General features: G+C 42.1%; 13 protein-coding genes and 1 non-coding gene across 17 annotated transcripts in view; 5 read left to right on the top strand and 9 right to left on the bottom strand.

Moving 5' to 3' along the window:
- The window catches only part of p3h3 (prolyl 3-hydroxylase 3), a 6,694-nt gene extending 1,058 nt beyond the window's left edge, over positions 1 to 5,636 (top strand). The window contains exons 2-16 of the mRNA XM_041044185.1: positions 107 to 291; positions 467 to 625; positions 1,025 to 1,217; positions 1,324 to 1,455; positions 1,574 to 1,716; positions 2,030 to 2,119; positions 2,212 to 2,264; positions 2,359 to 2,438; positions 2,532 to 2,659; positions 2,745 to 2,840; positions 3,022 to 3,172; positions 3,358 to 3,475; positions 3,688 to 3,763; positions 3,905 to 4,045; positions 5,134 to 5,636. Coding sequence (XP_040900119.1) covers positions 107 to 291; positions 467 to 625; positions 1,025 to 1,217; positions 1,324 to 1,455; positions 1,574 to 1,716; positions 2,030 to 2,119; positions 2,212 to 2,264; positions 2,359 to 2,438; positions 2,532 to 2,659; positions 2,745 to 2,840; positions 3,022 to 3,172; positions 3,358 to 3,475; positions 3,688 to 3,763; positions 3,905 to 4,045; positions 5,134 to 5,304 — 1,916 coding nt within the window. The 3' untranslated portion in view covers positions 5,305 to 5,636. The remainder of the gene's footprint in view (positions 1 to 106; positions 292 to 466; positions 626 to 1,024; positions 1,218 to 1,323; positions 1,456 to 1,573; positions 1,717 to 2,029; positions 2,120 to 2,211; positions 2,265 to 2,358; positions 2,439 to 2,531; positions 2,660 to 2,744; positions 2,841 to 3,021; positions 3,173 to 3,357; positions 3,476 to 3,687; positions 3,764 to 3,904; positions 4,046 to 5,133) is intronic.
- A 5,561-nt stretch (positions 5,637 to 11,197) lies between these two features.
- On the top strand, positions 11,198 to 16,726 carry gnb3a (guanine nucleotide binding protein (G protein), beta polypeptide 3a). Of its 3 annotated transcripts, none has more exons than XM_041044282.1 (9): positions 11,198 to 11,292; positions 12,201 to 12,321; positions 12,561 to 12,706; positions 13,515 to 13,578; positions 14,281 to 14,443; positions 14,588 to 14,654; positions 14,756 to 14,957; positions 15,050 to 15,266; positions 15,418 to 16,726. In XM_041044282.1, the coding sequence occupies exons 2-9, from the start codon at positions 12,265 to 12,267 to the stop codon at positions 15,522 to 15,524; spliced, it is 1,023 nt and encodes a 340-aa protein (XP_040900216.1). In that variant the 5' UTR covers positions 11,198 to 11,292; positions 12,201 to 12,264; the 3' UTR covers positions 15,525 to 16,726. The 3 variants fall into 3 exon arrangements, with proteins under 3 accessions (XP_040900216.1, XP_040900217.1, XP_040900218.1); XM_041044283.1 differs by lacking the exon at positions 11,198 to 11,292 and adding an exon at positions 11,907 to 12,047; XM_041044284.1 differs by lacking the exon at positions 11,198 to 11,292 and adding an exon at positions 12,073 to 12,112.
- A 443-nt stretch (positions 16,727 to 17,169) lies between these two features.
- On the bottom strand, positions 17,170 to 19,856 carry cdca3 (cell division cycle associated 3). The gene is made up of 6 exons (XM_041044253.1): positions 19,766 to 19,856; positions 18,998 to 19,152; positions 18,789 to 18,909; positions 17,763 to 18,698; positions 17,620 to 17,687; positions 17,170 to 17,442 (listed from the first exon to the last, which is right to left on the bottom strand). Exons 2-6 carry the CDS (start codon positions 19,127 to 19,129, stop codon positions 17,350 to 17,352), a joined length of 1,350 nt encoding a protein of 449 aa, XP_040900187.1. The 5' UTR covers positions 19,130 to 19,152; positions 19,766 to 19,856; the 3' UTR covers positions 17,170 to 17,349.
- Positions 19,857 to 20,712: 856 nt separating this feature from the next.
- pex5 (peroxisomal biogenesis factor 5) lies at positions 20,713 to 31,612 on the bottom strand. Of its 2 annotated transcripts, XM_041044192.1 has the most exons (16): positions 31,390 to 31,612; positions 28,979 to 29,135; positions 28,787 to 28,825; positions 28,481 to 28,598; positions 28,204 to 28,350; positions 27,911 to 27,995; positions 27,277 to 27,367; positions 26,853 to 26,975; positions 25,118 to 25,201; positions 24,629 to 24,748; positions 24,280 to 24,423; positions 24,017 to 24,087; positions 23,277 to 23,498; positions 22,983 to 23,148; positions 22,732 to 22,889; positions 20,713 to 21,876 (listed from the first exon to the last, which is right to left on the bottom strand). In XM_041044192.1, exons 2-16 carry the CDS (start codon positions 29,090 to 29,092, stop codon positions 21,630 to 21,632), a joined length of 1,929 nt encoding a protein of 642 aa, XP_040900126.1. In that variant the 5' UTR covers positions 29,093 to 29,135; positions 31,390 to 31,612; the 3' UTR covers positions 20,713 to 21,629. The 2 variants fall into 2 exon arrangements, with proteins under 2 accessions (XP_040900126.1, XP_040900127.1); XM_041044193.1 differs by lacking the exon at positions 26,853 to 26,975.
- A 2,890-nt stretch (positions 31,613 to 34,502) lies between these two features.
- On the bottom strand, positions 34,503 to 50,423 carry clstn3 (calsyntenin 3). The gene is made up of 18 exons (XM_041044172.1): positions 50,357 to 50,423; positions 47,982 to 48,104; positions 46,321 to 46,531; positions 45,927 to 46,135; positions 44,618 to 44,767; positions 43,845 to 44,030; positions 43,468 to 43,755; positions 42,819 to 42,931; positions 41,588 to 41,747; positions 40,693 to 40,752; positions 40,393 to 40,541; positions 39,163 to 39,311; positions 36,693 to 36,919; positions 36,377 to 36,538; positions 35,787 to 35,932; positions 35,442 to 35,577; positions 34,736 to 34,920; positions 34,503 to 34,652 (listed from the first exon to the last, which is right to left on the bottom strand). The coding sequence occupies exons 1-18, from the start codon at positions 50,421 to 50,423 to the stop codon at positions 34,503 to 34,505; spliced, it is 2,871 nt and encodes a 956-aa protein (XP_040900106.1).
- Positions 50,424 to 52,515: 2,092 nt separating this feature from the next.
- On the bottom strand, positions 52,516 to 63,571 carry lpcat3 (lysophosphatidylcholine acyltransferase 3). The gene is made up of 13 exons (XM_041044251.1): positions 63,398 to 63,571; positions 61,092 to 61,199; positions 59,595 to 59,701; positions 59,042 to 59,135; positions 58,743 to 58,780; positions 57,811 to 57,989; positions 57,551 to 57,659; positions 57,373 to 57,459; positions 56,913 to 57,076; positions 55,152 to 55,299; positions 54,607 to 54,762; positions 53,774 to 53,917; positions 52,516 to 53,678 (listed from the first exon to the last, which is right to left on the bottom strand). Exons 1-12 carry the CDS (start codon positions 63,480 to 63,482, stop codon positions 53,798 to 53,800), a joined length of 1,395 nt encoding a protein of 464 aa, XP_040900185.1. The 5' UTR covers positions 63,483 to 63,571; the 3' UTR covers positions 52,516 to 53,678; positions 53,774 to 53,797.
- A 521-nt stretch (positions 63,572 to 64,092) lies between these two features.
- On the bottom strand, positions 64,093 to 64,147 carry LOC121186670. Its single transcript, XR_005894524.1, has one exon. It is a non-coding gene; the product is annotated as a U7 small nuclear RNA (small nuclear RNA).
- Positions 64,148 to 65,933: 1,786 nt separating this feature from the next.
- On the top strand, positions 65,934 to 70,108 carry tpi1b (triosephosphate isomerase 1b). The gene is made up of 7 exons (XM_041044329.1): positions 65,934 to 66,152; positions 68,247 to 68,370; positions 68,518 to 68,602; positions 68,736 to 68,868; positions 69,033 to 69,118; positions 69,212 to 69,299; positions 69,386 to 70,108. Exons 1-7 carry the CDS (start codon positions 66,044 to 66,046, stop codon positions 69,502 to 69,504), a joined length of 744 nt encoding a protein of 247 aa, XP_040900263.1. The 5' UTR covers positions 65,934 to 66,043; the 3' UTR covers positions 69,505 to 70,108.
- Positions 70,109 to 71,946: 1,838 nt separating this feature from the next.
- On the top strand, positions 71,947 to 73,218 carry LOC121185837 (zinc finger protein 3 homolog). The gene is made up of 2 exons (XM_041044298.1): positions 71,947 to 72,166; positions 72,278 to 73,218. Exons 1-2 carry the CDS (start codon positions 71,995 to 71,997, stop codon positions 72,949 to 72,951), a joined length of 846 nt encoding a protein of 281 aa, XP_040900232.1. The 5' UTR covers positions 71,947 to 71,994; the 3' UTR covers positions 72,952 to 73,218.
- Positions 73,219 to 81,257: 8,039 nt separating this feature from the next.
- atn1 (atrophin 1) lies at positions 81,258 to 92,252 on the bottom strand. The gene is made up of 10 exons (XM_041044150.1): positions 92,118 to 92,252; positions 90,010 to 90,146; positions 89,390 to 89,491; positions 88,906 to 89,025; positions 85,869 to 88,708; positions 85,478 to 85,694; positions 83,807 to 85,355; positions 82,697 to 82,840; positions 82,327 to 82,507; positions 81,258 to 81,559 (listed from the first exon to the last, which is right to left on the bottom strand). Exons 2-10 carry the CDS (start codon positions 90,034 to 90,036, stop codon positions 81,526 to 81,528), a joined length of 5,214 nt encoding a protein of 1,737 aa, XP_040900084.1. The 5' UTR covers positions 90,037 to 90,146; positions 92,118 to 92,252; the 3' UTR covers positions 81,258 to 81,525.
- A 2,777-nt stretch (positions 92,253 to 95,029) lies between these two features.
- On the bottom strand, positions 95,030 to 99,113 carry LOC121185814 (gamma-enolase-like). Its single transcript, XM_041044262.1, has 12 exons — positions 99,029 to 99,113; positions 98,715 to 98,810; positions 98,571 to 98,629; positions 98,411 to 98,480; positions 98,156 to 98,289; positions 97,838 to 98,060; positions 97,548 to 97,745; positions 96,769 to 96,845; positions 96,174 to 96,298; positions 95,949 to 96,057; positions 95,301 to 95,359; positions 95,030 to 95,099 (listed from the first exon to the last, which is right to left on the bottom strand). Exons 1-12 carry the CDS (start codon positions 99,111 to 99,113, stop codon positions 95,030 to 95,032), a joined length of 1,305 nt encoding a protein of 434 aa, XP_040900196.1.
- A 1,703-nt stretch (positions 99,114 to 100,816) lies between these two features.
- On the bottom strand, positions 100,817 to 105,424 carry mlf2 (myeloid leukemia factor 2). Its single transcript, XM_041044330.1, has 8 exons — positions 105,114 to 105,424; positions 103,580 to 103,688; positions 103,420 to 103,455; positions 102,930 to 102,983; positions 102,685 to 102,813; positions 102,193 to 102,352; positions 101,723 to 101,938; positions 100,817 to 101,301 (listed from the first exon to the last, which is right to left on the bottom strand). The coding sequence occupies exons 1-7, from the start codon at positions 105,155 to 105,157 to the stop codon at positions 101,727 to 101,729; spliced, it is 744 nt and encodes a 247-aa protein (XP_040900264.1). The 5' UTR covers positions 105,158 to 105,424; the 3' UTR covers positions 100,817 to 101,301; positions 101,723 to 101,726.
- Positions 105,425 to 105,709: 285 nt separating this feature from the next.
- Positions 105,710 to 110,164, top strand: cdc42l (cell division cycle 42, like). Its single transcript, XM_041044346.1, has 6 exons — positions 105,710 to 105,831; positions 107,721 to 107,825; positions 107,989 to 108,061; positions 108,171 to 108,280; positions 108,800 to 108,997; positions 109,118 to 110,164. Exons 2-6 carry the CDS (start codon positions 107,721 to 107,723, stop codon positions 109,205 to 109,207), a joined length of 576 nt encoding a protein of 191 aa, XP_040900280.1. The 5' UTR covers positions 105,710 to 105,831; the 3' UTR covers positions 109,208 to 110,164.
- Positions 110,165 to 111,617: 1,453 nt separating this feature from the next.
- wnt4b (wingless-type MMTV integration site family, member 4b) lies at positions 111,618 to 114,097 on the bottom strand. The gene is made up of 8 exons (XM_041044289.1): positions 114,009 to 114,097; positions 113,477 to 113,630; positions 113,217 to 113,301; positions 112,965 to 113,096; positions 112,471 to 112,613; positions 112,223 to 112,363; positions 111,898 to 112,060; positions 111,618 to 111,787 (listed from the first exon to the last, which is right to left on the bottom strand). Exons 1-8 carry the CDS (start codon positions 114,095 to 114,097, stop codon positions 111,618 to 111,620), a joined length of 1,077 nt encoding a protein of 358 aa, XP_040900223.1.
- Between the last annotated feature and the right edge of the window lie 2,908 nt (positions 114,098 to 117,005).

Consider the following 117,005-nt stretch of genomic DNA (forward strand, 5'->3'; position numbering starts at 1 on the left):
GTACAGTATTTATAATTAAGACATCATCAGTCTTTGTATGAATGACAGACAACGTTTGATGGTATATTTCACTTCCAAAAATGATTCATGTTTTCTGTTTTGTTAGACTCGGAGGAGGGGAGTCTGTGGGACCTCTGGCTCTTGGATTGGGTGCAGCAGAGGGCTGAGTGTTTGAGGTTCTGTATAGGACGCTCCATCACCCCTGCTGGGCAGCTCCCTGTTTCTACAGACATAGAATATGAATTTGACTCTCGCAACCCCTACAACTTTCTGCAGGTTACATACTACAAGGTAAGCTGTTCTCATCACTTCTGATAGACGTGCATATTGGCTCATTGGCAAGTGTTATTTAGAATCAAGCATCTTAATGTCAGTGCTGTGCTTTTCTAAATCTAATAATGATTCAGCATCACTCCTGTCTTTCTATGACACATTTCATTCACACTCTCCTCTTCATCCACATCAGTTGGAAAAGTTGCAGAGGGCAGCATCAGCAGCTCACACCTACTTTGTGGCCAACCCCAGTCACCTAGAAATGAGGAACAACATTGAGAAGTATAGGAGGATGGAAGGAGTGACCGAGGAGGCCTTCCAGGATAGAGAGATTGAGAATGAGAAGCACTGGGTGAGTAAAGTTCAAAGTTATCTAAGTGTATTCAAAGAGAAATATTTTGGAGATGTATCTATGGAGAGCCAGCTATGGCCTGAGGGACTAAATTCCTCTCTCTCTCACCTTCACTCTCTTGTTATCCAACCATGCAGTCCAAACCTGGTTTTACTCAATGAAGACGTCTGTCTGAGCAACTTATTATGTCTATTAAGACATACTTGTTATAACATGATTAGGCTTGTCTGAAATAAGCTTAAATGGTCCGTGTAATGGCATCCGCTTATCTGTGTATCCCTAATTTATCTTTTAATTAACAGAGCAGTTTTATGTTTTTATTTTCTTAAAATGAAAGCCAGTCTGGCAGCATCTTTGTCTTTAACTGAGCTGTATTATTCTCATATCCATCAAACCCAGGTCCTGTATGATGCTGCAGTCCAGTATGAGGCCTCCTCTGACTGGGTGCAAGCAGCAGACAAATGGAAAGTGTGTGTGAATGAAACACTGCGGCAGACAGAGGAGTGCAGGGCACAGTGTGAGGTGGCCTCCCAACGGCTGCCCGAGGACAGGGGAGTGGATAGCGTTGATGGCGTGTTTGAGAAGGCTGCAGGTAAGAAAAAAAATAATAATAAAGACTGCAGCCTGAATGTTTTGCTTTGTCACACAGAGAGAAAAAAATACAGCATCCATTTTTGTTATTTTTCTTTCCTATCTAGCTCTTTCTCTCTCCCTGCTCTCGTGCCGGCAGTCCTGTGTGACTCAGGTAGCTACACGACCTGGAAGGATTTCTGCTCAGGAGGACTTCCTCCCCACACAGCTGGAGCATCTGCATATTGCACAATTTAAAGGTCAGGGTTTAAAGTTCCTGATGTCATCCTCCTATGAATTTTCTTTACCTCAGTATCATATCACATTCATTTTGAAGTGCCACTTTATTCTTTATTCTGCATTCCTGCTTCCCAACAGCTGGTGATATTAGTGGAGCAGTGCAGACTCTACGCTCTCTTCTCCTCTTTTACCCCTCTGACAAGGACTCTTTGGACAACCTGCAGCTCTACTATGAGACACTAGGAGGAGACACAGAGTCACAAGGCACACAGCCTGCTCAGGTACCACTCAGGGTCCATGATATTAAAATCACCACTGTGGTGATAATAATGATCTAAGTTCCTTGATTTATTCTCTTAATCCATAAATCTCTTCAGCTTGAAGGTTCATAATTGACCGGTTTCTCAGCACAGTGTGGCTAAAAACTCCAGTAATTTGTACTAAATTTATTTTTGTCCAACATACATGTCCTCTCTTAAACCATAAAGGGAGGTGAAGTATCACTGTTAAGTCATTTCAGACATTCACACATAGACTTCAAATTCAACTTAATTCTCATGTTTGACCACAAGTTTGTGTGTATTTGTCATACAGGAGATTGTCACGTACGTCAGTCGCTCTTTGCAGGAGAAGAAGCTACTGTATTTTGGTATGGAGAACCTTGACTTCAGTTTCACCGACCCAGTAAGTATTGATGCCAAATAAACAGTATTTCAGTGCACACGAGGAAGACCTTTAAACCTTATCCTCAAAGAGTTTAATATTTTTCCATGAAGGATTTTTGGACTCCAGAAGATGTTGTACCTGAATCGCTGAGGGAGAATTGGAGGTGAGACAGCCAGGAAGAAAAACGATTCAGTCACTTGAGCTTCAATAAAAGTGAATGTAATGTTGACTGAGTATCTTATGTGTTTTACTGTCAGAGCTGAAAAAGAGAAAATGAACGAGAAAATGAAAGAGGGAGAGCAGCAGGAGGAAGTGGATGACAGTGGCTTTTTTTCAGGTAAGACAGCCATTCTACTGTTTTGTGTTTAGTCTGTAGCAGTTTATAATTTACCAGTTTCCCCTCACCCTTTCTAATTTGTCCTCTCTCCAGGTGGTGCAGTCCCTCAGGTGGGTGTTACCATCGCCATGGATGACGAGGTTTTGAACGGGACCAATCGTGTGGTACTGGACGGAGTCATGACTGAGAAGGAATGTGACAAAATATTGCAGTTAGCAACAGTAAGTTCAGATGGTTAAAAAGTCACGTTTTATCAGAGAGAATCAGGAGCACTCTCAACCTTCCATTTCCTCTTGTCTCTGATAGGCTGCTGCATCAGCTGGAGATGGTTACCGAGGACGACGGTCTCCGCACACACCTCATGAGACGTTTGAAGGCCTGACTGTGCTCAGGGCTGTGAAGGTGGGTGAACCGCAGATGATACAAGCAGACAAATTATGTGTAAAAACCTCAAAGTGAATCAACTAAATGTGAATCAATTTAAGTATCATATTATTATGGTGTGCAGCGGTGTTCTCGTGCTTGACCATAATTTATGAATTTAATTTTTTTGGGGGGGGCATAATATCCACTTCTTTCTCAGTTGGCTCAGGAAGGCCTTGTCAACCAATCACATGCCAGGCTGTTACATGAGCTGGGGGAGCGGGTGAGAGTCCTGCTGCACTCCTACTTCAGGAGCCCCTCAGGACTCTTTGTCTCTTTCACACACCTGGTGTGCCGCAGTGCTGTCGCAGGTAACACCAACATTATCCATATCTCTCTGAAGGGAGGTCATTATTACTTTCTAGGAAAAAAATTGAATTCATCTGCTCTCGTGGAACTAGAAGAGCTACAGGGTTTCACAGAGTTCGGCTACTGTGAACTTACATGTGTTCTTTTAGTTAAGTAAAATAGTTTGTTTGATTTTCTATGCTATCAGGTGACCAGGAGGGCAGGTTGGACCTGTCTCATCCTGTCCATGTTGACAACTGTCTCCTGGAGCCAGAGACCAAGCAGTGCTGGAGGGAACCACCAGCATTCATACACAGAGACCTGAGGTACACAAAAATAATCTCACTCAGTAATTAATAATTCATGTAGTGTCTTAAACTTTTTATATAAATACAACTCAAAGATGCATATAATGCCATTTTATTCCAATAAATAACTTTTTCTTCTTGAATCAAGTGATATTACCACTTTTTATTATTATTATTATTATTATTGTTATTTCATTTTATCAAGCACCTCAAATCTGTTTCTCTCACAGTGCCATTCTCTACGTGAATGACAACTTTGATGGTGGGGAGTTGTTTTTCACTAACAGGGATGCCAAGACTGTAACAGTAAGTCACTTTTCAACCTTTGATCCCAGGTTTTTGATATCAGAAATCATTTCATTTTGTGACTTTTAAACCTGCATCAGAGTATTTGTTGGACTTTGGATTTTGACCTTTAAACTTTTCCCTCCTGCTCTATGTCTCCAGGCTCGAGTCAAACCAAGCTGCGGTAGACTGGTGGGCTTTTCCTCAGGTCCAGTAAATCCCCACGGTGTTACTGCAGTGACCAGTGGCCGGCGGTGCTCGCTGGCCCTGTGGTTTACAAAGGAGAAGCTCTACAGGGACATGGTGAGCATTATGACAACACTCAACACTCAGCAGTGTCCTCCTCCTCTGGTCGAACCTGTCATCTGTAGTTATGTTGTTTCTGATGTTGTGACACCAGTGTTGGGAAAGACCAGCTGGAGACAGAGCCCAATGCAAATTTGGTGGCTGTTTTCATGTTTTGTCATTCACAGTACCTGGTCTGTGATAACACCACATCAGTGTCCTTTAGCGTCATCATACGTTCACTGGGGAAAATGATGAATCATTCAGTAGCCATATCGATTTGTAAAGCAAGGATTCTTAAGCATTATAATTTCAACTGAATTTTCACAATCTGTCATTTTGTAGGAATCACATTTTGCAAGAAACTTTGCAGTGTCCTCATTTGTTAAAACAACAGATATGCCAGATGCTGCGCCAGTCAGCAGCTGTGTATTAGCTGAGCCAAACAATAATCTTTAAACAGTGACAGTATCTTACCCAGTTCAGTGCTGGCTAACATTTAGCATCATGCAGACTGTTAAACTCATCTTAAAGTGAGACTGTGTAACTTTTAAAAGAAGAAATAACGCATTCTTCTTCTTAAAGATGGAAAGTTAAATTCACAAACCAGAAAACACACTCTTAATTAGATCAGTTCTCTCACAGGTTTTACTGCTGCAGCCTTACTTAGTCTGCTATGACCAGAAGGTAATGCTAGCAAAGTTTAGGTAAAGACTGAATAAATATTGCTGTAACTGACATTACTAAGTCAGTTTTCTGATTTTATTATTCCTCTCGACTACTGTGCTACTCTTATACTAGGTTTTAATACTTACCGTTATCCACAGTCGTCCCTTGTGGACGCAGAGGGGAAGGTTCAGCAAATGCTACATAGTCTCACCATAATAGAGGAAAACAGCTATTATGTAGGTGGAGCATCCTCACTTAGCACAAAAAAACAAGAAAAATTAAAATAACTGGTTTCAGAATATTTGTCCAGAAAGTACAAGGATAACCCAAATAAAGGTAAATGTAATCAGTTACTTCCAAACTTGCTTTTTCATGTCACAGTAGCCACAATAAAATACTTTATGTGTCATTCCTGCACTTTTGTCTCTCTCCCCCAGGAGCGAGAGGAGGCGGAGGCCCTGTGGGCTGCAGATGGACAGAGTGTGGTGAAAAAGGACGAGCAGGAGGCAGAGGGCAGCGCCACTGCCGGCAGGAACGCTCGGAGCCAAGCACCAAAGGAGAGGAGCAGAGGAAGAGACAGGGTCTCGGGGGGTAAAGATGAGCTGTGAGAGCCAGGACAAACCTGACAGACTGAAAGTGGAATACAATTTCATTTGCATCCATTCTAGTGGAAAAATCCCCCATCCCCATAACAGGACCATTACACCAACCATGAACACTTTTACAACACGATTTTTCAGTTTTTAACCAACACATTCACTCTCTTCTTCTTGCTGCCTTTTTATGTAAAGCTTGCACGTGTGTATATACTGTATTTATACTGTATATGATGAAGGTAAGTGAGGGAAACTCTGTCCTCTCTTCTCTGTAATGTTTGTCTTTATGTTTGTTTTAGCAGCTTTGCTGACTCTGATATCACTCCCTTTTAAAATGAAGAGAATAAAAGAATGAATGTGACTTTTTACCAGTGTTGCATGAGTACTGTGTGCCATATTAACACAAGTGAGGTACAGAAAGAGTATTAGAGCAAGAGATAGGACAAAAAGGTGTAGCAAAGTGAAAGCAAGGCTGTGTAATCTATTAAGCGATTACCTCAAACCCTGTGTGGCTGCCTGCTGATTCAAACCAAAATATGAAAGTGTTAAGGTTTTTCTCACTTTGTTCCTGCCTATTATGAGTAGAAGGATGTGATAAGATATGTGATTAGACAGCAACACAGCAGCAGGAAACTGTAAGAGTAGTTACATCAGTATAGTGCATCAGAAACTACAGTTCAAGGCAGCAAGAGGGAGAAGAGGGAACAGAGAGAGAGAGAGAGAGGTGCGCAGGGGGAAAAAAAAGGATAGAAATAGAGAGATTACAGTTAATCCCTCATAAATGAGTGCATTTGTTTATGAAGCTTAAAAAATCTCCCATTTAGAATATGGAATAGTAATCCAGTGAAAGATCATTTAATCATTCACATCCAGTGGGGTGACTCTCGACCACCCACTTCCATCTTATCCCTCCCATTACAACCAGTGCCTCCTGTCAGCCCCCTCCTCTGCTTTCGTCTCGTGCATTAGGTACTGAGTCAAGTACTGTTTATGGCCCATATTAACACTCTCACTCCCCCCTGTGTTATAATCCCCCGCCGCAGCAGAATTGGGTCGGCATGACTGTTTAATGGAGCCTTGGTTTTAACCTTTTCCCTCCCTCACACGCTGAAACCATGCAGGACCCTAAAAGTCTGCATTAATCTCCTCTTAAGTAGGTGTTATTTCTATATACTAAGATATTCTCACACTAAGCACCCCAGCCGTCTACTGCTCTAATTACACACTTGACAGAAAAGCATGAAATTTACAGCTGTGTGATGTCATCTTTTCATCTTTTATATGATTAGCAGAAATTATGTAAGGCCTAACAGCATAGTTATAAAACTGAAATCACAACATCCTGTTGTTATTATAACTGAGTGCTCTGCGTAGTGAGTAGTTTCCAGGGTCACTCATCCCTTATGTTGCACTTCCACACATTAACTTTCCTACTATTTGTGGCCCCCCGCCACTTACTGGGTGTCTAGAGATGATTTCTGGCTTTACTGGATGATGCTTTACGCCACTTTTAGGTGTAATCATAACATGAGATTCAATAGGAACATGCGGATCAAAATTCATGCCTTAATTCTACATTCATGACACAATATCTCTTTTAATCCAGTCACCCCACCCTTCTCACCCACTGCTATTCTGTACATCATTTATTCAAAACAAGGCCAAAGGTTTAGTGACCCTTTATTTGTGGACTAAACAAAATCTACTTTCCTGACAAAGAGATAGGTTGGTGTAAACCTCATATGGCTTTAAAAATACCAGCAGAACTAGAGCAACGCTAGTTATAATCTAAGCTACAAATAGTAAAATAAAAGATTTTATAGTAGGGATAATGCAACATCAAGACATCACTGGTCTTTTAATAGTAACCCAAAATAACTCTCTGTCTTTATCCCAGCCTGTGCGCCTGCTAACAAATCCTTTTTTTCTCTTTTTGGTTTTCTCTCGGTTTTACGCTCCATCTCACGGTCTGTACTGCCCCAACTCAATTTCTCCAAATCCAGGGTCAGCTCAGCCAAAACGGCTGGTCTGCTTCTGTCGTCAACGCACTCGAGTGAGCAAAGGTCAACACATTTAAACTACAGAGCTGAATTTATCCACGCTGAATCACAGAATAAACCCATGAAGCAGGCAAAACACACACACGCACACACACGCTCATTACACACATAAGCCTTTCCCCTCCTTACACAGAAATGTATGCAAGTGTGTAAACACACGAAAGAGTCCATAATCTGCTTAATCATCTGAATCTTTGGCTTCAAGGGTTTGCGCAGAAAGTAATAATGTGACACTTGAGTCTTGTAGGAAACTTTACTTTCTTAGGTCAAAAGTCACAATCAGCTACAGCAGCTACGTGTGAGGATTCAGACCCAGTTTCATCTCATTTGAATGTCTAGCATCTGTGTCACACGTCCACTTGAAAAGCAGGAAGCAGCAACAAGCAAAACATGTGTCTCTCATATTTTGTTAACTGTAGCCCTGCATGGGAACATTTATTTAAGCTTTTCATTTTTTCATGTAAGATTTTCTTAAACACATTCATGGCATGTTTCGCAATGCTTGTTAAAGGCAAACTTCAATGTATTGTAGACACAGTGCAGATTATACATTAAGTAAACATAGTTGCTAACTCACTCCCATCACTGTCAAGGGATCATTGTTAAGACAGATGCACATGTCCATGAATAAAGCAGCAGAGTCACGACACAGAGACCCTGTTTTCACTGGTCATTTTCTCTTCTCCTTGTCTTGCTCAAAGCCAACTCAGGAGCTGATTCCAGGAGCTTGATACCAGGTCCCGTTGAAATCTGGTCTCTCTACTCACTGAACCAACCTACTGCCTATGTTAGCTAAAACAAACACAAGCAGCTTGTGATCACTATCTCATGATAGTGATCACAAGCTGTGCTGTTTCATAACTAATGCAGGTGATTTACTTTGTTAGATAATGTGCAATGGGAGTGGGGTGCACACTTTCTAATGGGCAGAGAAAAATGAAAAGAGGAAGCTTTCAGATTAGAGGTTTGTTTTGTAATAAGGTCCCACCAGAGCAGAATTGAGACAAATTGAGACAATGAGGGCAAATCTGGGGCCAAACAGAGGGGTCCTTAAGAGTGTTTTGATCTCTCAAATACCCCTCTTGTGTGACATTTGGTCAAAAATGGCAAAGAAAAACAGAGAAACTGGTATTTTGGTAAAGAGAACAGAGACTGTAATGTAATATACATTTACAGTAGCACATATCCTGTATACTGTAAGTATATGCCCATGCTTGGTGGCACTTGTTTGCAGAGTAAGAATGAACGAGAAAGACCTCTCTCCTCTTCTCATATCACCACTGTACCCTGTCTGATCTCTGCTCTGCCAATCTCTGCCCCTTAACTTTCTAATATTAGCTTCACCTTAGGTTTACAAAATACAAACCGTCCTGCCAGTCATAGATCTTCTAAAGACTACCCCAGCACCATAAAAAGCCATGTTCCCAGGTCCTCTATTTATCTTCTTTCCCCTCCCCTCCATGATTTCCATCTCTTCGTTTTTGATTCGGATTCACCCTAGCTCATGTCCTGTGACCCCATAACCACGCTCTGCACCTTGTTTGGTTTCCCCCTCTCCCTTTCTGTCTATTTTACCCCCACCCTACTCCACTCCCCCCTACCCCTCTTTCTGTCCATCCCAGGGTTTATCCCCTCATCACTGATCTCCCTTCATCCCTTCAATCCTCATCTGTTCCTCATAGGAGCAGTGGAGAGAGTGAGTGACGGGGGAATATCCCACTGTGTGTGATACCAAAAGTGAATGAGCGGGAGAAAGTGTAGTAACAGGCGGGCAGAACTTATGACAACGAGCAGAGGAAGACCACTGGAGGAAGAGTGATTAAAGATCTGCCAACACACCTTGAGAGGAGTCTCCTGATTGGTGAGTAGGTGGTCATACTTGCTGTTTACATACTTTATTTTGGTACTTGTCTGTGTGTGAAGTTGTGTCATGCTGCTCAGATGATAGATCAGATTCAAAAGGTCAGATGAAAATTTGGTTAAACTCTGAAAAGATATATGTATTCATATTTATCATTGACTTCTTTAATAATTTGGTGAAATCCTGAAGCTTTAAGGAATTTTTGGTTGTTATGATGATATATCCTTAAACTAAAATACCAAAAATGTTAATTTTTAAGTTAAAAGGTTGAGTTAAACGCAGCACAGTTACAAAGTCATATACTTGTGATCTTACAGTGAGTAAAAATATATTTAAATATCAAACATGGAGATACCATTCAATATTATGTTGACACACATTTTATGCACTTACTTGTGTTTTAGCTTTTGTTTATGGCACACAGAGCGGAGGGATTTACATGGGATCAGCATATATTGCTGGTTTTGTCTTGTAGACTGATAATCTGGGTAAAAAACAAAGTCCTTTTGTGGTCTGGTTCTTAATGTGACAGACATGCATGATAAAACTATGTTAAGTTGTTTTTGTGCATATATCATACAATGGTGTAAAAATATGAAAGAGTGGCAAAATCGTATGTCTGAATCAGTACAGTTTTAAGAACAGAGAGGACAGCTTGGTAGTAGAAACTAAGTTGGGGCAATATGGATAAAATCTTCTCTCATAGTGTGTGATTCTATATTGCAATATGCTCCAGTGAACTAAATACCTGACAAAACACACTCAATGCAAAAATCATGTAAATTCAATATTACCAGGATTCAGTCCTGGCCATTGACTTACAACATTACCCACATTGGCCTTATACGCCCAGAGACACGAAATGGTTCACTAACACAGGGTAAACGACATAAGAAAAATCGCTGCTGGTTTATTTCATCTCATGGTATACATGCAAACCCTAGATGATAGATATGTTTGCTTAGTGTGAACTCTCAGTGCTAATATTGCAAATATAAAGACCTACAACATTAAATATAATTAACAAGAGCCAGATTCTCAACAGTGTCACTTATAAGATTTTGTTTTGCGAGTTGGACCAAGAACACAAGACTCTGAACTGTGTAACTGGTCAGCAGCTCTCACCGCACCCACTGGTCAGACTCAAGTTTATAGGCCCAGCCACACTGAAAAAGGTCCACTTTTCACCGGCTCCCATTCTCACAACTCTCTCTCTCCATCCCCTTCCACCTCCCTCCATCTGCCCCCTCCCTCATTCTCATCCCACTATCTGCCCCCCCATCCCTTTCTCCATCTCTTATCCAGATGCAAAGAGCAGTCAGTAATCGGATGAGAGCAGATTTGATTCAAAAGGCTTCCCTTAAAATCTCAGCCAGTAGGATTTAAAACTCACTCTCCTGCCTCGCCTCTTACCCCCACCCCGCCACCCGCCTCCCACCCCCCATGCCTCCCTCCCCTCTGTCCTCTCCATCCCTTTGCCTCCACTTCTCTCTGGCTGTGTTAATGCACTTCACTATCCAGCAACCCCTAGCAGTCATTTAATCACATGGAACAATGGCAGGGTCCCAGGAACAGAATGGCAAAAGGGTAATAGCACAACTAAAACACTCAAGCATTCATTACAACATTCATTATCAAAGCAATTTCCCATCTGGAACAAAGGCCTAAAATCCCCTGTTACCAACTTCAGGGACAATGTAGTCATCAGCAGTTTAAGGCAAGACACCCATACAGTAGTTGCTGAGGTGTTTTGGAGCATTGTGCTACTACAAAGGCCATAAATCAGCAATCTAATTTCATTTAAACATGTTTAAGGCCATCTTCCATTCACTTTAAGCATTACAGATGGTTAAAGGATAGAGACCAGTGGCAAACAATTAAAGCAAATCTCTTTCTTTTGCAGAGTCACTCCCTCCTTCACTCCCTTCCTCTCCTTTTCACTTCAAACAAATTAGAGGCAAATCCATTTGGTCATGTGTTTTGACAGGGACATTCATTCAAATAGTGAAAGAGAGGGGGAGAGATTGCCTCAGGGTAACATACGATAAATCAACGCGAGTATTCCTATCAGTTTTCAAGGTAAGATAAAGGAAATATCATCATGACAATTTACTGCTTCATAGGAAAAGAGAAGTAATTTGTAATATCTGCATATGCACAGTAGCGGGAGAAGGGGGCTTTTTGTTGAGGATGGTGAAATTGTGCTGCTTTACCATGAAGTTAGTGTCATGTGTCATGTTTTCCTCTTGGCACTACTGTTTCTGTGGAATCAGCTTCAGATCGTGACTCTGCCTTTTCACTTGTGCCTTGATTACATTTGTCACACTGTATGAGTTGGTCCATTAGGTGATTGCTTTACTGCTAAACATTGCTCATTTAATCATGACATTACCAAATTCAATAGCCATCAACATTAGGTGAGAGCGCACTGGAGTGTTAAATGGCACAAACTCCCCTATCAGTGTTGAGAATTTGTTGTGAACTGAAAGGTGACTGGCTGAGAGCTGATACACTAATGACATTATTTCAGGACATACTGGTTTGTGTGTACATTCAGGGTGAGGATGTATGCTCGCAGCAAGTGTCACATCACCCGAAGAACAAATACTTTCGCAGTTAATGTCACGCTCAAATAGTCATACAGTCAGTATATATTTGTGTGTGTGAGTGTGTCTGTGTACACTTTTGTGAATGCATGTGTAGGCGGGTTCTGCGGGTTTCGGTGTGCGCACCTGCGTGTTTATGAAAGTTTGCAAAGTAGACAAGGGAAAGTTTGACTTGCAAAATAGCACTTACTTGGAGACTGGAGCTAGAGAGGATTAAAAATTGGTCAGGTAGGTGCAAGTAAATTTCCAACATGAAGTATTAGTGCAGGCAATGCTGCTCATGGAAGATAAAGGTTTGAATCATAACTATTTTCTAGAATTATTTCTTGTAAACTGTTTTCCATTTATGTTGTCTACCCCCCTTCTTCTTCTTCATTTCAGAATTATCAGATTTCCTGACATCTCCCCCTGTCTCCATTGGTGACCGTACCTAACAACCATCGTCATGGGTGAAATGGAGCAATTGCGAAAGGAGGCAGACAGTCTTAAAGACCAGATCACTGTAAGTAAGCCCATCCCATCATCCATTATAAATCAAGAAAACAATATGATTATCTATAATATCATGTAACTTACTTACTTCTCACTATGACCTGATGATGTAATCTTAAAACAAAATGACATATCTTCATTTGTCATTCATTTCATATTACTTCACTCAAAATAACAATTTATTATTCCTAACTTCAGTGTAGATCAATACTGGCTGTGACCTGACCACTTTTGTTTTTATATCTCCAGGCAGCTCGTAAGGCGGTGCAGGACACCACACTGCAGGAGGCATCAGCTAGTATCACTGTGGTGGGGCGTGTTCAGATGAAGACCAGGAAAACGCTAAGGGGTCACCTTGCCAAGATTTACGCCATGCACTGGTCCACTGACTCCAAGTAAATATACAGCACATTGTACATTTGATGGTTTTCTACTACATTTAGCAGAAAGTTAGAGTGAGAAGAGCCAAAAACAGGATGGGGAATCTATATTGGTCAATAAGATTTATGAACTACACACATTGCTTTAATCTGGGTGAATCAGTAGGAATATGGTATATGCCTGATGTTAATTGTTTAGCTGACACCTTAAAGATACTATATAGAAGAATGTGAAGCAAATTGCAAAAAAACAACTTACATGCATTAATGGCTTTTTAATTGCCAATGTGTGAACAGATTGTAACATAACTTAAAATATTAGAAGTTGATATGATGTTTAGCTCCCTCCCAAGTGCCTAATGTTATCTTAGAAATGAGTCAGATACTGTCAACAAATGACCGGCTCCCAGCACAAAATACGTCTGTTCCTAAGAGCCTGTTGCTCTGTAGATTTTATGTGCATTATCTCCAGCCTGACATTACTCATCCCACTCCTATCATCTGTTTATCACTGACGTTAGTTTAGGATTATCGTTGTCTCAACCTCCCTCAACCCCCCTGCCAGACCCATTCAGTACAGTAATCTAACCTGATAATATAAAAGGTCTGTCAATTTAGCAAAATGAGAGCTGTGATGGAAACTGTCATGTCAATAATGAAGTGTGGAAACACATCTTATGGAACATCGCTATCCTATATTGTGCTAGTTAGCAAGCTCATAAAGGTATTACACTATATAAATCCTATTTTTATAAAAACATAACTTTAGTAAAACTAAATCTGCCCTTTGTTTTAATGATGTGCTTTAATGTAACCCCACCAGGCTGTGTGTCAGTGCCTCACAAGATGGAAAACTCATAGTGTGGGACAGCATTACAACCAACAAGGTAAGAAAGAGCAAAAGAGAGGTGTATCACAGTTAAAGTAAATGTTAGAAGCAGACATGCACCCTATGAAGCCATATGATTTTTTTTCTCAGCTAAAACTGAGTCAGATGTAACTGTGGCCAAAAGCTTGCAGCACATATCCACCCTCACACACACCCTCACACACATGTAACCTCACTTCTTAAAGACATGAACATTTCAAACTGTAAGCATTTCTCTAAAACACTGAAACATCTTTGTGTGTTGTATATTATGACTTTAACACTCATAAACTCAGCTGATGTGTGTCTTCAGTACTGTGCTGCATTGGTTTGATCAGATATGACTGATGGTGACAACAACAAAACATCAGACTCTAATTTACATGTTGCTGAATCCTGATTGGTTCACAGAAGCAGCTGACATCATGTTTTTCCATCCATCTTTTTCAAACCAGAGAGGGTGCAGAGGGAAACAAGAAAAACAGAAATCTCAAATAATGTTTATCTAAAACTTTTCTAACTTTGGCCAAAAATAATGTGTTCATGTAGGACTCCATTGTTGATAGTAAGCAGCAGACTGGAAAACTATATATATATAACTATAACTATATATATCAGGGGCTTCAAGTGTTTGTAGCTTCCATTCGGATTCAGGGATTTGAGTTCATTTGGTTTCTGTTGTGAAAGACAAGAGTTTAAACAGTAATCTGTGTGTCCTCAGGTGAATGCCATCCCGCTCAAGTCATCGTGGGTGATGACTTGTGCCTATGCACCTTCGGGAAACCTAGTGGCTTGTGGTGGTCTGGACAACATGTGCTCCATCTACAATCTCAAGGGCAAGGATGGAAATGTCAAGGTCATGCGTGAGCTGGCAGCACACACAGGTAGGACAGCACAGCTGGGAAATGACATCTCTTGAAATCACTGATACTCCAAAGTTGGACTTGATTGGGTCCTCCTTGAATTTGATATTATTTACTCATACTATCATTTAGGGTTTCTCATATAGCATTTCTTTGTTTTCCCAGGTTACCTGTCCTGCTGTCGTTTCCTTAGTGACAGTGAGATCATCACAAGCTCTGGCGACTGCACTTGGTAAGAATATAGTATGATTAACTGAACTAAAAAGCTTGTTGCAGCTTTCCAAAGTCTCTGTAGTCAAAACTGAAATAAATATTGTCTTTTTCTTCTTATAGCGTACTATGGGACATTGAGACAGGAACCCAAAAGACCATCTTTGCAGGACACCAGGGAGACTGCATGTCTCTGGCTGTGTCCCCAGACTTCAAGTTTTTCATCTCAGGGGCGTGCGACTTCACGGCCAAGCTGTGGGACATCAGGGAGGGCGCATGCAGACAGACCTTTGGAGGCCATGAGAGTGACATCAATGCAATTGGGGTGAGGATGAAGAAGATTTCCAATTCAGTTTTATACAGATCTTTGACTGTTTTTGCAGAAAGGCGGCTTCTGATCATGTCTCTTTCTTCCAGTTCTTTCCCAATGGTAACGCAGTGATAACTGGGTCCGATGATGCTACTTGTAAGTTGTACGACCTGCGAGCTGACCAGGAGCTCATCACCTACCAGGACTCTGGCATCATGTGTGGGGTGACCTCCCTGGCACCCTCCCTGTCTGGCCGTCTGATATTGGCTGGCTATGACGACTTCAACGTCAACATCTGGGACTCGCTTAAAGCTGAGAGAGTGGGTGAGTAGAGGCGGAAAACTGATACAATAAAGTGAACTTAGCAACTGAGAGCATCTAAAAACTCCTAATATGGGATTTCTGAATGTGAGTGATTTCACGAGCATTTAAAGTGTAACCTACAGCATGTCTTTTCTTCTGTGTGGTGGCCCAGGGGTCCTGGCTGGTCATGACAACAGGGTGAGCTGTATCGGGGTGTCTGCAGATGGCATGGCGTGTTGCACAGGATCCTGGGACAGCTTCCTCAAGATATGGAACTGAGGCTGTTCCTCACCAGTGAGCAGAAAGAGAGCAGTTAAACATCTGCCTAGGAGAAAGAGAAGATAAAAAGAAATTGGAGTTTGAGGGAGGGATAAGGGACAAGGAGCTGCATAGGGTGAGAAGAGGGTATTTTAATTGTGCCAAGACCTATCTAATGTTGGAGAGGGGTTGTAATGTGAAGATTGTCTCCTCTCTCTTTCACATTGCGCTCTCACCTTTCTTCTCACGTTATGGGGGAATTTGGGGTTGGGACATTGGGTGGGGGGTCTTAGAAAAGACCATTCCTGTTAACAGTGAATTATATTGCGGTTCAAATCAAAAACATATGCACATGTATCGCAGCAAGGTCACCCAATGAGAACAGTTGCCAAATGGAAATGGTAGCACACTGGATGAGATAGAACTGAATACGTGTCAGTACAGCCTGTGTAGGTTCACACTAGCTCTACTAATATGCTGTGTTTTATATCAAGCATAAGTTATGTCAAACGAATTATATGAGCATTTGCGTTCTTGTTTCAGACTGTTGTTTGTTCTTAGTTTTGGTAGATTCCCTAGATGCTTACATTTACATTCTTTTCATTTTCTAATTTTAATTGAAATTATAGTTTGCAGATGTCTACATTAGTGTTTGAGTTGTTTTGTATGTGATCGATGGACAATATTTACCAGGATTTGGGGTCTCATCACTTGGACTAACCAAGGTTAGACCTGAAAAGTGCTTTGGGTAAACTGCTGAATTGACAGATGGGATAGTAAAATGGTTAATATGGTTCATTAAGCACTAACAAAAAAGATGACCCATTTGTCTCAGGACAGGACTCTTTGTATGAGTGTTTTTTTTTCTTCTTGGATGATAACTGCTATTGTGTGCATATGAGCAATACATCTGAATCTGTACATAAGAGCTTACAATTTCCTCTGCATGATAACTTATAAACTTAAAAGAAAGTTTGTGTAAATACAAAAAAAATCTCCAAGCTCTGACTAGAATTTGGACAACCTCTTTTCCAACACTTGGATACACACTGTGCAAAGTAAAGCAATACTACCTTTCTTAAAGACTAATAAACCTGGGATTCAGCATTACACAAGTCTTCAGTGTTAATTTCTGACTTGCTGACCTCAGTGCTAATTCTGCACTTAATATGTTCATATTTAAATCCTGTTTTTTTTTTTATTGAACCATAAAATATGGTATCTACACTGTTGAAACACTATTTAAAAAATCTCTACTTTCAGTCCATGAATTAATTTAGATGTCTAAAGAAATGCATACAAATAAATGTGTCTTTTTATGGATAAACTTTAAAAAATTCCTGGTTTATTTACAGGCTCAATCTATTGAACTGTTAACTAGGAACAGGGACAGAGAGGAATAAACAATAGTCTCAAAGCAAGGAGTTTTGTGTTTCAGATAGCAGTTTCATGAACTATGAGATCTGCAATTTTTACAAAATGAACAGATATTCACTGTTGAGCTTTTATTCTGTTTTGCAGAAATAAAAACTAGAAATTTTACAATTTAGATGTCGGAGCAAATTAACTTATTTCGGAGAAAAAAAACAAAGAAAAAAAAAACACAAGGAGGGCACAGCAGAAGCGATAGCTAAACTACTTTACAACTAATACAAAAATTTAAAGCTGAGGTATGAATAATTTTATTTATATTTACAAAAGGACAAAGCAGGGTAGAAAACTGCACAAAGTGACAGTTAAAAGTAATATATACACACAAGACAAAATCAGCTTAAGAAAACTGTACACGTAAAAGCATATTTCAAGAGATAAATCGGCAAGAATCTGCACACATGGATGCAGTCCATCATCTGTTCTCCTTATCCAGAGTCACTGCCAGCACTCTGCGGTCAATCTGTCCACGCCTCTGCTTATCTGAGGTGGACACCTTCAGTTTCATCTGGAAAGTGATGAGACAAAACATCACCACAGCGATTGATTCACTTTATGTTGATGCACTTTTGAGCAATTAATGACTCAGCGACACTTTGAAAAGCAAGTATAAATACAAATTAATTTTTAGTGAGTAAAGGAGAGTAGGAATCACTAGAAGTGAGTGCTTGCTTGTGTACGATACCTGAGAACGTTGGTCCCTGGGTGAGTTGGTCTCCTTAAGGATCTGCAGTGGGGAGCGGCCTTCAGTGCCTAGAAAAGAAGCAAAGAATGTCAAACAACAACATCTCTCTATACATAACAAGAAGCCTCAAAATTTCTACACACCTTTCTGCTTCAGTTTTCCAGACTGCCCCTTATTTTCATTAGCTGCGTTCTTCACCGCCACACGGACAGCAAGAGGAGAGGAGCCTCCTTTTCCACTCTGCCCTTGCAGTCCTCTGGCTCTTAGCCCAGAGGCACCAAAGCCTTTTCCCAGCCACTGCGGCTTGAACACCACCTGACTGGGACTCTTTGAGTCAAAGGTGGGGCAGCGGATGCCGGTGCAGAGCTGTGGCTGCTCTGGGCTGGGGACAGTCGGTGGCTCTGATGAAGCCGATGCAGGAGGCAAAGCAGATTCTTTAAAAAGTTCAGTTTCCTCAGAAGATGACAGTTTCTCTGCTTTCTCTGGCTGTGCAGGGGATGTCTGAACTGGGGAATCATCTAGATCAGTGGTTGGGGAAGGCTCAGCAGGGGACTCAGGTTCAACAGTGATAGAAGGAAGAGCATAAGAGTGATCCACACCATCCCTGAGTGGCTCCACTTCCACACTAGGTGCAGGAGAAGTAATACTATCACGGTGCACCTCAGCAAAGATCTGCGATGAGGTTGTGCCCTCATGGCAGGTTATGAGGCTCATGCTCAGTCTCTTGTGAAGAGGAGACTCTCTTGCTTCTTCTGCCTCCTCCAGGCTAATATCTGCCTCAGTTTCTATCTCCACTTCCGCCTGGGGCTCCCCGAGGAGCACAAAGGGGCTGGAGTCACCCACACTCTGGAGGGAGGGCAGCACAGGAGTCGCGAGGAGGTCAGCATGCTCAGCCAGGGAGCTGAAGGTGTGGGAAGGCTGAGGAGTCAGGAGGGGCACAGTGGAAGCCAGCTCCTCACCCTCGAACACTTCCTCTTCCACAGCATCCTTGAAGCGTTTCTCGGGTGCTTCAGGGACTTTGCCTTCGATCTCATTGTGGAAAAGCATGCCCAAACGGCGAGCAAATGACCCAACTGTCGCTGTAAGAGCAAGTGGAAGAACATCATGTTACACATCATTTTGGAGGGAAGAAAAGCCACGCTGAAAGTTGTCGTTTACTCAGTAGTTACCTCTCATGACTTCTCTGACAGGGGTGCGGGTAATGCCAATGGTAGGTGAGCGAGGGTCGGTGAATGCCAGTGGGCACTCACTTTTCACTGCAGCAGATGTTTGGGACACAAGTCCACCAACCTAGGAAAAACATTCAGTATTGTTAAACTGTCCTAAACCTCCAAAAGCCTGCAGAATGTGTGGTAGCAAATCAACTAGGCACACCTACCTGAATAGGAGTACGGTCAATGCCTGCTGAAGGAGAGCGTGGGTCTATCAGATGACTAACATGACTGTTTTTGATGGCTGGTTCTGGTTTTTTAGGTGCAGATGCAAGCATCTTGCTCTCACTGGATCCCATAATGCTTATTTAAGATTACCTGGCTGACAGGTAAATAGAACACGATAGAATATAGTTTTCATTTCCACAAAAAAAAAAAAAACAACAGTAGAATATTCCAACTTAAAACAAATATGATGACAAAACAATATATAAAGAAATATAAAACAGTGAAGGAATTTTCGGTAACTTCTAAAATAACACACCAGTAGCGCATTTGCATACAATGAAAAACTTGGCCTCCTGGCTGCTTTCCAGTCAGCTGTATACAGAATACAGTCATACCGTGTTACATACAATATGATATAAACTTGAAAAAAACAAAACATAAAATACTATAGAATAAGCTTTGTGGTTCGTTTGTTAGTTTAAAACACTGATAAATGAGTGCCTATACATACTTATACACTAGTGTTTACAACTACTACTACTTGTATGTATCGAAAACAAGACCATTTTCACATTAGGTGCTAGAAAGCTAACAACAAGCTAGCTTAGCTGAGGTCAGTTAGCGTGACGTTTCCCCCTTTCATTCTTAAAAGCCAGGTGAAGATATAAAGTTGCTACTATAACCGTTGATCGTACTGAGTTAGGTGTAGAGCGTAAACTACTTTAACTTACGTATGAGCCAAGTTTGCCATATATTTTCTTGCTTACCTTAAACGAAACAAAGACAGTCGAAAGGTCGTGCAGCTAAATCTCCTTGCAATAACTCCACACACGAGAAGAAGAACTGGGGAAACACAGGACTTTTAAAACATTTAAATGGTGGGGTTGCGTGCATGTTATTTTTAAATGAACCAATCAGCGTGCGCGTCCTCTTCGCCTCCTCGGCGCTGATTGGTTTAAGACCACGGCGTTCTAGAACTGGGCGTGGCGTTCGGCTGATAACGCATTTGAAAGTTGGAATGAACGCGTGCTTTGTTTTTCACATCTGGAGCAAAAATGAGACGTTATGATGGAGCAATCCTCCTGAAACAAACCTCTCCCCAATCACACCAGCGAAAAGAAATGCCAGACGTATTATTTGTTAGGCACCTGAGGGAGAACAAAGCACGAGAACATCACGAATTTCATCATTTTCTGTAGAAAAGATATGAGATGCAATTTTACCTTGTAGGAGAAATTTGCTGAACTATATTATGGAAGCTGGAGTGTGCCGTCGGAATGATTATACTTTTACTTCACAGTGTTTGGTTATGATCAATAAACTCACACTTTCAAAAGCTATACAAATTACTAAACTACAAATTATCTGGTCACACACTCCAATATTCCATATTTAAATTGACTTGCTGACTAAAAAGAATTAATTTAAACTTTCATTCTCTTACTTTTTGGGTAAAATCCTTAAAGCTGCTGTTAAACCTCCAACACAAATGTGTAAAAACAGGTTTATTTTCTTAAAATCATTTTCACAATCCATGACACCTTAGATTTCAAAGTCTTAGCACAAGCAGTCCCAACTTTAAAACACTTGCTGCCTCCATTACTTCTATCTGTACTACCTGTAGCTCTCTTTTGAGCTTTCATACTTTACTACGACATCTGACCAATTTGTTCATTGAACCATTGATTGCTGAAAAAAAAAAAAAAACAACACCTTGGAATCAAAGCTTTATTGCTGAATATTATATTAAACATTGCAGTCAGGATATAGCTAGCCTGAAAACAATTATAGTGCAACAATTATGTTACAATACACAATATGGAATATGGCATTATTTTACAACGAAGCAAATTGTTTTACAAGAGCAATATGAAAAAGAGCAAGAGGAGCCCAGAGAAATCATTCTCATGATATTACAATTATATGATCTTCTCATCTGATGCACGATTAATGTCTCCCACCCAACCCCCCAAACACACACACGCATACTGCACATACATACGCATACCTTATCATAACAGTAACAGTCCTGCTGGTTGTCAGTTCATTGTCCTTGTCCAGAAAGAAAAAAGCCACTGTAGCACTTCTGACTAGTGTTTGTACTCTTTTCAATGTCACAGCAATACTGTACCTTTAATTTACATAACCGCAGCGAGTATACAGTTCAATTTACAACCTGCTGTTAAGAAAGATTAAGAGAGCATTGAGTGTCATGATAAAAACATAACGGTCCACACTGGTGGTTACAGAATACATAAGGGATTCAATCATTCTCCATCATTTACCTTCTTCATTGAGAACAAATTTCAAATCAAACCCAGTTCTTCAGATCAACAGAGAAGGAGAAAATGAGCAGACTGTCAAACATGTGAAATACAGTGACATGACTGTATTACTGCTGGCTGTTTCTCTCCTGGTAGAGACTAATACTGCAACATTTGATAGAAGTCATTTAAACACACACGAGCACAAGATAATGTCTCTAGGATGGTGGATAATTCACAGTGTCTTCCATCTCCATTTCTCTCTAACCGTTACCACTCTGATTCCTCTTAGCTTCATTCAGTCACCCAAACATTTACCTCCCAGCAAAACACACTCACACTCAATAAGCTCTCCCCTGGGTAATCTTCATTCAGTCCCACCGTCCACCTCTCTCTGGCAGAAGTGAGCCAGCAATGTGTCCAAGTCCCGCCGATCAGCAGCAGCATACAGGGAGCTCTCCCCCATCATGCTGAGAGCCATGCGCAGGGTAGACCAGATGTTGTCAGACATCATGGTTGCTGCAGCACCTCCGGGCCCCCTAGCTCCCCTGGCTCCATCCACGGCGGCCTGGCGCTGTAGAGACAGAGCTTCAAGGAAGTGCTCCACCGCCTCTCTGAGGATGGAGGAGGAGGAAAGCAGGATGAACAGCTAACTTCAGATTAACATTTACATCAGCTGCCTCCTAATAATTATTGCAAATTAAAATGCAATTCTTGATCAGTTTAATCCAAATAAGATCATCGTAAAAGTACGCTTTATCAGATTAAGGCATTCTGCTGACCTGTGTTGTTCAGTTTACCTTTATTGATATAAATGAGTTAGACGAAATGTTCCTCTTAGTGTAATGCAGTATAACATCTTCCAAAATGACTATGAAAACACCTCGCTAAAAGCAGTCTTAACAAAAACTGAACAGTACAATCAACATGAAGAACAGATTAATAGCGGGGCTGTTGTGCTAGACTGTGTTATTTTTAAATTAGTGCACCTAGTAAACTGGCAACTGAGTCCATTTTACAGAACAGCTGTTGCCATCTAGTGGAAGTAAAAGAAAATGCATTCCACTGAGGTCTGTTAGGTTCTAATATTGTCCCAGATATAAGAACAAAGCACAATAAAGTCAAATTAAAAAGAACCAAGAAAGTACAGAGACAATTTTCTGTTATTTAATTCAAGTAAAAGATGCACAATACTGATATTCTTCACTGAAATGTAAGACTGTATATAAGAAGTATATAACTGGGCTTCCGGTAATGTTTTTAAATATGAAAATTAGAGTACCTTTTAGTCTATGACAATTTGCTATTGCTAGGCACACTCAATGTTAATTCCAAACATTTGAAAAAGAGGGATATAGATCATCCAGTCTGGTGATAACAGATATTTTTAAACGCTGACAAATTTGCATGCTAAGACTATTTTTCAAAACAAAATGCTCAACTAAAAACAAAAATAACTGCTCCTTCACCTGTGTGCTCCTAAGTTGACACAGCTGATCCCCAAGTTGTAGCGACTACGAACAAAACCTGGCTGCAGCTCCAGAGCTCTCCTGTAGGCGGCCACTGCTTCTTCTGAGCGGCTTCCATTGGCCAGTGTGGCACCCAACTTGTTCCACAGCAGGTAGTCCTAATGGGGACAGAGGAAAAAAGGGAGAGCTCAGAAAGACAGAGAGTGAAGACAGACATTAGGACTGACATCAGAACTGGCTTCTACACTAACCTGTGGCGTGACAGAGAGTGCGGCGCTGAAACAGTCCACCGCCTTATCGTACTCTCCACTGAGATTGAAGAGAACTCCCAGACCGCACTGCAGCTGGGGGTCCACCTGGGACGGGTCAGAGTTGGCTGCACGCAGGAACAGGGACTGGACGTCAGTAAACAAAGATCTGTGCAGGAAAAGCAAGAAAACCGAAGCAAACAGAGAGTCAGAGGTCAGAGCACATTATTACAAATGTTTTCAAATCACTGGATGCTGGACCTGTATATTCTGTTTTAAACCTGAAATGGTACTCACTCTGGCAGCAGTGACCCGAACTTCTCCCTCTCTTTCTCCCTGTCTCTGGCACCATCCTTTTGGCGTTCATGCTCATTCTGCTCCCAAACAGACCGATATTTTGGATTGTGCTTTAGCCAATCACGAAGAGTCTCACAGGCCTGCCTGTGCAGCGACTCGTTAGTGAAACTGACAGCCAACGCCATCAGAGCAGTCAGGTTGTCGTTCTTCAGCTCTATACATCTAATGGAAGAAAAGTGACAATGGAGAAAAAAAAAATCAGGAAAGAAATGATATAACTTTGTTTTTTATCCAATGATTTAGTGAAGCTAGCAAAGAAAGGAAAATTGTCAAGTATTTCATTAATGGTATAACATTTTTGTGATTAATGGACATAAATACTCATAAAAGGGAGCAGAAAAACAGCCATTGAGCTCATTACTGAGTTACATACAAGTTAATCACAGGACTAGATCCTGTCTAGAAAAGGACCTTGATGATCAGTCACTACAAGCCATGTTGCATAATTATCATTCATCATTTCCGAAAATGTCCACAGAAAACAGGTGTCAAAATAAAAAAAATTTTACCCTGACATACTGCCTACACTATGGTCCAGAGGAGGTGTCATTGCCCTAGTAAACTCAGACGCATTACTTACATATGTTGTTTCTAATTTCTACTGAAGTCAGTGTATTAACACATCTGTTTTGCAGATGTTAATAGACCAAGACTCTCATTTTGCAATTCTGATTTCTGACCTGCGGAGGGCGCTGATGGCGGCAAATTCTTGCTCATTTTCTGCCTGACAGGTTCCCAGATATTGCCAAGCCTGCAAATCAAAGAAAACAGGTGCACACACACCGGATCATCATTACAACTGCTTTCTGTCAGGGAAAAATTTCCAGAAAATTACAAATAAGGAGATTTATTGTACTGTTTTTGACACATGCATAATAAGAGGGTGGTTGAAGAATTAAAAATAAAAAATGCAAATAAAACCACAGGTTTTTAAGAGTCTCACCAGCTGGTTGTCTGGTTCTCTCTGCACAGCACTTTCAAAGAACCGTACGGCACCAGGGATGTCCCCTGCCTCCATCCTTTTCACTCCCTCTGACAAAGGGTCCGGGTGAGCTAAATAGGGGTTGTCCTCTTCAAATTGATACCCCTGCGACAAACACAAGGAAAACACAGAGGCTGCTGAGCGTATTTCTGTGTAGTGCTCTTGAAGAGGGACATGGAGAGCAGTAACATGCTCTATGCACTGTACTTCTAGACATCGGTGAGAGCTGTATGTGCAAAAACGCTGAAATCCTCAAATACATAAACAGTATTTCCCAGCAAACGGCTGCTCTGAGCAGGCTGACGGCTACCTTGTCATAAGAACTGCTGAGTAGATGATCGAAGTCAGACAGCCAGGGATGGCTCTCTGCATCTCTCTTAGCCATCTCTTCCCACTCCTGCTGCAGCTTCTCCCAGAAATCCACATCACTCTGACAAAATGACAGATACACATCATTACTTCACTCTTCTACGCCATATATCATCCTGTATTATAGATACATCTGACCTTTACTTTTCCAAGTGAAAAATGAGTGTGTATAGATGGTGTTTTAGAGCATAACAGAGTCCAAAGAGAAAGACAGTGGCTTGTTTTTCTTCTCTAATGGGATTAAGTAACTTTATCAAGGGCACCTTTGATACTAATTTCTAATAAAGTTTCCCTGCCTATTCAGTTTCCATTTTCAAACCTCAGCCTTCCAGGACACAGCGTGCTCTCTATGTTTTCACTGCTCCTACTTAACACACGGTAGCTTTAGCTTCGGGTTTAGGGTTTGAGTTGTCACTGAGTCTCATCTCACCTCCACTGCAGCTTTGGCTTGCTGGAAATCCGGTCCTGATGTGGTGAACTCGTCTACCCAGGCTTCAGCTGACTCTTCTGACACCTAAATAGCAACAAAGAGCATTGACAGGGCTTGAAGGGCGTCTGCATGTACTGGCTTCGAGAACTGTTATTTGAGCTGAGGATGGTTACATTAAAACAGGAAAAATATAGAGGGAAGTGATGAAAGGAGGAAAAGAGGAAAGAAGAAGAAACAGCACAGAAAAGCAAATTTTTCTGCTACTCCTTCCTTACTTTTTGTCCTAATTAACTCCTGATGTTTTTAATCAGACAGAAATGCACTCAACAACAACCAAATAATTAAATGCTGAGTGTATCCTACTTTTTATGTGTTGAAAAAAAAGTACAACACCAGTAACAAAACTTAAATATAGAAATAACTGCAGCTGAAAATAAAATACCTATCGCTGCCACGACCACAGAGGTCCTACCTGCCTGACGACCTTGGCCCACTGCTCTGCCTGTTTAGCTTTAGTTTTCTCAATCTTCTCATTCCTCTCTGGGGGTTCCAGGGGAAGACTCCCTCCCCCCGTCTCCATCAGGAACTACGGCGGGAGGCGAGGAGGAGTGGCAGTGGGGAATGGGGCAATGTTTTGAGGAGGAGGGAGCGGTCGGTGAGGTGGTTTTGTTTTTTGTTTTTTTTAGTGGGGTGGGCAGAATAGGAGTAATTTTAAATAGGGAGGAGTGGATGAATGGCGGTTGTTAATTGAGGGGATCGCAAGCCGAGAGTTCGAAGGCAGGTCAAAAAATGGGAAAAGTACATGTCAAAGTTAGAGGGTGACTAAGCACAATGGAGCCATGGTTAACAGATATTCATCATAAACAGATTTGAGAGCTACACATGCACAGCATAATATGGAAGCCCTTTTGTGCCAGGAGGAGAAAAGAAAGATGTTAAAAAAGCATTTATACTTAAAATTATGAGACAATAAGTCAAAATTTTGACCTATTAAGTAAAGTCAAAAGATTTAGAAGCACTAGATCAAAAAATATTTACAGATGATAAGTAAAGGAGTTCTATATTAAAATTATTAGATAGTAAAAGAAAATTATAGAAGAAATTTATGGAAAAACTCAGATTTTTGGCTTTTGACTCAGTATCTCATAATTTTGACATGGTAAGTTGGTAAGTAACAATATTTGACTTATCTAATAATTTTGACCTTTATGTTATAATTTCTTACTGTGGGTATTTGTATTTTTCCATTTCTAACTTTTGTTTTCTTTTCTCCGCAGAAACAGACTTTCACAGTATTGTGATTTCAGGAGAAAATGTAGTTGAAATCCAAAACCTGGCATCAGCCCTTTTTCTGCCTGAACTGAGTGTCAGGTAAACACTTACAACCCCAATAGACTCAGGACCTGAAAGCAAACTGAGTCGAGATGGAAGTAACGTGATTGGAGCTTGACTGTGCACATTAAAAACTGAACACATAACAAGAGAAGCTGATAGTCATCAGAGTTCTCTCTTTGCTGAACAAATTCCATCTGCAAAGCTGTGCAGACTTGAGCTTCATATTTCAGGGAGTGTAGTGGCTGCTTTTGGTTACATTTGTGGAAAATGTTACTCTGCATCAGATACTGGGGTGATGAGCCACAAGGCATAGCCTATACTGTGTAAAAGTGAACCGAAGCGCTTCCCCAATGTATTCCCAGTTGCAACCACCCCCTCCTCGGTGGGCAATGACTCGTACCTGGTTGAGGTTGGAGGCCCAGTTCTGAGCCTCCTCGGCCTGAGCTTTATCTGTGAGCTGTCTGTCTGTCCTGCTCTCCACTGTGACACTGCCCTCGCCAATCTGCCTAATGAATCGCAGGAACTACACAACAACGGAAAAAAAAAAAATGACAACAAAAAAAGCATTTACCATTACTAACTGGTCAGGTTTATACTAATATGCTGCTAATTTCTTTCCAAACCAATAACTTTTTTTTTTCTCAGGCTAAGAGAATAACCTTGAAAAAGTCATCAACATTACTAATGTACTATGCTGCCAAGGGACTACGCCACAAAAAATGTTAAAGAAAAAGAGAAAGGATATGGTGATAGATATGTAAAAAGGAATGACACGTGGTATACAAAGAATCCAAATGACAGAAAAACATGAACACACTGCTCACCTCAGTGTTTTGTAACTTGGGGTCATCAACCTTTGAGACAAGCTCATTGGCTGTCTGCCTCAGTTCCTCTCCTGGTTGATACTCCTTTGTCCTGCAAGGTTAACAGTAAAAACTGTGACTATTATCCTGTAAGGCATTATACTATTAGGAGAAACTGTTCTATTTAACTCTGCATATGTACTCTGGAGCAAGTCAATTTAAACTGACGGATGTGCTTTGCATAACTGTACAAGTGATGTCAATGGGGTTAGTGCACTATGTTGATGATTAGAGATGTATAAGGCCAATTTACTATACATCAGATCTCACTTTTTGCTCAGATGCTTCATTGCCTTTTGAGAGAGCTCTGGGATTCACAAGTTACACATCATCAGTTACAGCTGAACAAGGTTAAAAGCACAAAAATTAAAATTCTATAGGCACAAAGACAAGAACATTATCAAGGTTTAGGCATACATTCAAATCTGCCATCCTTTTTCTACCTGTGCTCGTTCTCTTTTACTCCCACCACAAATGTCCTGTGTCTATGCTCCACATTTATTGCAGAGTGCCCAAAGCAGCCATTTATATAAGCCATTTTTCATCTGCATACTTTGAACACTCTCTATCCACATCCCCCAGACCCTGTTCTAACCATTCATTCTCCTTGTCTCCCAGGTCTCCAAGCCACAACTTCTCCTCCGACTGCTCCAGATACTCCTCTGCCCAGCGTCCAGGATCTAGACCAAAGGAAAAAAAAAGAAAAACAGGATGAGGGAGGCAAATTGTAAAAATGATATACAATGCAAAAATAAAAGGATTTATACACGACAAATTTGCTCTGATGTTAAAGTTGATGACATACGACAGACCGAATGAAGTGCACATTAAGCAAGTCTGTGTGTTTTCAGGGTGAAACAAAGAGCAACTGTAACAAACTCAGGCTACCTGCAGCCTCAGCGATAAACTCCCTCGTCCAATCAGCATCTGCTGCATCACTAAGAGCGATGAGCCCCGGTGTGGAGGCAGAATCGGGACCTGAGAGGAACTCGGCCGCCCAGTCACCAGAGAGGGCCAGCGCTGCCACATCTGGCGCTATGATGTGAAAGTATACAGTGCATAAAATACTGAAAATAGCTTGTGCACAGACTAAAGCCTAAACAAAATACCTTGTATGTAACTTGTATGCAAAATGCATCAGAAAAGCAATAACAGTGAAGTGTACCTCTCTGTGGAGCTTGTCTGTAGCTCTGCTGGTCAATCTGCTGCATTTCCTCCAGCAGCTGACCCATGTCAAATGTGTGTGGGGGTCGTGGGGGTGCCTGAAGGAACTCATTCACCAGCTGGAACAAGTATAAAAACATGTTACTGCATGTTAGCTGTTACTAGAGCTAATAAAAATGTGTCTGGTTTTTAGAAACTATAAAAAGAAATGGTATACTGTATGAGCAAGAACGACACTAAACATACAAAACTACAAAATTATAGACAACACAGTATGCTGAACACAGAAAGGAACCTAAGCACCAACCTCTTCCTCAGTTGCAATTTCAATGGGAGTGGGGGGAATCTAAGATAAAATAAAGGCAAAAGCAAGATATCAGAGCAAACCGATGCCACGTTTGCCATCAAGCAGGAAATTCATGACACGGCTTAAATGTGCAAACTTTTGTTGATAAATTCAGCTATCTAAACTTCTAAAGGATATCCACAAATTACTCACTGTAGGTGTTGAGCGGTGCCGCCATGCCCCCCCTTCCTTGGTCATGTGACTGGTCAGTTTCATGAGGGGATTGGCTCCCCCACATTCTGCCTCCACCAACTCCCGCATCGCCATGGCAACACAAGGACAAGGCAAACCCAATCAGACCACCTGAGAACTGAAAACAGGATGAACAGAAGCAATGCTCAGTTTTTGTTTTGGGCAATTGCAGATAATTCAGTCTGGGTTCAAGAAAGTTAATGGAATCATATTTTTAGGCATCCGGCTGTTCACAGTTGAGGCACAGCACTGGATTACTCAGTAGTGTGATTAATTAAGACGATCCCCAAAGGTAAGCTACACAGAATTAAGTTTAATTCCAAAGTGAAGATGACAACAGTTGAACCCCCCCCTCTCTCCAAATCACACAAAAACAAAATGAAGCATTCTGCACTGGTAAAGTCCCCTCTGCAGATTTACCCTGTCAACAAGAAAAGTTTTGTTTTTTATCTTCAGAAAAATTGAGAGTGAATGTAGTGACATTAGTGTACTTTAAATATACAGCCTTGGAAAAGAGAAAACTTTTTAACATCCCTAAAGACATTTCTTAGTTTTTCTAACTCCCTTAAGGGCTCACAGGCCCAGCAAGTTGAAACCTTATGTGTGTCCACAGGGCACAGATAGCCTCATGTCACATAACCAAATTCAGGCTCCATCTGCTGTTTTCCGTGTCATTTCCTGGCTTAGGTTGAACCATAAATAATGTGGATATGATGGCCCAGCAGGCGCAGACACATTTTTCACTCAGCTAGTCCAGTAAGTTCAGAAGATTTTAGCTTTTAACTGTATAGCAGCCTCTACAGCATGAAAAAGACAACATTTAAAGCTGCATCACCATATTCTCACAACTAAAATCAAAGACTGTAATTTGTGTCACACAGGGCTGGGTGATGAACCTAAATATACTTTTGATATTGACTGAAATACGTCTGAAATATGTCCATAGCACTGAATATCAAAAACTGTCACGTAAAGTACTAAAACTGCCAAATGCTACTATTGAAAGTCTGGCTTTCCTGTTTATTCTTTGACGAACGCTTTCCTGATTTCAGTCAAAAATCTTGTCAATGTCAAACTATTTTATTTAGGCATACATTTTGGAGAATTTGAAAAATTGGCCTTTCTCAGTTAAAGTTAAATAAAGGGTTTTGTAGAAAAGCCTGTTTATAAATCCAGGGGAGGTACTGAACAAGTGACATGACATTCTGGTATTGTTACAGAATCTTATCATATTGTGATGCTTATAAAAAACATTTTTATACATTTTTATACTATATGATGAATCCTGGTATCATGTCACAGCATCAGTGTTATACTGACATTAAGATTTGGCCCTTGTTTATCTAATGATCGCTCACCTCATCCTCAAAAAGTAAAACAGTAACAAGAGAAAAATCCTAATGACACTGATTTAGTTTACCTAAAAGCAAACTCTGAAAATAATTATATGTCTGCCATGAGGACACCCTCCTGCTCAACTCACTGGCCTACATCCAGGCCCAGAGATGAACAGATGACAAACTGTTGTACATGCTGGCCTACTCAACTTCTCTGACCCTCCTGGAGGAATACGTAATAGTTACCATTTCCATAATGAACTGTCAGGAATAGAATTTTAATTCCCTGTCTACTCCACTCTTTTCTATTCTACCATAGCAGAGTTCACCCTAAAACACTGCAGAAAATATTACATTAGAGAGTTCATTCTACAGGTGGATTCTCCATTGCTCTTCTGGTTGAGACTATAGGTTTAGGGATATTTTATTCCTACTGATTCAAACAGCTGCTGTATGATGATTAGGGCCATTGTAAGAGGATTAGACAAAGATATTAATACACACCATCACAGATAGGCCACTGTGACACCTGTTTACTTGCTCACTTAAGTGTCTCAAACCTAATGCACACGTTTTTGTCCTGCACATTCACACATATTGCATTTTTACTGCGCAAATTAATTCAGTCGCAGACTTACATGCATGCAGCTTACTGTCAGCATCCAGGTGCTGACCAACAGGGTTCAACACAAACTGCTGTCAGTCCAGTTAACTGACTGGGAGCAGTGAGTGTACACTGATAGATCTGTTGTGCCCAAAGCTAACTGTGGCTTCAGTCAGAAACTGCAACATTAGCGTGGTCAGCGTTTACTCGCGGCATTTCTCGTTATGTAGCCAACATGCGGCTCATTAAATAGCATGTTAAAAGGAAAATGTGTCACGAATTAACGACCCGTTTGGCTTTTAACTGTAGCGACTGTAGCTAGCGTTAGCTAGCGGTGGATAGCTAGCTACAGTCGGGCCAGTGCAGAGATGATTCCTGTACTATGTACCCAGAGAGGCATGAATAGACGGGTAGCATGGTGTTCATCTCACCGCCGACAGCTGCTGCTGTTGCCGAACCGACCGTCCCTCCTCTCCGGTCTGTCCTCCCCCGTCTGATTTTACAGCCGTATCGGAACAAAAGTTGCCGCGTCCAGAGTGTCAAAGCTCCCGGAAACCGTCAGAAAGCAGCCGCTATAAGCTATTAGCGCTTCTCTGTTATTTACCTTCCACCTCCATGACCCACAAAACCCTTCACCGATCGCTTGGAGTGTCTCGTAACGTTACGTCAGTTTGGTATTCTCGAACGGTTTTACGTAAGAGGACGTCTGTGAAACGGACGGAGACTGACTTCACCTTAAACTGACAGTTCGAAAACAAAGAAATCAGGCAAATCACCAGTGTAGTTTCCAAACACCAAGAACAAACTTCGAAATAAAATGTACAATTTCTATACACTGTGTGTTCATTTTTGGTGACATGACTTTCATTTAATTTCCATTAAACATAACTGTGAATTGTAAGCTATATTGTGATGTAGCGGTGGAAGAAGTACTGAGGTGCTTCACTAAAGTAAAAGTAGCAAATCAATTAAGTAAAAACATTAGATTAAAAGACCTGTATTTAAAAAAATAAAATAAAATTGAGAAGTATTATTACAAAAATAGCATTTCAGAGTGTTATTTTGAAACTGTGGTATTTGTACTTACTAAAAATAAGATCTGAGTATTTATTCCACCACAGCAAATTTGAGGTGTATGTACTTTACTTATATTGTATTTGTATATTTGTATTTTTATTGTTATTCTACGTTGTACAATTGAGAGCAATAAGTTACTTCACAGACTGGAAACATTCCTAAAAGCATATCATCATCATAAAATTTGAAATATTAAAATGCTTCTTACATATATATCATGTATATAATAATCAAATACAGAAATATAAACCTATAAAATTTTGCCTACTGTATGCTTTTAGTTTTGTTGTTTTAGGATTATTTTGCTTCTAATTATTTTGTACTTTGAAATAAGTACATTTTGTGAGTGAGGAGTAAATGCACTTAGTTGCATACCACCACTGTTATGTCTATATGCAGTTCTGCATAAGTACTGTATGTGGTACTAAACTTGCATAGGCAGTAGAATGGTTGTAATATTCTGTAACTTCATTCAATGAGAACCCTACTGTAACAAAAATCGTTCTCATGGAGACGTCATATAGTGTTTTTATTATGAATTTTGTAATGTTTTCTGACACTTCTCAATAACAATTAGTCAGCATAATCCATGTCATCATTGTATCAATAATTACAGGTAATGCTCCAATAGTAACATAGTAGTAATATAAGTTATTAATCGATGCAATGTTTATTCCTTCTTAACATCACACTCAAAAACAACAGGCTTTATTTACTGACAGGTTTAGCACTGCACATTGATAGGCTACACAGACAGACAGCAAGAGACACAGAGGGAGAGTGAGGGAAAAGTGGAGGAAGAAGGCAGGGAGGCAAGGGGGTAGGGAGAGGTGAGGAGAAGCACACAGTTGTACATTCATTGAACCAAAGATATTGTATGGAGTGGAAATAGAAAAAAAAAAATTCGAAATGTGAAAAAAAATTACCTGGAAGTGTGAAAGATAAAATGAGTGAGACGTATCTAATTATCACAACAATGTGCCCTCCTTTTTCTGTGACTCAGATATTGACAAGTTCTTAAATTACAACAATATTACACACAAATTAAGAGACACTCATCAAGCCAGGGATTATCATCCTTATCACTACTACTATTATTATTATTATTATTATGTTTTCTGATGCTGTAAAGGTGATTACTCAAACAGAAAAAAAATAAAATCATGATCTGCTCCCTCTCAAAGTGTGCAGAAAAAGAGAAAGAGTGGCTGCAATAATAATAGTAATAACAATAATAATAATATAATAATATTCATCATTGTATGTACAGAAAATTCATTACAATCAATACAATCAAAACTGCCCAAGCTGAGCTGACATTCTGGAGACAGCAGGGGTAGCATTATGGAGTGTGTGTGTGTCTGTGTGTTTGTTTCTGTGTGTGTTTGCATGTGATGTCTTGCGGTTATTGTAAGAAGAGTGTGCAGTGAGTGAAACAGTGCAGTGAGAATCATTTAGAGACATTCCAGCGGTCACTAGGAGGTGGGGTCAGAGGTCAGGTTACACCAGTTTGTTTTTTTTTTGTAGATGGTGATGTTTTGTCATTTAATGGTATGAGCTGAAACGCTGCAAAGAGCCAGAAGCCTTACTGACATAGCATGGTCTCAACACCGAGAGGACTTTAGTCTGTATTGTTGGAGTATAGCAGAAGTACCAGCTTGTGTAAAGGATGAGGTTTATTGGTTGATAGTCCTCGAATATTGTCATCAGACCCACATAAAATATAGCTGGGAGCTGAAGCACTAAAGTAGTCACAATACCAAGCGAAAAATACCTGCAAGTTTTTTTGTTTTTTTTTTAAGTTTTGTGAATAAGTTGTTGAGTGACCGTAATGTCTGACCTCACTGTCTTCACTCTGCAGGTGACGGTGGTCGAGGAATGTGTCAAGAGAGGATGCAAAGAGGGAGAAAAGAGCTTGTGCACAGACTTCTTGAGTGAGTCTAATAAGGAAGTGCAGAGACATGTCAGGATCATGGCTCGTGTCTTTGCCTACAGATCTATTCAAGGCCTGCATGTTGCGGATTGTTCCAGTTTTCATTTTGTAAAGATTTCATTCTGTGTTCGATAACAAAAGATAAAATACAATCTTTAAAAAAAAAAAAAAAAAAAGCAAAGAAATCTCATTCAATCAGTATTACACTATACAGACACATGACCATCGTGTGATTTAGAACTGGTGCACCACGTACAATTTTGGTGGGGTTTGCTCAGGCGGTTAAATTACATTAACTGTATACATTGTGCCATTGAACATTTAAGTGGAGAACAACAGCCCGTTGTTGGCTATAGGTCACATATGGCGTTGAGTGTCAAGAGTATTACAGTGAGTGTGTTGTGCGTAGTGTTTGTAAGCATACATTCCTTATACTAGTGGTGTCAGCAGTCGTTGATATTAAAAGTGTTTGAGTGTGTGACTGGTGAGCCGGTTTGTGGTTTCCATGAGAACTGGTGCAGAAATACATGTGGCTCAGTAGCGACGGGCGTTGCCGTCTCTCCCCTCTTTCTTGATAATGATTCGCTGGTCGTCGCTCGTATCATCAGGTGACTCCGCTACCTCCTCCTCCTCCTCCCCCTCCCCTTCGTTGTCAGCACAGATTCCCATACGAGACTCATATGACTGTGGAAAACATCAGTGTGTGGATGAGAACAAGAGCTTAACAGGTCTCATCAATCAACATCAGTTACTGATCTGGTTTTTACCTCCATTGGGTTGACGATGATGGTGAGTGCAGAGTCGTCCCACTGGCTGCTACCCTCCTTGGCCCCGCCCCTGGCGCCTTCGCCACGGCGATGGATGGAGCGAATTCGGAAAACACCCAGGATCACCATGACCACCAGGAAACCCACGCACACCATTATGATAACGGTGGCTGCTCCTGGTACCACTGTCAAAAAAGGAAAAAAAAAGAAAGACAATTATGTATAGCAAATAATCTAGAAGATCATAATTAATTAAATGTTAAATATCAAGTAATGATTAATTGATAATGAATTAAGATAATATTGTATATTTTTCTCAACAAATCCAATTGTGCCATTGTCGTCCAAAAACTTACTGGTACCATTAAATATACGTCTGACCATCTCCTTAAAGGCAGACTTAAATTCTAGGGTGTTAGACTGTGTGGGGGCCATGATTCATCCTGATAATTCTATTATTCTGAAGTTACTGCACAGCTGAAACACCAGAGGTGCCTGCCACACCACGCTCATACTGTTTGTTACACTGGCTCCGCATCAAATCAAAGTCCTGTGATTACTTTTAGAACCCTACGGACACCTTTAAAAAACAGTGCTTTTTGTTTAGCCTTTTTTGTTTTTATTTTATTACTTCTATCCATCACTCTTGTATTGCGTTTGTAAAGTATAAGACGAAAGTATAAAGCCAGTGAGAGGGAAATGTCACCTGAGTTGCGGTGTGGATTGGGCAGGGTGTGACCACTCAACTCTCCAGCGTGGTGGGATGGATGAAGAAACTGCTGCTGGGAGGCCAGCAGGTGGGACGGGTGGTACAGACTGTCCAGAGAGTGGAGGAAGTTTACCTGAAGAAGAAAGAAGAACTATGCAGTTATTGTGTGTTTTTTTCCACAACAACACAGCCACTAATGAAGGGACATATAACAACATAATCAAAGCTCAAAGCACACACTGTTACCAAAGGTCAGGAATGAACTTCCAGGCTCATATCCAAAGGATTTTAATCTTCGTGTCAGCAGAGCACAGGTGTTATGTGAGTGATGTTTCTTCTCACCTCCAGAGTCAACTCATTGCTGGTGTATCTGCCATTCATCTCAGAGCAGGACAGGCGGAACCGCCTCTCAAAGCGGGCTGAGCCTTTTGCCAGTCGGTAGCGGACTGAGCGAAGGACGTCCTCGTACACAGAGATGGATTCGGCACCTAAAGGGAGGCATAAGCAAAAAGAGAAAACAAAACAAAAAAGAAGACAGGGGGGTCAATACTGAGACGATGACTGTAAAGAGAAAGAGGAGAGGACAAAAGCAGTCAGCAGCTACTTCTTGACAGCTGGGTGTGGCTGTAGTGGATGAATGACTTTTACTTTTTAGGTCATTGTGAATCTATTACATTGAATTTCAAAGAACTTTAGTGCAGAAGTTGAAAACACATTTTATAATTTATATCAAAACAAAATTTCTGCCCAAGTTCAGTTTTGGTTATTTCACACCAGAGTTTTCTGCATTTTGTGCTTTGTTTTTGCGATTCTTATAGATTTTAACCGGGCAGGACTCAGTTAAAGGTGACATTTAATGTCAATCTCCTAGATAATAATACAGTTGATGACTTTCTGTAGAAGGTGGACAATTTCAGTATGGACAGCTGTACCTGTGATGGCAATGTAAGCAGTAGTATTGATGATTTCCAGTCCTCTCTCATGCACAACATCCATGTCCACTAGAAGCTCTTCCCTCTCTGGGTTTAGCTCCTCCCCCAGTGGTTGGACCTCACAGCCATCCAAGGTGTGAGCCACAGCGTCGGACATCAGAGCTAAGAGATGGAGGAAAGGGCAGGAGACAAATGACAACTTCATTAAGAAACAAATCAGTGCAGAATCTTCTGGAATCAATTTATATCCATAAACAGATGTATAACCAAGGGGTAAACAGAAGATATTGTTGGAGCTGTTTCATGTATGACTCACCTCCACCCTCCATCCCCTGTGCAGCAGTGTTGACAGCATGAGACAGGGAACAGACGATGCGGAGCTCGGGGAAAAGTGGGACACCGCGGGGACCTTCGAACTCAGGGGCAGGACGAGCCAGATGAGGGCCGACCCCAGATAGAGAGATCTGAGGGGCGTCAGGTTGGAGAACCACCAGATAGCCCTCCAGCTGCTTGAGGGACAGGCAGCTCTCCTCATTGAAACATCTGGCAGGGAGAAAAGAAGTGTGTGTGTGTGTGTGGTGAAGTGAGAGAGTGTTGAAAAGACATAGAACCAATGTCACTGGTTTGACAAATCAGCTATTTGCAGTGTATCCCAAACCAAACACTGCAATTTTTTTTATCCATGCTTGCAACGTGGCTCTAAAGGTCCACCACTTTGGTCCAGACTGAAATATCTCTGCAACTAATTTGATGTATTGCCATGAAATTTTTCACAGACATTCATGCTGCCCAGAGGATAAATCCTACCGACTTTGGTGACCCCCTGACTTTTCCTCAAGCACCACAATGAGGTTGACTTTTTTTTTTAGTCTTTAATGTCTATCTCAGGGGGGATAATAACAACTTTGGCAATTGTGAGAATGTTAGTTTTAACTCAAATCACTACTAGCATGGCTGTATACGTTTGGTCTTGTTCTCAAATTAGCAACATCATGGCAGAGTGATGTTAAGAAAGTTGGCACAGTGGGCGTGCACCAAGAGAAGTAAATCCAGTGCAATGTTTTCACAATCCAGTTCCCTAATTCCACCATGACTGTGGTTAACTTTGGTCCGTTGTGACATTGAAAATAGCAAAAGTCAAACCACAGTAGCTCTGCTGTTACAAATTTAATTTTCCTGCCAGAAAGGGAGAGCAAATCAGATTGATGATGGGCTGCTTACATATATTTATTCATCTGCACTATAATTCAGCATCATATCTGAAAGGGGATTAAGCAGATAGAGTATGTGTGTGTGTGTGTGTGTGTGTTACATTTCCACTATCAGAGTGAGCAGCTGCTTCTATCGGCCTCTCCAGAAGGGCCTGCTGTTCAGCCATCTGGGTAACTCCTGGCCTCAAATCAGTCTAATCTTCACACACGCAATAAACCACGCTGAAGGGAAAAAAAAAACTCTGGTGCACTTCAGCAGAAACCAAGGAAAAAAAACTGTTCATGACCTTGAATCACTGGAATCTTAAAAACAGTTGGTGGAAAAAAAAAACCCTCCAGCACCGACTTGTGGCCTGGTAATCATATAATCTTATATACATGTGACAAAAACAACAGTCCCCAAAGACAGTAATAAGAATTTATGTGCACAGGCTGAGAGTCTGATGAGATCCAATTTATCGGCAGGCTGCTAGTTTTAGTCTAAATACACAATATACCACATAGTATACGCACTGGACTGTACTTCCCAAGGTGAATTAATATTTCATCAGCTAAAAGTGACTGCTAAAGCCAGAGAGGCAGTACACAGTTGTTAAGCATGGTTGATCACTGACCCGGAAACGTAGTTTGTGTGCTTTTTATTTCACAGCCAGGTGATTCAGCGTGATGCACACTGAACCAGTGTGCAATAGTTTTCTGGGACCGTGCAAGAGCTGAACAGTGTTGTGCTGGGCATACCAACCACAATTTCAATTTTTTAATCTATAAGGTAATAATGGTGAAATTTTGAACAGTTAGAAATATTCTTAATTGTAGAGAAACATGCTGATAATATGAAGTGAATGACATTGGGATAACAGATAATTGGTTCTATACTCATTGCTCTACACTAAAAAGAGAACAACCAGTGAAACAGTTTGTTAATTGTAATCCTTCAACAACCTCAGTTACTGTAAGACCAGGTACAAAGAATTTGGCCCCTGCAGTTACTAAAAGTTACTTGGTTGCTGAACATACAAAGAGATAAGATATTCCTTGTTATCTCTTGCTTTGACATATTCTCTATGTAATCATTTCTTTCATACCAATCCTTATCACAGCTGAGGCAAGGTCCATGTTTGATGAGTTAAATGTCAAAGGAGAATGAGGCAGCAAAGGCCAGAGAATGACTCTTGATCTGCCTGCTACAAACTGCTAGAGGAAAAATTCAGTGCTCAGATACACGGCGAACAAGTTTCTGATGTAACATTAGTGATGTTCAAAGCTTTCCACTTTAGCTTTTGTGATGTCACGTTCCCTCAGTCTGCCGTGTCTTCCCCCGCTTGCAGTCAGTTGCATGCATTTTGCAGTTACTTTTGAAAAACACCCACATAGTATGAACATACATACACTGGAAAGTTGAATATTGGTTTGCGCTTGTGATGGCCATCTTGCGTTTGCATTGCATTCTGGTCTGTTCTACTCTTGGTGGTAAATCAGTAACTGCACCTACTCTATGATTGATTTTTATCTGTGTGGTTGCAGACGTCCATGCATAATGGACACGCCCTCATTCATTTGTGTTTCTGTGCATACCTGAGTGAGGTGGTGAGTTTGAGGGGTCGGACTCCAGGCGTGGCGAAGCGTAGAGAGTTTCTGTAGGTGACCTGCTGCACTGCACGGTTAAAGCTCTCAATGTCGTCTCCTTCCAGCACTAACACAGACTGGCTGGGGTTCACATGGACCTGCAAGGTCAAAGGGCACTCTTGAAAAGTTCACACTAATCTACACATTGATATTAATTTGCATCATGTTACCAAGGCTCAAGACAAAACTGGACACATTATGGTTTACACCTATAGCACAGAAAAGTAGAAAAGACTTCATCTTCTTGAATCTAGTTCAATACAGGGTAACGTTCTTCTGAGAAGATATAAGAGCAGAGGAATAATAGTATTAGCCGACATATTAGTTTTTGACCCCTCTTAGACCCAGCATTGACACACATCCTGTGTGATCACATAAAACAGAACAAAAGTCTAAATTCTTCAGACACACAAAGATCTGATCACCCAAACTACCACTAGAGGAGATTAGAAACACATTTGGCAACTTAAACAACTATTTGTGTTTGCAATAATCTAAAAACCAGAAACAGCGAGTATGAAAGCAAAACTAAATTTGCACAGACAAGTGAAACCAAGATGTGCACACAAATTAAACACACTGAAGGCAAAGTCAATTGTGACATCCCTTCTGGCAAAACTGTTATGAGCTGATTGTCCAACCCAAAACAAATGTAACACATCATGTCCATAAACATCAGACAGTAAAAACTCAGAATTTATGAAAAGAATAAAAAACTGTTCGTGATATGTTTGCTGGCAATGGTAAAGACTTAGAGATTTATAGAGGTTTCTCCTTAAGAGAGCATATTGAGAGATGTAAGAACTCTAAATATACTGTATTGTGAAAAAATAGCCAGGAAAATTACATTTGACATACTTTATTTGTAAAGACTATTTTGATAATAAATGCTTTGAATTATGGTTATTTATATTGTTCTTACTTCTATACTTAGTGTCTGTGGTGATCAATAAGCCACACAACTGATCGATGGGGTGTATATTAGGAAACCAGAAACACAGCACTGGTGAAGACAAGGTAGCTGAAAAGGTTTGGAGAGTAAAGCATGGTGTACTGGAGAAATGAAGATGAAAGATGAAAGGAGTTGTATGTATATATGTGAGATATGTGTTAATTCTAGACTCTTTTTGAATCCTCTCTCTCTTTAATGTGGTATGATCCAGTTCTCTGAAGTGTTACCTTCATGCCAGAGCCCAGAGTCTCCAGGTCTCCAAAGTCCAGGCCCTCCCTGCAGGCATACAGACACTCCACCACACTGTGAGGCTCCACGCTGCCGGGACGCACCGTCACCCCAGACAACAGGCCATGGTAACCACCTACATACTTCACTAAAGACCAGAGACAATAAAGTGTAAACACATATAATAACAACCCATTCACCTTTCAATATGCAGATTAAATAATACACCGACAATGACACAGAGAAATGGCAGACTGCACACACTCATGCAGACAATGGAGTGAAAACAAGGAGGTCACCTGAGTCTTTACCCTCTGGGATGGTGTTGTTTAGTATCTCCTTCTGTTTGTCTTCGGGCTCTGCAGGGAAAACCAGAGAGGGACAAAAGGGAATAGAAAAAGAGAAAACACTGAGAGAGACACTCAAATGCAGCAAGCTCTGAAAAGGCAGTGAGAGGAAGACTGGAGGTGCCACAGATTGACAGGAAGAATGAAAAAATATATAAATAAATGAAACGAGCTGGCATGAGTAAGACAATGCAAGCAAAAAAGCTGTAGACGATATTTGAAAATGCACCAACTCCTCATTATCTAGCAGCAGCTGCTGCCACGCAGGCATCAGAGCGGCTTCCACTGTAGATGAGAGACTGTCAGTGTGTGTGTGTGTGTGTGTGAGTGTGTGAGTGTGTGTGTGTTTCAGCACTAATTGGCAGCCAGGGTTTCCCATTTTAACCAGTGGTTTGGGTGTAAGTGGCTGATAGCTGTCTGGCCGTTGTGTTGCTCTGCTGTCCTGAATAATTGATGTGTCACTTATATTATTAGCCCTCAAAGACAAAATGCATCAGCCAAATTATAACTGAGTGAAATGAGGGAGTGAAAGGCGCGAGGCAGAAAATTTCTCAGCAGATTGTCTTGAGAGGCCTTATGAGGGTTTGTAACTTGCCGTTGTTTATGCCAAAAATGGCAACCTGCTATCTTTGGTGATGCGTGATTTAAATGACATTTCGGTTAACGGAGGAATGCAAAGTGGGAAGCAAACACATTTGCTGCTCATAGCATTTATGCAGAAAAAAAAAATCTGGATTCCTCGCTCTGTGCTTGCATTAATTTCTGTCAAAAACCATCATTAAGCTGGGATGAAATGTGAAATGTATGTCAGTTGTGAATTCATTGAGCATAAATTTCTGTGCCTTACCCCAGCAGGCGCCGATGAACATCCTCTGTCGGGGGGCAGGGTTGGGGATGGCTCCATTGTCATGGATGAGGGCGGGGTCGAAGGTCACACCATCCACATACAGGGTCACAGAGGGAAACTGGACACTGAGTGAAAGATGATGCCACTCGCTGTCACACACCTGTTGGACGGAGATAAGACGAAGCCTGAACACAAAGGAAACTGCTGAAATATCTTGCATTTACAGGTTTATGAATATCAGAGGTGAAAGAAGGATTCAGATCTTTTACAAAAGTAGAAGCACTAATACGACAATGTAAAAATACTGCTGTCATAATCATAATTAAGTAAAAGCACAGCAGTATCAGCTGTAAAATGCACTGAAAGTATGAAAAGCAAAATTACTCATTCTGCAGAAAAATGGCTCCTGGGACTGAGGCTTTACGATGCTTTGCTTTCCTTTTTTGGACAATGGATTGGAACTGTCTTTTTGGTAGAAACTGATCCTGGTTTTTTAATGTTAAATCTTAATCTAAAAAGTAAGATGGAACTAAAGCTGCAAGATAAATGTACTTAGTTACTTTCCACCACTGGTCAATGTTGTAAAGTTCTGCACATTTGTTCTAACCTTCTTTCTATAGATACAGTGAAAACAGAAGGAATGCAAAGAAGAAAGAAGGGGGAGTTATGCAGACAGAGGGGTAGAAAGGAAAGACTGGGGTAATAAGACATTGTGGTTCAGACAGAGGGATTTAACAAATCTTCTCTGTATCAGCTCAGCATCCTTTAATCCATGCTGCTTCAATCTGTCTGGGACCAGTGGCTTCAGTCAAAACAAAACCCCCAGCCCCCACACCAAACCGCATCATTCTCACATCCATGCAGGTATGCAAGTTTACCACATGATCAACGCTCTAAAGACTAAGAAGGAAATACAACATATTTATTCATGTTAAATTATTATGTTATTTATTTGTGTTTCATTTTGTACTCTATTGTCCTTTTCTACTGGGAAGTGTGTAATACTTTATGTTTTTGTATGTGTATTGTCAGAAGATAAAGCATATTTTGTGAAACAGCAGTGTCTTGTTATCCCATGATGAATGGGCCAGATGTCTGACATGATAGATAAATAAATAATAATTAAAAAACTGCTGCATTTCCTTCATTTCAGTTCAATTTCAAGGTACAGACACAGAAGAAACAGAGCAAGTGAGAACATCAAAGCTAAGTGTTGCCGCTCCCCCAGTACCTGCTCCAGTTTCCACAAGAACTTGACAGGGCGTGCGGCTGAGACGTCGGGCCAGTAGAAGAGAGAGAGGCGGCAGCCGTGGACGGAGAGGGAGTAGTGGGAGAAGGAGTCATCTGTGGAGCAGAAGACAAGAAAAGAAACATAAGATAAAAAATCTTGACATTACCAAGCATTTCTCCAGAGACCAATCACAGCTTTTTTATTATAGATTATTATTATTATTATAGATTTTAATGTAATTTCTGTTTTGAAAGAGGGAACATTTGCTGAACATGCTTCTATTCAGCGATGCCCATACAAAGTCATACAGTTGAAAATACTCACATGATACAGTATTCTACCTGACACAATTACAGTGTTTTACTGTTGTTCTGTTGTCCACTTGGCTGCTCAAGTGGTCCAGCTGGGAGTTAAGTGCACCTTAATAGCAGTGGTTAAAGCTATAAACAGTTCAGCTTATTTTTTTCCAGGTGTGATTTTCTCTGCAGGTCTGGGGATTTGAGTGGGCAACCTTCTCAGAATTAGAGAAAGAAGCAACATTTTAATAGCTTTACTTACCAAAATTGCCCATTACAATCTCCACACATTTGAAAACACTCTTAAATCCCTTCAAATACTATGAAAACCATGACTCTACTATGAAACACACCGTTCTTGACAGTGCTGCACAGGATGGTCTCCTCCTCTTTGCGATTTCCTCTGGTCTGGGTGGTCGCAGGCTGGATGTTGGCACCACCCCTTCGCATCCACAGCTGCAGGGTGAAGTGGTCGCCTGACAGTGCTGAGACAACCGAATCCGGCACCACAGCAACATGGTTGGATCCGTTGAAGGAGAAGACCAGAGATGAGTCAGAGGAGGGGAGGGTGGGCAGAGCTGAGGTCCAGTTGGCTGCAGGAGATGGAGGTGGGAGCAGGTCTACTTCTCCCCTGACAGCACCTGGTGAAAGAAAAAGAGAGGTGGACATTAATGAAACAGATTTTGACTTCCAGTTAGTCACATATTTTGAGGAGGAAAGCAGAACCCACCACACAGTCGGCGCACAGATCTGTCAGAGTAGCTGTCTCTGTCACAGCCCTTCCCAATGTGGCCGGTCTGGAGCTCTACGGTGGCCTGGATGTTCCACACGGTCTCCTCACAGGTCTCCAAATGCAAACTGGGGAACAGGGGGATGCTACCTGACCCGGGTGTGTACTCTACACGCTTGGTCCATCCTAAAAACAGTAAGACACAGTAAGATGGTTCATTTGGATTTAAAAAGTATGGGAGCTTTATGAGATGGAGCAAAGCAAAAGCCCAGATTTATAATAGGTGGAGCCCAGTGATGGACCTGTTAATGCAGTGAGCTTTTTATTTTCACTCTCAAACTATTCACTTGCCAAACATTATCTGAGAGAGAATGTACTCAGTTAAAAAAAAAAAGAAAAAAAAAGGACAACTTAGCTGGAAACTGACATGAAAAAAAAACATGCCAGATGCCTGTTCTAATCTAATGTCAATAAAACCCAGAGAAAGTGAAGTGGTATTATGTATGATTCTATAAATATTTTATCACAGTTTAATTAATTACCTTCCCTTGATATTACTTAACTTCAGCACCCCCTCTTTTAAATGCAGCTCTTGATATAAACATGCAAAGGTGATTCATCCAGGCGGCAGCCCACGCACATTCCAACTCAAAGTGATAGTTTTAACCAAAAAGCAACAGATTAGATGACTAAAACACATCCCTACAGTCTAATGAGAATTATCCAAGGATAATAATCAGGACAGAAGCAGGGCGATTTTTGACTTTGATTACCGATCCATCCGGGTTTGCAGGACGGCTTGACCGTGACAACAACCTGGGCGTCAGCCTGAGCGCGGTTCTTTCCACAGTCAAAGGCGGTCACCCAGAAGGTGTGAACACGCTGATGCTTCGAATCCAGCGGCTCTGTGTTCTTAATGTTACCTTGGAGAAAGACAGAGACAAAGAAAGAAAGACAGAAAGGACAAGAGATGACGAAACAAAGAATGAAAGGGAAACAGAAATAGAAGGTTTAGTCATCAACAACAAGCGTGTGATGCTGAAAGTAAAGCACACACGAAGCACTCATTGATGAAGCTTTTGTCATGGCACATACGTATTAACAGAGCCACTCTCCGGTTTTGTGCACGACATTCAGAAATAGAAATGTAAAAAGCATAAGAGGATAAATTGGGCTGGACAGAATGAAAACTGAAGGGTTTTCCTGTTTTTAGAGATGAAGGTAAGAGAGTGCAACTGTGATAGGCAGACAGTGCTCAGCGTGCCAGCCGACAAACAATATGTAAGAGAGAAGATGCCGTGACATGGTGAGAGGAGAACCAGAGGGATGAAAGAGATAGTGGTAGCAACAGAGAAGACAAAGTAAGAGGGAAAAAAACAGACAATGACAAGCCTACAGCATCTGAACAAGCTTGGAACAAAAGGTCTCTGTGCTGCAGTACCAGTCTGACCCAAAAATGAAAGGAGCTGCTCATTTTTTTTCGCAAAACCCTCCAAGTCCAGGACAATTCTGCAGAGTCATCCTAAAACAGGGTCCTCCTCAGCTGCTGTGTCACATCACAAAATGGCCACAACTGATCCAGTAACAATTTGTGACATTTATTCTTTCCCTATGAAGAATTTAGGGAATCTACGAGCAGCGCGCAACAAAAGGATGCTATATTAAACCAAACAGCTGCTGCAATGTTTATGCAGAGACAGAACAATGATCCACCCACTCAAAGTCTATTTTAACATCTTTTGGTTTCCACCTGTGAGAGGAATTAGGTACCTGCCATTCTTTTCACTCTGTCGCTATGCAGACATCAATATTGCAGCAGTATCTGGTGTGTTTTTCACGTATCGAGGACATTAGGAGTTTAGGCTTTGAATACTGAACTGAAAATTGAATTTAGTGACTCGGCTTGCAACCAAGGCCACGCAGAACAAAGAGTGCAGACAGCAAACAAAATAATAAGGTGACTGGGGGGAGAATAATTTTTTTCTGTTATTATTTTTCTGTTAAGCAGAGAATGACAAACAGCAATAGGTCTATTATTCCAGCTTCCCATGATTTACAGCTACAAGATGAAACATATCTCACCATCGTTGTCAATAGCGAAGGGCACATTGGGAGTGATGATGTCATAGAAGCAAATCTGGCTGTATTGTGGGGAGCAGTCGGCATCCAGAGCCTCCACGCGCACGATTCGGTCAAACAGACGCCCTTCTGGGACCGAGGCCTCGTAGCGACGCTCGACGAACACGGGGGAGAACTCATTGACGTCGTTTACACGAACATGCACGGTGGCCCTGAGGGAAGGAGGAGTGGGAAGCAAAACACGAGCAGAGAGAAACGGATTATTGTAATAACAGGGAGCAGAAATGACTGGATAGTCTTTACAGTGCACAGCCAAAGGAAAACACTGCAGTTGCTGTTAAAAACATGAAATATCTTCTAGTTAAATTGTGGAGGAGAAGGAGGAATGTGCTCTAACTTGTGAGATTTCTTGCTGTTGACTCCATCAGGTCCCTCCCCGCAATCGTAGGCCTGGATGGTGAAGCTGTGCTCCCGCTGGCTCTCACAGTCCAGTGGCTCCTTGGACCGGACCAGACCTTCGCCAGTGGAGCGGTCCAGAACCACAGCTTCAAACTGGACCGAACCTGATCCCGAGGGGCCATTATGAACCCGGAAGCCACAAATTTCACCTGGGAGAGGGAGGAGTGATGTGTGAGGAGGGGAAATATCACGTCAGTCAATTTTTTATTAGTATCATTCTGCTTAAAAAATTCAATCATTATTCAGATCATCTTTCTCTGACTGAAAGTTAAAAATCTTAAATTTAATGAGACCAAATAAGAGATTACATAACACCACATTTAGCCTCTTTGCATTGGCCTCCAGTTGATTTTAGAGCAGAGTTTTTGGGGGGTTTACTCATTATCTTTAAAGCACTTCACAGTCAGGCTCCATAATACATTCGTGAGTTCCTGGGCTCTTAAATACAGTACCTGCACTCAACCTGAGATCCTGGATTTGGTGTCAGCGTCCCCAGATTTTGGAACAAGCTTACTCTTAAAAAAGTGATTTCCTTCAAATTATCCACTAAAAACTAATTTTTTATTGACTCAGTCATTTGTGTTATTCTAATGCTTTTTCCCCCATCTGTTCTGTAAAGCACTTTGTAGGTTCTTATTATGATTCCAGCTACAACAACCAGAGACATATTAACAGAAATTCTGCCAATTAATCAGCCCAATAAATCAGTTCAGATGTCCACACTCTCTAAGTGGTTATATTGCATAAATTAGGAAAAATAAATCCGACATGAGCCAATTTGAGAAGTGAAATATCAAAAAGTGCTGCTAAGGTCATATCCTTTAGCCTTTTATCAGAAAAGCACAGAGAGGTATCTGGAAATTCCTTTAAGTGCCACTTTATCTGACACAAGTAATCATTAGAAGAATAGAATAAAATAGACTGCAGCCGGTGCTCAAAATGAAACCCTTAGAATAGCAGTTAATCTTCCCTGCCTGACATTAGTCGAAGGTAGGGAAGGTTCGTGCTCAAACAGCTAATTTTCTCTTCCTTCTTGACATGAGCCCAATAAATTTCACAGAGCCCCTGAGTAATTCTAGCTGATCTGCTGTAATTTGACTGAACACGGTTATTTTCACGACTCCGAGCGCAAACACGATAACCTTATTTCATCAGGCTGCAGAGGCAGGGTGCTGCTGCCTGCTCTTGCAATGAGGAGTTGAATTACACTATGATGGTCTAAAAATAGTGGACGCTGTGACTGAATACAATGCTTTTAATATTTAGACTGCCTGTTGGGAAATATGGCCGGCATCAGCTCCAAACTTCTCTCCGTAATAATAAGCGTCATGCTTACTAAAAATAAATCATATCCTCAAATTGGTCACACAGCTGCAGTGTCGTCCTGTCTGCAAAATCAAAGTTAGATCGTTTTCAATTTGGCCTGGTGAGACGATTTTCAATTTGGCTACGCAAACACTTGATTTGACCTATTTTTCTTCATACCCAGTTCAGTGGAATTTCAAGCACATTCATGGACTAGTTTAAATATCTGAGAGTAGTTTCTGCCAGTTCTCTCCTCCTATATTGTTCTATGCTGTTTATTGCTGTTGGTGTTACCAGCATAGTGAAGTGGAGCATCTTTGTCCAGGGCAAAGAGTGGGGGATTGAGCAGCACGGTGTTGTCGTTCTCCATGACAATCCCCTGGTACTCTGTCTCGATCCATGGCTTGTGCTTATTGGCTGAACGGCACAGAGAAGAGACCGAAGAGGCTTTGGGTTAAATGGAGCAATTAGAAGGAACCAACATGTCTATTTTTAACACTCCATTATGGGCAAGGACATGGTGAGAGTGTGCATGAGTGGAAAAATACACAATGTATGCCTGTGTGTGACCACAAAGACACAGTTTAATCGCATTCACACCCTCACAGATTTCTTTTCAGGCAGAAAGCCTTTCCCCATATAGACCACCTCCTCTCGTCCACATCAAGTGCCGTTCTGCACACCTTCCAGGTTGGCAGTATAATTAAAGCCAGTCAGATTTCACCTTATCACACACAGAGCGGTATATTGCTCGTATCAATCAGCGAAACTGGCCTTGCACAGGCGCTGCACAATAATGCCCTAAAAAACAGCCCAGTCAAAATCAAATGCCTGAGGTTTACTGTGAATTTAACCTTTAATTGCGAATTAATTATTCATCACTGTGGTGAATGTTCTGCGCTGAATGATCAAAGGCCAAGTTAATAAGCCAGAAGGATGACGATTTTACAGTTCAGCAAAGAGCAAAAACAAAAGCCGGAGTGCCTTTCCTCTGTTGTCCTCAATCTCTTAACGCTGGAGCTACAGAGTTTGAAATCAGACAGAGGCACAAGACTTGTGTTTAGCAATATTGCTTTGTTGTCTTCACAGTGAATTTTCCAGAAAATCTAACTGGAACTAATTTCACCGCCTTGTCTGTGACAGGAGAGTCGACGCTGCTGGTTCTAGATCTGATCAAACTGCTCTGTCTTCAAAGACAGGGCTGGGTATCGTTTGAGAATTTTCACTTACAGAACCAATACAATACCTGACTTTTAGAGACTTTAAGCAAAGCAAATAAAGCAAATTTTGCTAACGCAGGATGTTTACTTGTTGGTATTTTAAAGTGCTGACACGATTAGGTGATTAATTGATTAGTCAACAGACAGAGAATCGGCAGCTATTTTAGTAAGTGATTAGTCATTTAAGTGATTTACTAAAAAAGGCAAACATTCTCAGTCGTGAAGATTTGCTGCTTGTCTTTGTTTTATGTTATCATTAGTTGCAGGCCTAGATACTTTTACTTTAGAAAAGGATTTCAGTTCAGTTGTTCATCCATCACAATTTTTTTCATTTACCAACAGAAGATAAAAAACACAAGCAGCCATATAAGAGCATTGCCTAAATATTTACTGTCAAACACTGGCAAAATAATTATTTAAATTAGGGAAACATCCAAGATATTCATCCTCTCCTCTCAAGGTCCACCCTGACACTGACTCCTCCTCCGTCTCCTCTATTTCCACAGTCCTCTTGTCGTGTCTCTTTTTTGGTCATTTATCTCCCACCCTCTGTCACCTCAGCTGATCTCCTCCCTCCCTCCTCTGCTATATAGCATTAATCTGAGCATCAGGCCCGTGGATTACATCCGGGATTACAGATTGAGAGGCATCCCGTTCCATCTCTGTCTCCCCTGGCACTCCCCCTCTCTCTGTCACTCTATTGCTCCACAACACTCACCCCTCCCCTCCTTGTCCGTCTCCCTCCCTCCCTCACACACACACACGTATATACACAAATGGTCCACTATCTCACACTTTTCTTTTTTCCCCCGTGTCACCTGATCTCACATTCCACCTCTCTCTCCACCACCTCCTCCCTCCTTATCAGCCTGCGTCTTTTCGGCCACGTCCTCTCCTGTCACAGCTCTTTCTCCTCTGTGTCTGCCCCCCTTCTCCGCCTGTGCTTCTCTGACACTCCATCTCTCCTTCAATCTCCTCGTCTTCCCTGCATCGCTCTCCTCTGCCTCCTTCTCTGACATTCTCCCTCCACGCTGTCTGTTACATTCGCCTTCCACCAGCACGATAATCATTGGAACAGTGATGTTGAATCAGAGTCATGGTTTTCCAGGGCGATAAATCTGCTATAGACGGGCAAACAGATTTATCATCTTCTCAGAGTCACAGCACAGGTGAAGCAGGCACATGCACACTGGGTCATGAAGATGAAACACACAATGTATAAAAGGTGTATGTATGAAATCGCAAATGCCCTGTTTATGTAACAAGGAAACTGAAGCTACGTCTAATTCTGACACATATGACAGGTAACAATAAAGTCATCCAGTGCACGTCAGGGCAAAACAGCCATGGCCCCGTCTGAAAACCTCGACAGGTCTACGCGCCCCCATGGCAAAGTAAATCATTATGTCAACACTTCACAATTAACAGTCAAAAGGATGAGGAACTGACCTTTGTTGCCATTGGCAACCGAAGTCAAGCAAAGGAGGAGGAAGGAGAGAAAATTCATTCTGGCCATCTGAGGGAGAAAAGGAAAGGCAGAAGTAGAGGTGGGTAACAGGGTGGGGTGAGGAAAGAGGGGGAGGAATACAGTACATGCATCAACAACTGATCAGCAGTGGACAAGATAGGTACTATAACAAGACAGAGAGAGAGAGACAGGTAGACAGACAGAAACAGAGATCAGGTCTATCAGATGGTGCATAGAGGGCTTTACATTGCTGCGTGTTGTTTGTGCAAGAAAATCACCACTAAAGTGTCATGCATGTAACCTCTGACGAAGGCCTGGGAGCAACAGCCTCCACATAACGATCTAAAACTGGAGCTGCATGTTGAATCAGCATGAATGAACCAATAATCCATAAGTATATTCATGTCCACCCCATAATGCTGTATTCTGGCTCTCCTCAAAATCAGACTGACACGCTTGCAGTTAGAGAGCCTGGAATAGCCTATGGAGCATGCACATACCTGGTCTTGCGTGTGTATGTGTGTGTCGCTAGACCAGGTTTTCTCTGTGGCTGTGTGGGTGTTTTCCCATGTTTTAATTGTGGTTTGTTAGGTTAAAACAATGCAGCTGCTGTCTTGTGGCAGTAGCCACAACTAAAAAAATGACTCCTTGGGGGGGGGCGTCCAGCTCTCACTGACATAACAAGCCTCTACATTTTTCCATTGCTGCAGTGATTGATGGGCTACAGAGCACATATAGAAGAGAAAAATAAAACGAGGAGATGTAACACGGCTATAACATGAGACTCCATCTGTTCACAGGTTGTTCATGCAGCACATAACATCCAGGACCAGAGAAACATGCTATGCGACAAGAATCAGCCCATTTACATTGCAGGCTAGTATTGACACACATTACCAGCTTGGGCTAAATAGCTGCCTATAGCCATATTGAGACATTATACTAGAGCCAGGAGAGGAAATGCCGCAGAAATGAAGGTTAGCTGAGAAGCCTGCCCATTTGACATTACCGTGGCGAGTGCGGTGATGCTCCTGGTTGGTACCCAGCCCCTACGCTCGCAGCATCCGCCTCTCACGCCCCTGCCGCTCGGCTCGGCACGGCAATCCCCCGCTGTCTGCAAACAAACCAAACCTCCAGGTGGAGAAGGACACACACACATATACACACGGACACACACACACACACACGCGCGCGCGCGCACAGACGCTCTTCAACGGCGGCTCGGAAAAATGTCAGGGTATATCTCAGACTCGGCGATGAGATGTGAGGCAGATTAAGACACCGATGGATGCCCTTGTTTTTTTTTTTTCGGCTCTACGGAGGAGAGGAGATGAGAGGGAGCAAAAACGGTGGGAATATTACGCTGGCGTCCCCTCCCTCTCGGCGTTTCTTAACCCGCCCACACTGCGTCCTTCTCTCTCTCTCTCTCTCTCTCTCCGGCCCCCACCTGCTCGGCACCAGACTGCTGCTCTGGCTGTTTTTTGCTGTTGAACGCACATTGAGAGTGACTCAGAGCCCGACACAGCAATTCATCTCGTCGCGTTAGTTTTCATGTCCGGGGCCTGCTCCATCAGTGAAATAAGTTCCCCACATTTCCCCACAGCTCGTGCTTCCCATTGCCAGACTGCAAAATGACGTCACATCACCCCCTTTTTGTCCCGCGCTCCCGTCAAGGAGAGGAAACCGACGGGACACACACACACACACACTAACCACACAGGCCTTGCTTGAAATGCAGCATTTTAATGTAGTTATAAAACTGTATTTTGAAAAAAAACAAAAACAAAAAAAAAAAATCACTCCCCCTTATCAATCCCAAATTTTCGTTTCCTTTTTTACATTTGGTAAGAATAAGACAAAAAAAAAAAAAGTAGTCTCTTGAAATAGCAATTCACATCAATTAATAAACACCATGTCATGTATAAATATTACTAAAAATCTGGGCTGTTGCTACAGTGAGGTTCTTCCTCCCCCTGTGTTAGCATCAGCTCAGACACGACAGCAGCAGCAATGCTGGGCTGTCCTCCAGCATGCCATGGGTCAGAAAAGTCCAGCGCCCCCCCCCCCAAAAAAAATAAAAATATAGAGACAATCCCACTGTGGGATGGGATGCTTCTTATTCACACTTTTTTTTTTTAAAAATTATCGCCTGCTGTTAGAAACAGATGCACAGTTCATAGGTGAAACTGTGGAAATCAGACACAAATGTGAATTTTTTTCGTTTGTTTGTTTTGCTTCCAGTTCAAAATGAGACAATTCCTCAACTCACTCAAAACACAGCCTATGGCTCCTGTTCATAGACGCCATAGTGAATTATTGTATGGTTGGGCAGTGCGTTAAGTCTCCTTATGAAACTGTTCACTTTCACATCTGTGCATTTCAGACCTGAGGGCCCTCGAAGCAGGCAGACAGAGGAGTGGAGTAGACTGAACATGGGGAGAGTAGGACGTGTGGCAAGAAAAACAGCTCAAACATCAAATGAGGAAAGGCAGGAGAACAATGAAAATCCATCCATGAAATCTTATCCAAAGCTACAAAAATGTTCTTTTTCATAAAAGCTGTTAAAACTCGTTTGTTTGTTTGTTATCACAAATCAAATTAAAAGCAGGACAAAATGTACTGTAAAAACATTCATTAATACAAGGCCATTTTGAGTTGAGTGTTAGCGTATATTGTGTGATTTACAGTGCTTGTATAACCACTTGGCAGCCACTTTCAAGAAACAACCCCCTTGATTATTATTATTATTATTATTATACCACTATTAGCATCTGTCTTTTGCAAAAAGCCGTATGCATGTTGCATCATTAAATTAGAAAGCGCCACATAGGCCAGTGCTGTGCTTAAACTTTCTGTAGAGGCTTACAGCTGCTGCTAAATGCAGGTGCCAGACGTGAGACAGAGAAATGAAACATAAAACACATCGGAGTCAATGACAGACTTTGAACCTGTGACTGGTGAGTGCAATTCTGTGTCGACAGCATGTAAGTCTCTCAAGTTCTACAAGTCCCCCATGTCTTAAAAAAAAAAAAAAGGCAAAACAAACAAACAGGAAATCGCCCCTGATTGGCTCACAATTACCCCACGTGGCACAATGGTATTTCCTGTAAACATTTCTTAGAATGTTCATAAAAACACCCTCCCCATTTAAAACACAAAAATATATAGAAATTTATTTTTACATGGACATATATATATATCTATATATATATATATATATATAAGTAAAGGCCTTAAAATATTTTCCATTCTGCTCCTTGAAAGTCACAGTTCCCTTCAGTGGATTTTCAGCCTTAAATGCACCTAAAAGGAAAAACAGAGATTATTTCACAGCTTTCTCCATCACAGCATTACTGAATGAAACAAAATGGCAAAACATAAGCCCCGAACTTGCCTACCATGCCAAGTCTTAGTACCAGGTTTTATTCCTTCTTTTTCTGGCTCCGTTCTTTCTTAGGCACCAGCACCATACGAAGGTATGGCATGATTAAAAAGGCTACGAGGAAGAAAATGTGACCACAGAAATAGACAGACGAATACACCTGAAAAACAAAAACGACAGAGCAGTCAAATGAAGATTTTCATTTACACATCCCAGTGTTATGAATGACACCTGCTCTGTCTCCACCTCACCGGTCCACTAGTAAAAACTTTTCTTGTCTTGCTTTAAAAATCTTGGATCTAAATACTTATGTCATAAAAGTGACTTGCAGCTTGGTTTCATGGTGCCATGCACAGACACTGCAGCCATTTCATGTTCCTAACTTGAATAACTTGAGTTCTACTTGCACACAAAAGGTAGCAGCCTCACATTTCACATCGCTTGGAAACTGCAAATAGATTTTTGAGCTCTACAGTTTTTCCTGTGTGCTCATGCACTGATCGGAACAGGTGTTTTAAATAGTTAAATGAGCCAAAAGGAGCAAGAAAATCACATGTTGTAAATCACAGCCTTGCTTGTTTAAAATCTGCATTATATTTCTTTGTCTCGCTGGCAACATGCTCCTCACAAACGCAGCCCCTTGTGTTTTTTTGTTTTTTTTATGCAGTGCTGTTTTTGGTCCGAACATCCAGTGATTTAACCTGTTCTCAGCATCCACAGTTTGTGGACGCTGAGAACAGGTCCCTCCCTCGGTCCCTTTACCTGAACTATGACACCCAAATCTGAATGACTTAAGTGAGAACTACCACATTTAACCTATGACTCTATTGTTAAAGGGTTGTGAGTTACCTTGAGCCATTTGTCATAGGTGAAGAGGCAGAATGGCACTAGGGGGTAGCCCATGAAGAGCCAGTGTATAAACTGCTGGACTACATAGATGAGAGGGTAGAATGCGCTGTTGGCCAGTTTCGTCAACAAGGGACTGTCCCTCACCAGTGCCAGGGCCTGTCACACACACACACACACACACACACACACACACACACACACACACACACACACACACACACACACACACACACACACACACACACACACACACACACACACATATTTCATAACTGTTACAGAAATATAATAAAAAATGGTTATATAAACTGATGTCAAATTGCGACTGCAGTCAATATTTAATTACAAGCCCATTCAGCAGTGAGGTACATTTGATCAATAGCGTTAAGCTATTTAATAACAAGAGCTTGTCTCTTGTTAAAATTTAAACAGTGGGTTCATACTGACAAGGTGCAAAGAAAGAGTCAATAAGCATGAAGTAAGAGAAAACAACAAATTAACCACCTACTGGAATAAATACCCAAGTGGTTTATAACTCTTCATACCTGTCTCTCTACAGTTATGATGAAAAACTCCATGGAGAAGCACAAGATGTATCCGGAGTGAAGGCCATGCCAAACTGTCAGAAAGAACAGTGTGGCCACGTGAGACATGGTCTTATTGCCAAGGAACTTCAACCGCTTGAAGACGTGTCTTTAAAAAAAATAAAAATAAATCAATGAGAGAGAGAGAGAACAAAAATCAAGTCAAGAGTTTTGGATCATCTTATTGACTAAAAATCTGGATAAGGGCAGTCAGAAATACCTAATGAATCAGCTATCTCTGTCTACATAGCCAGCACTCACTTACCTGGACATTGCTGTTGCATAGCAACTGAGGTTATATTAAAACATTTCAACAACTTTGAGTCCTCTGCAAGGGTATTCATCAATTCAGTGGTGACCCAGACTACAGTGTGTGCACAGTGTGTTTTCAGTCTTTAGACTATAGTATTTTGTTTTGTGACACTAGTCACAAGCTGAAGTACTAGCTCTAGAGAGAAGGGTCAGACAAACAAGCATATGAAACACCACTGATTAAAAGTTTGTCCAAGGCCTCAGTATGTTTCAAACACAGTGCCTGTCAGATCATTAACAGCATCTGAACCTGCCCCACATACGCACACGCCTTTCACCTCTGTAAAATTGGGAGGTTGTTTCAGGCAGTTTATTTTACTTTCTGCAACTGAATGTCTGACAAGCACTCCCTCTTAACACAGCAACTGACTGGGTGTGTAGGCATGAGAAAGTAGGAAGGATTTTAACTTCTTTCCAAAGCTCTCTTTTTTCACATTTCACACAACTATTTCTGTCTTTTGTGCTTTTGTGTTTACGGCCAGCTGCAACACCATGAATGCCTTTGAGGAGATACTGTCTGGAGGTAGTAACTGAAATAAAACATGACGTATATGAAGCGTCCCCTGCAGCTAACTTCTCTAATTACTTACTGTATGTTGTATGAGTTTAAATGCCTCACAAAAAAGAATGTTATGTAATTCTATCTAGCTTTTCTTCCAGAAGAAGAAGGGTTAAGAAATACAGAATCAATCTAACATAGAGTTACCTGAACCCATTTATTACTAAACTGCTTTAACGTGTGCTGAGAGACCTGTAACTCAGAGGTGGCACACATGAGACTATAAACAGATTTTTCTTCATAGGCCAAACAAAGAGAGCATTTTAAGTGTCAAGTGTGTGTCTACCAAGGACCTGAGAGTTCTCCATCGACCAGTCATATACAGTATAATGCCACCCATTAGTAAAGTTCTAATTTACTTCATTAGTTACCTGTAGAGAGACATTTCACATTTCTGCATCCTTTTATTTCCACTTTAAAAACCAATTCTCCCTTCTTCACTCTCTGTGTCTCATGCGGTTTTGAACGGTAGAAAGTAAAAGTACGCCTAGGCAGCTTATGCATTCAAATGAAATGGACCATGTAATAAACTGTATGTTAAATAAATTGCTTTGCTCACTGTGGTCACCGTCAAATGGTGTCACGTGTGCGCAGAATTTCATGCATGAAGCTGCTCCTGGAAAAGTGGCTGTTATTGTGTGAAAACTTTTATACCCCTCCCCAGGATGTCTGCTCCCTCCCTGTGATGATTCATCTAGTTATGTGATATCAGGCTACTCCTTCTTGAAGCACTGGATTGAACTGTCTTGCCCTTTACATTGCTGTTATCATCTAAGTAAATGTTTAACGTTTAACGCCACCACTCTGAATACGAGTAAGAGAAGCTCAAGGATTTCAGGCTCCACACTGACCTGGCAGCCCAGGCGTTAGTGTTGATGTTGAAGGAAGCAATGGTTCCTCCAAAAAGCGGCGTGGTTTCAAAGAGCCACACCTTCATGTTGGCACAGGCGTCCCACTGGTGCTTGCCATCCACAACACCACTGTAGCCTAGTCCAGACAGTATACACACACCCTCCTGTAACACACATCAAAGACACATTACGGCCATCATTCGCTTGTGTCATATGACACCATGAAGCAAAAAAACCTGATAAACTGGGAATGTACATATTAATGTGGGCTGATCGGGGTGTGACATAAAAAATGTAATCATGCACATTTGAGTGAATGAAAATGTATGTAAAGGGTGATCATTTTCCTGTTAATGCTCTCTCATAGCAAGTGTTGAGCTGGGCACTGGGTTTAAATGCAGTTTCACATAAATGATGTACATGAAGTGTGCACAAATTTGCAGATCAAGTGGCTACTTACCGCTATGAGCCAACAGCTGACATATTTATACAAAATGACTTTAGCCCAAAGCAGAATAAACACACAGCGATACCAGAAAGGCTGAGCCTGTGGAAAGGACACAGTTTTCCATTTTAGACTGTGACTTGTCTTGCACTGAAAGATGAATGAGTACATTGTGATTATTTGTCGTTCTCACCTCATACTCATCTGTTAAGTAGTAGCTGTCTGGGTAATAGGGACCAAATACTGCAAATATCACCAGGAAGGCAAAACCCAGAGTAAACCTCTTCATAGCTGGTATAAAACTGAAATACAAAGAAAGGAAACAATGAGGATGGGAGATGGCAAGGCAATAATGTTAACTGCAGAGTTGTGACCCTGGACAGTTTTCTTTTAAGCAGAGATGTAATAAAGATGAGTTTTAGCTCCTTTTACATAATTTTCTCACTCTTTTACCTGTTTGGAGGCTTTCCAGGGCAGTCGGTGAGCTCCCCTGCCACCAGCCTCTGGTAGCTGCGCATTGTAAACTGGGGCCCCACCAGAAAGCCTCCATAGAAGTAGGAAAAGCCACAGACCTCGAGCAGAGAAGGCACAGACTGCAGGGCTGCTTGCTTCTGCTCTGAATTCAGCTGGGACTGGGATTTAAGATAGGGGAAGAAAAACACCATAAAAAAAAAGAAAAAGAAGAAGAGGAATAGAAAGGAGGGATGGCAGGAAGGAAAGAAGTGAACGGAAATGATAGAGAGAGAGAGGGCATTTTAAAACACTGACCACAACTACAATGACCCCAAACTCAATATTACTGAACTAAATGCTCATTAACTGTCATTTAACTACAGGCTGTAAACTGTGTGCTGAAGCGTAACCCTTGCCCATCATTTGATAATATAATAATAAATAATAATGTATGCAGGGGCCCACATCTCTCACGATCCTTCTTTTGCACTTGCCTAGTGTGCCCAATTACCTTCTCTGGAGCTGCAGGTAAGTATTGTTTGCTTTACAACAAAGCATTTGTTTGCTTAAGTAACCTTGCGGAATCTACTATGCTACAGTCAGTGTTTGAGTCACACTGAACCAAAATCTTCTCCCACATACTGTAGATTGTGGTAAATTTTATAGGCTAACAAACAATTTTGCTGAGGCAATAATAACTGGCTGATTAATCTTGTCTTGAGGCCCTAAACTATTTTGCTTGTCCCAAGTAACTTGTTTGTATTTAGTGACTGACTGTAGCTGCGTGAAAGCCAGAAATGACATTTACAGAAAAAGAAATGACCACTACAGATAAATTGTGAGCAGAAGTCAAACAAAGAACATGCCATAACAGATCAATATATTGACCCAATGATCAAGCAAGCAAAAGCAAGAGAGATCAACCAACTCACTGGTTCCTTCCCGCCGTCATAGTAATCAAATGACAAACCTGTAATCAGAAAATGCAACTGGTGTCAGAGACTATGTTAGGGTGACTAATGCTGTCATGATCATTTGAATGAATATCTTATGGCATCCAGAGGCCCTGTCAGTAGTCTATCAATGTGTTAATCTTTCACTAGAGAACAGAGGGAGGATACAACAACAAAAACAGGAAGACATCAAATCAAACATGAGACAAGATCTCTCTTATATGAAACAATTGGGTTTGTGAAGCAGAGCAGTGCAAAGAGACCTAGAGTCCACTCACCAACAAGTTTAAGCATGAGGACACAATGAGGCATGGTCCACTTGATGTCATACTCCTCTGTTGCTGTGTAGTAATACCCTGCCAGCAGGTATACCTGCAGTAAGAAGAGGAGAGGAGAAAAAATGAAAAACAAAAAGATCTAGGAAGCAAAGCGCGGCCTTATCAAATACAAGCCGATGTCAATCACAGTGGGCACCTTTCTGTTTAAAAACTTGGCTTCACTACCATATTTCTCCAAATGTGGGTATAAAAAAAACAAGACACTGTAAAAATAAATGTTCCAACATTCCCACAGGAAGTATGTAACAACACCATAAGATCGCTGGCCTTAGTTGTAAGTGGCCCTTTTAAGTATACTGGACAAACTGTGTGTAGACATTAACAAGGAAATCAAAGGAAATCACAGACTGCAGATGCAGAAATCAGTTAGAAGACTGCGCAGACCAACTGGGCAGTACCCGAGCCACTGCAGTAAAAGTCTGGCGGTGCACAATTGGGAGCTATTTCTATAAATGGAAAAGGAGAAAGAAAAAGAAACAGCAGAACACCTCACCATTTGAAAGGTAAAGCTGCTCAGGACAGCTGTTACTGTCCTTCCCATGAGCCTCAGCATCAGGAATTGGACAAGGATGCATACTGCGGAGTGATAAAGCTGAGGGCCTGGGAAAGAGATGAAAAGAGGGATGGGTGGGGGATGATGGTGAGTGCAGTCAAGTGTGACCTGTAGGACTGGACATGACAACAGCATTTTGCCTCCACAGTTCAGCATTGACAGAGATGGAGAGACGACGCCAAGGTACAGACATGACAAACATCCGACTTGAAATGAGTTTTCAAAGAGGGTTGGAAGAAAAAGTATTCCACAAGGAGAGAGATAATGCAACAGACCTGCTGTAAAATCCAAGTGCAGCCACAACAGAATAAAGAGAAGAGAAAGAAATCAATGTTAGCAGTTTGTGTTTAGTCCAGCATGCCACCCTCATCCTTTTATCTTTTCATCCTGTCCAGAGATGCACTTCTTACCATTGTTGTCACTATGGCAAATAAAAGATATAGCATTACTCTCCTGTAGAGCTGAAACAATTAGTCGTATTATCGATTTACCTTGACAATAATCTGCAGATTTTGTCTATGCAATTTCAGATGATAGTAAAAAATGCATATTATAACTCACCACATTTACTAGATAAAACAAGCCAAAACCAGAAAATGTTTGGCATTTTTGACTGAAAAATGACTAAAACAAGTAGTCCATTATTAAAAATTAATTCATCTTTGGGTTTCTGACTGTTGGCTGGACAAAAGAAGCAATCTGAATTTGAAGAACATTTACTTCCTCGTCAACCAGGAAATTACTTAATATTAGTTGATGACTCATCCACATGGAAAAGACTTAGCTTGAGCTTTGAACAGACATTGCTAAGCCATTTTGTTCCATTTGACTTGAGACTAACTTACTAATTTGTGACTTGCTGAACAATAACTTTATCACACCTCTGGTAGGTTAAAGCATCTGAGCTTGGCTTTAAGTGCTAACATGCAATGTTGCCTTTAAATTTAAAGGTACCCTGTGGTCTTTTTGACCGCTAGTAGCACTATGGAGCAGTTTTATGAGCTGGTCCCTGTTTTGTTTATCTCATGCACACACGAGAAAAACATCAACGTCCCATCAAAGGCAGGGAAGAAGAAGAAGACTGCTAGCAAGTAAATTTGCAAATGTTTTATGAAGAACTAAATGAACTTGTTAGACCTCAGGGATACACAGTACGTTTTGGTGAGCAAAACTGAATTTAAATATAATGTTTCTTTGTTTAGAAGAAAACTCCACAGGGTAGCTTTAAAGAAGGCCTGACACACATCTTCACAAACTCGACTGTTTTCAACTGTGGTAGGATAAATGAACACAACTATACATAAATAATGATGTTATTATTTTTTAACAGCTGAATAATAAAAAAATAATATAATATGAATAATAATAAAATAAATAAATAATGCCTATGCAGTCTTTCCACCACAAACACAACACAAAGTTTCCTCTTCCTCTCACCAAAGTTGAATGCTGCTAGAGCCAGTCCAGAGAATGTGTGGAACAAGTGGACAACAGTGGCAGGCTGGTAGAACAAGAACTTCCGGTACACCAGAGCACAGGGATACCCTGAAGGAGAGACAAGGAGAAATACAGGGGAAGAAAAACAAAAAAAAAACTGTCACAGTGTGTACTTTCAGATCAACTAAGTGAGCTACTGTTGACACCTCGTGGTATTAACAACACTGACCTTGCGGCAAAAACATATGGCACACACACGCCCCAACACATTAGCACCACTTGTGCGCATGTGTGGTGTGTGTTGGTGCAAATCTAGCATCTCAGGGAGAAAGATAACTGCCCTAACTGGGACAATGGAAAGAACAAACACTCACCAGTCATCGTGGTGAAATGTCTTCTTACATAGGATCATCTAGTTCAGTTTGACTTGTTCTTGTTCACATTTTGACTCAACACAATGTAGTTGCAGATTGATATTTGCAGTAAATATCTGAGATGTAGAAATGTTATGTAATGTTATATATAAACTTATGGCTTCACTGAGCGTGTGAATGTGATAATAAAACAAGTGAGAAGCCAAACAGTACAACATCTGAATCTGCTGTTTCTGACTGGATGACAGGAGAAGGACCTCACAACTCTGTCCTACCAGAGACTAGAAAAGAACTAGTTATACCCTCCAATTAGTGGGTATAACAGAAGGGTTTGCATATTCACATGCACTGCTGCAGCTTAAATGCAGCTTAATATAAAATGCTGCTTCATTTGATCTTGAACATAAATCAACAGTCAAGTTTCCTGCTGCTTCTGCTGACTAACTTTAAAAGATAAGGTGTATGAATAATGAACTGATCTTTATAACAAGTATTGTTGGTGTCTGTGCCATAGATCTCCACTGTTGTCCAAATTCTAAAAACCCATCAATGAACCACACCATTGCACTGGTAGAAAAGTTGCTTTATAATGATGACAAGAGGGCACTGTCCTGCTGCCATAAATAAAACAAAGTGCATTTTAACTTGTGTATTACTATTACTTTGAAAATATAACTGGGTTCAAGTCCCACTCAGTGAACTGCTATGTAGCAGCTCTTGCAAATCAGCCGACTGAGCAAAGCCTAACGTATGTAGAGCAGAGGAAATACTGACAAAACCTCCAGTTATTTCAGGCTCCAATGTACAAGGCAGTTGCTATATGATTACAATATTATGCAAGACACATGAAGTAACACCAGGAAAAGGAGCCTGCAACAGGCTGACAGACGGGGTTCAGGCATTAGCTAACCAAAGTCTGATCTGAATGGGCATGTTCAGTCTGTTGTATTGCACTGTGTGGGGCTACACAGACAGAAAAACAGACCATGTGTCCATGTGTCAGAGCAAAGTTCAGAGGACAGCGTGGAGGACACTTCCCCCCACCCCATCCACACACACACCCCTGACATTCCCACCCTGTAGTCCTGAAGTAGAGCTGTGTTACAACCTCTAATAAAACATCAGGTCTGAAGTTGAAGCAAACTTATGCATCTCAAAAAAACAAAACAAACAAACAAACAGTAAACTCATGGTAAACTGTAACATACCCCCTCTACTCAAATGAGTAGGAGTAGCATATTTTTGGCAGCCTGAACTCATTCTCCTTGACAAAGCTTTTCCCTCCCCCAACAACACTGGGGCTATTATTTTCACCCGACCTCAACACCAACACAGCTCTCATACAATAACCCTAATCCTACAAGCCCACTAACAATTTCATCTCACTGGAGGAGGAGGGAGTATTTTGGTAGTCTGGATTTGTATCTGTCTAGTTTACTTGACCTAGTTGTGTAGTTTGGTAGCTGGTCCAACAAATAGGGCATTAATTAAAGAGGGAGCAGACAAATTCCGACAACACTTGACAGCACACCAAAGCCCCACTCACAAAAAAACTAGCTGGAGTACCACAACCTTCACGCCGGTTACCAACCACACTTTCGCCGCTGATGGTGACATTTTGCAGGAAACCTGAACGTTGATGGTGTGTGCCATTTATTCCAGGGCTCTCTGGAGATTAATCCGTTGTTTTGGGGAAGCCCGTGACTAATCAATGAGTGTAAATCTTTAGCTGTTGGCAAACTGGCAGAACAAGACAGCCGGTGGTGTTCCGCCTGTAGCTATGTATCACAGTCCATAACTGACTGAGCGTCATGTTAGCAGTGACAGTTACACACAGCGGTGGGAGATACCCGCTACCCGGACCTGTCACCTGGGCTGGGTGCAATTTCGGCTGGCTACCACAATTAACTAACCCCATGAGACAAAACTCACCGATTAAAATTGATAAAATGAGTCGAACCGCTGGCTCCGGGGAACCTAAAGACTCCGACAGTTTCTCCAGCAAGGGAGCCGCCATCTTTCTTGTGGGCGGAAACGTCTCTTCACGACGGTTCAGTGAACTGAACCAACTCACGGCACGCACACAAACGCATACACACACACACACCCTTATAAACCCGCGGTTCAACCTCTTTCAAAGTTAAACTGTGTGATTCCCCACCTCCAGGCCCTCCTCTCCCGCCGTACCACAGTTTTATTGGTAATTTCTGTGTCACTAAAGGTTGCACCCTGGCGCTGACAGGTATTTCCAGCACACAATCCAGAATTATGCAACGAAGTGCAGCGACCCAGTCAACCGATGCATTTAAGTACGTGAAGAAAAAAAAAACATTTGTAATCAAACCAGACCTTACAGGATGGTGGACGTTTGCCCCCAAATGGTGAAACGCAGGAATAACAGTGCTGGTTGGCTGCAAAACCCTCAACCATAAATGCATTAGACCTCTGTTAGTTATAACTCGTGTTTTACTGAATGAGCGTTTAATAAGTCGCTCTGTCATCCCTCACCTGAATTGAAACAGCAGAACGACATGGCATCCAAGTAACCCAACACACCCCGCAAAAAGGGTTGGGAAGCTTAACCATATCAACTTCGTTTAAACGTATTGTTTCTTTGAACAGCATGTGTGGGCTTCTCTTTAAGAGAAACCTTCTAGAGAAATACATAAAGAGCAAACAATTCCTTGATAAACTAGAGCGGCTTGGTATGGGTAGTATTCTAAATACACATCTTATTGTTATGGTGTTGCAGTGTATCTCGGTAAAGAGCGGACGAAAATGAGAAAAAAAAACACAAAACAAAAGTAAAATGAGTATTTATGTCAAACACAAATTGACAAACCTCTTTTTGAATTCAACTTTATGTGCGCAGAACAATGTTTTTTAGCCGCAGTGCATGCAGGGTATGCAAAAACGGGATGAATATCTTCCAATCAGAAGGCTCCATATTCGACTGAGACTGCACAAAGAGGGCGGGACTTTTGTCGTTTCAGCCAATCAAACACGGCCTCAGTCACAGGTCTCTGTCACAGCGCATCTGATCTATTTTAAGTTGTGATTCTCTGCCAAATGTGTTCAGATGGTAGTTTCTGTGTTTTACATTGCAATTAAAGAAATTAATGTAAGTCCCCAAGGGAAAATGTTTAGATTAGAAATATTAAAACTGAAACTATATTTGTGTTTTTGATGCAATCACTGTGCCTGTGGTTAATTAATTCCATACAAGATCAGTTTATAATAACTGATTACACATTTCCATTAAAGTACACAATTTATTTATTGCTTCATTCATTCATTTGTTGCAGGATGTGGTTTCTTTCAGCTACAATTATGCAGCTAATCATACAACAAATATTACTCATACCTAGGGCTGCTGCTAACAGTTGTTTTCATTATCAATTAATCTGATGGTTATTTTCTCGATTAACCGATTGGTATATAAAACATCACCGAACAGCAATAAATGTCCATCACAATATCCTAAAAATCTTCAGTTTACTGTAATATAAAATTAACAGCAGCTAATTTTCACATTTGAGAAGCTGTAACTATCAAACTTTTTGACATTTCTACTTGAAAAAAAAAAAAAACCCAAAACTTAATCAGTTATCAAGATAGTTTCTACTTGATCAATCACCTAATTCAACCCATTAATTTGGGGTTGTGATTTACTTCTGTTCCAAACTATGCCAAAAAAGGGATACAAACAGCACGAATGTTAATTTCATATCCTCCTGAGACCTGGCAATTCTTTTTTGTCCTCTGTGGGGGACATGAGTCTGAGACCCCTAGGTCAAAATGTCATTTATAGAATCTATCCTTTTAAGTGGACATCCTGGGCTTTCTTTTGATGCCTCAGTTGTGGGGTTGTGACCAATGCACTGTCTTTTCAAAGTGGTGGGAATTCCAACTTCCACATTTTATGGCAACAAGAGATAAGTCATTTTTGCAGATATCATGTTTCTGTTGCTAAAAACACATTTTTTATTCAATGTCCTTTGTAGTGGACATCAGGACTTGCTGTCCAGCTAGACAGCTTCTCTTGCTCTCATAAATTGCAGAGCCCACTGAGGCCCCACCGCAGCCTCCCTCTGTCGGGGTCTTGCTTAACATCACTCTCTGCCATCACTGCCACCACCTCTGTCACTGCTCATCACTGCCCCTCCCAGGCACAGTAAAGAGCATTCGTAACAGATTGGCAAACAAATCTTATGTTTTGCGATCACTTGTTTTTGTTAGTTTTCTACTTGTGCAACTTTTGGCCAATTCTCTGGGTCCAGTGAAGACCCATGGTACGTTTTCGCCTTGGGCCCCCACTGTAACAGGTGCACTTGAATGCAGCATGACATTTTGCTCTTCCCCTTCCTCAAATAGGAAGATGCGTTTGCGGGCGTGCCGCCATAAACCAATGGAGCCGTGAGAGAGGAGGGGTTAAATTTTCCATGTTCATAAATACCCCCTGCTGCTCTCTCACGTCCGCTGTCTTGCCCCAGACGAAGTGGACCTTGGTGTTTTGACGGCACCGTTTTTAATTTTCAGCAAACACCTCCTCAAAAAAAAAAAAAAAACTACGCAAACATGAGCAGGAAATTCTTCGTTGGTGGAAACTGGAAGATGAACGGCGACAAGAAAAGCCTCGGGGAGCTCATCCAGACCATGAACGGAGCCAAGGTGGACCCCAATGTCGGTACGTGGATTCGGACAACCGTTACACCAAATCTCTCTTTGAGCCCTTCGTTTTCTGGTTAACAGTGTCTCACTTTGAGTTGCTTTAGCCACGTATCATTTCCTCCTTTTTATGTGACGACCTGGTTTCCATCCAGAGTCAGCACGGCTCGGCCATTCAGTGAATCAATGACACCATTAGCAACATGTACCTCCGTCTCCTTCGTTTTATACCCCTATGAAATAACATTCAGCGTGAGTTCTTTCTTTTCCCAATATTAACGAAGCTAACACACAACCACAGGCGGACAGAAATGTATGAATACGGATGAGAGACGCTCATATGGGAGTTTCTGTAATGTCGGTGGTGGGTGTGCGTTTGCAGCAGCACGTAGTCCAACAGTCAGCCCTGCCTCTGCTGGAAGAGAGCAGGGTGCATTCAGTTGCATGCAAGTGAGCCTGGCCGCTCTTCCTTGACCTGTATGCTGATGATAGATTAGACTATTGTGAGCTTCTTTGCGAGTTATTTTTATTTTAACTTGTTGCGACGGTCTGTTAGAGGAGTTGCCCTCACGACCGCGGAGGTATTAAACACAGTTGTCCATTTATGGTAATCTGGTCTTACATTTTTCCAACGCGGCCTGAATGCAGCAGTAGACATTTGCCCTGTTGCTGTCTGCTTCCTGCAGTCTGGAGACAAACTGCCAACAAGATGCTGCTGCTGCTGTTTTAACTTACTGTTCCACTTTCTTTCATTGCATGATCAGTCTGAACACACACAGGGAGACGCTGAATGTGTCTAGGCCTGTTTCCGCTGTCATCAGGCCAGTTGTGCTCCTCCTGCAAACTGGTGTTATGCAACTGTATTGTTGTGTATGCCAGTCACTGGCCTGATCTGCACTAACTGCCTTTCTGTTCAGCATACCCTTGGACCTTGCTCCATTAATGAGTCCAACCCCCGTACGGTGCCTGACTGAAACCCAAGCAGGCTTCTCCCACTGGCCTCTCTTCTGAGCTTTAAAGTCAAAGTTCAGTTGTTTCCTCCCCAGACTAATTTTCTTCACATGAAGTGAAGAAATTTAAACTCCTTTATTTGACCTTTTGAACTATGGCTTATGACTTTTCCTTGACTTCTCCAGAATGCAGCCCTGTAGGCGACCTTTTGGAGGCTGAACTCAGACCTTTAATGTAGAGAGGTCTGAGTGTGGCCGTGGAGAAATGACCTTTACCCAACCAATAATAACGGGAGGCGTTTAATATAGACTCCTGTAACCCCAAAGATATAGTTACATTGTGAATGTCGGTGTCTTAACTTTACTGTCCTCTGCTTGACTCATGCAGACTGTACTGCTATTGACTTCATTAAAATCATTTTTGCACATGAGGGCAAACATAATATAATTTGTCAGTTGGGCAGTAGTAGCAGTAAACGGGTATATTGATGTATTTGGTTGAAAGTACAAATCTGGTGATTTTATTTTGATATTAGTGATGCTCCAAAAAGTATTACCGATGTGATGAAGCCTTTAACAACCTCTGAAAACAGTAATAACTCAAATTGAATTGTTGCACATTGATGTATATTGTTGTTCATGTAAGACCTGTCAATCAATTCAACCATCGATGGCAGTCTTTGTGTTTTGAACTTACATTTAGTTGAATTACTGAGTCTGTCCATAAACATCAAGAGTGAAAAGTCTGGACTTTTTTCTAGAAATCCCTGTGGTGGTGTAGTTCTGTGGGAAAAAATGCAGATGTAGAGTGGTATTTGGCAACAGTTCAGGCTTGTTGTTCAGTAGATATACATTATCCAGACTGGTCCATAGCTGTTAGGCACACATTTGGGCAAGAAGAATAAAATGCAAGAAATATACAGTATAAGAAAATTGTGTCATGGTCTTGGTGCTGTTTGTGGTTTTCGTTGCTTTCTCCATGTCCTAAAGGCTACGTTACTGTGAAGTGATACAACCCTTTGAAATGAAGACTGAATAATTATGTTACTAATGTTTACTGTTTCTCTGAATTCTTTTGTATGTACAGTTAATGTACACTATAAAACACTAAAAAATCTAACCCAACCTAACCTAAGCTTTGTTTTGTACTTCTGTGTTAATAGAGGTGGTGTGCGGTGCTCCATCAATCTACCTGGACTTTGCCAGGTCCAAGCTGGATGCCAAGTTCGGTGTGGCTGCTCAGAACTGCTACAAAGTTCCCAAGGGTGCCTTCACTGGGGAGATCAGGTACGCTATTCGTCCATCAGAGGAAAATGACAAAGGTTGCAGAAGTAGCTCCAGGATCAGGATCTGTCAGATCACAGATACACAGTCTTGTGCTTTCAGATGGAGCAGATTTGATTATTTTGTATTTAATGTATATGTGTCTTTCAGCCCTGCGATGATCAAGGACTGTGGTGTGAACTGGGTGATCCTGGGACACTCTGAGAGGCGCCACGTCTTCGGCGAGAGTGATGAGGTAATTCTGGGTGATTTTATCTTGTACATTCAGTTTGCACCAGCTTTATCATTTGTCTGTAACAACACTGAGTTTTTAAAAAATGTAAAAAAAAATGACAAAAAATACATCATTGCATCTCATGTTGTTTTAGCTCATTGGCCAGAAGACAGCCCACGCTCTGGAAAACGGTCTTGGTGTGATTGCCTGCATTGGCGAGAAGCTGGACGAGAGAGAGGGCGGCATCACAGAGAAGGTCGTCTTTGCTCAGACCAAGGTCATCGCAGGTACACGACTCCTGACAGTCCCACTGGAGAGGTTTATATACACAGGAGAGAGTCTAAATGTTGTAACACACATTTCAGGGGAAGGTTGTGCAAGCTAGAGTGTGCTGGAAATCAGAAAACTTGCGAAACACAATTTCAGGTCTTATCACACGTCTCTTTCACAGACAATGTAAAGGACTGGAGCAAGGTCGTGCTTGCTTATGAGCCTGTGTGGGCCATTGGTACCGGCAAGACTGCCTCCCCACAGCAGGTAAATATTAGAAACCACTGAATATGTACTGATTACTACAGTCTCTTACTGGAACCCATCACAATGTGACTGTTGTCCTTTGTGACATCTCAGGCTCAGGAGGTTCATGAGAAACTGAGGGAGTGGCTGAAGACCAATGTATCTGAGGCTGTGGCCCAATCTGTGAGGATCATCTATGGAGGTAAGTCAGCGTGACGAGACGGAAAATGAGCACATTCACATTTCCCACATCCATCTCTTCTCATGAGCTTATTCTCTCCCTCTCAGGTTCTGTGACCGGTGCTACCTGTAAAGAACTTGCCTCCCAGAAGGACGTTGATGGTTTCCTTGTGGGTGGAGCCTCCCTCAAGCCAGAGTTTGTCGATATCATCAACGCCAAGGCATAAAAACCCAGGCAGCTGCAAAGTGACCATGTCCAGATCAGAGGCCTGCTCCATTCAGATGATCCAGTTCCATCGTCCCTCTCTCTCAGCACTTAGTCGTCTTCCCCTGTTTATTCAAAGTATTTTGTGTTATGATGTCATTCCCTCCTTTTCCTTTTCTTTTTTGGGTATAGTTTGTCCCGAGGAAAAGGGACAGGTTGACACATGCACTGTACTGCACTGAAAAGAGTTAAGTCCACTGAGAATAGTCTGTGTGCATACTAACTTCCACACCAAGTGCTCAAGCTGTAAAAGACTGACAGTTAAACCTTGAGGTGGACGAGCAGTCCACTCCTTTACTTGAACAGTTTACCAACTTTTCTTTGTGTAAACGGTGTCACAGCTCTTGTCAATCGGATTTATTTGCCTTTTTAATATTGGTGTCTCTTTTTGTGTAATTATGATGTTCTGTGGCTTTTACCTCCCTGTAGACGTGCATGATCCGCTCTCTCATTGGCTATTTCACCAAGAGGGAGGTGTTCATTACGTGTTGATCATATTGTGTCATGGCCGTTGGTCCAAGGGTGGGATAGCTGTAAGGAAACATTATAATAAACGGTTTAGAGACAGTTTCAGTGTTTTGTCTCTTGTTTTTTTTTTGTCCCAGTGACATCTATCCTATGGATTTCTGTTGACATATACATGTGAGTCAATTTCATAACCTGCTCTTCAGACTGCTGTGTGTTCATATACACACATTAATCCCAGTGGTATTCTCAGGATGGCAGAGAGAGAGTGTCTCATTACAAGAGTGAACTCCTGTTAAGACAATGCCATGCAGAGAAGCATTTCACTGCTATTTTTATCCCGGAGCTCAACCAAAACAGACTCGAAGCAGCCAAAGATTCACATATCGGCGGAAAATGTAGTGCCACTTATACACCTCTATACAGACAGTTAATGTCTCATAGCCTGTAAAATAAAACACACTCTGAAGTTCCCTCTTACATGTCAATGTTGACACAAGGGCAAGAGTGTTTTTTCTCGTAGAGATATAAAAATTAAACTGGGGTGGGGGAATTACATGCAAGCAAGGCAGGAAAACTGCAGTTAATCTTAGTCACCAGCCTAGGTGCCCCCAGGAGTGTATTTGTATTGGTTAATACACACAGTCTTTGTGAACTAAGTGCATAAACAATTAGAGTATTTTGAATTGGCTATGAGAGCTCATGAAGTGCAAATGTTTGAGGTGTCCAAATTATTCTGTTTGGATGCTTTGGGTTTGTCTTTGTGGTCTGGAGCTGGATTGTTTAGCCTTTATTTACACAGGGTAGGTTGTTTAGTACATACAATCTTTAGCAGCAATACCCTGTTCAGTGGCGGTTCTACATTGAACTACTCCCTAGGCAACTCCCCCTCCCCCCTCCTCGCCCGTGCCAAAAACCGCCACTGTAACAGACAATAAACCAGATACAGGCAGGATGGCATCAGTTATTTTGAATGGGCTTGAAGTTACAGACGGGTACACACACAGTAAGTGTATTGATTTTTAGGTTACATGAGCTAAGTGCACTAACAGCACTAAACAGTCTTTCTCATTTGGGTTTCTGAAGCGTCAATCAGTCCCTGGAGAAGCAGGTTAGTTCAGTTCAGGTTGAGGTCAGGATTTCATTATGGACCTCCTTTGCAACCCACAGGTCTGTCCTCAGCAAACACTCTCTCTCTCTCTCTCTCTCTCTCTCTCTCTCTCTCTCTCTCTCTCTCTCTTTTTAGCCAAGTATTTACTTTGTCTGTGTCCTTATAGTCTCACTGTGCTGAAACAACCACAGGACTGAACACAATTCTGCAAGCATTGTATGTACATGTGGTGGACAAAAAAAAAAAAAATTACCTGTAGTCCAATAAATTTATTTTGTGTGTTGTTTTGCTGTTAATGCTATTTGTGGTGTAGTTTTGCTAATGATGCTGTTGTATTCATATTTTTTTTAAAAAAAGATAATAAAACAAACAAATTTATTTACTGTATGTACGTATGTATGTTGCTCTGCCATAACAGTTATCACTGCGAAGCTCATGATGCTCAGTTAATCTTGGAAATGTGAAAATTCAATTGTACATTTGTTACTGAGGTCACAGTTAAAGGTGGTGCTGACCTGGACTGCAGTTAACTGAGAGGTGTTCATATTTTTCTGTCCTTCTCATTTACATGAACATCTTGACAGAACAGTTGTATTGGATCACATTAGACTGTACAAGTGTACCTGATAAAGGGGGCACTGAGTGTGGTCCTAATTATAAGGTGTTCCCTTGAATTCGTCCACCTCCCTCTGCAGCCTGGAGACTGCTGGAAAAGGAGTGTCTGCCCTCCGGTCCGGTAGGGGGCGATGGTGTCTCGCATTGAACGCTTTGCGTGGCTCGGTCTCATGTCCGTGTTTACAAGCGAAGCGTGACGTTCACGGACTCGCATGAATATCGTCTCCGAGTGCAACTGGAAGCTATTAATTTCCTCTGAAAATGTCCAGAATGCTGTCACTGAAAGCCTTTCTCAGCGAGAGACTGACAGCAGCAGCGGAGGAGATATTTGGAGCTGTTGAAAAGACAATAGCCGAGTACAAAGAGGAGATTGCTCGTTCAAAAGATTTAGAAATCAGTCGTCTCAGGATGCAGCTGAAGCTCCTCAAGTCAGGTTGGTTTGAGTGGAATCTCTCTGCGACCAAACCTCATGCACCTTTGCATTGATATTCAGTTTAAATGGCATGATTGTGATTTTGTTCTTGGTCTTTTTTTTGTCCCTCAGACACCCGGGCAGATAGATGTCTTGGAACCCAGCTGCAGCAGCACACCCATCACCACCACCACCATCATCCTCCTCCTCCTCCTCAGCAGCATCAACACCATCAGTCAGTTCCTGCAGTGGAGGCCCCTGAGTCCCAGCACTGTGAGGAGGATGAGGGCAGCAGCATGGAACAGGAGCATCCGGAGCCCTCACAGGTCAAGAAGGAGCAGCAGAAGAGCCACAGGGATTTCTGGATGGGTCACGATGCAGAGCAACTTGAAAGCCTTGAGTCAGACATCAAAGACTTCATCTCATCTCCTTCCAGTCTTAAAACTGGTCTGCAGGACCCCACATTACCCTTCCACCCCTACCACCACCACAATAACAATAACAACAACACCACCACCGGTGAGGAGGGTAAAGAAAAACCCTACAGCTGCTCGGTTTGCGAAAAGCGCTTCAGTAACTGTTCCCACCTCGCAGCTCATATCAGGACACACACAGGGGAGAGGCCATACAGATGTGAGATATGCAGGAAGACTTTTATCACAACGAGCGCCCTGAACAGACACCAGACCATCCACACCGAGGGGAAACACTTTGTGTGTAATTATTGTGGTAAATCCTTTAAATGGATGGAGTCTCTTGGCAGACACATGAGAAGTGTTCACAAGAGAGAAAACATGCCCATATGACACTCTGTAGACAGACATTGAAACCACACTTGTCCAATAGATTAGATATGTTATTATATATTAGTTATCTATGACTTAATTGTATAACACCCACTAGGTGCAAACAAAGAATGTAATGTCTGTTTTCTGTGTTTAGTTGTGAATTATGTTAATGTGCATGGACCTAACAAAGCCTTGTGTACATAACACACTAGCTGCACTAAATTATGAGCAAATAAGCTGTAAGAGAAAACTCACGTAATGTTTTTTTTTAAAACTAATTATGGTCAATTTATTCTTACAGAATAAAGTCTCAATACTTCTAAACATTCTGGTATTGTTAACTGTATTCTGCTTTCTGGTGCAGGAACATTAGTAAAAGGATGTTGCTCTGTGCTCCACTAGGTGGCAGTAACAGCATTTCATTCATAATTTCTCATCAATCTACAGTTTTTTTGTGGCAGCACTCAGACCCATGTGTGTAATGTACTGAGGGTGTACACCTCTGGGAGCTGCAGTATTCTCAGCTGGTCGCATTCTTACAATCAGAACATTCAAAAAACATGATGGTGGTAGGTTCACCTCAGTACGTTTCTTTTATCTGTGCAGTATAAGAGCAGAACATGTGGGGTACAACCACAGACCATTTAAAATTTAAAAATTGATTTAGTAATAATTAAATATTTAAATGGTACGGGTATTCTTTCCCCAGTATTTTCCCTGAGGAGAGTTCATTTTCTGTTTACTGCAAGTGAGGAAAGAACTGAATAGCGGTAACTCCCTTTTTTCCCCCTTTTTATTTACCCTTGAGTTATATTTTGTTTGGAAAAATAATCCTCCGTCACATTGTGTGACAGTATCATATGTAGTTTCTTTATGAGCTTTTTAAAAATCCAGAGTTCCATGTTTATCAAATGGAAATACAGCAGGTACAGAAAGTATTCAGACCCCCTTAAATTTGTTATATTGCAGCCATTTGCTAAAATCATTTAAGTTAATTTTTTTCTTCATTATAGACACAGCACCCCATATTGACAGAGAAACACAATTGTTGAAATTTTTGCAGATTTATTAAAAAAGAAAAACTGAAATATCACACGGCCATAAGCATTCAGACCCACATTCATCTTTCATTTGATTGCAACCAGTCGTCCTGTCCCTGCAGCTGAAAAACACCCCCACAGCATGATGCTGCCACCACCATGCTTCACTGTTGGGACTGTATTGGACAGGTGATGAGCAGTGCCTGGTTTTCTCCACGCATACCGCTTAGAATTAAGGCCAAAAAGTTCTATCTTGGTCTCATCAGACCAGAGAATCTTATTTCTCACCATCTTGGCGTCCTTCAGGTGTTTTTTAGCAAACTCCATGCGGGCTTTCATATGTCTTGCACTGAGGAGAGGCTTCCGTCGGGCCACTCTGCCATAAACCCCCGACTGGTGGAGGGCTGCAGTGATGGTTGACTTTCTAGAACTTTCTCCCACCTCCCGACTGCATCTCTGGAGCTCAGCCACAGTGATCTTTGGGTTCTTCTTTACCTCTCTCACCAAGGCTCTTCCCCCCCGAGTTTGGCCAGACGGCCAGCTCTAGGAAGGGTTCTGGTCGTCCCAAACGTCTTCCATTTAAGGATTAGGGAGGCCACTGTGCTCTTAGGAACCTTAAGTGCAGCAGAAAATTTTTTGGGTTTGTCTTTGGCCAGATCTGTGCCTTGCCACAATTCTGTCTCTGAGCTCTTCAGGCAGTTCCTTTGACCTCATGATTCTCATTTGCTCTGACATGCACTGTGAGCTGTGAGGTCTTATATAGACAGGTGTGTGGCCTTCCTAATCAAGTCCAATCTGTATAATCAAACACAGCTGGACTCCAATGAAGTGTAGAAGTGTGGTGTAGTACCCGAGTGAAATATATGAGGGTCACAGCAAAGGGTCTGAGTGCTTATGGCTGTGCGATATTTCAGTTTTTCTTTTTTAATAAATCTGCAAAAATGTCAACAATTCTGTGTTTCTCTGTCAATATGGGGTGCTGTGTGTACATTAATGAGGAAAAAATGAACTTGATTTTACTTGATTTTAGTAAATGGCTGCAATTTAACAAAGATTTTAGGGGGTCTGAATACTTTCCGTACCCACTGTATTCTGGTTGCCTGATGCAGTATTATAAATTAATTTCTGTAAACATTCATCTTGACATAGTTGGTGTCTTTGGAAACTCTGGGATCACCACTAGAGTTTTAAATAAAGTCCTGTGGGTTTGAACTATATTTAGCTTCACAGCTTGAGTTTGTAATGACCGATCCACTGGTGGGTCAGTGACATTTAGAGAGTTTAAACCTCATAGTGGTATTTAAAAGAAATGAAGAAACTGGCTTAAAGGACCTCATGAACCACAGTGAATTTCCACATAAAATTATACCCAAATGGGCTTTAAGCGCACATTATTTATGATTTATATTTGACAAACCATTTTTTCTCCATTTTTTTTTCAACACCAGGCATTTTGACTTGTTTTAGTAGGAAAAGCACAGGTGTTACTCATAATATTAACAATGGCTCTGCTCTTTTCACGTGTCCCAGGAAATCATGACAGTGAGCCAGCATGAACAATAGCAGAATAACCTGCCTAGGTGCCTAATCGTGAGAGGAAGTTTAGGGCTTCTGAGTGAGACACAGAGTGAAACAGGTGGTTGAAGGAGCAAGGAGCCAAAAACACACCTAGTATTAATTAGTATGAATTTATTTGAATTTGGTAGCTACTGGAAAGTGGGTTGGTAGCACAGTGTTTGTCCTGGCGGAGTGTCCGTGTAGTAACGTCCAAACTCTGAGGCAGGTTTGGCAAATATGTCCATGACTGTTAACTCATTTTTTCTTCTTCTAAAATTTATGGTTCTTGACTGTAGTTCACACAGCATAGCCAAAAGTATGCGGACACCCCTGGGGCTAGAAGACATTTTTGACATGTCTTCGTTGGAAAAGCACAAAATTAATGATAGCTGAATTACATTTAGCAGCCTCAATTTCAGGATCCTGGTATTGTGCATGATGGCTCACTGTCACACTGACACACTGTCATGACTTACTGGGAGACTTAAATAGAGTGGAACTATTGCTGATTCTAAAATATTAGACTATTAGTAACATCTGGGATTTTCCTACCCTGACAAGTCAAAATATCTGCTGTGACTATTAACATAGTATATAATGATATTTTAGAAAATAGTCCATTTCCAACTTCATGGAAACAATTTGGGAAAGCTTTTTCTTGTGTCAACATGGAAATGTCCCCCATGCCCCATGCACAAAGCGAAGTCCATCAGTGGTTTTCCAGGTTTGGTGTAGAAGAACTTGACAAAGCCCTGGTCTATACTCCATCTAACACCTTTGACATGAACTAGACAAACCAACGGTGAGCCAGGTCTCTTGTGCTCTTGTGTCTTAATGGGAGCAAATACCTGAAGCCTGGTCCTTAAACAATCATGTGTTCAGATGTCTACACACTTTTGGCCACGTGGTGCATTTGGCACAAAATATCAATCAAAGCTGCTGCTGAAAGACACACACGGACACACACAGAGTCCTGCTCCCTCCTCAGGGTGGAATTAGACAGGGCTTCTGCTGCCCTTTCTATTTGCTGTCATGATGAAGCTATTACTAATATTCAGGGGTGAGACTGGGATTTGTAAATCAGGGGAGCTGTAAGTGTCGACTGTGTGTAGAGTTGGATCATTATAAAGAGTATATACGAATCTTCAGTGAGCATGATCTGAGGTCATACTAATGACATTTACTTGAGTTCCTGATACCGACTGTGGTAAGTATCTAGAACCTACGCTTCGTTCGAGTCCAGTAATGCTGTAGAACATCTTGTTGAACTGGATTATTATTTCAGGCGACACTCACTCATTGGAGAGAGATTTTGCTGAGAGCACTCATGTACATGCAGGTGCTCTGTGCAGTAAACCACTTATGACAAGTGTGCAGAGTAGACAATTAAATTGATGACACAATGTCTCTTTGAAATTGAAAATGTGGATTAAAATAAAGCTGAATTATGTGCTTGGGCTCAGCTCCAAATCATGTGTATAAACTGAAGTACTGGAGTGCTGCTCTGACCAGATCGGTCTTGACTGGAATATACTTTACAAAGAAGGTTTGTATTATGATATAATGTAATTTTACAACCGACTCTGTATCTCCTTTGTTGTTTGGTTGAATGTTTAAGAAAATTTCCAAATCTCCAAAAGAGCAACATGCTTCCCATTAACTCAGTGGACAAAGGGCTCCCTCACTCTTTGTTCCCATTAAATGGGTACACAGTGTTTCAGGTATCTGTGGAAACAAATATTTGTAATTTTTGTGGAAACAAAAAAACAAAAAAACAAAAAACAAATATCCTGTCATTGCAAATGCAAATAAATAAAGAAAAAGCAAAGATAGAATAAAGATATAGAATATTTTTTCTCCATCTGATCATCATTGTTCCAGCACACCTAAGACTGGTAACAACAACAATTATTCTGTAATTTCATTTTAATGAAAAGCCTGAGGAATACAATAATAATTTCAAATCTTGACCTCTGTGCACTTGACAGTATATGAATAAAATAGTGCTCAGTTAGACTTACTGTGGATACATTTTTCTTCTCTCCCCTTCTTTATGTGTGCTTCATCTTCAGCTTGAATCCAGTGGTTTACCAAGCTACCACAGTATGTGTCCAATTTCATGAACATTTCAGCTACCAAAATCTTTAATGACAACCTGTTCTTTCCACCATCTTTAAACCCTACATTGTGTTTAGTCCAACAGAAGCTTTACCACAATGAATAAGCGATGGAGCGATGGAGTTTTTTCACTCTTTTCTCTGTCTTTGACTCACAAACACTCCACTGTCTCCGCTTCTAGTAGAGCTGGCGCTTTTCAGACCCAGCTCGCTTATTTCTCCAGTCAACCTTGTCATTCTGATTTTGAGTGTTTGTATCCTCAACCTCTGTGCACTCAGGAATATCTGTATGGCACAAACCTATTGATTTTAATGATTCCTAGAAACAGGGTGGCACCAGTGAATAGTAGATTTGCCTTCAAGATTTCATCCATTCTTTTTCTATTTGTGTACAATTTAACATTTCACAAGTTTGTAATTGTGCAAGAATATTCTACATCCATCTATCTGGGCCTTTTTTTCTTTTCTTATGCCTGTGGAGTGACTTTCACAATACTCCTGGTTGCTGGGATGATGTGGAAGCTGGCAAACTGTGGGCAGCTATCACAATACGCACCTATCCTGGTATGTATTGGAAAGAAGCAAAATGCTCCGGTCTTGCTCTTGCTCCGGTCACCCACATGTTGTCTACAACCACTTAAAGATGCTCAGCAGTGCCTCAAGATGATCCTCTGGGATCCTCTTCTCCAGACTGGAATGGAGTGAGCAAAAGGTCAGAAGAGATTGATTGTCTGGGTGAGGGGAGGTGAAAAAGGCAACAGACTCTGTTCTCAGCCAGCTCTTGTGCCACTTTGCAGTTTGTCTGTTGCTGCTTTGGGCTTGGATGGCACTCTTGCAGATGTATGAGATGTTGGAGGATTTGCTAAAGCAGAGGTTTCATTGACCAGAGTAAGTATCCCTTCATGGAGGTCCTCTGCATCACTATGAAGATATTCTACTTCAGGACCATGAGTGGCATTGGAAAAGCATTCTGTATCTAATTATATGAAACAGAGGAGCGAGTTGCAACAGTAGAACTGGAGACAAAGGTCTAAAGTCCTAATAGGAGTGTAGCAGCTAGTGTGTCAGTAGGACAGAAATGGACCTCAAGACAAGCAGAGCAGCAGCCACAGGGACACTGGGCAGGTGCAGTAAAGAGTTAGTGGTGGTCACAGGGCAAAATTCATGAAGTATGACAGCTCCGGCGGGACGAGAAAGATGGCCGTGGAGCAGATGCATCAGCTCCAGGACACAGAAAAGTGTGTTAAAGCTGTCTGTCACAGGCAAAACAGAGCTTGACTGAAAAGTGAAGAAATAAAGACATTTTGCTGGAGGGAGCCATGGGACAGGGACTAAACCAAATTAGTCACTGCACTGTGTTCAAACTCAAACATAAGATATGTGACAGCTGACTTGACATAGTCAGTGGTACCATTTGGAAGTTTGTGCATTGCACATTTTAACTTTTTGCGTGACTGTACCTATTAATACTTTCCAGGGGAAAGTTAGAAATTGCCTTATGTGCTCTTGTGTCAAGGACACAAAGGCACATAACAATAACTGGGTACACAGTATGCATGTAGTGTTGAAGCAAAGGAAAATGTTTCATTTAGGGAAGATGTTAAGATGTTAGGGTTTATTAGACTTGCATGACTCTTAATTGAAACCTTTACAATGTAGATAAAAACTGGCCGTGATGAGATGAGAGTGTGACTTCAATCATCATATGACAAAAGAAGGATATTGGTCTGTGGCCTTGTTTGTTTAATCTACTCAAATTGAATTCACATGTGGGACCAAGAGTGCTAGCAAATTGTTCTTTGTAGTATTTTGAGTCTTACTGCTGTCAGATTGGGGCCTGTTGTTAATGACAGTGCAGTTAATTTCATAAACCACGGAGATGTACTTAAACACTCTGTGATTTAAATGTTACCTGACACTGCGCATTAATCTGATGCACTAAACCATTCAAATCTGGTACTAGAAAGTAGGTCAAAATAAAAGAATAAAAATTATTTGCAAATATTTGTCCTAGATTTTAAAACAACGGTTGCTAATAATAACCTTCATTTGGCATCCAAATTATCCAAAATTGTGGGGGAAAAAAAAGCTGTAGGGTTATTGTACTAGTTCCAGGGCTATATAAAATGCTGTGTTCATAACAAAGTCTTTCATCTTTTGTCCACACCTTTCACAACGTCCTTATCCACCCTGAGAAAGGACTGATGAATTGCTAAGAATATCACCCAGATGTAATGTCACCAGAGGGGGAAATCAGATTTGTCCTGCTGAAAGATACTTTACATTATGTTGACATACTTAACCAAGGTGACTTTTAATGACATCCAACCTACATAGCAATTCACAAGCATACCCTGTACGCTATATATTTCACATCCAATATCACCATCCTGTCTATGATGGATCTTACAGATAAGGCTATCAATCAATGTCACAGCAGTAAGAGGGGTTTTATTGCATAAATGAAAAGAGACTTCAGACTTGAATTAAGGGGAATCTTGTAAGACGATAAAAACAAACACAGTGCATCATTACAACAAAAAATTTAAGGCAGTAAGAAAGTTTGTTTAACCAGATCTACACGTCCCCAAATCTGCGAGCCAGCAGCGATTCTGTCTCTCAACATGAAGGCCGTATTCACTGATCCGTATCCGTTTGAAGGAGATTCCTCCAGCCGGACACGGTGAGAACACATGCAGCCCTGAGCCTTCAGCAGTGTTCGTAAATCACACTCTCACAGCTCCTCCTTTCCCTCTTCTTCTCATTTCTCTCTCTGTCTACATATATATATTTTTTTCTTTTCTTTTCATTTTTACAGTGCAGTCAGGAATGCTCGCACTACAGGGTGGCTGGTGTTCACTGGAGCAACTCAACTCCCATATCTCACACTCATCCCATGTGTCTCCTATTAGCTACACTCACCAAGAGAGGGAGGGAGAGTCTGACAGAGAGAAAGAAAGGGAGTCAGAGGGAGAGAGAGAGAGAGTGAGAGGGGGGAGGGGGAGGAGAGTGAGGAATTTGATATGCTTTGTGCATGAGTGACTTGTATAAAACAAAGACAGGGCAAATAGTCTGAATGTATGTGAGAGTAGGGGGGAAACAGTGCACACATGAATACGCAAGAGACTAGCAAAAAAAAAAGATTATAATTTATTTCCAGATTTTTTTGCCTTCATTTGCATCTTGTTTCACAAGGTAAATTGAAAATAAAAAATAAAAATAAAAACTGCCTGCCATACCATGAAAATGTAAAAAAATAATACAAATAATATGTACTGTATATATAATTATATCATTATCAACAAACAGACAACATTAATCATAATAACAATACTATTGATCATAAACATAACATAACACTAAATGCTGGTCTCATGCATATAGAACACCCCTCAGATACAAAAGAGGGGGTGATTACTAAAAATAGAACCAAAAGTTCCACCAGTTCAGAATAAGCGCCTAGCTACATGCAATGACATAAAAGAGACTCATGTACACATTCCTTCTGGCAAAAGTATTTTACACATACTGTATTTCACTATAGCTGACCCCCCACCCCACCCCCTCCCATCTAATATACTGTACAGAGCACAATACAAAACAGGACTGGAGTTCAAGAACATTATGCAGGGAAGCGCTGGAGTCTGGATCTTCATCATGGTGCAGTTAGCAGGGAAGGTGTACAACTTTTTTTTTTTTTTTTACACCTTCCTCCCTCTTCTGTTAATCCTTCCTTTCTTCAGTAAGTTTTGCAGCCTTTGTTTCGAGTCTTTGTTCCTTCATTGCATCCAGTGCTTTCCATTTGCTTTATTCGTTTAAATTTTCCATACGCATTCTCCCTCGGTTTTCTCCATGCTGCTCTCTGTTGTGCCCCTCCCTCACAGGGTCTTGTCACTTTCTTTCTTCAGGTGACTAAAAGGTCAAAGGGGAAACCACGTTTAGAGTGCAACGTACAGTTTAGACAGCGGTCACAGATAAGGTTGGGGTTCGTTTTCATCTTACACGATTGGAGTTTCATGCTTTTACATTACGTCTGTTTTTGGGCTTTACTTGTATCCATAGATTCCATTTTACAGAGGTAATGTACATTTTTCAGCACTTACCGGTAGAGAAAATACTTCCTGAGCCACAAAGCCAAGCTATGTGTTAAGCTGAGATGCAACAGAATTTTGCAAGCTTTCTAGTCCACAAAATCCATCAAACGTTAAATGTTAAATGTCAGTATTACTAACCTACATTCACATCCTACCTCAGAGATATTTGCTAGCAGGGATTAAGAACAGAACTTCTCTTTGGCCTTCATCTACAGAAATACAATCACTGAGTGTGTTCACTGGTGTTGTTTGTGGAAATTGCCTATGATCAAGGTTTTTTAAAGGTCGATCAAAATGCAGCAACTGCTACCCAACAAAATTTTAGGTAATGTGTCAAATTCAGGCCATTTAGATTAAATTAGATAAATCAGTAAGTCACAGAAAAATAACCTGCAGCTATTTTGATAATTAATTAATTGTTTGAGTCATTTTTATGGTTCCCTCTTCTCAACTGTGAGGATTTTCTGCTTGTCTGTGTCTTTAATCTTTTTTTTTACATTTGTTGCAACCTTACACAACATATTCAAGCTCTACTGCATTAACAGTGGCAGTTACAATGGACACACACACACAAAGCCTCCTTACCTGTAATACTCGTCCTGGGTGAGGGAGTGGTGGTGGTGGTGGTGGATCCACTGTTGTTCCAGGGCCAGTCTCTGGATCTGCAGCTCTGCACTCTGGGCCTGCTGCATGGCCTGGAGCTGGTGGGCTGCTGACATGGGACCAGTGAGGGAGGATGGCTGGGGCAGGTCACGGAAAGGAGCACCTGTCAAGAGAAGAGGGTGGAAAAAGGGGGAAGCCATGTAGGGGTACAAAAGGAAAAGGGAGAAAGAAAGCACACCAAGGTCAATCATCAATATCGTGTTTAAAAAGTCTCTTCATAAACTTTCTGCACTGTGGAGTTTTTAGAGAAAAAAAATTGAACGAGTACATGGACGAGGAGCCTTCTCCTCACCGAACAGCTGTTGGCGGAGCACCTCGCTGTCAGTGAGGGGGTGAGCCAGGATGGGAGTGCCTAGTGTGGCTCCTGGGTATGGGAGGCGTGCCAAAGGAGACCCCGATGCCAACGGGTCCATCAGGGGGTGAACCCCGCCCGCCGCTGGATGCCAATGATGTAATAGGAAATACAGGAGATATTTAATATAAGTCAAAGCATCAGCACGGAATCGAAACAAAGATGGCATAGAAGGACATTATTGTTTCATTCTAGTCACATCAGATTTTTTGGTAACAACTGAACACCCAAATACGTTGGATTAAGTCAGAGAAATCGAGTTTCTGATTGCAACACATTTTGTGAATATATACTGTACATAATATCTTTTGCCAAAGTAAATGAACTGTGTGAACACTGATAAATCTCATACAGTTTTACACTATGGAGCAAAAAAGTGAGCCAAATATACAAACACTGATAAGTGGAAAAAGGTTTTCAGTGACACACTGTGCTTTGAAAAAATGTTAATCCTCCATGTGGATAAAACAAGTTCACTTGAACAAATTGGTCAGCTGTCTCAGAGAAAACAATGATCCATTATCACTGTGTTCACTACTGACCTACACTCAAAAAAAAGATTTATACTGGAGTTAAAGGAGAAGGCTGACTTTTTTTCTTGGTTTCCTCTCATCAAGACCAAAACCCCTTCCCTGCCCCTGACTGTGGAAAGCAGCCTAAAGGGCATTAATTCCCACTGCAGATGTCAACCTTTAAAAATGGATCATAAATATATAGTTACATGTTTTTTTAGAAAAGGTCCGGTAATCTCCTAAAACATCTAGGCAGTGTAGATTTTAGAAACGTAACTCGTGACTAAATAGTGCATTTGCCTGGGACGACTTTGAGTTACGGATTAAGACACATGTTGAAAGTGTGGATCTAAGAAATGTTTTAACGGACAACAGTGGAGGTCTATAGTCTACATAAGATAGGTAACCTTGTCCTTTAAGTTTCTTCTTGCATATGTCAACTCTGAAAACTAAATTCTTGACTTTCAGAGTAACACATTTGCGTGATCTCAAGGTAGCTGATAGTGACAACGACAGCATTGTTAGTAGCAGTGGGTACCTGTGTCTTGCTGGTGTAGGTGAAGATGTGAGTGGATGTGTGAATGCTGGTGATGATGAGGCGTCACATTCAGCATCTGAAGACGCCCCAGATTCTCTCCTCCACTTCCTCCACCTGTTCCTCCTCCACTCCCTCCCCCTCCTCCTCCTCCTCCTCCACCACTTCCTCCCCTTTCTCTCTCCCTCTCTCTTTCACGCTCTCTGTCCCCAAAGGCCGGCAAAGCTGTTCTGTCTCTCTCCCTCTCCCGCTCTCTTTCCCCACTCCTCTCTCGCTCATAAGAGGCTGGTGAGCGAGTAGGAGTGGGGTAGGACTCAGGGGGAGCGGCTGGGGCAGGGGCTGGTGGCAGATGAGAGGACAGGGAGCTGGGAAAAGAAGAATGGGGGACTGGGTGATGAAGTGAAGTGGCGTTGGAGGTTGGCGGAGCTGGTGGAGGGGGAGCTGGCGGAGCAGCAGGGGCTGCCGGGGCTGGGGGGGCAGCGGGTGGTGCAGATGAAGGGTGAGAGGGGAGTGAGGGCGGGAGGAGAGATGAAGGGGGTGGATTGGACAGGGACTGAGGGGCAGGAGGGTTGGGAGGTCGAGTTACTGGGGCCAGGGTCGGGTTCTGGAGGTGTGGAGGGCCAGGGGGAGCTGGGGGAGGAGGAGTGCCATAGAGTGACACCTCATTAGCTCCCCCTGCGCCTCCTCCGAGGAGCAGGGAGTGTGCATGCGCATGGGCATTGGCATGGGCATGGGCATGGGCATGGGCATGGGCATGAGCATGAGCATGGGCATGTGAATGTGAGTGAGCGAGAGCAAGGGCTGCGGGATCAGCTATGGACCCTGGTGGGTAAACCCGCTCATCACTCTTAAATTCAAATCCTGGCTTTATTCGATCTCGATGTGCAGCCACTGCATGAGGAAAGCCGACTCCTCCTAACCCTGCACCCCCAATCCCTCCAGGCACTGGGCCTCCTGCCACCCCGGGGTGGCCACCAACACCTGGACCACCTTCAAGGCTGCCACCGTACAAAAAGCCCAAGATGGCTGCTGCTGTAGCTGCATCAGTAGGCAGGTGGTGTGGGTGGCCTAAAGCATGATTCTGGAACTGAGGAAGGAAGAATGAAGGGTGGACATGGGGATGGCCATGGTGAACTTGTGGGTGGTGTGCCTGGGCACGACTTGCTGCCCCGAGAGGAGACATAGCATGAGGGCGAGCATACTCGCTAAGGGTTCTCAGAGCTGGGGTGTCAGGGCCCAGGTATGGACCTCCTAAACCTATTCCCAGGGCCGCCTGTGGGCCTCCAACCACTGCTGATGCTCCACCCATGGATGGCAGGAGGAGGGAGTGGGGGATAGAATGAGAGAGGGTGGGGTGGAGATGGTGTGTGGGCGGAAGGTGAGCATGCGGATGTGAGGGATGATGCTGAGGGTGCGGGGGAGGATGCGAGACGGGGTTGCCGGAGGAAGAAGAGGAGGAAGACGAAGGGTCAAGGATGATAGAAGACGAAGAGGGAAAGAAGAGCGAGGAACCCTGGCGACCCCCTCCGGCGGCACTGACATCCTTCTGCTGCTGTGAAGAAAACAGGAGACAGTAAATCACGTGCCCCCCTCCCATTAAAGTGATCGATTTAATCTACATCAAATCCATTACATCTGACAAGCTACATGATTATCATGCTCAAAAGTGCACACCTGTAGATGTCGATCCAGTTCCCTCTCGCGCTCGCGCTCTCTCTCTCTTTCCCTCTCTTTCTCTCTTAGGTCTCGGGCCCGCTGCTCGACCTCACGTCGTGCCCTTTCGATCATCTCGTTCCTCTTCTTCCACAGCTTGGAGCCATCCAGCGGGACAAAGAGGACGTCACTGCGGGCACAGGAGTTCCCGCTGCCTCGGTCAAGGACCTTGTGAAACCTAGGAGCAAGAGACACAGCAGTGTAGTACATCATTATTACAACCATCAGGAGTCAGGATCACGGCCATAACAATTATTGTTACTGCTAATTACATCTGGTCACATAAAGAGGGACTGAACAGGGTGATACACGGGTAATTTCAGTTAGGATGATGATGTCTTTTTAACTTTACCGTGCTGATTGGCTGGCGTGGATGGGAATGTCTACAGGTTTGGGTTCAGGAGAGGGGCTTCTCAACATTGGTGGCGGGCTCTCACTCTCCTCCCTGTCTTCTATTGGTTCTTCCTTGATGACAGGTGCGGGTGGCGGGCCTGGATCCGAATGTCCGTCTCCACCGGGGACTGAAGAACTGGAGGCAGGGGTCGAGATACTGTTGTTGACAGAGTTACTAAGAGGTGGAGGTCCTTTTGACACATTTTGAGGCGAGAGTGACTGCGAGTTGGTATTGCTGCTATTTGGCGCGCTATTGTTGCTATTGCTGTTGGTCATGTTGCTGCTGCTATTCCCATTGGAGTGGTACGTGCCACTGAACGGAGGGTGGCTGTTCAAAGTGCCGTGGAAAGGGGACGGGCGGCATCCAGGTGAACAGCTGGAGGACACACCTGGCCCAGGAAGTGGCATGTTAGGAGCAGAGGAGGAGCCAGGCGGAAAAGATGAGAAGCCTCCCATCTGATTGGTGGATGGGCTGGGTAAGGGAGACAGTGGTGTCGGAGGAGTCTGGGCAGAGGACTGGTAGTGTTGGGGACGTATACTGGGTGCCATACCTGATGGGGGTGGCTGGGCATGGGAGGTCTGAGGTGGGGCAAGAGAGGGCTGAGGTGGTGGGGGGGCATAGGGAGCATTTGGGGGGTGTACATGATGGCTGGAAGAGGAGGAAGGAGAGAGTGCAGGAGGTTGGTTTGGACCTCCGCGGTTTTGGTACAAAGCAGACTCTCGCAGGTTTGAGTCCCTTTCTCTGTCTCTGGGTGCAGACTGGTAGTGGGGGTGAGGTGGGTGGGGATGTTGGGTTCCTCCAGGCCCTGAATATTCTCGTCCCAGGTTCGGAGTCACCCCAGGCGAGCTGAGGTACTCTCGATTTGTGCCGGCAGAAGGAGGTGCCCCTGCAGGAAAGTCTTTTCCTCCAGTGGGAGGATACTCTCTGTGAAAGTGATCGGCTCCAGAGGAGGGGGTTTGTGCCTGGTCCATGGGAGGAGGGAAGTCTCGGTTGGATGAGTTTGGGGGATGCTGGTGGGGGTGTGGAGGCAGGGAGGAATGAGAGGGGTGGCTGGGGTTGTTTTGGGGCGATGCAGGTGGGTCTCGGTTCAGCATGGGGGTGACAGGTAGCCCGCTGTTTGAATTTGGAGGGTTTCCCTGGGGAATGGAGCTGTTGTTTTGGTTACTGTTCCCTACAACCTCTCTTGTCTGGCCCCCAAACTCACCCCATCGACCTCCATCTTTGTCTCTGGGATGCCCCCCTCCAGCTCCATTGGGGCCAAAGTCTCTACTCTGGTTTTGGTTTGGCAGAGGAAACTCCCTTCCTCCTTCACGTTCCCTTTCTCTTTCTCGCTCCCTGTCTCTGAACGTTGGACCAAAGTCTCTTCTTTCAGGACCCATGTTAGGTCCATCTCTCCCAGAACTTTGGAATTCCCGGTTCTGACCCACTGACAGACCCCCAAACTCTCTGGTTTGGATGCTGTTGGGTCCACCCATCCCACCACAAGCACTATTATTATTACCCCCACTGTTATTGTTGTTGCTGTTGCTAATGGGAGCCGAGAACTCCCTGTTGATCTCCCTCCCCCCACACTCCCCCCTCACTCCCCTCTCCCTCTCTCCTGCAGCCCCCCTCTCTCTGTCCCCTCCCCCTCCAGCGTACCTGGGAAGGTACTCCCTGTGGGGGTGAGGGTGAGGATGGGGGAGGTAAGAGGGGTGGGAGGAAGAGTGGCGAGAGGACGGAGGGTTGTAAACAGAGGGAAGTTGCTGCTGCTGCACTGGGGGCTGGTGCTGTGGCTGGTGTGGGTGGTGGTTGCCAGGGTAACGGGTGTAGCCCCAGCTCCCCTGGCAACCAGTTGCTGTGCCACCCTGCCAGCTGGTGGAGCTGTAGTGGTGAGGGTGGGTGGAGGTCTGGGTCTGAGGCTGGGACTGGGGCTGGGGGCCGGTCTGTGGCAACAGAGAAGGAGGAGTAGACTGAGCCTTGTCCAGGAGTTTGTCTGCTTTTTCTATTTTGTCCCTTTCTGTCTTAACCTCAGCAGGCATGTTTTGTCCCCCAAGCTCCAAGGGCTTCAGGGCAGGTGGAGGAGGAAGAGGTGGGGGCAAGGAGTGGGGAATGTTGGGGCTATTATGTGAAAACTCTCCTCCAGAGATAGTTGTCTTGGTCACACACTGTGTGCTGGCTTTGGAATTGATTCTGTTGCCACTGAGTGCACCATCAACGCCCGTGGGTCCACCATACTCAACCTTACACATCATTTTGGAGTCCAGGGAGAAATAGGACTTCCTCCCACTATTGCTGTCATTTGATGAATCCCCTGCTCCACGGAGAGAGGGAGTCAGACCGGAGGAAGAGCATGGAGTGGAGGGGGGCTTAAGAGAAGGACAGTCATCAATTCTTGCATCCACATCTCGCTTTTCTCCATCTCCACAGGACTCCTCCCCTCTCCCCTCTCGTAGTGCTCTCCTATTCTCTCCTGCCACCTTCCCTGCTCCTCCTTCCTTGCCTTTCTCTCGTTCCCTCTCTCCTTGCTTTGGTGAGTCGGGGCCATCGGAATCAGAGTCCAGGCTACCCAGAGGGGAAGCGGAGAGACTTGGGGACGAGGAACGATTGTCCTGGTCTATGTCCCGCCCGCTGCTCAGACTGCTGCTGCTATTGGCCAGGCTCCCTACAACTGAACTCCTGCTGCCCTGGGATTGGCCATCTTCGTTGTCACTCTCACGGGATTGGCTGGCAACTGAAGTTGGAGGTGGGACGGTGGAAGGAGCCGAGCTGTCAGTCGAGTGTGTTGATGTTGGAGGGTTTGGGGTAGAGGCTGAATCCTGTCAAGAAAAGATCATTTGTGGATGAGGTAAAATTTTTAAGTATATAGTAATAACGGCTGTATATAAATATATATATCCAGAGAATCAAAAAAAAAAACTCTGAACAGCTTAAACAGTGGCTTTTGGATGATTTAGCTGAATCAAAGCTATATAATTGGTCTTTATATAACAGGTTGATGAAATGTAACACAAACCTGAACTTTCTGCCTCTTTGGAGGAGACACAAGTTCCTCCCCCTCACTCTCTGATGAATCATGCCCTTGTGATCTGCGACTGAAGCGATTTCCAGCCAATTCCTCACCAGCACCTCTTTGCTAAAACAACACAAGACTTTAGATTCTGTAGTGATGCTTTTGAATCCCTAATAGGCCTACGTCTGTTTTTAGAACAAAGCCACACTTGCATGCACACACACGTACACACAACATCAATGTCAAACATGAAACATCAAAGATTTCAAAGTGGTAAGCTGTAAAACACACCATCGAACAATACTGACACCGCAAGGGTCTGTGGCAATCATACTGATGACTCATACACAGCACACACACAAAATTCAATACACAGAGACAGTTCTTTATTGGAAGCGACTCTCATACTTCTCATGCGCACACACACAAACTTTGGGAGAAAACAAACGTCAGGACAGAATGAGATACAAAAGAAGTAGGCTCTAACCGTCTGTCTGTCATTGCGTTCCGGGCGAGTAGGGCTGGGGTGCGGGCGTCTACCCCTTCTCTCCTCACTTGCCCCTCGCCGTCGCCCACTGCGCATGGGCATCTGCAAAGCCCGAAGTCCACGGAAAGAGGGGAGTATGGAAGGGAGAGGAGAGCATTAAATGTTAAAACATGGTAAGGCATGAAGAATAAGGAGACGTACAGAGAGATGTGTTGATTGTAGAGAAGATAGAGTTAATACCAGTCAAAAGAAAGTCAAGTTCATGCAATTCAAGGTGGAACATAGCAAGGGCAACAACAAGTGGAGAATAAAAAGGAGAGGGAGGTGAAAAGAAGAAAAGGGCATAACAGAGCGAAGGCAGGACACAGAGAGGAGGGGGAATTGTAAGCAGAGGAGAGAATAAAGTATAAACATGGAATCTGCTTTTTTAGACAACGTCACTGCAGCTCACAACCAAGCAATTTACATCTTAGTCACCCTGGCTGTTTTGAAATATTATCACATATTGAACTAATTATGATGTAGTTACACTCCAAAATGTACTACACACAAGAATTAGGCAGGTACACAATCCCTGAAACCACTGTCAAAAAAAAAAAAGGCATAGGCCTTGTGCATACCGATTCTTTGTGTGTCCGTGTTTTCATTATTTCTTCTTTATAACGTCCATTTTACAACACAAGCCATTGCAGGGACTGAACTTGTTCCTCTTGCTTACTGACTGGGCTGTGTGTTACACCATGAGAGCTACCAAAACCTGTAAAGAAGCATAAACAAAGAAGGTATTATTCAGTCTTTATCTGCATGGAAATCCTACAGACAAACTAAAACAATTTGCAGAAAACATTGGTTGATATAAGGATGCAGTAGTGAACAATATCGCTTGCTATCTGCACTGAATGTGATGTTCAGGAATTTGTGACATAATGTGAAAACATCTGAGTCTACAACAAGCAAAAGCACGGTTACAACATTTAAATTCCCAGCATGCTTCACACTGTATCGGCACAACTGCTTTTCACTGCACTCAAAGCAGTCTCCTCTCTGCCTTCTGTTTTCACCACAGCAGCCAAAACCCACAGGCACAATAGTTTAACCCACTCACACTAACAGAATGCACTGGTTTGGGTATGTGTGTATTGTATAACTGGGAGCTATTGCACTCAAACACAGATAATAGATGCAGAGCAGAAAAGGTGCTGATTGGTAGACTGCATTTTGAGATGGCAGTCTGCAGAAGACAGAGAACTCCAGCAAACATGGTGGGAATATGGGGCCACACCCCCCCGCCTTCCACCTTCACCACAACAGCCCAAACCCACAGCCACTTGTGGTTAACCCACATGACCTGGTTATGGCCAGCAGAATCACATGCTTATTTATCCAGCAGGCCAGCCATTAGGGACATGTACAATGTCAAGATCCTTTATTCGCTTAGGTGTGCCCAGCAACGTAGGTGGACTACTTTGTGAGGGCTTGTCTAATCCATTCATTCATGTACCACTATGATGAAAAAATGTCTCATGTATATTGAATGAGGATATAAATAGAGCACACCGATGTATGGAAAAAAAGAGATATATTTGGCCGAACAGTTAGCACAGCTAATGTCCATGCACACTCTGCTATGTAGTCGGTAAATATGTGTATATGTCTGCGTTAATTGAGCAAGTAAGCTCTTGTAAACCCTGTAGCTGCTCCACTACACATGGCTATGCATTAATTATTAGTGCATGCTGCAGTGACTGATTCAGTCTTAAGAGTAAAATGTTAACAGTCACAATCACTGCACACACTTCATGTGCATAATAAAAAAATTATAATAAAAAAAAGATGGCACCTATATTTATAGGCAACGCAGAGTGTGTACAGTCACCCTAATTAGCATAGAGATGACTAAGTTTATTACACAGGAGTAGAAAACAGTCAGTGCCCAGTGGGTTTCTGTGTACATAATGCATCTCAGTTACAGGTGGCAGCCACTGGCCTATCTGTGGTCCACTGGCAGGTTCTTGGCCATGGTCAGTAAACAACTAGGGCACAAACACAGCACTAATACACACCACCATTAACATCACTAGTCCCCCTCGCATGCCCTCTCTCTCTCTCTCTCACACACACACACACACACACACACACACACACGCTCGCACGCACACAGCACATGCATTATCAACAAATTGACCACTGCATGTGATGCAAAGCAGCAGCATGCAGTTGCTCTGCTTACATCACCGGCGAGCGGGCACTGCAACGACTCTTTCTTCTTCTTCTTTCTTCCTGCGAATGTTATTGATACACATGCAGAGGAGACCGGCCAAAGCTGCTCTACAGCCTCGCACAGTCCACCACCACGGCGGAACACAGTCCACCTACGACGGGGAGAGTCGTGTTCAGCAGCACATACATGTTCACAATCAGAATGGATGCCTGTGCAGCGCTGTTACTAGACGCTGCACATCTTAAACGAAAGGTGATATGGAATGGCGAATCATGGCATTTCGCACCGGCTCTCCCTTCCCTTCCCTTCCCTCGCTGGAATGTGGGTGCACGTCGTGCACGCGATTAACATGAATACACCGGGACATAATTTTGCCATAACACAGGAGTATGATAGTAATTAGCGCACAAAGGAAAAAAAAAAAAACATGGGAGGGAGAGCACAAACGTGGCCAGCAGGAATAGCTCCAACTGCAGAGTATAAGCATCCATTTTTCCTTCTCCTTACCTATAATATCCAGCGATGCGTGCTCCCACTCTCACTCTCCCTTTCCTTTCTCTCCCTCTGTTTTGTCGTTTTATGTTGCACGCTGACACGCACACCTCAGAGCCCAGGCGTCTGTCAACAGAGGCTTGAGCTGGCTCATATTGCAACGGGCTCCGATAATAACAATAATGCAGAAGAAATCTCTTTCTATTCGTTGCAGGAAAAAACAGGGGTGCCAACTGAGGACTGTACAAATTGATGCGTACCCTCGCCTCTTCCCCACCCCCTTTCGCCCCCTTTTTCTTTTTTTTTTTTTGCCCCCCCTCTCCCACTCTACCTACTCCCCCTCTTCCTCTAAGACGACTTGCACTTTTTTTATACCCCTCTCCGGTCTTACAGTCACAATTTTTAGCGGAGGGGTGAGCCGGAGAGAGGGATGCACGTCGGGTGAGAGAAAGGGAGAGAGGAGAGGGCGTGATTTGCATAAGGAGAGAGGGGGAGGTTAGAGGAGGAGGAGGAGGAGGAGGAGGAGGAGGGAGTAGTGAGGCAGGGAGAAGGAGGAAGAGAGGCGCAGAGAGAGGGCCAAAACTCTGAAGAGGGAGGGGATCAAGAGGGAGGGTCTCTCTCTGTCTCTGTTGCCTAGTCCCTCCAGAGTCACCTTTACTGTATGGAGAGGCTCTGCTTCAGACTGAACAACTGACTGGCTTTATCTCGCGATGAACCCCGAAGAGGAAGAAATGCCCAATGGGTCTTTGTTCTCAAAGGCCTTAATATAAGCTGGGAGAGGTGGACTAAAGAGGAGACACACGCATTTCTAATCATTGGAGCATTTTTAATGACAACGTCAGCGACTTAACAAAGAAAGCTCAACTCGTGTGGAATAATTAAACAATTAACTAATGAACAATCAAACCGTGCCCTCTGCTGTTTTAAGTGCCTGTCCAGCAGCTCCCTGTCTGTGTGTCTGTCTCTGTCTGACTAGGAAAAGCTTGCAGCGGTGTGTCCAGTCAAGCGGCTCTGCAGACCTCCTCCTCCTCCCCTCTCCTCCCCTCCGCTCCTGTCGTTCTCTCTCTCTCTCTCCCCTTCACGCAGCCCCCTGTCCCGTCTCCTATTGTGTGGTAACCATGGCAACCCTGCTCGAGACTGTGCCCGTGCGCATGCGCGGCTCCAGCCTTCCTTCTTCATCATCATCATCATCATCATCCTCATCATCATCACCAGCAGCCCCGGCACCGACAGGAACTCACCGAGCCCTCGCCGTCGCGCTCGCGCTCCCCCTGCTGCACGGTTTGTGTAACACGATAAGCACGTGCAGCTGCTAATTGGTCTGCAGCCCCGCGCCGCACTGTGTAACAGGGCCAGGTGTTAGCTCGAGCCTTACGGGTGATTGTGATGTACGAAAAAACGAATATTAAAGTACATTCCCAATAATTTAACATTTTTATTGTCTATGGTTTATTATTTAATTTAGTGTTTAATTAGAGGCAGATTTCAATGTATTTCAATGTATTTAGCATTTTATGTCCACATCAGGCTATGCTTGTTATTTATGGCTGCTGTCTATATTGTATTTTTACTCCTCCTAAAACCTCTTGCTAAGTCAGTAAATTTGAATTAACCATCGTTATATTTAAACTTTAACATGTTCCAGTAAAGAGGTTTGTAAACATTGTACTTACCGTTTCTAAGTATTATACGGATTAAGTGGCAATAATAACAACAATAATAACAGTAGCGACTGCATTCTTCTCTGTGGATAGAAATTACACATTGCACTCCTCAATCAATTCAATTCAGGTGCTCGGTGTCTGACAGCTGATTGTAGCCTGTATTTTAGATTGTGATTTTACTGGGTAACCACCGACACAACAGATAGCTCCTTGTTGATAATATAGGTGCACTATAGTGCTCCAGTGGTATATCAGTTAATAAACTTATACAAAATCATTATATTTGGTGATGCATGATTTTGGTGGCCGTGCATGACTGCTGTTAGTTCCTTTTGTAGGCAGCATGCTTAAACTGTAAAAGCAAATTCCTGCAGGATGAATTCACTTGGAAAGGATTCCTCTTTAGTTCCTGCTGTGCTGAATTCTTTTTGGATTCTTTCTTCCTCCATAGTCATACAGGGTGAATGTCATGCAGGAATTGATCTTTATAAATCCTGTAGGATGATATTTTTGCAGAATTGTACTTGCAGGAAGGACCCTCAGAGGTTTTTTTTTCAGCTGCTGTGACATCAATATTTAGTTTGTGGCCAGACGTGAAAAATGCCTGAATGTTTCTGCTTTTTTAGAAAGTGCTGCAGACTTTGTTTTCTGCTTTTTAATCCATGTTGAATTCACTCGTAATTTAACGTTTACACAAGAGAAGAGATAAGTGCCTCTCCTTAAAACAACTGAATAGAGTGCTTTGGTTTGAGTTACCACGTATTCATGTTTTTATTGAGCTTAACCTCAGACAGACAAAGTAACAGACACAATTCTGCAGCAAGCCGCTTAGTGTTAACATCAGAAGCAACACGAGGAACAGGAGGAAGAGGAAACAGCGGGGCACAAAAGATCAAACCGTTTCTGCGGTGAGTCATGACGAGACAGTCAGAGGAATCAGGAAAGACAAAGAAACTAACAAGTGCAATAAGAGAAGTGCGAATCTGTGCTGTGAGGCGAAACGCTGAATTTTTCCCACCAGGCTATGTTCAGGATTTGCTGCAACTGGCTGTCATCAATAAAGCCAATCACTTGCTGAAGCATCAGATCAATATACTGTAACTACAGTGCATTATCTATGTGTTTTAGTTATTTGAAAACTAATTCGTCTTAAATGAGTGTTACTGTGTTTAGAACTTTGGTGAAACAGGTGAGTCATTATCTCATTACTATGTACCTGTCAGGGAAAATATAACATGATTTGTATGCATTTTGCTTTCCTTCTCAAAGTGCACTGGGGTTGCGAAAGTTGTGCCCAGCAAAGCGGGCCTGGTCACCCAACTCTTCCTCGATCCTGAGAGGAAGAAGAGGCGAGGAAGAAAATGGAGAGAAATGCAGAGCAGGCAGATGAACGTGAAATGTGGCAGCAGCAGATCACGAAAAAGAAGAGAAAATCAGAGAGCTAGTAAGTTGCATAAGCGCTGTGAGTGATATTAAGGTCTTTCTACAGTGTGTATGTTAATAAACATATAGAATAAAAGGTATAAATTCCCACCTCATGAGCTGGTTGTATTTGGCCAGACGTTCTGATCGACAGGGAGCTCCAGTCTTGATCTGAAGGGAGAGAAAAATACCAAGGCTCACACACAGATACAGACATGGCTGCATGATCACTAAGACTTGGTATATGGACAGCAACTGAAGCTATTTTCACTCTTAGCTGATGCATTGACAGTTTTTTGGTGAATTGCTAAGTCTGTAAAATGTCAAAAATAATGGTGACTACCCTTTGAGTTGTATGTTGTTTGCAGCAATTTTTTTGTATGTTTTTCTTGATATTCAATTAAGAATATAACCGACTTTTGGTGATTTGCAGACTGATTAATTGACTTATTATTTCAGGACTTCAAACATCTCAGTAATACAGCACATGGTGATTTAGTAATATTGCTTATATTGCTTACATTGCTTACTTTCCACCTTGGATTATTATTTTAGCTACTATTGCACTGTTGCTCGATGTATCACTGTTGTTTTGTAATGGCTTGTTCCCATACTACTATAGCGCTATCAAGCTGCTGTATTGTTTAATTTTCTGTTGTCTATGCACTGTGTGCTCAAGATAATTTATGTCATGTGCAATGACAAAGAAGTAGAATTAGAGTTGTGTGTGTCTGTGTGTATGTGAGTGGGTGTGTGTTACCTGTCCAGTGCAGAGACCAACTACTAGGTCGGCTATAAAAGTGTCCTCGGTTTCTCCTGAGCGATGGCTCACCATCACACCCCAGCCATTCTCCTGGGCCAGCTTACACCTGACAGATAGGGAGGCAGGGAGTAAAGAGTATAAATACGATGCAAGCTCACAAATGCAGGCATGTGCATACACATGTGCTCACGTTTCTGCATCAATCGCACAAAGTCAACTCACGCCTTGATGGCCTCTGTGACAGAGCCAATCTGGTTGACTTTAAGCAGCAGGCAGTTGCAAGCCTTGTCCTCCACGGCTCGTTGTATTCTGCGCGGGTTAGTGACCGTCAAATCATCTCCAACCACCTGCAAACATATGCAACACAGTTACAAACGGATCTAAGGGAATTTTGTCACTCACAGGAATAGTATCAGTTCTATATTCAGTGCAGGAGGTAATAACATTTGCTGTCACCCTACTGATGTAAATCCAGTTCTGCTCCTTTGACATAACATAAGCCAATAATTTTAAAGGGGAACTCCACCAATTTTACACTCAGCATGCCTTACAAACTCGGGGCATGGAGTTTGGTGCCATGGGCGTTTACCAGGCAAAGAGAGTCAATGAAATAAGCTACTGAGTTTCATCATGGACACTGCAGAATCCAGCCTTTTGATGCCAAATTAGCTACAACAAATAATTATATCTCAATCTCTGCAGCATCGATTTTGACAATTTTCAAGGATGAAAATGCAATACTCAAGTTCTGGACTAGCTCTTTAAGGGACTGGACTGATCCACTTCCAGATAGCAAGGATATATTGTTATAGTTTACCTGGATGCCCACTGAAGCTGTGAACTGTGACCAAGCAGGCCAGTCGTCCTGGTCAAAAGGATCTTCAATGGACACAACTGAAGGAAAGGGAGAATTGTGAGTTACTTTTAGAACCCTGCATTTTTTTCCATTGCTCATAAGATTAGAGCACCAGTGACATCTTTAATAAAGGTACTAATGGGACTAATGTCTTTAAACGAGCTCACATTACACACAGATGCACACACGCACTTTCCTGCGCAAGCAGAAAGCACACCATTGACAGGGTAAAGAGCCACATCAGAGTAGGTCCCTGTTTGCCAAATGTGCACTGTAGCACATAATTAAAACCTCTTTAACAAGCCCAAGTGTCAGGAAGAGAGACCAGGCCGTGGAGACCTCAAGCTTTTTTGTTCAGTTTACCCCCTCTCTCTCTTTCTAGGAGGTGATGAAAGAAATGTGGCAGTTGTAGAAATATGAAAACCAGGCAGGTGTGACCATTTACTGATGGTAGCTATTAAAACTGATGCTGTGTTTGCCATGAGGCTGCCCTGAGGCTCAGTGATCTGTGGAAATCAATCTCCTATTATTGTAATGGTCCATACTGAGTAGGAAACCCGGTGTCATATCAAAATGTGAAATAGCTACGTTTGTCCACAGTACAAAATGTATCAGTCTCACAATTAGTTCACGTTTTTTTTGTCGCATTCTTTTCTATTGGCCTGCTGACGGGTCATGTGACATATGTTTGACCCATGTCTGTAGTGAAATCACACACATACACACATCAAGATACACACCTGGATAGTTGTTAATGAATCCCTGGTAGATGTTGGCCAGCTCCTCAGCACTGATGTTGCGGGCAGCATTGGGTGGAGACTTGAAGTCCAGGTCATACTTGCCCTCGATGAAGAATTCTGAGGCAGCAACATCCATCCCAATCACCACTTTATCTGTGAAGCCTGCTTTCTCTATGGCCGTCTTTATCAGCTCCAGGGCTGACGGAGAGACACAGGAATGAGTATGATAATATCTCAGACTATCAAAAGATGAAAAATGGGGATTTTTTTAATGTAGTGGTTGCGCTTACCTTCACTGTTCTCCTGTATATTTGGGGCAAACCCTCCTTCATCTCCCACATTTGTAGCGTCCTGACCATACTTCTCCTTGATGACACCTCTCAGTGTCTGATATAGCTCAGCCCCCACACGCAAAGCATCACGGAAAGACTCTGCCCCAACAGGAAGCACCATGAACTCCTGCATAGCCAGTCTGTTACCAGCATGGGAGCCCCCGTTGATCACATTAAATGCCTGAGTGTGGAGCAGATAAGGAGGAGGAAAATATATTTGGGGTTTTATGTTTGGAAGGAGTACATTTGTGCATACTAAAAAAATACACAACTCACAGGAACTGGTAGGACCAGGTCTCCGTTTCCTGCAAGATCAGCAATGTGACGGTACAAGGGGACACCTTTCTCTGCTGCGCCAGCTTTGCATATGGCCAGTGATACTCCCAGAATAGCATTGGCCCCAAACTTAGCTGAAGGGAACATAGATGGAGTCACACAGCACATGGATGCACTCGCTAATCATTGGAGCAGAAAAATGTCATGACACATATACTACTGTACCACTGTACGTGAGATGTGAACGAGGCTTACATTTGTTGTCGGTGCCGTCCATTTCAATCATCATGTTGTCCAGCTTCTCTTGCTCCAACACACTGATTCCCTGAAACAAATCAGCCAGGTTTCATCATTTTAATCACACTCTTTCTCCCAGTGTCCTCTGGACTGTAACTGGTTATGTGCTCCCACTCACCGACTGGACGAGGGCAGGTCCAAGGGTGTCGTTAATGTGACCGACAGCCTTGGTTACACCTATGATGGGAGGACAGAGGGAGCTGTCACAAAACTACAACAGAGAGAATGAGCACAGAGGATGCATCTTGCTTTAAATGTTCACCTTTGCCCTTGTAGCGAGTCTTATCTCCATCTCGGAGCTCCAGAGCCTCATAGATGCCTGTGGACGCACCACTTGGCACAGCAGCCCTGAACAGACCTAGAATGGAGACAGAGGATTGGTGGGTGGAGAGAGAGGTACGCGTAGAGGGGTGAAAGGTTGAGGAGGAGGCCAGGGAGGTAGAACAGGAAATGGCTCACTTGTGTGAAAACCCTGTGATCATTTAAGATCACACAATGTTCACTGTCAAGCACATAAACACAAAAACAACTGACAGTTGAATAAATATATGCTTTTAAATGTTTTTGTTTTTTAACCTTTGTCTGTGTGCAGATCTACTTCCACAGTGGGGTTTCCTCTGGAGTCCAGGATCTCCCTGGCAACAATATTCACTATGGACATCCTGTAAAAAACAAACAAAAAAAAACCCAAAACTGGAACATTTGCCTTCTTTAACCATTTGTTCAGGATTACAGTTTAGTGTTTGCACATAAAATTATGCACTCATTCTCATTTTGACTAGAAAAGGATGAGCATTTGCAAGCGAAGCAGCGTTCAAAGGAACAGATGGGTATGAAAATGATCCCTAACATATCAAAAGCAAACATCAAAAAGACATTTCATTACAGCCAACAGCCGCGTTGAAGTGCCTCAATTTCGCATTAGTCACAAGGACTTCACACTCTCTTCTTCACTTGCACACATACTGTGATGATAGTGACGCAGCCTTAAGGATGGAAAGCTGTGGAAAAGATGCTCCCTAGGAACATGCTGGCAGACACACACACACACACACACACATACACAGAGAAGGAAATATAAATCAAAAGCTAATAATGCATACCTGTTTATGGATCTACTGTTCCAGACCACAAACCAGTTCAAATTCTCTGCTGTTTCAGTCAGTGAGAATTTGGACCAGCGGAGAGATGAGATGGTGAGAAAATACAGAGCAGGGGGAGGAAGAGGAAGAGGAGGAGGAGGGAGGCTTAGAGTGATGAAGGGAATAAAGAAATAGATCAATCTTTTTAAACGTTACCTGCAGCCTGTTTGAAGCCTGGTGGAGAAAGTGAGCGAATACGGGCGAATGAGAGGGAGAGGTTGAGGGACGGGGAGGTGGGAGGAGAAGGGTTGAAAACGTATGACACATGAGGGGGAGGGGGAGCATGTGAGTCATTGGAAGATGCTGAGAGGAGGGGAGGGAACGAAGCTGGGAAAAAAGAGGGAGGAAAGAGGGGTAGAGCAGAATAGGAAGGGTCACAATTATTTATTTTGTTTCAGGAGAGACAAAAAAAAAATTAAATGCACTGACCAAGATGTGTTGTAATTTGCACCATACCCTTTCTTAGTTTTAACCAACACATTCAACGCGCTCTCCCTGGCTCCCTATCAGTCCTGTTATTTGTTTGGTTCAGCTTGCTGCGTGGGCATCTGCTCATCTGCTATCTAACTACAGTAGCATTCTTGACATGTGAGCAAATATTGTCCCAGCAATCCAGGCAGCGCTGTTATCCTACTGAAAAGCAAGCGTTTGTTGTTAAAACGGAAACAAACATCTGTATACTTCAGATGTGGCTGACAGGCGGAAGATACCAAAACAAAGAACCAATGAGGAGGATACATCTCAGCAAAGACAGACGCACAAAACAAGCCGCCTCGTCTGGGAACTTTCAGAGATCTAATGATGGGGATTAAAGCCGACAAGAAGACAGGTAGACAGGTGAGGAGCAGTACATGCTGGAGGGGGGGATGTGCATTTAAAAATAGTTGTGGATGTAATTAAAGACACAGCGAGCACAGAAGGAGGCAGGCGGGGAGCCTGCTATGGGAGTGATTTGTCAAAAGAGAATGGTTTTTCATTGGCTGCCCCACTTGTGTGCTTCAACTGCATGTCACATGACCTGCAAACATTCTGGCACAGGGAAGAAGGAACACAGGAATACATACACATACAGTCTGGAAGATTTACATATATATTATACATTATATAGATTTACAGATTTAGTTGCCTATTTTCTTTGAAGCTGTATGTTATGTAATTGTTTAACGACACTGCCTAAAGGCAGACATGCAATCTCAAACACAACCACAACAGAGCCACATTCTTCAATTATCTAACAATGTTTAATGAACTTTTATTTAGTTAGATTAATCAGTTAACAGTATACAATTCAATTCACAGACACGCTAGTGTCTTCACAAACATAAAATGGACTGTACAGCAGATGTACTGTATATCATAGCACTTTAGTGCAGTGGGAAAAACACGTCAAGTTTTAAGAATGAGTATATATTAAGTGAGTGTGGTTCGACCCATGTTTGTCCAAGGGTCCCACTTTGTGTGTCTGTGTGTTTTGTATGTAACAGTAGAGAAGTTGAGCGATAAATGTAACTATCAAGTGTGTAGGGTTTTGTTGTGTGTATGTGTGTGTGTGTAATATGTTGCTTATGTATAGACAGTCCAGTCATATCAAACATTTACGACGGGCAGTTGTGATGAACATCAACTTCCGTCTTCAGCGTGGTTCACAGCATCAGGAAAATCTTCCCTCCACTCTATTCCATCTGGTCGCTCCGTCAAGTGCGAAACCTGTAGGGACAGTCAACCATCGTCTATTACACCAATTTACAAAAGACAGAAAACCAGGTGAGATCAAGAGAGCTTTCACTGAACAATCGAGGATTCTATTTTTGCCCAACATGAACCATGGCTGTCAGTCCAAAACAATGGTCCAACGTGGCACTGTGAGACACGTCCAGCAGTTGATTTAGAGAATAGGTGACAGGATCAAATATTTAGAGACAGATTCTCACAATGGGACAGCTGTTACAACCCTTATCCACATGACACAAGTTAATGATGCGCACTATTCTTTCAAAATCAATGAAACTGAACATCATTACTGATATCTGACATTTCTGTACTGCAATTTCTTATTACTAATCAGCCTGCATACTGTATATAGCAATACAACATATAAACTCAACTTGGCCTAAAATATCTCTCTTACCTTTTCACCAGTCGTAACGTGGGCGGGTGTGGGGTTGACGGTGTCTGGGGGACTCGTGCCGATGACCTGGTGGAGATGTTGAGCTAGGAGGGGCAGTAAGAGCCAGCTGCTGGCCTCCTGCCCGTCGATCTCGGCTGTAGTCCAGCCCTCGGGCATTCGGGGCACCGTATCTTCCGGCTTCCCTCCTCCACTCCTCGTCAAATGCTGCAGCCTCACCTAGCAGGACAGGAGGGGAGGTCGGTTAGTAACACTTAGCTCGCAGCCCAATGTAACTGCAAAATGATTAACTTTTAACAAATAACATTACTTTTGTTTCTTGTTCAGCTGTAGAATTTCTTGTACTTGATTTTCAGTTAAACTCCACAAATATGACATTTAATTCTCCTTGATATTCCAAGTTTAGCTGAGAATAGCTAAGACAACCATAAACAATCATATAATTCTCATCTTTTCTGCGCTTGATGACTCACTTTCATCAAGGTTGATGAAGTCTTGTCGTTCTTCACGGTCTCCTGTGCGGCGATTTCGTGAACGCTCCATTATGTGTGCACGAGCCCCGATGTGGTGGCCAATGGCAAGACGCTCCAAGCCACTCTCGCTGTCCCTCACTGACTGCCGCGTCTCACGGATCTGAGGTGAAAAGTGACAGGTAACTCAGTTTACAAAAACAAGCTGGATACCCTGCACTCTGCATGAACTCAGTCTGACATGTTTGCATGACAACTATGATATTTATACTGTACATGATCTATTTATTGTCACTACAAGTACTGATCATTTAATGTGTTAATGAGGCCAGAAAGCCTGAGGCCAGAAAGCCAAAATCACGGCTGGACTAACAAAACATGAAGCTCCCATTGCAGTGTGGAAGGCAATGACATCTACTTATTTTGAACTAACAAGCACTCCCTACCTGGACTGTTAGCATTTTAACAGAAATGAGCTATTTGAGTTATTCTCACCCCCCCAGGGCCTGTTCTCGTTTCACTTGTCTGCTGATAAACTTTAGGAGCCCCTGAGTCTAATGAGGAGTAAGAGATCACTGTTGAAGAGGAAAACGTCTGACAGTTTGGTGAGCCGGACATTCTTTCCTGGGAGAAAATAAAAACAAACAAGAAGGTGAGATAGGGCACTGTTCAGATACAGGCTTCAGTCATGGGGGTAATTACTTTCTGTGTTTTTTAATTGGTCAACAAAACTCACTCACCATGTTTCCCATCATTTCGCCCATCATGCCAAACATATCCATGAATCCACCCCCCTGAAAAAATTTTTTTTGTTAAATTCCCATTAGATGAAACATCAAGTACAGTCTGAGAAGTATACTTTTAAAAAAATGGAAATTTCATGTAAAATTCATGTCTTCTCTGTCTTGACTGATAAAGTAAAAACAATGGGTCTTCTGTAAATGAGGTGAGAATTGAGGCTGTGTACTTCACCTCACGCTTTTAACAGTAAATTCAGGTAAAATTCACTTAATCTGATCCTTACCCCTGCCTTATTAATCATCCAGAATATCTGTAAACTGCTTTTCACACAATGTTAAGCATCCCACCTTTAACTCAGTTTACTTTTTACAGGCAGTGACTTAGTAGTCTCCATTTGAAGTCCCTCCTTGGTAAGCTCCATTTTAAAAACAATCTTTGGAAACATGACTGTACTTTCTGCAGTTATGGAAGAAAGAAATAACTACTCACCATTCCCATCATGCCAAAGGGGGTCAGTGGGCCAGCCTAAAAGAAAAGTGTGCAAAAATTGTAAAAATTAAAGAATTTGTCAAAGATAAAATAATTAAACTAATGTGAACAACACACAAAACATGTCACAGTACAATCCATCAGTACAGCAGCCTCTTACCTGTCTACGTGGTGCACGAGGTGGCTGCATCTGGGGGGCAAGAGCAAAAGGGTCCATACCAAATGGTCCAAACAGACTCATCTGCTGCCTGTGAGCTGCAAATGGATCCCTAGAAGAAATCAGAAATATTTATGACCTTTTGTGACTTTCTTTTCTTTGTGAGTCACCTGAGTGTAACTGTATGAAGGAAAACTGAAAAGGATATAGGAAGGGTCATGAATGTCAAATTCATCAAGGATTAAATGTAACATGCCACTTGGACAAGGGGGTTCTCAACATCCTCTTGCCTGTGAGGCCATTTTCAAGGTATAAGAAGCCCTGGATTAATATGTAACCACACCATTATTTACATTTGAGTTTGGGATACTTTTGGTGGTGTTTTGTTTTCAGAAGCATGGAAGGGATTTCAAAATGGCTCCAGCATGAAATGCCAATATAGCCTTTTTGACCTAATTAATATCTATTTGAAAGGATGAAATTTAATTTTGAATTATAAAAACGCTTACACAAGGTACAGACCAGTGTGAGCTTCGATGCAAGACCGTCAAAATTCAAACACGATATGTCTCACAACTGTTCTCTAATGTTGATTTTTTTGGCAGATGGTGAGGAACAGTACAGGGCCCCCACAAGGACCAACAAAAGTTTATTAGAACTGAATTATTTAAAACTCATAATAAAACCTAGGGCTGTGTCTTAGAGCAGAACATAAGTCTGTAAAGTAGATTCACTTCACCCCTGTCAATCATCTTTTATGAATCAAGGGACTTCAGTTGTTTACATTCTTATCCATCACATAATACCATCAGGAAGTCATCTGATCAGTCTCATATTCATTCTGCAGCATGACAGTGACCCCATACACACACACCAGATGACTGTGACAGGTTCTCCAAGATGCTTGGAACAACCTATCCAGCAAAAACCTTTACTGCACTTTGAAGGAAGTTAACTGATAAAAAATATTCATGGCATTATTTTTGAAATTATCCTCACTTTACTTTTAGTGCCTCAAACCTTTGAACCGCACTGTACTGTATGAAATATTTTGTAAAGTACAGGGTGATTCACTTCCATGCATATGTCATATAAGGGGAATGCTCTTAAGTGAAAATGTTCTAGAAAAGACTACAAAACAGAAAAGAAAGAAACTAGAAAACACTACAAAACTCAAATTAATTAAAAAAAGAAGAAAAAATAACTCAAAACAAAACAAAACAAAAAACTTTCACGTTGGTAAATGGGAAAAGTCAACTGGGAAACAACGGCAAGTTATACGAGTAGTGATCATTTGGTATTTTAGCCACAAATCGATTCAACAAATGCTGCTGAGCTCTGACAGCTTTTTTTTTTTTTTTTTTTTTTATCTATCCAATATGGTGGACCACCGTAGGCCCCCGCAGCTGGCTGGAGTAACGAAAGGTACCTAATCAAGCCACCGAATTTTTTTTTTTTTAGCGTGCCAAGATGTACGTTTTGTAAAACAGGGAAAGATAACAGCGTTTAAATAAAAATAATAAATGTCAGTACTTACATCATGAAGGGGTCGTCATCAACGTCATTCAAGAACCGAAACATGCTAGCTAATTCAACTCAGCTGGCTGATTCTAGCCAGCTAGCTAGGTAAACAGTCGTGTTTCTCAAGGATGAAACAGAATAACGATCTCAAACCAGACTGAAATGGAGGACCTCTGACTAGCCTTGTCGCGGAAATAATAAATCCCCGCTACTGTTTACCAAAGCGACAGATAGCACAGAGTCTCAATAGATAGTATATTCCAGAAACCTGGACCAAACATGAAAACGGAAGTCAGCCCTTTGACAAAGAGAAGCAACACTGCTAACAAATTAGCATTAGTGCTAACAACTGTGACTTCCGGTTTCTATGTTTTTCAAAATAAAGTATTTCCTGAGAGATTTAGTGACAATATTATTTCATCATGTCAGAATTTAGTCTGTGAAATATTAAATGCAACAAAATATAATATAATACAATATACTATAATAAAAATATAATATAATAAGAAAAAGAGAATAGAATATACATTTGTGCAATGTCTGCAGCGTTGTCTTAGTAATAGACAGACAGATGAATGGCGAGATTGATGGAGGGATGTCTTTTCCGTCCAGCAGGTGGCGGTGTTTCTATTCTTCAGCCGGGACTGAGGCTCGTCTTGTCCACGGCTGCGCTCTAAGTAATTCGACCCTCAAACCCGGATGTAACCAACGCCTAACCTGCCTGAAGAAAAACGGTGAGTAGAGTTAGAAAAACAGTGAATTAACTTGTTCTGCTTAATTAAACTATGGGACACATGTAGGAGAGTCTCCTGAACAATGTAAAGTTTCTACAGAGAGGAGGCGCTTGTTTACTGGATTTATAAATCCGCGATAAAGTGGTAAAGTTTCACTGCCATTAAGCTTGATTAAGAGTTGGCTAACATGAGTCCGGTTAATGAAGTTGTCATAACTGTCACCACTGGTTGAGGGATCATCTTTTCTTGTTTTTGTCGTTATATATTGGGCTGCGGTTAGTTTAATAAGTAAGGTAACTGAGACGTTAGTTTAACAGTTGACAGATACCGTAACACGCTATCAATCTGAGCTAATATAATCACTCAACTACAAACAGACTCAGCGTTTACTGCTCATTTTGTGTCGACTGCAGTTTCTAAATTTTAAGTGTTTGTGCTTAAAGATTCAGCCGTTTTCAGCTCTCAAGTTGAGCAGATGAACTTCTCATTTAGCGGAAGTGTCGGGGAGTATCCGTTTCAAAATTACACAGGGCAAATAGGCCGTCGTTTTCTTTTTTCCCTTCATTTAACATCTGTGGTATGTAACCTATGCGGAAATGATTCACTGTCATCAATAAACTTTGCTCGCACATGTAATAACAAGCCTAGTGCCATTGCTGTCTAGATGTTTCTTATTTCTTCCACTGTTCTTATTTCTCTGTCACTGAGAACTTTACTTACCACTATCAGCCAAATTACACAACCGATACTTGCTCTGTCTGTTTTAATATATAGTGGCATAATTAGTTGGTCTTTTCAGCGCCTCTGTATGTGATTAGAGTTGAAACAATTACTCGATTAATTGATTAGCCAATTGCTTGGAAATAAATAGGTAGGTTTTGATGAGACGATGAGTTTGATGAGATTCTTTTTTTTTTCAGTCAAAAACACCAAACATTCTTTAGTTTCAGTTTCTTTGGTGTCTCAGATTTTCTTTATTATTATTATTATTTTTTTCTGTTTTTTCATTGGAAACGTGGGATGTGGGATTTGAACTGATGGTCAGACAAAACAAGCCATTAGAGGTCTCACACTGGGCTCTGGGAAACTATCATGGACATTATTCCTCATTACTTTGACCTTTTATAAGATTAATCAGTACAGTCCGAAACCCTTTCAGGTTGACAGATGGCACAATGCAAAGATGATGATAGGTGAAATCACAGACTGTGATTAGACTGTTTATTTTAGCTAGGTGTACCTAATAAAGCAGCAACTGAGTGTAAGCTCATAATGTGTTATTAATGTAATATTTGAAAAATATTTAGTTACTTTAACTTTCAAATTAATGTAGTACATTAAAAAAAGACGTGTAAAAAGCATTTTAACGTTGTGGCTGGCCTAGATGGAGCTAAGTACATAACTCTATTAGTAAATTTATCAAAGTATTTCTGTATTGATTCATCTGTCGATCATAATTTTAATTCATCATTTTGTCTATAAGGCGCAAGAATAGTAAAAGTAGTGAAAAATGACAATTACAATTTTCCACAGGCCAAGGTGACCTCTTTATATTTTTGATTTTTTCTGACTAACAGTCTACCGAGTACTTCAAAACTCTACTTGTATACAGTACTTGAGTAAATGTACTAATATGTTTCACCACTGCCCCATATAAAATATTGCAGTTATATACAACATTCAGTCTGTTGCTGTTAATATTGCCTGGCCTGTTGATGTAAATAGGCAGCCATTCTTAATGTTGAGTCACTTGCCGTATATGAAGCCATGCGTGACTCTGCTAGGCATTTACAGTGGTTGGATGTTACTTCCTCTCTCAGAGTCTAGCTGACTGTCTGATCTGCTGTATTTGCTGACAAATGTTTCCTATTTTCTATCTTGCCTTGTAGATGCAGACTATAAAATGTGTAGTGGTAGGAGACGGTGCAGTAGGAAAGACCTGCTTACTGATCTCCTACACAACCAACAAGTTCCCCTCAGAATATGTGCCTACGGTAAGAAGATTCAATGCTGAGCAAGTCATGTTTAAAAGTACTGTACATGGTCAACAGAACCGCTCTTTCCTTTTAATATTTCCTCATAGTTGAAATACAGTGCATTCACATGTGTTGCCTTTTGGCTTGGTCAAATCATTTATTTCTGTTTGTGTGTTCGAAGGTTTTTGACAATTATGCAGTGACGGTGATGATCGGGGGAGAGCCCTATACACTCGGCCTTTTTGACACAGCAGGTAACAAGAATGTCTTCACGAATCTCTCTTTCTCTCTCTTATTTCTGTTAATCTGAAACTAATAGAAAAACTTCCCTGTTCTTTTTTGTCTTGTGACTGTTGCTCTCAGGTCAGGAGGATTATGACAGGCTGCGTCCTCTCAGCTATCCACAGACAGATGTGTTCCTTGTATGTTTCTCTGTCGTCTCTCCCTCATCTTTTGAAAACGTCAAAGAGAAGGTCAGTGTTTATTTTAAGTCTTTTTTTATTTTTTTTACTGACTGACGGGGAAAAAACATGACCTTGACTTTTGGCTCAAGTGTTGGCCGGGAGAATTTGTTTCACAGGCATGTAGGGTTTGGGTTACTTATTTAACTTATTTAATTTATTTTTCTTTCTTTATTTTATTTTATTTTATTATTTTATTCTACTTTTTTTTACATTTTTTTTCTGCTGCACTGAGATTCGTATGCCTTCTTTTGCACTGATGTGGGACAGTACCTCAATTTCATTGTACTTTTGTACAAAGTATGTTTGTGCAATGACAATAAAGATTTATCTTATCTTATCTTATCTTATCTTATCTTATCTTATCTTGAAGCGATTAATTGATTAGTCACTTATAATGGCCAGCTAAACTGATTGTTTGTTTGAGTTGATTGTTTGTTTGAGTTGTTTTTCAAGCAATAACAATGGGAAAAAATATGACTTTTAAATAAAAAATATGATATTTATATTGGGTTTTTTTTTCCCCCCCAGTGGGTTCCTGAGATTTCTCATCACTGCCCACGCACACCCTTCCTGTTAGTGGGCACACAGGTGGACCTGCGGGAAGACAGCAACACGGTCGAGAAGCTGGCAAAGAACAAACAACGCCCCCTATATCCTGAGAGCGGAGAGAAGCTGGCACGTGAGCTCAAGGCTGTCAAATACGTGGAGTGCTCTGCTCTGACACAGGTACGGGGCAAATTTTCACCACACCACACAACTGAAAGCAACTTATTTGTTAAAACGGGCAATAGTAACAGCCACATCTTTCTCTAACTCTTGGTTTCTCTCCTCTTATTGTTCAACCAGCGAGGACTTAAGAATGTGTTTGATGAGGCCATCTTGGCAGCTTTGGAGCCTCCAGAGACCAAAACCAAGAGAAAGTGTGTTCTGCTATAGACGAACAACAACATTGAGAGATGTAATGGTGTAAGAAATAAGTGGGGTGAATCAAAACATCAGAAAGATCAATGGCCCTTATGAAAAAAAGGACAAAACAAAAGGGGAAGGGAGGTACAGTGCCATTGAGACTTATTCTAATTCATGTGTACACTGATTGTGCCTTCAAAATAAACTTTGAACGAGGCTGAGGCAGCAAAACTTCAGCATGCAGTAAATGCAGTAAGCGTCACCTATCTCCTTTTCTGAAAGCTTTGCAGTGTTCTCGCTACAAATATTCAGGTGGGGCGGGCCCCCCCTGCCTGTCACTGTTGCTCCATTCTCTTTTTTTTTTTTTTTAAAGAAAGATTCCTTTATTTAGTTGCCTTTGGCCTCCTCTGTGTTTTACCTCTTGAGGTCAGTTGGGGCTTTTAAACCCAGTGTAGGGAAACACTTTAGCTTCATTTAACATTAAGTTTTTAGCAAATTGCGTTATGTTTAAAGGGGCAACTTAATGTTAAGTGGTACTCTATTTGCTTCCTTTTTTGACCTTTTTGGATTGAATAATGAAAGCACAAGAGATTTATTGTCACTCCAAACAAAGGTAGCTGTCTGAAATTATTACTTTTTTCCAGTTCACAGTGACTTTTCTGGCCAAGTGCATTTTCACCAATTTCCCTTCTCCAGGTGACTTACGAATTTCTATTTTATTCTCCTTTTGTGTATGTTGTATTAATTCTGTGACTCTGTTTTGGGAAATTTTTAGTAGTTATTCATTTTGAAACTTGACTTTTTATTTTATCCAGATTTTTTTTATTGATAGACTACCAACTTTGAGTGATTGATAATATAACAAATTAAGTTGTAATATTTTCAGTAGCTCTTAATCTTGATAGAGATTGAGATGATAACCTTTGCTAGTAAATTTCTGGGTGTTTGTAATCACAGGATATTTTTAATAAAAATGGTTTAATGACATGGAAAATAGCCATTGTTTTGTATGTTTGAGGGAGATTCCTACCTGCACGAGAGAGAGAGAGTTTTAGCAAGAGTGAAGATGTTCTGATAAACAAACACTTGTGTTTACATCAGTATTTTTCACCAAAACACATTCTATATATCCTTCATGTGTTTATTACATTTCCTTCTTCATAAAGGAAAGCAAGTCTTTCAGTATGTTGAAACTTGCATTCTTTACATCAGTTGGCAGTTTTTTTCTTCCACACCCGCCATACCACCCTTTGCAGTTGGCAGCAGTGTATATCACGTCAGCAGAGTGTTTGTGCGTGTGCTAGTACAGCACAAGATACAAATAAGGCTGGAATTATGGCTCTCCAAATACACACATATTAACTTCTTTGTGGGTGTATGCAGGGAAGTGTGTAATGGGTAACCACTGATTGCAGGGGCACACCTCCCAAATCTCAGCAATGTGTTGTGCAGAAAACACATGTAACAGAAAAATATGTACAAATGTAGAGGAAACGGCCTCATGAATGTCACCTGAGTTACAGTTGGCCATTTTTACAGGCATGCGGAGCTTGAAAAAGTGTTCTTCAGCCTTAAAACAGGGTCCCACTCATTAAAACATTGCTCCTAGTCCCTCTAGTGGTCAAAAAACTTCACAGGGTGCCTTTAACTTTGCGGCTAACCCACACGCCTTAGTCATGAATTTCAAGTGAGATGGTACCTTGGCCAATAAGAAACCCAAGAAACATTTGTTGGATAAAACTACTGTATTTATTAGATTTCTTGAACAAACCTAAAAGCGCTGCCTGTGCAGGAGCGCACAGAAGAGGTGATGGTGAGGGACAAAACACAAGACAGACACTGATATAAGTAGAAGTTATTCTTGCTGTTTAAGATGTCACTGCTGAGGCTGAAGTGAAGATTTACAAATAAATAAACCAGAATAGAGAAGAAGACATAAATACAGAAAATGTTCAACAACCTGCTAGTCTATGACACAATGCAAAGAGTTTCCATAAAACAAAAATACTGCTGCAGTGTTTTCCGTGTTAGTTCTGGTTAAGTTCAGCTTCAAAAGCTTTGTCAGTTCGGTGTGAGAGTAGCTGTTGAGTGTGTGTGTGTTCACGCATGTCATGTTCATCTCAGTATTTTGAACTGGAGTTTTGAATACGAATAATAAGAGAAGTGAAAGTGGTTTTTGTTTGTACCTTGCTCGCTGTTAATGCCTTGTCATTGTTCTTTGTTTTGATGTGAGCTCTAACTTTGCAACAACAGAAAATTCAAACTTAACTCTAGCTTTGCTGCTCCAATTTGAAAATGAGCTAAATGGAGGCTCCTTTTGGCCAGAATTTAAGATAATTTGGTGTCCTTGTTGTCCTTATTCTGTCTTGTGTTCAAGTGTCTGTCTAGTGGTTTTTTAAGGTCTTTCTGCTCAGCTTAATTTTGGCTTGTTTGAGCTGTCTTACACTCTGCAGGTGTGAATAGTGACTGTGTTCTTGCACTGCTGGCAGCGGACTGAGCAGCACCAGGAAAACTTGCAAGAGCAGCGCTGCACCACCTCAGCCCGACCTGCTCTGTATCCCGGCCCACAACACACCAGCTCACAGCCATCTGGCGCCAGCCGAGAGGTTCCTGGGGTGTGTTTTAGAAGACAGCAACATCACGTTCTGTAACTGATTTGATTGATAAGTTTGGTTTATGCAGATTGTTTTCCTCTGAGACAGTCTTGCCATTGATCTTACCGTTACATCTCCTACCAGCAGTCCCAGGGATACCGTTGTCAGGGTCGAGATGGCAGAAATCTGGAGAGGGCGCAAGGTAGACAAGGTCTCTGGCAGCAGGGGGTTTGACCTGGGGGTCACGGGGGAGCAGGGCTGTCCTGGAGCCTATACGAGTTAGGCGAACCTAAGAGGGGGACGATGCTGAGAGTCAGATTGTGGACATTTTCAAGGTTATAGAGGAGGCTGTAGGGTTTCAGATAAAGTATCTGCATCAATATGTGGCTTCTATATGTGTTCACCTTCTAAGCTAAGGAAGATGAAACAAGTAGAAGGTGTATTCTGATACCTCTGTGGCTCCATCAAAGCGTTCCTTGAGCACAACGCCGACACGCCTGAATGGAGGCATGACCTTCCAGCAAGTCCTCAACTCACAAGAGCCAGAGACTCCATGACACTTACACTCTACCTGCATGTTGTGAAGGATGGCCTGAGGATGACAGGACAGTGAATGTGAGGGAAGTTGATTGTCACCGTTTTCTCACAGAATATTGAGCTGGAAATGAACAGAAGTTGTAAAACAGTGCTACCACCGACCTTTCGGCCGGCCTCGTTGTTATGGAGGTTCATAAGCGGTCGTCCTGCTGACAGCCCCTTGGCTCGTTCTGGTTCATCCACAAATGTCTGGGAGAAAGCCACCCCATAGGACAGGTTGTCACTGCACCCAGACCACTGGAAACCTGTGATAGGACAGAGAGACAGTGCTGTGGAACTATTTCACTTAATGCTTTTAAGTTTAGGCATTAGGCAACATTAGGCAGAAGCACTGACTACACTACTGCGTGTGGTTTCAAACTTTCATGCATACTGCGTGTAAGGCTATAGTCTGGTCTGTAATGTCACAGCACAGATGTGTTGTCTGTGACGGCTGATGGGAAACCGCCTGCTGTGACCTCACTGACCAAGGTGTGGACAGTGTTACATATGTAAGTTTTAACTAGCACCAAACACTGGCACAGTAGTTTTGTGCTCTGTGTGACTCAATGTGGATGTGCCCCTTAAATTTTTCATGCAACAGAATCCAAGCTCACCCTCGGGGCTGACCCCCCTGACCTTCCTGTCACAGCCACACCTCTCCAGCTCCCCGCGGGTGCAGGCTCGGGTCACAGCCACTGCCACAGCTGCTGAGGACAAAGCATGCACAAAGGCCGCCTCACGAGTGCCTGGATTCAAAATGGAGCACAGGAGGCAGGAATTCTTGTTTTGAAGTGCATATGAGTTGCTCAATGTTTAGGTTTTTCAGCAGGTAATTCTGCGTGATATAAGTTCAGTGATGAGCGTACCTTGGTTCATGACTCTGCCAAATACATTGATCCCACGTGGGGTGGTGGAACAGTTCCAACGGCGATTCCTGAACTGGTGCTGACACTGAGTTAGACAGTGACATGCATAACTCACAGATGAGGGGGCTCTTGTGTACAGTTTAACAGCTCCAACACACTGATAATAATAATCTATTATAAAACCACTGGTGGTTGTGAGACAAATAATGATGATGAGAGCAAGTCATGACCCCCTGGGACTATGTGCTCTCTGGCCATACCTCTTCTATGACCATCTCTGCAGCCTTGCGTACGGACTCCATGACCTCCCCCCGCGCTCTGCACACTCCCACCTGCCCTGGGGTCAGTCCCCTCAGCCGTGCACATGGGGCAGCACCGGACACAGGCCTGGAGCGAGGCAGCCTGGCCAGGGAGCTGGAAGAGAAAAAAATGGGGAGTGGTATGGTGATTCACAGCAGTTTTGGAGGGCAAGAAGGGAAGATGCATAATTAAGTAAAGGGAGAGAGTCAAAGAAGGGAGGAGAGAGAGCACAGAGGGTACAAAAAGAATGAAGAGGTAACGACCGGGCAGAGTTTTTAGAGAGGACGGAAACAAGGGCAAGACCAGGAGAAGAAGACAGAGAAGGCACAGTGAAGGAAAAGAGAAAGAAAAGAGAAAAGGTCACCAGGAGTAAGACAAAGAAAGAGAGGGGAGCAACTGAAAGAGATTTAGAGACATGCCACCATCTTTTAAAAGTTATAGCATGACAAACAAACTCCCTCTTTCTCTTCCTCCCTCGCACGCTAGACTTACAGCCAGTTGGTTGCCATGGTTGGGTGGGTTGCCCATAGCAACAGGAGGAGGAGTGGTGCCGTGAGATTGACAGTGGAGACAGTTGGCATCAGACTGTCTGTCTGTCTGTCCGTCTCCGTGCGTCAGGCTGGGTCTTTGGACAGCAAGCTGCCCGTCTCCACAGTTGAAGTGATCTGTCTGTCTGGGTGTTTGGTGGATTGTTGGTTTATGTTTCTGGTCCAGGGTCTGGGGATGATCCCCACATATCTGGTGAAATGACATGTTAACAGATCAGTGACAAATCTAATCATCCTGTCTCTTTTTTTTTTTTACAATCTTCAACAAAACAAGAATGATTCTGATAATTCTTAGCAAGATTTCAGAGTTTATGTGAGTTTGCTGCTGCAGCTTTAGAAATTGCAATTATCAGACAAAACATTTACTAAGACTGCACACACAGTTATTTTTATTTGCTATTTGACCATAAACAGACATAATGCTGTAGAGAAGTGTGTGATTTAATCTGTCATATTCATCAAATGTTTTTTTTTTCCTTGCGGTTAAAATCTTCTTCCAGTTTGCAAAAGGAAGAGTTTCTTACCAGTTCATAGCACTGTGATATTCCGTTATTCGTCCTTTTTGTTTGACCGAATTTTGTCCAAATTTTAATCAGCAAAGTCGTTCATCAGTTTCTTCTCTACTGCTGTCACTGACAGCAAAAGCATGCTCACAGGGATGTTTTACAAACTACAAGTAAAACTCATTTTAAAAACAAAAGTTAGTCCTCATCTCCAATTTAAATGGACAAATTAGTAAAGTCTACCCCCAAAAAACAAAACTTAAAATCCAGACGTGCTAATAAAAGTCTCTTTTTTGTACAAAAATGCCCAATAACATTATGTCAGCAGGTACTCAGCTCAGTCCCAGGAAAACAAATGTGTTCACTCCAGGTTGAAACGGCAAGAATGAGTGAGAGCAGTGAGATGGGAGTGATGTGGTTATAAAGGAGGTAGACAGTGAGGGTGGGAGAGAGAGGACAGGCGTGATCCTGGGTGTGGAGTGATGCCGAGGGAGGAGGAGGCTTTGAAAAGGGATAATAGTTGTACAAAGTAAGTATTAAGAGTGTAAGTATGCCCGCTATTGTGTTTGTTTGGCATGAGACCTAAAATCTGAGCCTGTACTGGGAGCAGAGGGCTGCAGTCTTTTAAATGATCATCACAAATGTGTTTCGTTGTGCTCAAATTATTATGTTAGTGTGTGGATTCATGTTTATATGTGTGTGCTGGACTTTTGCTGCACAAATTCCAGCCTTTTGTTTCTTTTAGGAATATTGATCCGTGGGATATTCTGCAAAATCCTTACATCAAAAACAATAACACCGCATTTCTGTTTCCATGTATATGGATGTGAGAAAGTGTCTTACCTAATGTTTAATTTTCCCAAACTTTGTTGCTCGTTTTACGAGTCCCCCCCCCTCCCCTTCCTCTATCTCCCCTGCATTTGCCCTCTCATTCTCCCTCTCTCCCTCTCCTTATATTGTCTTAGAAGAAGGGGTGACATTTAGACAAGGGGAAGAAAACACACTGCCGACAAATATTGGAACTGAGGCAAATAAATCACGAGATAGGAGGGGAAGGAGGGCAGAAGGAGAGAGCGGATGGGTGTTACACAGGGGTTAGGAAAAATCAGCAGGGAATAACAAAGCAGGTTTGTGAAATATAAAATCTGTTTGAAAAATTGAAGGATATTGTGTGGATTTAATATTTGAGAAAGGAACATGAAATGCTATTTACTCATAATATTTTATTAATTTATGCTTGTGTAACACTGAGAAACAGACAGAATAACATATAAACTGTGTTGAGGATTTTTTTTTTTTTTGCACCGTGTGATTACAGTAATTCAATTCTCTTTAAATAAGTTCACTTATTTAAGGAGTTCTTGGTAGTTTTCTGTCCTTTTGTCTCTTTCTATTTGTACAGCCAGTGTTGAAAGGCAGGACAACACATGAACTGCATAATACAGTATACAATTTTATCTATAGAGGAACTTGGACTGAAGCTGTACTTCACATTTTACCTTTTTTTTTTTTTTACTTTTATGATTTTTTTTCCATGGTTTTATTTTATGGGCATTTATCTGATATCGTTTGCAATCTGTGTGGGATGATTAGAACTGGCAAGAACTGTAATTTCCATAATTTTGTGGATATATTGAAGCTTGAGGACTTTTTTTAAAATGCCAGAAACCAGTAAAGTAAAGGTGATGCACCTGATGAAACATACTGCACTAAACTTACATATGGCTCAGTCCCTCTCCAGGATTTGGTGGCCCATTTACCTGAACCCTTTGACATCCAGTTCCTGTGTAAATCTTCACCCCCTCTACACACCTTCTCTCTCTCTCTCTCTCTCACACACACACTTTCCTCTGTCTATATCGGTAAAGACAGGTTCCTTGTAGGCCCCCTTGCCTCCTTTTTTTGTCCTCCACATGTCGTTTTCCTCCTTTGTGTCCCCTGTTTCTCCAAGTGACGTCTTCCTGCTGTCTCCCACAGCAACGCCATGGTGATGAGCTGGCCACTGTCATGTCCGGCGCCTCTGTTATGCTCATCCCTTCACCCCTCTCTCGTAAATAACTTGCCTTCTTTTTTTTATCTTTATCTTTCCCCCATTTTGTGGACATTTTATCATGCTGAAATGGTCTGGTACTGATTGACTGTAGCCAGGTTGCAGGGCCCAAAGAGATGCTTGTTAAAGCTTCAGCATGACATATACGTAGAGATGACTTGCATTCCCTTAGTTATAGTGGGAGGCAGCAGCAGACTTTGGGAGACTGTGAGGTGGGGCAACTATACTGGTCTTACTTTGTCCGCTGATGCTTACGTGGGATGGATGATTGGCCTCATTCAGAGGTGGTTGCCTCAGGGTAACTCTGGACTTGAACACACTTCCCCCCCCAAGGTCATTATGAGATAGAAATGTGACCCACCACCTTTTGCTCTCTCCTTCATTTGCT

The sequence above is a fragment of the Toxotes jaculatrix genome, chromosome 8, assembly GCF_017976425.1.
Source record: "Toxotes jaculatrix isolate fToxJac2 chromosome 8, fToxJac2.pri, whole genome shotgun sequence".
NCBI classification, from domain to species: Eukaryota; Metazoa; Chordata; class Actinopteri; family Toxotidae; genus Toxotes; species Toxotes jaculatrix.

Bases quoted from the DNA above. Each gene is read 5' to 3' on its own strand.
- cdca3 (XM_041044253.1), bottom strand. From the start codon at position 19,129: ATGGGATCCAGTGAGAGCAAGATGCTTGCATCTGCACCTAAAAAACCA. The intron at 18,910-18,997 runs GTAGGTGTGCCT...TGTTTTTCCTAG, and splicing joins TTGACCGTACTCCTATTCAG to GTTGGTGGACTTGTGTCCCA. The intron at 17,443-17,619 runs GTATCGTACACA...ATCACTTTCCAG, and splicing joins CCAGGGACCAACGTTCTCAG to ATGAAACTGAAGGTGTCCAC.
- clstn3 (XM_041044172.1), bottom strand. From the start codon at position 50,423: ATGGCCAGAATGAATTTTCTCTCCTTCCTCCTCCTTTGCTTGACTTCG. The intron at 48,105-50,356 runs GTCAGTTCCTCA...TGTGCCGTTCAG, and splicing joins GGTTGCCAATGGCAACAAAG to CCAATAAGCACAAGCCATGG. The intron at 34,921-35,441 runs GTGACATTTCCC...CTTTTTTGACAG, and splicing joins CAATCCACACCGCAACTCAG to TGGTACCAGGAGCAGCCACC.
- pex5 (XM_041044192.1), bottom strand. From the start codon at position 29,092: ATGGCGATGCGGGAGTTGGTGGAGGCAGAATGTGGGGGAGCCAATCCC. The intron at 27,368-27,910 runs GTTAGAACAGGG...TTAACCTTGCAG, and splicing joins GGAGACAAGGAGAATGAATG to GACAAAGGAGTATCAACCAG. The intron at 22,890-22,982 runs GTTAGTGTAGAA...TGTCCCCATTAG, and splicing joins CACTCTCTGTCACGCCACAG to GACTACCTGCTGTGGAACAA.
- LOC121185837 (XM_041044298.1), top strand. From the start codon at position 71,995: ATGTCCAGAATGCTGTCACTGAAAGCCTTTCTCAGCGAGAGACTGACA. The intron at 72,167-72,277 runs GTTGGTTTGAGT...TTTGTCCCTCAG, and splicing joins GCTGAAGCTCCTCAAGTCAG to ACACCCGGGCAGATAGATGT.
- gnb3a (XM_041044282.1), top strand. From the start codon at position 12,265: ATGGGTGAAATGGAGCAATTGCGAAAGGAGGCAGACAGTCTTAAAGAC. The intron at 14,655-14,755 runs GTAAGAATATAG...TTCTTCTTATAG, and splicing joins AGCTCTGGCGACTGCACTTG to CGTACTATGGGACATTGAGA. The intron at 15,267-15,417 runs GTGAGTAGAGGC...GTGGTGGCCCAG, and splicing joins GCTTAAAGCTGAGAGAGTGG to GGGTCCTGGCTGGTCATGAC.
- tpi1b (XM_041044329.1), top strand. From the start codon at position 66,044: ATGAGCAGGAAATTCTTCGTTGGTGGAAACTGGAAGATGAACGGCGAC. The intron at 68,371-68,517 runs GTACGCTATTCG...TGTGTCTTTCAG, and splicing joins GCCTTCACTGGGGAGATCAG to CCCTGCGATGATCAAGGACT. The intron at 69,119-69,211 runs GTAAATATTAGA...GTGACATCTCAG, and splicing joins AGACTGCCTCCCCACAGCAG to GCTCAGGAGGTTCATGAGAA.
- wnt4b (XM_041044289.1), bottom strand. From the start codon at position 114,097: ATGCCAACTGTCTCCACTGTCAATCTCACGGCACCACTCCTCCTCCTG. The intron at 112,614-112,964 runs GTGAGCTTGGAT...GTCCTATCACAG, and splicing joins CAGGGGGGTCAGCCCCGAGG to GTTTCCAGTGGTCTGGGTGC. The intron at 111,788-111,897 runs GTAAGATCAATG...AACACACCCCAG, and splicing joins TGCTGGTAGGAGATGTAACG to GAACCTCTCGGCTGGCGCCA.
- lpcat3 (XM_041044251.1), bottom strand. From the start codon at position 63,482: ATGGCGGCTCCCTTGCTGGAGAAACTGTCGGAGTCTTTAGGTTCCCCG. The intron at 57,077-57,372 runs GTAAGTAGCCAC...TGTGTGTTACAG, and splicing joins TCAGCTGTTGGCTCATAGCG to GAGGGTGTGTGTATACTGTC. The intron at 53,918-54,606 runs GTAACTCACAAC...TTTGTTTTTCAG, and splicing joins CCTATGACAAATGGCTCAAG to GTGTATTCGTCTGTCTATTT.
- LOC121185814 (XM_041044262.1), bottom strand. From the start codon at position 99,113: ATGTCCATAGTGAATATTGTTGCCAGGGAGATCCTGGACTCCAGAGGA. The intron at 98,630-98,714 runs GTGAACATTTAA...CTCCCATCATAG, and splicing joins GACTCGCTACAAGGGCAAAG to GTGTAACCAAGGCTGTCGGT. The intron at 95,100-95,300 runs GTGGGAATTTAT...TCTTCCTCTCAG, and splicing joins AAATACAACCAGCTCATGAG to GATCGAGGAAGAGTTGGGTG.
- atn1 (XM_041044150.1), bottom strand. From the start codon at position 90,036: ATGAAAACACGGACACACAAAGAATCG. The intron at 89,026-89,389 runs GTTAGAGCCTAC...GTGTTGTTTTAG, and splicing joins AACGCAATGACAGACAGACG to CAAAGAGGTGCTGGTGAGGA. The intron at 81,560-82,326 runs GTAAGGAGGCTT...TTGACCTTTTAG, and splicing joins ACCCAGGACGAGTATTACAG to TCACCTGAAGAAAGAAAGTG.
- mlf2 (XM_041044330.1), bottom strand. From the start codon at position 105,157: ATGTTTCGGTTCTTGAATGACGTTGATGACGACCCCTTCATGAT. The intron at 102,984-103,419 runs GTGAGTAGTTAT...AAATTTTTTCAG, and splicing joins CCTTTGGCATGATGGGAATG to GGGGGTGGATTCATGGATAT. The intron at 101,939-102,192 runs GTGAGTCATCAA...CTGTCCTGCTAG, and splicing joins CTTCATCAACCTTGATGAAA to GTGAGGCTGCAGCATTTGAC.
- cdc42l (XM_041044346.1), top strand. From the start codon at position 107,721: ATGCAGACTATAAAATGTGTAGTGGTAGGAGACGGTGCAGTAGGAAAG. The intron at 108,062-108,170 runs GTAACAAGAATG...TGTTGCTCTCAG, and splicing joins CGGCCTTTTTGACACAGCAG to GTCAGGAGGATTATGACAGG. The intron at 108,998-109,117 runs GTACGGGGCAAA...TTGTTCAACCAG, and splicing joins AGTGCTCTGCTCTGACACAG to CGAGGACTTAAGAATGTGTT.